At 38.5% G+C, this 108,785-nt stretch overlaps 1 long non-coding RNA gene across 2 annotated transcripts; it reads right to left on the minus strand.

The window, feature by feature from the left end:
- Nucleotides 1–20,599: 20,599 nt before the first annotated feature.
- On the minus strand, nucleotides 20,600–95,458 carry LOC125784884 (uncharacterized). Of its 2 annotated transcripts, none has more exons than XR_007427493.1 (4): nucleotides 94,588–95,458; nucleotides 49,398–49,452; nucleotides 22,080–22,121; nucleotides 20,600–20,996 (listed from the first exon to the last, which is right to left on the minus strand). It is a non-coding gene; the product is annotated as an uncharacterized LOC125784884 (long non-coding RNA). The 2 variants fall into 2 exon arrangements; XR_007427494.1 differs by having other exon boundaries at nucleotides 94,597–95,447.
- Between the last annotated feature and the right edge of the window lie 13,327 nt (nucleotides 95,459–108,785).

A 108,785-nucleotide genomic window follows, 5' to 3' on the forward strand; every position in this document is an offset into this window, starting at 1 on the left:
GACAAGAGAGAGAGACTGCACATGCACCTGAGTGGCTTCCTAAAAGAGAGAAAGGGTCGAATTCTTTGGACCTTTCAGACCTGCTATTCTAATTCAGATCAAATTAAAAAAATAAATAAATCCAAAAGTCCAGATGAATCCAGGTAAGTGAGAAAAGCATCCTCAGAAACGGTGCAGCAGCTACAATGACACACATTCACACCGTTTCTCTTCTAATGCCTGAAACTGTCTTATGAATTCCCAATAAGGATCATTAAACGGATTCCAAACGTAAAACTTTCATCCGGAGCTCCTTTCATTTATTCATAGGTTTGGTTTCGTCTCTCAGCCGAATCCGTCTGACAGCGTGCGAGTGTGTGCGAGTGTGTGTGAGTGTGTGCGAGTGTGTCTCGGCGACCTGTTCCTGCAGCAGCCCGCCTGACAGCTCGGCTGCACCCAGCGGGCCGGCTGCCTGGGCTGCACTCATGTCAAGCTGTCTGCTGTGTTCCTCTGTCAGAACACACACCGCAGTGGGTCTTTGATCACGGTGACAGCTGCACGTCCCTCCATGAGAACAGGGGGCTCGCGCACACACTCCCACACACACACACACACACACGCACGCTCGCGCACACATGAGACAGCCATCACAGGAAGTGGAACCTCAACGAAGGCACTTCTTCTCATTAGCCGCCATCTCCTGCGCTGTCGCCGAGGATGAAGAGCATGAGGAAGGACGTCTTGATTTAGTCACAGATTTCTGGGAGAAGCTGGAGGGATGGAAGGAGGAAGAGGAGGAGGAGGAGTTTTAGACTTCTGCTTTGTGAAGCCTGTCAGGTGCAGAAGAAGCGGAATAGCAGTGAATTTAGTCTGGTTTAGCTAAAAGCTACATTTAAATATTTATAAACCTCTCACAGATGTGGCTGATCAGATTAAGATACATTAAAAAGAAAAGTGGTTCTTAAGGTGGGGTAGCTAAAAGTAATATTTAGCTAATAATGTAGCCAATGTTTGCAATGGAAGCTTAAATTATTAGTATTAGCATTAGCATTATGAAAACTGGACTACTAGGTCAAAGGTCATCAAATCTAGTGAAACGATTGATTCATTGATTGGCTATGTAGTGTCATGCCTTCCAAATACTGTATTACAAACACCAGGACTGGAAACTGCATTTAAGCTCCTTCTCAGTTTCCTACTCAGACCTTGCTCCGCCCATTTTCTACCTGTTCTACCATCCTCTTTATCTGTGTCTGTGTGGTCTGTAGCCCCACCCTCTCATTACTGCTCCCAGGTATTTCTTGTTTAGGCTGAGTGTAAAATTAGTCCCTTACTTTGGTCTTGAGTCAAACATTTCTGTTATCTATGAAGTTTTTTCCTATTTATTTGTTATTTGGTCACTTTATATCCTGCCTCCAAGTCGATTTTACAACAGATTTTTACTTTTTAAAACTTTTTTGGTAACTTTTTTTTATTGGCTCTAAAAAAAGAAGATATGCTGAGCCAGATCAATTTTTTTTTTACAATATTTTCCATATTAAAAAGAATGAATAATAAATCTGAAGTAAAAGTAAAAGCTAGAGGTCTTTCTGTGTGGGAGAATTCTCTCTGGCTAGCCAGTCACTGGAGAACCCAGGTTTTCCACAGCTGTCGTCCTTTCAGTCTAGACTTTATGAAGAACTAATAAATAAATGAGTAAAGCAGTAAACAACTCCAGGGCAGACAGGCCTCAAAGGATAATAGCGAAAGCTGGTCTTCCATGAAAGGAATGCGAATAGCCGGCGGTTTCTTGGCGCTGGCAGTGCAGGAAGACACTCGTTTTTTGAAGCAGAGCTCTTTTACTTCTAGGTAAACACAATTGTGAGCACGTGCACAGAGACTTACAAAGCTGTGAAACTCAAAGAGCAATCTAACGCAGGGGAGAACTCGCCGCACACCACCCACACGACTTGGAGAGAGAGCAATTCAATGAGAGAGAGAGACAGAGAGAGAGAGCAACTGAGCACGAGAGAGAGAGAGAGAGAGAGAGAGAGAGAAACTGAGCGAGTGAGAGAGAGCAACTGAGTGCAAGAGAAAGAGAGAGAGAGAGAGAGAGAGCAACTGAGCTGAGAGAGAGAGAGAATTTGACAGAGAGAGATAGCAACTGAGCAAGAGAGAGAGTAACTGAGCAAGCGAGAGAGAGAGAGAGAGAGAGTACAACTGTGCTAGAGAGAGCAACTGAGCAAAAAAGATTTAGAGAAATTTAGAGAAAGAGAACAACTGAGTTAAAGAGAGAGAGAGAGAGAGCATTTGAGCGAAAGAAAGAGAGAGAGAGATACTAAGCGAGAGAAAGAAAGAGCAATTGAGAGAGAGAGAAAGAGAGATCAATTGAGCGAGAGAGAGCAAGAGCAACTGAGCGAGAGAGAACCACTGAGCAGGGAAGAGAGAGAGAAAGAGAGAGCAATTGAGAGGGAGAGAGCAACTGAGTGAGAAAGAGAGAGAACAACTGATTGAGAGAGAGAGCAACTGGGTGAGAGAGAGAAAAAAAACAATTGAACGAGAGAGAGAGAGAAAGAGAGAGAACAACTGAGCAAGAGAAAGAGCAATTGAGCGAGAGAGAGAAAGAGAGAGAACAACTAAGCTAGAGTGAAAGAGAAAGATAGAGAGAGAGACTGAAAGAGCTTCATGACTCAGAATCATATTTTCACTTTTATTTGTGGAGAGATGAAGAGTAAAACCCACAGCCCTGAAAGATAAACAAACGTTTACTCTCAGACTCACACAGACCCGACTGCTACATCAGCACTTAAGAGCTTCTGACTGGACACACAGGAGACGATGAACTATAAAGCTGAAGAGAAGCAGCCGGGCTTTAGACAGGCCACAGTCTGCTCTGGAACACCGCTGATGTTTCCTCTTCAGCACATGTTTGATGATTTCCGCCGCACAGGAGTGGAACTGCATACCCAAGATATACTTACCAACATCCTCTCACCATCTGAAGAGCTAAATCAGATATCTGCCTACCAAAGCCTGTTGCTATGCAACCAAACTCATAATCCCCTTCTTTTAATTCACTCCGTGGGCTTTTCTTTCACTTACTTGGAGAAACACCTCCAGTTATGCAAGAAAGGAAAAATCACTCCGGTTCTTTGCACCCTTTGTCTGGATGAAACAATGCTGGAAAACATCTGCTCTAGCCAGTCTACGCTTTTACTCTACTGACAAATAACCAACACTCAAATGTGAGGAAACATTTGCTTAAAATATTTAATGGTGTTTTTCTAGTAGAGCACAGTTTACAGTAGATATTAACTAAAAACTATTCTAAAAAAAATATTCTAGAAATTAGCTGTTGAAGTGCAGAGTAACAGGGAAAATCCTATAAGTATATATCGTCGCTGTCCAATGAAAAACACTTATCTCCATTTTTGAAGATTTTTAGTTTACAACAAAATTTCAATAGACATACTGTCCCTTAAAATGTGCCAAAATTTCTTCATGAACGAACCAATATAAACTCTTCAAAATGACCTGAAATAAACTCTTTTTACATTGACTTTTACATTGGTTTTTTCAATTTCCTTTAAAGCTGCTGTTTTGGAGGTAAGTGTTTTTCATTGGATAGCAACAATATGAATAAATTACTGAGAGGAACCAAGACTTAATGTAGGATGACATTAGAGCACAATCATGAATCAATAAGAGGAAGCAAGACTTAAAATTATACCTTCCTTAAAGCATTAAAGAAGAACCACTAAAAGAAACCAAGATTCAATAAGTCAAAGTCTCTTAGAGCATGAAAATCTGCAAAGAACCAAGCAAAATAACTACCCATAAGTATATAGGGGATTAATAAGAATAACTACCAATGACTACCAATTAATAACTAGGGAGGAATCCCTTAGGGAAAATGGAGAAGAACCACTAAAATGAAGCAAAAATCAAAATGATTAACTTACTTAGAACATGAAAAAGACCAGTTAAGAGAAAACAACATGTAAAAACTCAATCTTCCTAAGACCATGAAGAAGAAGACGCTGGTGATATCATCCTGACATACTGTATGTGGATGGATGCCAGTGTTTCAGGGTGCTCTCATGTCTATGTTACCTTCTGGCTTTCATCTTATAGTTAGGTTGTACCCACCTACACAATCAACTGAGCTTTTTGGTACCTGGTACCAGGTTTGTTGTAGTTGGTGAAACTACAAAAAAAGTATGTCACTAATATTCAAAATGACGGAACGCTTATGATGAAGAGTGTTCAATGGATCGCGTTCCAGTTTCTCCGTTTGTGTAAGTTTTGCTTAGTGTTGATTAACTTTTCTGACCAATCAGTGCTCTGCAGGGTTTACACATCACATGTTTGTCCTTGCTTGATTCGCTTGAAACAAAGACCCAAACAGGTAAACTCAATAAGATCATGAGACTGAGATTTGAAAAAATAAAACTTCCCAAGAGAATGAGGATGAAACATTGATAGAAATCAAGACTAAAGGATAACATCCTCACAAATATGCCTGAGGAAGAATGAAAGCTGTAGTATTATCAAAAACTCAAAATCAGAGCAATCAAAGCACTACCTAGGTAAGAGTCTAGGTAACGTGTAAGTAACTGAGCACGTGAAAGTAATTGCTATCCCGCTGTGATCATATGTACTGTGCTATAATAAGATGAAGATCACCATCTGTGATGGGTTTCCAAACACACCAGGCCTCGTTTCCAGTGTTACACATAATAGAAGATCCGCTGGAACTCATCCCAGCAGAGGCCACCAAGCAACAGAGACCCCCATCACACATTCTATACAGTAATTCCTCCCCATATTAACACAGCAGCTGCTGCTAATATCTGTAGCGAAGGGAGTCACCAATCACACTCCACACATTTCCACACATCTGCAATCAGAGAAACACGGCGGAGCTGCATAATTTAGCGAGGGCTGCGAGAGCCAGGGCAGCAAATGAGAGGTTTTTATTGAGGAGGCAGTGGAGGTCTTGGAGGGGCGTCAAAAGTTCAGTAATTGCCTGATGAAATCCATACCGTATTCATTAAGGGCGGATCATTACTTTTCATTTGAATTCCCGAAAGGCGTCTGCAGTCTGCGGGGCGGGTGAGGCCGAGGGCAGCAGACATGGCGGGTGAGGGGAGGGCCGTTTGCTTTATGTTTCCTTCAGTTAGAAGCCGGTGGGTCACTGGCGTGTGATTGGGTTTTAGCCGACCAGTTAACGAGAAACTCAAACTTGTTTAAAAACAATTAAGAGCAAAAAAACAAGTCTCTCACAAAATTCACACGATCAGACAAGACATGTTTTATGCCTAAATGTTGCTTCTTCAGACAGCATTGAAGCTTCAAAGCTAAGACCTCGCCATTTAGCATGGTGCTAACTGCTAACTGTATCTAAATCATTACACACTCTTTTCAAACTGTGGTAAGCACAGTAATCTTTAATATATTTGCTTACACAGGGATGTAGAACATGTGTACATGAATTTATACATTTTATAAAATATCTCAGACTGTGCCTTGATTTCTATGATTGCTACGTTTGTTGGCCAGCTCAGCTCTACAGGTGTAGTATGGGACAGGCAGAAACATCCCAATACTTGATCCCAAAAAGAGACACAATTTAGACCCAATTCAGACAATTCAGTCTGCTAATGCTACTGCTAAACATATAACTATATTCTATCTGCATACAGTGGTATGAGAAAGTTTGGGCACCCCTGATTTTTTTCATGATTTTCCATCCACAGTTAATCCTGTTGGATGTGGTTGGTCCTTTTTGGTGGTATGCTGACATTACTCTGGATACCGTGGCTCTTGATGAATCACAAAGACTTGCTGTCTTGGTCACAGATGCTCCAGCAAGACGTGCACCAACAATTTGTCCTCTTTTGAACTCTGGTATGTCACCCATAATGTTGTGTGCATTGCAATATTTAGAGCAGAACTGTGCTCTTACCCTGCTAATTGAACCTTCACACTTGTCCACCAGGCTGCTCCAATTTAGCGATGAAAACTCCCACACTAAATTGACAGGTGTTTCAGTTTTATTCCCTGTATATTTAACTAAAATTGCTGATCTGAACAACCAATCATTTGTAAAGGAAAATTATTAAAATGATCAGGAGTGCCAAAATCTTTCATACCACTACTATACAGTACTATAACAGTGTCAGAAACCATATGAGCATGTCTGTCTGAGATTAACCTGACTGAGATTAGTTTGAGTTTGAGTTGAGAGATGTTTAGTATGCAGTTAGCATGATGCTAATTAGTGAAGTATTAGCTTCAATTTTTGTTAGCTACATTAGCCTCGTAGCTCCAGAGTAAATTTTAAAAAAGCTAAACTTCAGGATGTGTCTTCAGATGTGTCTCGGCTGATTGATTGTGTTTTGAGGGAAATTGAAAATGTGCAAATTTGATTTCTGGACAAGCCAGAGCTGTTTTGCTGCGAAAGCTATCAAATTGAAGTTAGTTACAGGAAGCGAAATGAACACAATAGTGTTGTGGGAACTCCCAAACACACACGCACACACACACACACACACACACACACACACACACACACACACACATAGCGTATGCTCCTCCATCTGCTTCAGCTTTAATCAGCCAGTGTAATGATAATTTTACTCCTTGCATTAGAGTCATTAAAACACAGCTAACTGGGCCGAACATTCCCAGCAGTCATCCAGACTGCATCCATCTTCATCAGGGCCGCAGACAGGCCTGCATTAATCAAGCCCACCGCTGGGGATGACAGAGGGGAGTAATAAGACGCCAATCAATTCCTATTAGTTTTGCATTTCTCCAAGTGAAAGATGAGGCAACCGCTGCTGGACTTGCCCAGATCCGCACACACACACACACACCTCGCGGGAGAAATTCAGAGCGGATCAGATTCAGGGAAGATGTTTGATTAAATGGTGAGAGAGTGCATTTTCTTTGCCACTCAGATTGAAGTGTTTTTTCCCAAATTGGTTTGGCGTTTCATCAGTAAATTCTATTTATTTATTTATAACCTGTGTCTGATAAGCTGCTCGAAAAGCTTCACAATCTCCAAAAGCCATTTATTTATCAGGAAATCAAGAATTCTTGATTTCACCAACAAATTATCCATGTTTTTCAGCCTGCATCTCAGAGCAGCGGAGCTTCTGAATCACTCCTTAAACTGAGCCACAGCACAGTGCTGCTCTCCAGTGGAGAACTGAAGCTCTCACACTTTAAAATGAAACCCAGTGACGTGTTTGGCTTGACTTATTAAGACATGGGAACAAGATCCTGATGTGCAAATTCTGTTGGAAATTAATACACTTTTCACGAATATAAATAATTATGGTCGTAATCAAATCATAAGCATATAAGCATATACATATTTTATATGTTTATTTTTAATTTAATTTTAATTTAATGATTAAATGTTGACCTATTGCCTACAAAATCAGTTGTTCTCGGACAGTAGATAATCATTTAAAATGTATTCAAAAAACTAAAAGTAATAATTCAATTAAATAATATTTTTACCACAAGAAATACATTATAAATACATTACAACATGTATTAAAAAAACTAAAAGTAATAATTCAGTTAAATAATATCTTTACCAGAAGAAATACATTAAAAGTGTATATATATATATATATATATATATATATTTTTTTTTTTTTTTTTAATAAAAAGTTACAATTATGTTGTGGTTGCTCAAAATGTGTCCTACACCATCAGATATTTATAAAAAATCAGGATCACTCAAGCTCCTGTACTTTCACTATTTTCTCTTAAACTTGTTCAATTTTTCTGATGCTGCTACTGTCGCAACCATAAACACCATCAGTTTGATATAAAAATATTAGATTACATCATAACATGAATGTATACTTTTTAAGAAGACGTCTGATGTACTGTATCTGCAAACATTTTCTATTTAGGCTTAAAGTAAATGTTGTATGATAGATCTTTTAAAGGAGTGCTGTATGTCAAACAGTATAAAAATGAACAAAATGTAATATTCATCATTTAACAGCATATATGTGAACTAAAAATGCCAACTAATGATTTAAATACTTTAAATACATATTAGACTCAATAAAAAAGAAATAATTTGATTTTTATTGTGTCTGACGGTGTTGACAAAAGCAGTGTAATTACAGTAAAAACACCTATTTTATGTAATTCTCAAGAATCAGTGCTATTATATATATATATATATATATATATATATATATATATATATATATATATATATATATATATATATATATATACCTCTGGAATATAATCAAGAGTATAATCAACCAGGAGTAAAGGCATAAAGTTATCCAAAAGCAGTGTGTAAGACTGGTGGAGGAGAGCATGGCAAGATGCATGAAAACTGTGATTAAAAACCAGGGTTATTCCACCAAATATTGATTTCTGAACTCTTAAAACTTTGTAATATGAACTTGTTTTCTTTACATTATTTGAGGTCTGAACATTTTTTTGTAGTTTCAGCCATTTCTCATAAAAAATTAAATGCTCTAAATGAAATTTGGAAGAAATGTTGTCTGAAGTTTATAGAATAAAACAACAATGTTCATATACATATACCTATAAACTGCAAAATAAGAGAAATTGATTCGGAAACTGAAGTGTTCTCATTTTTTTCCCTCTATATATATTAGTATAAGACATTCTACAAAATCTGTAACTCTTTGAGACCTTTAAAATGAGTTTAATGAGTTTAGAAGCATGTTATGTAATTCAGTTTAATGTGCATGTTTAATTACAGATCAAATATGTAATATAATGCCAATATACATATATATATATTTAATCTTTCATATAACTTTTATTAATTAAGAAAGAAATTTGAAAGAAGTTTGTTCAGTTATATCTCGCTATATATTTAAACGCTATAAAGTGACCATTTATCTGAGCAGATGACTAAACTCTGAATGTATATTTCAACTCATATTAAAAATCAATCTGCTTTTAATAACTGAATTCTGAATGATCGATTTCTCCTGCCTGCCCAGACCGTTCTGTAGTTTCCCTTCTAACTAATGACTACAGGTGACCTTTTACCCGGGAGAGGAGAGAATAGAGATGGATGGGTGAGTGAGAGTGGGCAAGACAAATTAACAGTTTAGGGCTTCAGCTTCTTACACAGCTCCGGAACTGATCTGAGATCTGGAAGGTCTGGAAGACTGTCCTTCTAAATGGTGTTTTCAGTTTCATAATCTGTAATAGGTAAGTACAGTTCAGTAAGTACTAGTATTTTATGGTATGTACTTAGTAAATCAATAGCAATTATCAGTATAACTACCATGTACAGTGCTAAGTAGTTAATGGGACATCTGTACTTCTTACATATAAAATACTCATACTCAGTAAGTACAGGGTAACTTATGAGTAGTAACAGTAGTTCAAAAACAATTATTATTAGTATGGGATCTGTAGTAAATGGAGTTCTGCTGGAGTTCTTTAACCAGTGTTCACAAGTCTCACACCGCTTTCAGCGTGTGACACACGCACCTCAGCGAGTGCACACGCCACACATGGTATTTCTCACGCTTGCCAATCCATCAGCTGCATATTATAATGTATTCTCGTTGAGCCAATCAGAATTTAGATCGCTCTGTTGTCAGGCAGACCTAGTAAGAGGGTGGAGTTTCAGCCAGAGTGTCAGGCGTGAAGAACTGTTCGAAAGTTCTGAAACACACGTCGGTGAAGAACCGAAGAAGACCTGCACACTCCACACCGCCCCAGAAAAGGAGGAGCTTAAGAGTTTCCTCTGTTGTAGAGGATAAGTTCATCAGAGTTTCTAGCCTCAGAAACAAACGCAAGTTAACAGCTCCCCAGATAAGAGCACAGCGTATTTTGGGTGGTTTAACACGTTTAAGTTACTACATGATTCCGTATGTGTTCCTTCATTATCTGAATGACTTCAGTGTTCATTTATAATGTAGGAAAGATGTGTCCAAACTTTTGACTGGTACTGTCCACCAATCCAAGTTATTGAACTCAGGTTCCAATCAATTCCATGACCACTAGTCATGCAGACTGCTTCTAATAACATTAGTGAAAGCACTGTGGGACCGTGATAGGATGAATAGGATGCAGCACCTGTACAGCAAGTCCAGTCGTGAAATTTCACTGCTCACTACTAAATATTCCACAGCCAACTGTCAGTGATATTATAACACAGTGGAAAAGACTGGGAATGACAGCGACTCTGTGCTCTGTCAGTGTAAAATAACAGAGCGGGGTCAGCGGATGCTAACTTTCTGAATCACTACATCACTACACACCTCCAAACGTCATGTAGCCTTGAGATTACCCAAGAACAGTAGAGTGTATTGAGCTTCATGGAATGGGTTTCCATCCACGTTTTATGTCCCAGGTTAGCACTGTTCTTTGGGAATGTTTTGCCCCACAATGCCCTGCAATGTTTCCTTCCAGCTTCCATAGATGATTAAGCCACACCTTTGGAAAAAAACAGTATCTCAGGCATCCAATCCACCCAATTCAGATACATTCATAACAGTATGGTCTAAGAACTTTCCATGATGTAGCTTTTAGTGCCAACAAAAAAAATATTACACGAAATTATGGAATGTACGTGGAATTCCCCTTTAAACTCAGTGACCCTTTTTCTTTTTCTAACATGCTGCATTTCCCTCAGTTTCCACTAGGTGGAGTCAGAGCTTCTCTTTTCATTTGACCATGTTGGTTCAAGTTTGTCTCAGACACACTTTTAGGGGAGCTGGCTGGACTCCAGTCATTCTTTTAGGAATTTCTATTCTTTTAAAATGTAGCAGAAGTGAGTTTAATAATAACGGTGAACTGGAGACTGGAAGCTGGAGGAATCCACAGCTGTACTGCTAGTGTGATCTTCAACCCAACAGCTGTAGAGTAAATTTTGCATTTTTTGTCTTAACCACACTTTGTACTGTTGGCAGTTGACTTAGCATGTAGTTTCACACTAATTGGTGCCTTTTTTGGAGATGATACTGATGATACAGATGATAGCTTTCCAAATCCATGGCATACCAACACCCTGAATGAGCCACTGCACCTGTCATGCATTAGCATTTAAAATGCTAAAGATAACTGCGAGATCCGTCACCAAAAATTAGTTCTAGACATGTTTTTTTTAGCTTGTATATGTGAGGTTTTGTAGGAGCTGTTTAACCCATAAGACCCTGTAAGTCAGAGGTGTCCAAACTTTTTTTGTTGGGGGCCAGAAGGAGAAATATATTTGAAGTCACGTGCCACACTCTGTAATAAAACAAATAATGAAATATACCACTTTAAATAATATATTTTCCTAATTATTTTCATTTACACACCATTTTACTTGACTTACTATCTTTATCTATCTTTGACAGTGCTGTGTAAACTAAGATTTTTCAAATTGATGTTTAATTTCATGATGTCTCTTGATATTAAACTCCTTAATTACGGCAACTTTTAGACTCATTTGCCCTTTTTCAGCTCTAAAACTGCGCACTCTCTCCGCTTTTAGACTCTTTCGCCGTTTTTTTGCGCAAGAAATGCGCAGCCTCTCCGCTTTTAGACTCTTGCCCGTTTTCTGCGCTAGAAATGCGCACTCTCGCCGCTTTTAGACTCTTTGGTCCGTTTCTGACACCTAGCGTCCAAACTTTGAATCTCACATTATAAAAACCTACTTAACAGCGGGCCAACTTTCATTCTATTTCTAAAATACCTCGCGGGCCGCTCCAAAAAAGGAAACGGGCTGCAAATGGCCCGCGGGCCGTAGTTTGGACACCCCTGCTGTAAGTGAAGAAGCAATTCTGTCACTCTCATAACTCGCTACATAACTGTCATAATTTCCATCAGTTTAATAAACCCTAACTTAGAACCTTTTGGGACTGCAATACATGCTAAACTAAACAGCTCTGTTTCTTCTGTTGAAACACGTAGGTCTGTAACTATTCACAATTCAATTTAGTTTTATATATTAATACTTGGGTTTAATACAATGCAGTGCCATTTCAATACGATGCAGTTTATGATGCAGAGAAAATACATAGTGTCTGATACTGGATATAGTACATATAAAAGAGATAGTAGGAAAAAATATTTTGCTTGTTTAAATAGATGTTTAATAGTCATTAAACATATATACAATACTGCTACTGCTACTGTACTTATTAAGACATATACTATACTTTTGTGGTATATTTATTATTTTATTATTATAAATAGTTATGATTGAATGGGTGTGTGCGTGTGTCGCCCTGTATTGTACTGGTGAACTATATAGTGGACATTCCTGTTTTGCGCTCAGTGTTTCTGGGTAGACCCACCATAACCCTGACCAAGAAAGAGCATAAAAAGATGAAATGAACTGTGTTACTGTGCCTTTAAGTTGATGTTCTAATTGGTCACCTGTATTCCCTGCATTTAAGCCCCGACTTCTTCACTTTTGTGACTCTCATAGTTAACAGTAACAGGTTTAAAGGGCCTAGAATAAACAACCCTGTGGGACTTCGCAAACCAAATAGTTACCAAATAGTTCCAAATAATACTGTCTGCTTTAAGATTATTAGCAGAAAAATAGATTACTTCTAGGGTTAATGAGGGTAACTGATGTAGGCTATACAGGTGGACTTGTTCTGATTGGCTGCCGTGTATTCAGAAAGCTTTTAACACTCACACTTTTTTCCACTTTCATAACTTCGTAACTACTATCATAGTTAACAGCATCAGTTTCATAGGACTAAAATAGAACCCTGTGACTCTCCACATGGTGACCAAATGGTTCAAATTGCATTAGGTTTAATAAATTACCTCTAGGGTTTAGGAAGGTAACTCCTGTAGGCTGAATTGATTGGCTGGTTATGAGATTGCTGGTTCGAGTCCCAGTCATGCAGCTTGCCATCAGCTGCAGGAGCTTCGAGAGAGCACAACAACTGGCCTTGCTCTCTCTGGGTGGGAACAGTCGCTGGCGCTCTTTCCCCTCATCACTCCTAGGGTGATCTCGATCAGCACAAGGCTGCGTCTGTGAGCTGATGTATCAGAACCGAGTCGCTGTGCTATCCTCTGAGCGAGCTATGGTGCTGCTTTACAATGCTGCATCAGCAGCAGTTTAAAAATAAGAGGCGGTGGGTGATTGGCTCCACATGTGTCGGAGGAGTCATGTACTAGTCTTCATCCTCCTTGTGTTGTGGCATCTCTAGTTAGTAATGGTGGATACACAGATGAGTAGCAGCTGAGTGGATGAGACAATTAGCGTTAGCTACATTAGCTAAATTGGGGAGGACAAATGTGAGAAAATTAGAAATAAATGAATAAAAATTTAAACTATGAGCACTTTACCTGGCAGTGTTCCCTTTAAAAATGCTGTGTGACGAAGGGACCAGTACTGTGTATGTAAGTGAATGCAACATTTCAGAACAGCGTGCAAACAAGCATATAAACTTGCCACTCTATTTGGCGATGTAGGCCAGCAGTCAAGTCCTCACGCCTCGTTCGTGACTGCTTACGCTCAGAGCGCAGGCGGCTCATCCAATTAAGACACGTTCCCTCGTCTTCGGCTGCCTTCCGGCCTGCTGGCCCGGGCGTTGATAAATGTTACCCTTGTCTTCCGGAGCCGAAAGGTTCGACCTAAAGCGGCGCTGTCAGCTCCTGCGAACTGAGGGTCTCTGTCTGAAGAGCCTGAAAAAAGCCCCCTCCGACCCGTGTTATGAAAGGCTTTTCTGTGCGTACGGAGCCAGGGGGCCAAGCATCAGTGAGCGTCTGAAGGACAGAGAATACGGGCGGCTGAGCTGTTCTCCGGCTCGGACGTGCTGCTTACACGGGGCCCGGAGCGCAGCCAGCTGTGGCTGCCATCATTGTTACGGGAGTCTCAATCATTGTTGAAGGTGAAGTGCATATGTGTATGTGTGTGTGTATGTGTGTTGTGGTTAGGGTTGGGGGGGGGGGGTTGAAGGGAATAGGAGGAGGTGGGGGGACAAAAAAAGCAAAGCGGGTGAATAAATCAATACATCATCTGCGGCCTTGGAGTCTGAGGTACCCGTAGTGGAGGTGAATTGAAATCAATAGCTGTTTAATCAAGCCTCTCTCGCTCCCCTTTTCAGGCTTTTGTGTACAAATGCACAATGAGAGCGAGCGAGTCCCAGGCGAGCAGGTACGATTCAAAGGCATTTTCCTTTATTCTAATCTAGAGCCTCTCGAAAGCTCGTCCCCCGTAACGGCAGACTCCTTCAAATCAGTTTACAAAAGGTGACAGGCGCACATTCGGCACTCGCGTGTCATAACATCTGCATCTGCTTTCGGGAGCGTAGGTAGCGATGAGCGATCCAACCTTGCATTGCACAGTCTGAGCTTAAACAATTCTTACAAATGCTGTGTGAACAAATGCTGTGTGAATATGTGGAAGCAAAAACTACTGTAGGTTAAATATGCAGTACAGAGATTTGTTTTTTTGAGACATTACAAAAATGGGCTGTTTTTCCAGCTAAATTTCTAGATAAACTGGAGTTACATGCTAACAGCATATATCTTAAAATTGATCTTAAAGTATTACAACAGGGGACGGCCTGGGAAAGCCCACATCTGCATCTGCAAGTTGTGAGGTGCTATCTTGTAAGTGAGGCTGAGCACCAGCATTCACTGAAGTGAATTATTAAGAGAATGTGAGATTAAAGAGTTCATCAAGACCTGACAGTGGGTGTGGGACATTTCTGAAGTTTTAAATGCTGCCATTTAAAATTCCTCAATCCACAGTGAGTACAAAGTGTGTACCAGAAATATGTCATTAAAGGCATTATCACACACAGTGGAAAGTGCAGTGCAGTGGTAATGATTGTGACCTGAGGTGTCTGGCTAGAATTGTCCATACACATGGACAGTCACATCAACATCAAATGCAGCAGACCCTACACGCATATCCGACTTCAAATAATGCAAAGAAAACAACAAATTCATATTCATAATGTTTTAAGAGTTCAGAAATCAATATTTGGTGGAATAACCCTGGTTTTTAATCCCAGTTCTCATGCATCTTGGCATGTTCTCCTCCACCAGTCTTACACACTGCTTTTGGATAACTTGATGCCTTTACCCCTGGTGCAAAAAATTCAAGCAGTTCAGTTTGGTTTGATGGCTTGTGATCATCCATCTTCCTCTTGATTATATTCCAGATATATTCCAACCTAATTTTTTTAAGTTTATAATTTTTAAGTGTTATTTTTTTTTCCAAAGCTGTAAGTACACAATTTGAAATTCTGAATCTTCTGTCCAAATTTAAGGTATAAAATCTATGAATTTTGCTTGTTTTTTTTTTTTTTTAGCAACTTTACTTACGTAATGCTGAATGCATTAATGAAATGATTAATATATTAACTTAAGCCCCATGGATGGACTGGTGCCTCATCTGGGCGTATTCCAACCTTGAACCCAATGATCCTGGTTAGACTCTGGACCCTCTATGACTCTGACCAGGAAGAAGATGATAAAAAGATGATGATAATGTAAAGGATGGATAGCTTCCCAGACTTTCATTTTTCTGTATTAAAAAATATGATACAATAAATACAGACTCCACTGTATCAGATTCAGCCTTTTCTGATATTTTCTGTGTTTTGATAGAAACATCTTCAGGTATCATCGTATACTTGAATCATACTGCCCACCCTCTGTGACATATGGTTTATTGCATACAGAAGACATGAATAAGCAGACAATGCATGAAGAAAACAGCGCAAGCCGAGCTGAGTGTGTCAAAGCAAATCCTCCTCCCTCTTCTTTCGCTCGCAGCTGTTTACTTTGGACTCTGCCTGTTGATGGGTTGGGTCTGTAACTCAGAGGAGCTGGGCTTGTTTGGCTTGCGAGGATGATAGTTTGCTTTATTGTTATTTCTTTTTTCTTCTTCTTCTTCTTTTTTTTCCACGGGATCTCCCTCGAGGCCGTACTTCAGAAGAAAAGTCAGCAGTTTCTGATAACATGTACAAGCAGAGCGTTTGTTTTAGTACCCCCACCCCCCCCTCCCTTCTCCACATGCACCCACCAACACCACTCCACCATACCCCCCCTTCCCTCCTCCGCCTCACACAACCCCTTCAACCCGCCCTCCTGAATCAAAGTCGCCTTTTGTGGGAATCGGATTCCCAGGCCTGTGCATCCAGGAGGGTCCTTCGGGTTCAAAACAACAACGTGTGCCTGCGCTCCGATGGCTTCCAAGAGCTATAAAAACAGGCCAGGAGCCCTCTTACGGAGAACGGCAGTCCAGATAGCGGGTCAATATGAGCCCAGAGCCTGAACAAACAGATCGCTGGAGGAGAAGAAGAAAGGGGCTTGGGTGAACTCCGAGTGGAACTCTGCAGGGTCGAGGGGAGCTGCAGTGAAATATGATGTTGAGCCTGAACCGAGGCCCTCGGTGAGACTGCAAAAGAGAGATCAAAACCGCTCGGATGGAGGACGACTCATGGTGCTCACTCAGCATCAGGAATTCATCCAGGTTAACTCCAGAGGTGGAAAAAGTACTGAAAAATTGTAATTAAGTAAAAGTACCTTTACTTTGCTAAAATTCTACTCAAGTAAAAGTAAAAGTACGCATTTAAAAATGTACTCGAGTAAAAGTAAAAAAGTACTCAATTTAAAATGTAATTTGAGTAAATGTTATTTAGTTACTTTTTATTATTTGATGTAAAAAAGTACAACAAATCATACATTAAATATTATTAAATAATATAAAGTATTATTCCACATAATAATTTGGATCTTTCAGGCAGTATTTGTTCAGACCACCCCATAAAACATTCACATTTTCAAGAACAAGTAGTATAGGCTTCTATGATCCATTTTTTTTCTTTACTGTTAAAAGATTATGGTCATATAGGTGACTAGAAACTGTATTTTTATAGTTTTACAGTTCATTATTATTTTTTAACTTGCCATTTCTGTGATTTAACTGGTATTTCCATGTTTTTTTTTTTAACATTCAAGCAGATTGTTTAATGTTTCCAATAAAAACTTAAGGAAATATCATTAAAAACATGAAATCATACAAACAAAAAAAAAACCTGTTGTTTGGCGCATGCGCAGTGTCGTAAAGAAGCACATATTGATGGGTAGCATAAGTCGACAGAACACTCTCAGACGTGACGTCTCAGACATTTTAAAAAGTGATTTTGTGTTTTAGTCAAAAGAACTAATATTATCAAGTTAAGCTAGTAGAACTCAGTAAAAAGAGTATATATATTTAAATAAACTAAATTTCTTAAGCCCACAGTACTTGAATTAATTGAGTACTTGAGTTAATTAAGCTATTATTGTGTGAACAAAACTGAATTAGGTTGTGTATATTGTGTATATTGTATATTCTATTATTTTATTTTATTATTCTATTTGTTGTAAAAAGTGATAGACAATATTTATGCATCTGCTGTTTGAACACACTGAGAAAATCTTTGGCTTATACTTAGGTCTACATTGGCCATTACACCTGCTTCCTAAAGAATCTTAACATTAAACTTTGTGATGTATTAGTGCCCCCTGCTGGACTGGCATGCTCACACAAGCATTTTCGGATCATTTCTGCATGTGAATAAGGAGTTTTGTTGAAACACTGCTGGAGAGGGAAACCTGAAGAATGAAGAAAGTCTATGAGGGACACTTTCTTTAGTCATTTCGAATAATTTGTGGAAAGTGCCTAAACAGGTTTCTGCAGCAAACTATTTTATAAAATACAGCTCTGGGAAAAAATTAGACTACTTAAAAATGATGGGTTTCTTTGATTTTACCAAATAAAAAAAAAAACTCTGGAATATAATCAAGAGGAAGATGAGTTGATCACAAGCCATCAAACCACCAAGCTGAACTGCTTGAACTTTATGCCACTGATTGAGGAGTGGCATTAAGTTATCTAAAAGCAGTGTGTAAGACTGGTGGAGGAGAACATGATGCCAAGATGCATAAAAAAACTGTGATTAAAAATCAGGGTTATTCCACCAAATATTGATTTCTGAACTCTTAGAACTTTATGAATATGAACTTGTTTTCTTTGCGTTATTTGAGGTTTGAAAGCTCTACATATTTTTTTTTGTTATTTCAGCCATTTCTAATTTTCTGCAAATAAATGCTCTAAATCACAATATTTTTTGGGATAGCAAAATCTGAGAAAATGATTCAGAAACTGAAGTGGTCTCATAATTTTTTTTCCAGAGCTGTATCTGCTTTTTATTCAAAACTAATGCAAAACTTTTTTTACAATTTTACTGTTATTAACTTAGTCTCAGCACTTTTTAAAGCATTAAAAAGAGTTCTGACCCACGCTCCCAGTTGTACCAATTCTGAGCTTTTCCGTGTCTGAAACAAGACGATGTGACAGCTTGGTTTCTGTCTGTCTTTTTTGCAGGTCAAGAATATTTGCACTGGCTTTATAGAATAACTGGAGCAAACACAGGGGACAACATCCGCCCGCGTTTCCACCACGACCTCCCAAGCTTCACATCTCTCTCGGCCACAAATCCGACTCGCTTAATGGGCGTTTTCTTTTCAAAGAGTTTCTCTAAAACAGGCGCTAATGATGGGCTGCGGATAAGCTGGCAGGGGCAGAGCGGCGTTTGAGACGGGTTTGTGGATCTCTGCGGCGGGGTTTGTGTTTGAGTAATGCACGATGGCGGAGTGGGACTGGACAGGCCGATGTGTTCTGAGTTAATAGGAGTGGGCTGGTGAGGGAGAGCAGGACTGGCTAAGCCCTCTGCTTTGTTCCCAGATTGCGGGGTTAACGATTTTCCGTCCTGGGTGGCTGGGGGGTTGGGAGGCGGGGTGAGCGTCGCGGGCTGAATTAGGATTCAGCTCCATCCTCAGAGCCGCACCGCTGTCTGCTGCCTTCCCAGCAGCCCCAGTGCAGGGTGACAGGGAGATGGATGATATCTGCAGCCTGGCCGCTCCACACGGGGAGGAAAGAGGGGTGTGCATGCACTCACAGACACACACAAACACACACACTTAGACACACACACACTTAGACACACACATACACACATAGAGCAGTTAGTCACGTATATATCCTGATATGGGCGCATGTGCACACATGACGGCACAGGGACACGAATACATAAATATACATATATACATAAACACACACACAAATGAGCAGCATTTTATTTCCACAATGATAAAATGTGAAAAACATACAAATAAAGCAAGTGAATGAATAATGAGTAAAGTAATGCTGTTAGCTGTAAATTGATAGGAAACTATTATGTAAAAAAAAACATTATTATTAATATCAATATTCTTACTATTATTTTATTTTGTAATAAATATAAAAAGTCACATATGTAATATATTGATTATCTATGTGTAACAATAAATAATACATCCAACATATACATATATAATATCATGGTGTCTAAAACCAGCCTGACTTTTATTACTATTCAAACCTGGAAATAAAAATATAAACATTTTAAACAAATGATTATACTTTTCTCTCAAACAGCCATACTGATCTTTATAACACATGCAGAATAGAAGCATTTACACACATGGCATATAAATATATGTATATATTGTGTATATTGTACACTAAAGCAATAGTCTTTTTACACTGATTACCACTAAAAGTCAAATAGTCAAATAGTTTTTGTTTCTCTTATAAATTTGCTGTTTTGGAGATACACATTTGTGTATTTACATATGCATAATTAATGTATGTATTTCTGCCAGTCATTGACTGATCACAAGGGCAATTTTAGCCAGACACAGATGGTCATGATAATTAACACCCATTGCTCTGTCCAGTGTGGGTGGTAATACCTTCTGAGATGAATTTCCACTAAATACACTACACTTTGGCTCAAGAAATGTTTAATTCATACACAACTTCTGAAAGTGAATATCCCATCCATCTGCATCTACTATACCTTGCCGTACGTCACCTTGCCATGCCACAGTGCCTGGCCAGTGTTCAACCTTACAAACAAGATAACACCTCACAATGTACACAGTGAAAGTTCCTAAGCCATGCTTTAATGTAACACTTCCTAATTTATATATGTATAAATATAGACCAAACACAGCAGTGCCTTAACTTTTGTCATGTCAGTGTAGGTAGGTAAATAGACAGAAAAATTACAATATATATCACTATAAGCAGTACTCTTACTGTGTTCTGTGTCCTCTTTATAACACATTATTATCTGTAGCTCTCACCAATCACCCAGTTTAACCAGTAAGTCCAGTAAGTCTATTAAAGTCTATGTTAAATCAGGAGAGCCGGTGTTGGAGCTGAACAGATCTGTGTGCTGCATAGAGGAATCCAGGAGAAATTGCCAAACTTTACTCACGTAATCTTAAATAGTTACAGAAGAAAAGAAGAACTTTCTTGAACGTTTTTTTTTTTTTACTTTTTTTTGCTGTATTCATTTTAATTATCTCTATTCTAATGATAAGTAGTGTTTAATAAGCAAAACCCTCTTACTGCTGAGATAAATGCTTTTAAATAATGTGCTGCTGAGCCTAAGATCTCTGCACACTGCTGTATAATATATAGAGATTAATTATATTAATCCCCATTAGGAGAATTTCTGCTGGAGTTAAAGACACACAAACAATGCAGACGACCCGAAACAGACCAGTCATCATGTGGGTTCCCACAAAGAGGCGAAAGACACGATTTCACAGTTACTCAGAATAAAGTTTATTGGCAAATTTTCAGTTTACAAACAAGAACAAAACATTTAGCCTGGTTTTAAATGAGCTGGGCATTTGTAGGCCTGTCCATGTGAGTGTGTGAATGTGTGTGTGTGTGTCTATGTGTGTGCGTCTGTGTGTCTACCATGCAAGCCTTTGTGTAAAAGAGGGAGGTAAAAATGGAGGTTTTCAACCCAACGCCCTCTTTCTGTCTTTTTCTTGGCATGAATACATGTATGTGTGTGTGTGTGTGTGTGTGTCTTTCTGACTGTGTTGCCCTATGTATATGCAGCACTTACCAACTGGTGTCTGCTGCAGCAGCACACACACACCCAGCTCCAACAGTGGTGCAGCACACACACTCTGCCGCAGGTACAGCACTGGGGGAGAGAAGAGTAGAGAGCTACATGACTTATGCAGGCCACAGCGGTGGCAATGTGGAAAACTCTTTAAGCCCGTCCAAACGACCTCCGGCCAAAGTCATACAGTTTAACTAGTGCGGACTTCCAGAGTCTGGAACAGTTTAGCATTACTGTGTGTGCAGAAAGCAAAATAATAACTCTTTACTGTGCTAAAAAATTTTACTATAAAGCTGCCTTTACTATAAGTCTATACTGTATGTGTATACTAGATTCATTGAAATTCGGCATTGTAAATCTGCACTATACAACTATGGCTCAGTTTCCAGGACATGCATTAAGCCTAGTCTTGGACTACACAGCATTTTGAATGGAGATTTTCAACTAAAAGGAAAATACAGTCTATAATTATGCTTAATACTAAAGACTGTACTGCAATTTATTATATGTACTATATTATATACTATGGTGATTTTTCAATAAGTCTTTACTATAGTATATACTACAATAATTTACTTATTTACTTAAGCCTTTACTTGTGCAAACTGTAGTTCTGTACTATAGCACATACTATAATAATCTTTACCGTATAAGTCTATACTATAAGTTTACTATTTTATATTACAATAATTTACAATGTCTTTACTTAAGTCTGGACTGTAAGCTTGTATTATAGAATATACTATAATAATTTTCTTTAAGTTTTTACTCTTCTCTGTAGTGCACTACAGTCTATAATAATTTATCATTTATCAGGTGCTTACTTATGTATTTACTTTATGACTGTTCTAAAAGAATTTACTATAAGCATGTGCTATTTTTACTATATGTATTTACAATACTATAAGAACTGTGAATTTTTACCAAGGTCTGTACTTTAAGAATGTACTGTACATCTGTACCAATAATATGTACTGTATGCCTGTGCTGTAAGTATATACTAAAATAATGTACTATTTTTTGCTATACGTTGTTACCTTTTTACTATAAGCCCAATAGCTATAATGTTTTTACTGTACTATTATGACTTTATATTTGTTTGTCCTGTTACTCTTTACTATTTCATTTTTTTTTTACTTTAATTAAAAGGTAATAGACAGTTACCTGTAAGTCCCAGTAGCCGGTTCCTCATCTGCCTTTTTGCACCTAGAAAACATGAACGAAGGGAAGGTCAGTGAAGGCGGTTAAACAAATACAGGATTAGGATTATTATCCTAAATTATGTAATAATTTACATTAAGTGCTACATTCTTTTTGCTATAGGCAAATATCTGCACTTCACCCCCCACCCTTCACATCCCCCCTCCAACCTTCACCCCCCCCCCGGCGTGGCTGTGAGAGAGTTCACTTGAGGATGCAGGAAAGCAGATGTACAAGTTTCTCCTGCCAATGCTCGCTGTGAGCTTTAGTACAAAGGAAGACCGCTAGCTGGGCGAGTATGTGTGTGTGTGTAAGTGTGTGTGTAAGTGTGTGTGTGTGTGTCACACTCTCTTTCCCTTCGCAGAACAACTTCACTAAAAGTTCCCACACCCGGCTCTCTTCAGCTGCCAATCACACGCACAAACACGGGTCACACATGATTTATACAAGACCAAACACAGCAGCCTCGCTTAGAGAAGTGTGTGTTTGTGTGTGTGTGTGTATGTGTCTGAGTGTGTGTGTGTGTGTGAGAACAGTACAGAGAGAAAAGAGAGAAAGTTGGGTTAGTCAGGTCGTGGGGCCATGGTGAAAGGGGCACGCCTGCAGGGCGGCGCTATTCGCTGGCCCACAGGTTAAAAGACGCTGGTCCGGAGGCAGACAGAGCGCCGGTCCAGGCTGCAGGTAAAGCCTGAGCCGAAAGACAGAGCCTAATTATCCTCCACAGCCCAACAGAAAAAAACGCCAGTCGCGGTTCAATAACTCCGGCAAGCCGGCAGCCAGATACCACGTTACCCTGGCAACGCCTCCAAAGCAGCTCTGCAGAGAGATCACAGGGAGGCGGGCGGGGACCCTGAGAGAGAGAGAGAGAGAGAGAGAGAGAGAGAGAGAGAGAGAAATAGAGATAGACAGACAGACAAACAGACAGACAGTAAAAGAAAGTGGGATAAAGAAAAAAGGAAGAAAGAGAGAGTGGGGTGAAAAAGAAGAGAGGTACGAAACGAGAACGAGTTGAGGAGGACAGACAGAGAGAGAGAGAGAGAGAGAGAGAGAGAGAGGTGTAAAAAAAGGAGAGAGGTAACAAAAGAGAATGACAATGAGAAAAAGGAGGGTGGGTAAAAGAGTGAGAGTGAGATGGATAAAAGATTTAGAGGATGAGAGCGAGAGTTAAGAAGAATGAAATATAGAGAGAGGGTGGGATGGAGGAGAAAGAGAGGGTGGTGAAAGTGAGAAAGAGATGTAGGAAATGGGGAATGAGTGACATCAAGAGAAAGTGCAAAGTGAAAAAGAAATAAAGGAGTATAAGAAAGTTACTGGATGAGAGAAAGAGAAGATGAGTGGATAAAAGTAAGACGAGAGGAGGAAAGACAAAAGAGAAAAGCAGAAAGAGAGAAAGGGGTGAAAGAGTGAGCTAGGAAGAAGTAGGGAAAAGGGAGGGATAATGAGAAAAGGGAAAGATTAAAAAGTTAAATAAGAAAGAAGGTGAGTCATTGGGAGAGAGAAAAAGAAAGTAGGGTGAATGAGAGAGTAAGAAAAGTGTGAGAAAGTAACGATATAAATAAATAAATAAATAAATACATAAAAGGATGAATTAAAGGCAGAAAATGCAGAAAGAGAAGAGTGAGTAAATGAGAGACAGAAGTAAGGTTGTGATAGATATTATAGAAAGAAAGAAAGAAAGAAAGAAAGAAAGAAAGAAAGAAAGAAAGAAAAGAAAGACAGAGGAAGGAAATTAAAGGGATAGAGAGGTAGAAAGAGAGAAAGAAGGAGAGATATAGAGAATGCAGGAGGGGAGTGTGTGCGGTAGGAGACGTTTCTAGGCGACACTTGTACTCAGCAAGAACACTAAAAGCTATTCCAGCACACACACACACACACACACACACACACACACACACTCATTCCAGTAGACATGCTGAGACCTCTGGAGCAGTGAGCCTCAAACGCTCTAAATCAGCATTCGGGTTTGGAGGACAGACCCTCCATATGGCTTTCTCGGCCACACACACCGGCCACCAGCCCAACCCGCCAGGGTCCCAAATCAAGCTCTGGCTACGGTCAGCGCCACAGCACCAGCACACACCGCCACAGACCTCCAGTGCTAGACTGCAGTGTACGGTTGCTGTTGACCATGGAGAGTGTGGAGTGGTCAGTCCAGAGTGTTTAACTGTAGTGACTTCAGTCTGTTAGAATCAGGTATGCTATGAATTAGAATTACTAATTCAAGTTTGCACCCTCAGATAAATAAAAATAAGTTCAGCTGTAAAACCCTTAAAAATTGAATGCTTTTATATACTTTTTGTACAGAACTGAGCCGTACACATTTGGGTATTCAGTAATGAAAAAATGATCAGAAACAAATTTACACCCCACACACCAAAACTTGTGATCTGAATCAAACCATGGCAACATCTTGAGATACAGTCCTGATACACTGGATAATTTCCCACAGAATCAGCTAAACTTCCAGAGCTGATTGTATGATGCATTAAATACATTTACAAAGAACTACAAAGAAGAACTGAATTAGAAAGAATTATTGCAAAAAATATCATTAAAATATAAGAGATATTTAATTAGGTGCTAACTATTTCAAAGAATCATAATTGAATTATAGTTAAATTACAAATGTCATGATACACTAGACTATGTTTTAAAGTATCAAATATATGCTAAACTAGCTCACACAAATCAAAATCAACCAAATAAGATATGAGTTTTACAACACAGCAAATCATCTTATTAAAAACTGCATACATTATTGTATGGTGGCAGGGTTCATGATACACTGAATCAATCTGTGAGAAAATCTAATCAAATCATGTTCGGATTCCTTATAATACACTGAATCACTTTCTAAAGAATCCTGACTGAATTGTAGTGGAATCTGATTTTTTGGATACACTGTGTCAAAAAAGCACAACTGACTGGAGGTGAGATTTGAGATTTCTTCACACACTAAATACTTTTTCTAATAATCTAAATTTAAATCTAAACAGCCGAGTTATCATGATATGCTAGATCTGTTGATAGTATCATAATTGAATCACGGTAAGATTTGAGATTTCATGACACATTAAATAATTTTGCAAAGCGCTGCATTAAATCAAATTGTTAAACCGGCGGTGTGATAGCTTGGTCTGCTGCTGGAGCGAGATGGAATCGGATTGTGATTAAAATGGTGAGTTGGTGATTGTGTTCAGGTGACTGTCTGGCCTCCTGCTGCAGTGTCTGGAAACTCAGACGTCAGGCTCCCCACCCGCCTCTCCTGTGCACACACAACACACACACACACACACACACACACACACACACATGCCTGGTGAATCCTCTATCAGAAATACCTGCTGGTTTCTCTGATTTAGTCAGATAAGACATCCGCCAAGTCTCAAGTTGATGCAGGACAACAATTCCTGACAATCGATAGGAAAATCATGGCTGTAATCCTTCAAATCCGCACGGTTCTCCGCTGAGCTGCTATTAATCTACTTGCAGCACATTTAGCGCACACAAATGTTAAGTATTCTCAAACAGGGGACACTATCTGCCTCCCTCGCTGCCCACCTCGGGCGTCTTTCTTTAATTTACCGTCTAGCGCCGGCGGCCTTTATCGCTTGACATTTAACAATGGAGTCTCCTCACGCCGCCTCTAAAACAAAGACAGGTGAGACAATGCACCAGTTCTGGCACCTGTGCGGTGCATTTTCTTACATAACGACAACAGTAAAGCTCTATTTTATGCACCAATAAGTCCTTTGTATAAATTATGCAAACTGGCTTTCATGAGTCAATCATTTATTGTGATCCTGATCTTGTCTGAGTCTGGAGAAAACAAGCGCCCCAAAATTGACAGAACAGGTGCTGAAGAATCCGCAGGAATGGACTGTAGGTGTTAGACATGATAACAGCCTAGCTTTGCATAGATTACTCAGAGGAAGATCAAAGATCTAAAAATAGGAAGGCACTTTAGATGGAAGTGACCTTGCAATATGTTATTAGCTGATATGCTCCATAGTCTAAACTCCATCAAACTATGTGCAGGAGACTAATGAGGGAAAAGAGGCAATGGTGTGTGACAGAGGCAAGTTTTTCAATTTTACAGAAAAGTCTTTCCTTTTATTTATAAAAGATAAAGCCCTGTCCGCTAATAAAAGGGTCAGCTGCAGACGTTTCTTTGAGAGGCAGCATAATACATCAATAGCTTCCATTGGCCGCAGACACCAGTATAGATAATCAGACAATCGACTGCGATCGTCTGCATTAGATAATTCTTCCATTGCTTCAATCTCTTTGTAGAAAGGTCTCTCCGGCAGTGTGATTTTCGTCTGTCTTCATGTCCGACCCTTTGCGGCCTCTTTTGCAAAGGCGCTGGCCTGTAAAACAATCCATTTGTAGACTCTGACTCGCACAAATGACAGATATTCCAATGCGCTGTCAAGCAAATCTGTAAATATGAAAGCCAAGCAGGGCTTGCCTGGTTTGCAGCTCGATGGACCCTTTAAAGCACGTCAGTCCATTTATTAAACATATTGTTTTTTTTGCTTGATTCGTTTGCAATTGCGGTCATAACGCATCAGGCATGGGGGAGGGGGAGGGGTGCTGGCAAATATTTATAGGATTGTTCAGATGAGCAGTGGCTATGAAAAACGTGTGTATGTGTTGGGGGGGGTTGAGCAGTGAGGATTTCATCATCGCTTCGGCGCTGCCAGACTTCGCCAAGTGTCAGACGGATCCTAATAAAAGTGTCTGGCCCTGCGGTGGGCACCAGGCTGGCGCTCACTGTGACGCGGCTGACTGCTTGGTATGCGCAGAGCATGGCAGTGCTTCAGCTGTTGCTGGGGGCTTCATGGCAAAGACTCAGACTGATTAGTTGGCATCAGCCATTGTTCGGTGCGAGACCAAACACGGGGAGAAAATATAATTAGAGCCAAAGAGAGAGAGAGAGAGAGAGAGAAAGAGAGACACAGGGATAGAGAACAAAATGAATGAGAGAGGGAATCAAGATGGGAAAATCAATTGTTTTGAAAACGGCACTTCTAATGTTGGGGTAATTTTCGCAAGATTAGATTTTAAAAAGTTAAACACTCCAGGGAGGATGGGTAACAAAATCAGTCATAACACTTAATGAGTTCAAATCTCTGGGAAAAAAAGCGCAAAGACCCTATGGTGGCGAATAAAAAATCTGGCTGAGGCAGAGCAGACCGTGCATCCTTTGTTAAATGTCATTTTGGAGGAATGACGGAGGCCACCTTCTGACATATTCGCCTCCCCACTCGGTGGAGACGCCTGTGTTTCGGTGGCATTAAGAAAGATTAGTCTGCCAATCGGTTCAGAAAGTCTTTCCGCTCTGTTATTAGTGGAATACGAGGCCATGCGTGGAAAGTGTGTGATATAATTAAGCAGTATAAACTGTACTGTGAGTCAAACACTAAAAAATGATTGCAGGAAATGAGCGTACATTTGCTCAAATTTTTGCATTGGTTCAATGACGATTGTGCAGAAACATGGGGAGGAACAGCTGTACATGCTTTCCTTTTGACATACAGGATATACCTGCTTACCAAATGTCTTGGTTGTGTACCAACTTTTGAAAATATGCATGAGAGACTTGACTTGAATATAGGATGTGTACACACTTTCTTTCTGTTTTACATTTCAGAATAGTCTCAGATTCCAAGATGCGTGATGCTCAATATTAAACCCAGTTTATTTCCCAATCAACAAGATAAGATCAACATCAATCTGTGAAGTAAAGTGAAGTGAAGTAAAACCTTGGCCACCATTTCTAGAGCATTTCCTTGTGCTGCTGGTCGGCCTGTGTAGAAAAAGCATTTGAAAAGCTGCACAGGTTGGAAAAACAATCTTTATTTTAAAAGTTTTACGGAGTAGGTCTTAAGCACAAAAACAAGTCAAAGTTGAATGTAGCAAAGTGATCAACAACGACTAGAATAGTGCGATGCGGATACAGAGGCTGTATAAAGAATCGTACACTGCGTAAAGAAAGGCGCCGTCTAGACGGCCCGAAGTCGCCAAACTGCTGTTAACATCAGCCCTACAGTAACATCCTTCAACATCCTTCAATGATTGCTCCACAGTTTGCTTCTCCCTATTCGGTTCTTCGGTTTAAGAACATCAATCAGCGTTTATCTCGTTTCTGTAGCCCGTTCCCTTCTCTACAGGGATGTGGCCGAGAGTTCAGTCGCTCTTGCCCTCCGCCCAGGTCCCAAGAGCCTAACCCGTGATTTTGCATTCAGACAGCTCACAAGTTAGGGTCTCAGGGAACAGGAGAAGTACAATATCCAAGGGTTTTAGCAGCAGGGAGATGGAGTGGAATCCCTGTCTCAGCCACTGTCTCTCTCTCTCAGTCCCTCTCTCTTTCAGTTTCTCTCACTCGTACTCACACACACAATTACAAACACATGCACACACTTCCCTATGCCCTCCTGTGCCCATTCTTGTCCACAGTGACTCTGATCACTGTTTGTTCAGTGACTGTCCGGTTCTGCTCAGCTCGTCGGGCCAAATCGCTATCTTTTCCATTCAATAACACCGGCCCTTTGCAGATAACCCTAGGAAAAAATAAAAAACATCTCCTCTGTTTTTCTCTCAACCTTTTCCACCACAGATAACTTATCCCTGCATTTACAAGCGATTGTGCAGCAGACTGCCAGATACGAACGGCGCACTTGCATACTCACACTGACCCAACCGGACTTCACACAACCTGCACTCTCTACTGGCGAGGAGAGACGATCAATAAGTCTGCAAACAAGGAAAACAGAGCAGAAAGGAAGACTCGAGCAACCTCTCCAGAGCTTTTTAGACTTTAATTTCCCTGTTGAACCGGCAGCGCTGCCAGTGATCTAACTAGCCTTTGTTGGCGGAGGAAAAAACCCCGTCAGACGGTCAGTCTCCCTCTCTCCCTCTTTCTCTCTCCCCCTATCTTGCTGTGTGTCTATCTCTCCTGTTCTTCTTTGTCCTCGCAAGCCACAGCCACAGCAATGGTCCTCGCCACTCTCGCTTTCTCCGTCCATCACCGCCGAGCCGAGGTAAGCCAAACCGAGCCCGGATGAGCCGAACCCGGCCAACAGCCAGAGATGCCGGCCGCTGTCTGCTGCAGCCGCTCAGACATTTTGAGGAGGGGAGGTGGCAGGAGGTTAAGGGGGAAATAAGAAAATCTGGAATTCTTGCCTTCCGTAAAAACGACTTGACAAACGACTTAAAAAAAAACAGCAAAAAGAGGCAGGTAAAAACGAGAACAAAATCACAGGGCACCACAAAAGAATCAGCAGCTAGCTCCTGCTTCCCTCTTGGAGCATCTTTCTGGTGCTGCCTGCTAGTGGTGCTACCCCCCGCCCCCCTCAGACTGCACTCCCCCCTCCCGCCACCACCCCACATATCCCCACCAACCCACACCCCTTTAGCACAGACACACAGAAACCCCCCCTACCATTACCAAAGTCCCCCCACCACAAAACGAAGGTGGCGCGCTCCACTCTGCACATTAAGCTCCAGGACTAAGTTGTCATTCAGGCTTACTGGAGCCAACAGCACTGAGGTGGGAAGAGCGTAGACTCGTGAGGCTGCTGAAAAAGCCCTTGTCTATTTTCATCTGCTGCTGATCGATCGACAGAAACAACTGGCAGCCCTCAAGCCACGTTTCCACCAGTCAAGACACCAAACTGCCCCTGCCATCACTTTTAATAGTGCATGCACCAGCCAAAATATTTTCATGTCAGTTTCACCATGCTTGCACCCTCAGCTGCTCCTGTTACCAGCCACACCAACCAAACACACACACACACACACACACACACCTTTTTGCAGACTCCTCCCCCCACAACAATCAGACAGCTTCCTCCTCCTCCTCGGGGAAATGGGAGAGAGAGCGCATGCTCCCGGAAATGAGAGCAGCTCGCCACGCGCCTTAAATGACCCCCGCCCCCCGACACCACACACACTCACACACACTTACAAACACACACACACTGATTTGCTGCCAACCCTGTCAGTGCAAGCTATATCATCTACTGCTTTAAAAAGTGCAAACGAATCCGAGAAAAAGAGAGCGAGAGAGACAGAGAGGATGTGAGCGAGCACACCAAAACTGCACCAGACAGCAGGCAGGTCATTGAGGTGGGTCGTCTGCACTCGCCATCCCCCACACACACACACACACACACACACACAGACATACATACATACACATGATCAGCACCATCACTCACACACCCTCCCCCCTCAGCAGCAGGACCACGGTAACAAACCTGGCTGCCTCTCCTTTTTTCTCATTTTATCTATAGGTCTCTCTCTCTCTCTATCTCTAAAACTCTCACCACAGTGGCATGCACACCAAGCACCGGTAAAGACCACGAGCACTCACCAAAAAAACCCTCCCCCCTCCCAGTCAACCCCTCCCCCTCCTCTTCCTCCTCTTCCTCCCCAGGTTGGTGCACCTGTCTGGGCTGGTGTCGGAGAGCTCTTCCTGCGCCACAAACGAATGTGTGTGTGTGTGTGTGTGTGTGAGCCTCAGCCAGCAGCGGCGTGCTGCGGAGACCGCCCCTCTCTCTCTCTCTCTTTGCTTCTCTTCCTTTCTCACTCTCTCAGCGTCTCTCCCTCCTTCGTCTCACTCACTCACTCCCTCCATCCATGTGCTTCTGCTGCTGCTGCACTGATCAATCCTTCCTTTTGAGAGAAAAAAAGGATTGCTAAACACACACAGACACACACACACACACACACTCACTCGCGCACAGAGCCAGCAGGGTGGCGATGATGGCGGCTAGCTCGCTGCTGCGCTCTCCACTGCCACACATGCGAGGTGTGTCAAAATATTGTGACCACATTTTCAGAAATGATTCATGGAAATACACACCCCCACCATCCTGGGGGGAGAAGCTAGTAGTATAGGACCACTGCTGATGGTACTGGGCTCTACTTGGCGTATGTAAGTATGGATGCAGACTTGATGAAGACTATGTTTAACTGATTTAGGGTTCTGGTTTTAAATTACAGTGTTTGTTACGCGAGAAGCTTAAAGTGTAATTGTGGTGGAATGAGATATATCACTTTAGATAAGTGGAAAAAGATATATAAGGTATGTTTACGATAAAACAGCTCTTAATTCAAGACTGGTGGAGAATGCTGGTAGTGATCATGCTGCACATACACATACACACACAATACAAGCCTATGCACATTGTAAGTATGAAGTAGGAAAAAGACCTGAAACATAAAGGAAACATAATTCCAACATACATACTCTCTTATGGCTGTTCAAGTAGCAAGAACTGAAATTTAATAGGACGTCTAACATTCGGGAACGAACCTATCCGGAGGTGGGACCAGCCTTCCCTAACTTTTTTCTCACACAGCGCAGTGCCACGTGACGAAACCACTGCAGTTCATCAAACAACGTTTAAAAAAAGCCACAAGCTCATAAAAAAAGTCCTAGGTGAACACAGCCACCAGCCACACTGTCTTTTGTCCTGAAGACACTCCGCAGAAGAAATCGAAAAAAAAAAAAAAAAAGAAAACCCAGTCATTCGTGGCATCTGAGCGGGCGAGGAGCGTCTCAGAGGAGCAGACACGTTTGATTAGATGAGATGATGGTTGATTTATCTGTCTGGGAGTAGCTCGAGACGACCCAGTCTTAATCTCTCAGCCTCTGACCTCTCCTGCAGCACCCCTGGCGTGGATGGGGGTCACGACCCTTCGCGCTGACAGCCAGAGCCAGGCGGCTGCGACCGGGGGGGCCATTGATTATGTGCTTAATGCAAACAGCCAAACTCAAGCAAATGTCTGCCGCACCGCAATGCAGGGTCTGCGCGCACACACACTTTAGTATACACACTGATAGAAAATGCTAATGTAAACCCACCAAGGGTCTAGGTGTCGAACTCATGGTGGTTCGAGACGCGACGTCAGAGACTGGAATCAGGTCTGTCGATAGCGGTGGCAGTTCAAATCTACCACATCTCGAAAAAAAGGAATCGTGGCGCGTTAGTGAGTCTCTATACATCTTAAGAACGTAAATTTCATGATCACCTCTACACCCCTATTTATATATAAAACATACTGTACGCGACATAGCGTGTTGTTGAAAAAATGCTTAAAAAACCTATATATGTAATAAATTAGCTATATATGCCACATTGTACACAGGATTTACTACAATTCCATATCCATACACACATATATATATATATATATACATATATATATATATATATATATATATATATATATATATATATATATATATATATATGGTATATAATACATATGCAACAATCTATTATTACAATTTAATACTGTTAAATACTACATATATATAATACACAAATGTTATATTACATCATACTTAACTACTTTTGTCCTTACGTACATATAATCCATATGGTGAACATACTATCGTACATACCAAAAACTATGTTGCACACACACATGCACACATACACACACACACATTATATATTACATTACACCATACACACATATATATATATATATATATATACGTATATATATATATATATATATATATATATATATATACGTATATATATATATATATATATATACGTATATATATATATATAATGTTATTAAATATATGATAGAACATACAAATAGAACATACATGTTTCCATGTCCTATCACAGAATAAAAACAAATGTTTATGTATTAGTATGTGTGTTAGTATGTGTGTGTTGGTGAGTGTGTGTGTGTGTGTGGGTGCAGTGAGTGGAGGAAGGGAGGGCTGGTGAAATCAGCAGGGACCTTAAAGGAGTGATGGTGATCAATCAACTCTATTACTGCTATGGCAGTGTCTGGGCCAGCAGCCAAGCTTATGCACACAAAGGCCGTCAGCAGAGGGCTGCCGTCACACACGTCCAGACAATAAAGCACAGCCGACTCCTCACACACACACGTACACATTAGAGACAGTCATTAGCACCGGCACAAACACGTAAACACACACAGGAGACTCGGGCATGGGCTACAACACCTCTGCTGCGGGTTTCAGCGCCATTTTGTTGGGAACGTTGACTTTCTTGGCTGTATGCGGCCGGCGGTGTGTGATGAAGTAGGAGTCGATGATTGTAACACTCGCACTTGTTTTCTGTGTGAAATTTGGAAGGTGCTACTAGGCAGGGAACTGAAAAACGGTCTAATTTGTTAGTGCTTTTCCCAGAACTGTAACAATCAGCTGCGGGAGTGTGATGCTCTGTATTTACTAGTAACACTAAAAACATGCATTAGGCTACGCCTGTCACCATAAATAATACTACAAAAATAAAACTTAAAAAAAAATGCTGTTTTAAAGAGAGTGGACATTCCAACTTATTTACATTAATGGGTTTTAATAGGAGATAACAAAAACCTATTGGGCAATACTGAAATCAGCAAAAAGTATTAAGTAATGTAAATATCATGACAGAATTACATTAGACTATTAAGAACAATTGCTCAATATCAGTTTTGTATCAGTTCTTGTAGGTAGAAAGCTGAAGCCTCACCATTTAAGTGAAATAACAACTCAACTACTTACTACAGAAGAAAATATGGACTTGATAAAAGAGATTTTAGCCGCATTAGTACAATTCTTGCTTTGCAATATATTTATAATATTTAAAAGTTTTTACAGGTCCTTCAGTATAACCAATATATCATTATGCCTGAATAGTTCTCTGGCTGGTTAGAATGTTCTTCAAACACAAGATAAACCTATTGTAGATGATCCCAAATCCTGTTCTTATGACTATTTTTAAAATTAATGACACATTTATATTCTCATATAGATTATCCAGGTGTTAGCTCAAAACCTGTATTTCATTGCTGTCTAATGAAAACCACTTCTCTCCAAACCTGCAATTTTACAGGAGAGAGAAAAAACCTTGCAAACTTTCAATGGAAGTCAATGTAAAAAGAGTTTATATCAGGTCATTTTGAAGAGTTTTCATTGGTCCGTTCATCAAGAAATTTTGGCACAATGTAAGGGACAGATTGTCTGTTCAAATTATGTAGTAAACTAAAAATCGACAAAAATGGAGATATGTGTTTTTCATTGGACAGCGACGATTTGTCTTCACTGTTGTTCTGGCCTAGTTCCTTATAAAACTTAAGACAAATATAGGATACATGGGCAGCATGTTCTATGGATCCTGTATTTATAATGCATCATACATGTATTTAGAATGCATTTTATGGTACAATTAATTTGATTTATATAAGATTTTAGCTTTATATCACTTAAGTAACACCTTACATTGTGTAGCACATAACCAAACTTCATGGTTCAAAGTTGTTACAGGTTCTTCTTGGGCGTATTATAAAGTGCATTATTAAACCTTACATGATGATGCTGTTATAATGTTGTATACTCTTGATTGTTCTGCTTTGTTAAAAACCTGAATCTGAGGACCCAATTTCAGTACTATAGAACTCTCTTTTTGCTACAGTGTTCCTTATATTGATCCTAAGGGTCCATCAGACACACAGTTTAAGAGCCATATAAAAACGAAAATGAGGTATTGGGATAATCTGACAGTATAATGTTGTATACTTTATATTGTTTCATGAATTAAGGTATTATTATTATTAATGTTTCTACATAGCACCAAACAGTGCTCCACCTTGTTACAGTTAAATAAGCGTTTTTTTTTTTTTCAGTACTATATAGAGCTCTTTTTGCTTCAGCGGTTCTCAAATCAGCCCTTAGGGTCCTATAGATGGTCCACATAAAAACATATAGATACATATAGATACAGGTATATATTGAGGTAATCTTACAGCATCTTAAAGCTAGAGGTCATTTACTCTTGCTGGTACCACTTTAAAATAAGACTACCTTTATAAAGGGTTTATAAATGGTTTACAATTAGTGTATTAATGGTTACTAATTAGGTTGTAAATGCCATAAAAATGATTAATAATCAGTTATAACATATATGTAGAAAGGGAAACAATATAGATGGCTGTGGGTTCACTATTTGGAAAATAACAGGTCATTGTTTCCCTTTTTACATATGTGTTATAACTGATTATTAATGATTTTTAAGGCATTTACCACCTAATTAGTAACCATTAATAAACTAATTTATGAACCCTTTATAAAGGTAGTCTTATTTTAAAGTGGTACCCTCTTGCTTTATATTATATCTTGCTTGTGTTATGAATGCAGATAATATTACTCAGAGCTCATGTCAGGAATTATTCTGTATTATTATGCACAAGATTATGTATGCCATAAAACACATTATAAATTCACATGAATACAAGATTCACAGAGTGAAGTGATAATGCTGCCTATTCATGCCCAGTAATTATGAGGAATATTTATGTGAATTACAGAAGGTTTAATAAAGGTAAAATAAGCTGAATTAACTGATGGATGAGGGAAAGTTTAAGATGTACAGCTGTTGTTTTTTTTATACAATTTAAATGTATTTGATGAAGACAGTGCTGCACAATATATATCACTTTAGCACTGAGATCATTATAATCAGAATGTGAGGAACATAGTAGTCAAAAATTGTTTTTAAAATTGTTTTTTTTTTTTTATGAAAACCTATATGCTATTCACACTTTTTTTTTTTTTACAATATATGACATATCTACCAAAAATGTAATATGTCAAGACAATATAATTTATTTTATACCAGTCTTGGACACACACGGAATGTATTATTAGCATCCTTAATTATAAAATTCAGTGTTTTTCAATTTCACAATTTATGACACAGAATAAAAGACTATTTTGCGTTGTCATTTTTTTTCAATATTTTTCAATATCATGTAGCTCTCTATCTCTGACTATTTTAAATCTGTTTAAATGAAAAATGTGATAAGAAAAGTAGAACAAAAAAGTACACAAAAGTTTTATATTCCCTTTGGAAAGCAAAACAAAGCTGAGAACGCACCAACTTTCCATCCAACTTAATGTCAACTTAAACTAAACGACTCCATATCCTCTTCTACTGAGAGAGTAATCTGCACTTTCCACACAGTTCCTCTGCTTGTATTTCTGAAGCTAGAAGTGAGAAATAAAATCGAATTTCACTGCGCTTTTGTTGTCACTGGTGATAAGCGCGACATCTGCAGATAATGGCTGAGGAAAGGCGGCGCGGAGCTGCCCAATCCTGAAGAGGACGGTTATTTTCAGAGTTGGGAATTATGAGACGTATAATAATGTAATCAGACTGAATGAGCTGATGTGGGAGCTTAGAAAGACAAGATATGACACTGGGCATTTCATGCATTCACAGAGAAGAAAGCTGAGCCACATGTCGGTGACACGGTGAAATCAATCCAATTTCAACATAAAGAAAATCAGCGGGAATGAAAGCGCCCATATCTCTGAGAGCTGCAGAGCACAGCGGAGGTTCAGGCATTAACGCAGCACTGCTCCTGATGCAGAATAGACATATTATCAGGGGGGGGGGGGGGGGGGGGGGGTGGGGGCTGGGACAGCGGACAGACACCAATACATACATACATACATACATACATACATATATATATATATACATAAGATGAATAATGAGTTAAAAAACAATGCCGTATATACACTGTATTTACATACCTCTATGTAATAATACTATAGCCTGTAGTACGCCTCTATATGTGGTACAGTATATGATATATGTGTTTTATATTCAAGTAGTAATAACCACAACATGTGCAGCATTAAGGAAGATATCTAATGTAATGTAATGTATCTTTATAATATACCCCATATGCTTTTTTATCATTTCATTATAATGAAATGATAAATATGTCATACATACTAGACTACATACATATAGATAGATATTTACATGCAATAATATGGTCCATATGTGTCAATATGCAGGTATAAGCCCTAATTTTAATGCACTGCATTATAAAAATAAGTACCTACAATAATGACATCAATTTATTACATATAAGTATCTATATACAATACAAAAAATACCCCTTATGTATTATATATACAGAAAATATATATCTATTTGTAAAAAATCTGACTAATATATATATATATATATATATATATATATATATATATATATATATATATATATATATATATATATTAGATATATGTATCAATTTGTAGCAATGAACTGACCTGTAAACATGTAATATATAAAAGATTGCATATAGTTAGACGTTAGATAACTATATGTCCTTCTTGCAGGAATAATCTGCTATATATGGGCAACTATATACAATAATTATATCTCATATATATATACTTTAAGTAGTAATATATACTAGTAATAACGAAAGTAATATATGCACACATTCCTATATTATAACATGATGCCTCTATTTGTTACATAGAGTTATCTTTATACAATACAGTAACCCTATATGTACTGATAAAATGATCCATATTTATTGGATGCATGTATCTAATATACATTATGTAAGAACCTATATGTAATAAATATATGCTCAATATGTATTTTATACATCAGTAGATAAGATATTCTTTTTAAATGTACAAAAACAAACACACCCCCACACACAGACGTCCTTCTTAGTGACGCATATGCTGAGCGAGACATATTAATGACCGTCATGTCTTGTTGCTGGGGGTCCAGTCTGCAGCCCCTGCCCCTGCCCTTGCCCCTGCCCTTGCCAATCAATCACATTGATCTCTCCCAGGGGTCAGGGGGCAAAAGTGTATTGATGGGAGAAAGTGCCTTACGCAGCAAGGCAAGTCCAGACAGATCAATGACACCTCAGTCATGTATATATTATGGTTATTTATTTGTAATAAAACTGCCCGCTTTATTGCAGAGTCTGCCCCTATAGAGGACTGGCACGATTTAGCGTCTTATCTGTGAGGACCTGGCTGCTCTCACCGGGCACGAAGCTGGGCTCTTAGAGATCAAGGATGGTCAGGTCATGTTCATTGATGCTGTGCACTTGGGAGGGGGTGGAGGGGCAGCAGGCTAAGCTTTCAATTACAGCACCTCTTTAACACAGAACAACAATCAATTACGCATGAAAACGCCAGGCTAATGTGGCACAACAATGATATATACCAAAATAAAACACACAGATATGAAATGCTAGTGCTGATAAAAGGATCTTTAAAATACGAGTTTTCCTTTGGAGTATTTTGTTATATAATATTTTTACAATAGAAACATTTTGTATCTCTAAAATTCTGACTTTACAGGAGAAGGAAAAAAAAACTTCAATATAAGACATTTAGAATAATTTGTGATGGTCCATTCATCATAAACTTTTTGATACTGACTGATTACAGATTTAGGCTGAAAACATACTACATATCTTATGGAAATTAAATATCTTTCCCTATTACAGAGCTGTGTTTTGCTATTTTTTTTTACAGCAATAGTCTCTTTGTACTATGAATGTATTTGTTGGGGTTTATATTTTTATGTGTAAGTGTATTTAAACAACATAAAATACTATGGAATAAATTGTGCTTCATATAACAAACAAGACTTATGGGGTACCTCAAGGCCTGGTTCTAGGTCCAGTTTCATTTTCTATATACATGTTCCTGCTGGGGTACATTATCAAACAGCATATAGTCAGTGTTAATAGTTATGCAATTTATACATAAATATATTTAGAAAAATACCCTTGACTACAGGGTAAACAGAAAAGAACCTCATCAAACCGTGTTTTTAACAATTAGTCTATAAACAATTGTCTACGTGGAATTTCATTGTCGATGCATCGTTAATGTGTGATACCTGTGGTGAGTAAAATTGCTGCAGAGATCTGTTGAGGTGAGTTTAAACAGGCTTTACTCCTTCATTAACATTACGAACATTAGTTAAACTAACTTGTAGGGAGATACTGTACTCTGTACATGCCTTTAAAAACAAGTTGTATGTAAATAATTAATAAAAATGTATATACTCTTTTCTTAGGCAAACATTTTAGGGATGTAGCTCGTTGGAAAAAAGTAAGAAAAATAATCAAAAATACATACAGGTATCCTAGATCTACTGAAAATAGCATCCAGCCTGTGTGAATGTTTCCTACAATATACTTTTAATATAGGTAGTTTAATATAGATATGTCAAAACGATCAAAATGTACTGCAAAATTGGTATTGTGGCCTAAATATTTAGCTGTCCTCAAATAATCAACTAATCAAACAAATAATCGGTATATTAGTCAAATACTAAAATAGTCATTAGTAGCCCTCGTTGACTCAATGTAAAGAACAAATGCCAGATTCAAATGAAGTCAAAAGTAAAAATAAAACATCAGAAACTAAGATAAAAGGTTTATTCAATCGACAGAGAAGACATATTATCTATTTATTTACTTTACATAGTTTACACTTGATTTTCATCCTGTAGTGGTTAAGTTTCATGTTTCATGGTTTTGAGGTTGAGAAATGTTAAAAACCTGGCAAAATTACGAAGGATTCTTTCTTTTTCCAAAAACAATCATTCATCGAACTGAAATCACATTAAAATATCATTTACAAACACAAATGTGGTTTGGATTGAAACCTTCAAATCTGCACTTTTAACAGAAAATCTCTGCTTGTTTCAGTGAGTGACAAGCGAGAAATAATTATAAAAAATATAAGAGCAGCGTTAATAATGCACAGACCGTGGGGGATCTAGAACAGCAAAGGTATGTAAAGATTGATCTCAATAATGCCTGAAGCTCACCATGATCTGCAATACTTTGTGCAGGGAATAGATTCACATAGTCTAGAGTGGCAGAGCAATCAATGACTTCCACCCACTACTAAACTCAGAAGAAGAACTTCATGAACTCTCTCAACTTTTTACATGTTTAAAACCAGTTTAAGAACATAGTTTAAAATGTTCAGTATAAACCAAAAATCTGACTAAATCCATTTAGTAAATTACAGTAACTTTTTAAGATTTAGATTTTGTATAAACTAATACAATTGTAACAAAATAAGTAAAGCTACATAGGTGGGCATTATGATGATAAATTCTTTTTATCACATCAACAATATACTTTTTAAAGCTTATGGAGGATATCATGAAAGTGTCTTTAAATATCGTGATACATCAATTTTTACCATATCACTCAGTTGTAACGCTACATAAAATAATTCGATGTATCTAAAATGTAGTGCAGAAAATATTTAAGATTTTTATTTTTATTATTAACTGCAGAAACAAATGCAGTAAATGCAAGACAAATACAAAATATCGCTATTATTATGATAATGATGATTTTTTTACAGTTTCAAAAATTGTTTATGATGATAATCATAGCATTTAGAGAACTATTAGATATTATCCTTAACCAGTGACACCAGTGCAGAATAGGGCTGGGCAATAATTCAATAACAATATATACCGCAATATATTTATATATTTTTCCAATATTTCAATATACATTATATGCAACATCTCTTACTGACTGCTGTTTATTTATCTATTGATTACTTGAGGTTTTTCTATTTTATATTGTGACTTTTATATTGTTCATATTGATAACAGAATTATAATGTATCGACTGAAATTAAGAAATATATTGTGATTTAAAATTCTGGCCATATCTTTGAGCCCTATGTGAAACAAGAGAAAGTTTTTGGGTGTTTTTTGTTCGTTTTCCTAGATTTATCGAGAAGGCCGGGAGGGAACCGCCGCTAAACCCTTTTTCGAGCGTGTCTTGGAGGAGGCCTCACGGCGGAGTGAAACAAACGTGTCTTCTTCCCCTCCTCGTCTAATCCGGCAATTTATTTGTTCAACTATCACATAAATCGAAGCCCAGCTGTAACCAATGAGTTGCAGCTTGACCGGCTCAGCCAGCTGGACCCGATTCTGCTGATTCGGCGGCAGGATTTCCAACATTGTTCGCTCGGCTACATCTGGAGGAACCATCGGGGTTCAGAGGTGAAGACAAAAAATCCCTCTTAAAACAAACTCCTGCGACCCACAGAGCTCTTCTCTCTCGCTCTATCCGGCTGTTTACCTCAGAGGGGAAGGGGAGGTGAGGGAATATGTCAGCAACATGAGTTTAGTAGAAAGCAAAGCTTTCCCTTTTGGGTTCATTTGTGTGCTATTTCTATCAGCAACATTATGAAAATTACAAATGTAAGACAATGAAATAAGTCAGGGTCTGTCAGAGCTCAGAGATATGTTTCTGCAGTAACTTCAGGCCTGTAATTCAGTCTTTAACTTCTTCTTACTATTTGCTAAATGTGTACGAAAAGATGTTTACTAATCAGTTACAACAACATTGTATATTATGTGCTGAGAACATCTCAACCAATCCTAGCCATTCTTTGATATGTCTTCTGTTGGTATTTTGACAGTTCAAATGTTCATTGTAATCCAACAAATGAATAGTTACAAACATATTTTTCCATTAAAGAAATGTAAAGATTAGTATGTTATCTTATATATATATATGGTGGATTAATGGGCTTTCATGATTTTTTTTACAGCCAATACATTTAACATATTAAAGAATATAGAATCTTTCACAGTCATAGTTTGACAGTTTTTCACATTAACATCTATGGGCATTTTTAACAGTGGAATATTATACATTACAATCTTATATTTTACAACCTCAGCCTATATGTTAGTAGAAATATTAGAGAATTTTTCTTTTATACTGTAAAACTGACAGCATTATGTTTCTGTGTGGATCACTGAATTGGTTTACAGTTAGAAGGTGTAATAATAGCTGATTACAACTTAAAGACTTAAGTCAAGTAGTTTTTAAATATTAAAAAAAGAATAAAATAAACATGATTAAAAGGGTAGTACTTTTCGCTCCCTAAAAAAAACTTAAGTTTGGTGGTTCCTTGTAGTTCTTCTTTGTGGAATGTTTGGGTATAAAGAATCTTTTCATGGTCTTTTCAATGTTACAGATCTATACTTTAATAGTTCATGTTTTAACTAAAGATTTTCCAAATTTTGACCTGTTTTTATTTATATATTTTAGTAGACAGTTTCTAAAGCATGCAAAAAATGCCACAAAAAAGGAAATTTAACATGGTGCTGAATTCTAGTCTTGGAGATCTGCCATGGCTGAAAATTCAGATTCAGCATGGCTTTTGAAGCTGGATCAAGTGTGTTAGATTAGAGTTGGAGCTAAATTGCATGGGGTGATAGGTAGATCATTACGACCAGGGCACCCCTGCCATTCAATAATCAAATTTGATTGGCTAAAGAACCTTTCGGTGAGCAGTTCTTTGAGCTATGAGATTTTGAGAGCCTGCATGTAACGTGAATCTATAATGTAGACTTTTAATCCTAATTAAAGGCCTTTCCTAGAACCGTTCATCTAAACCAATAAACACTTAAACGCTCAATTTTAAGACCGAGGAACAGAGAGCTAAGTACCTTCCCAGCCACTGCTGATGGTGCAAGGAAAGCGAAAGGGTGGCAACTGAGAATCAATGACCACAGCTTTCACACAACACTATTGAATCCCCATTAATATCAGGGGCCATTTGTTTGCGCTTAATTGATAGCTGTTAAGTCCCTCATTGCTCTATTGCTCAGAGAGGCCCCCGCTTCGAGAGGCTCTTTCAGGCTCGGTTGAAATACAGCACGTGGACTGGACCTCCGAGACCGCACAGGCTGAGAAAGCGTGCTAACAACAATCCAAGCAGATGTAGCAGGCTGTCTGAGGAGATGAGGCCTTCTGCATACTTCACACTCGAGCCCCACACATACACACACACCGTGAAATGGGAACAAAAGCTGTGAACCTCAATCTCTCAAGGCATTACTGAGACAGTTCCAGAACAGGCCTGGCAAATACGTCAGCAACTAGAGGGGGGAAAAGAGTCCTGTGTGTCCTTAAGTGAAGATCCACTGACTAATACAGTGTCTAGGGAATAAATGAGCTATTATTATAATTCATTTTTACTATACTTTGCACATTCAAGCTTAGAAAAATGTCAGGGTGCAGGGTCCACCTTGCTTCAGCACTCCTGAAACAGAGAGGGCTAAGGGTTTTCCTCACAGTCCCAAAAGTGGCAGCTTACAAACATTGAATTCAGGTGCCACAGGTGTTTAGAATCAAGCACCTCGCCATGCAGTCTTTTTTTACTAACATTAGCAAAAGAACGGGTTCTAAAGAGCTGCCTGAACACCAGTGTGGTACTGTATTAGAATTCAGATTGTAAAATTTCCTCTCTTCTAGATATTCCACCATAATTTTTGATTATTACTGAAGCTTACTGAAGAAACACAATGGCAAGCATTGGATTGAGTGGTGTAAACACACTGCCACTGGACTCTAGAGCAGTGGAAACATGTTCTGAGAAGTAATGGTTCACCGTTCTCTATCTGCCAGTCTAATGGATGAGTGTGGATTTGGTGGTTAGCGGTTGCCAGAAGAATGTTATCTGTCTGCACTGTGCAAAATGTACAGTTTGGTAGAGGATGGATAATGCTCTGGGGTTGTTTTTCAGGGGTTGGTCCAGGCCCCTTAGTTCCAGTGACTTCCAATTTGGACAACTGTATTTCTCCAACTTTGTGGAAACAGTTTGGGGAAGACCTTTTTCTATTCCGGCATGACTGTACCCCAGTAAACAAAGGAAAGAACCAAAAAGATATTGCTCAGTTAGTAGTCTAGTGTAAAATAATTTCAATCCCTTGGAACTCCCTTGAAAAGAGCTAAGACAGAGACAACAATCCAGTCCCTTTTTTACTGGCAACAATCATGGCAAGCTCAAAAAATCAGTGAGACTTAATTTGTATCCCATTCTAATGGTTGTTGTGAAAATTATGCATAGTTGTAGGTGTATAGCTGCATGATTTCATGCAATGCACTGCTGCCACATGATTGGCTCATTAGATAACTGCATGAAGAAGTAGGTGTGCAGGTGCAGGTTTCTAATAAATTGCTCAAAGCTGGTCCAGACATAATTTGCAAATCCCTCCCTCATATTTCTTCACTTTCTTTTTTTTGAACATTCGGAACAAAGCGTCCGTGTGGCGCCCAGCGAAAGAGACCCAGTGTTTCATGTCCTGTTTCTGCAGAGCCAGGGGCCTGTGTTGAATGACTCCAGCAGTAGAGTCTGGAGGCAGGTTTGGGACCAGTCAATCTGTATGCTTGACCGCATATTACAGCGCTACGCCATCTTTCACAGCGAAGAGTGTGGGGCTGTATATCAAAAAGGCAATCGACTGCGGAGACCATGAACACTGAGGCTTTCCCCATATGGTACGGTTTGAATATTACGTTTCATACGCTGTGTTTATGTCCGGGGCCCATCTGTAAATCATTCTAATCGTAGCTGATTCGCAGCGCTGAGTAAGAAGAAGCCGGCTGATGTCCAGCCTGGCACGAGGGAGGGAGGGAGAGCCTTGACTGAGGCTATACAAACACTGGAGGCACCGAGAGCCACGGACAGGCTGACAGGCAGAAGGCAACGGCCGAGCAGATGTAAAATGGGTTCCTTATGCTAACGACATGAACTTGCCGCAGAACACCAGCTGACCTTTAGTGCCTAGCGTAAAAGTGAATGGAAAATCTGATAGTTCGGAGGGTGTGTATAACTTCTTTCTAAACGCTCCTTCCTACAGCACGTCTCCTGATTTGGAAATTCATCATAGATAATAGAGCACAAGCCGCTCCAACAGCGTGTGGAAGGAGAACTGGAGCAGACTGGGTTTTTCTTTTTTACTACCGCAGTTCATTCGGTTCAGCCAGTGTGTTTACGATGAAGGTGCTCTATCGTATTACAGCCGGTGTGTGGTGTGCACTGTACCTTGCCCCACAGCGGATTAAAACTCCATCTAAAAATATACAACAGCGCAAAATACCACTAATTGAGAGTGTGGGCTCCCCTCGAGAATGGGAAAAGTTAATTAACAGGCCACCATAAGGCGAATTCCACTGTCACTATGTGTCAGTGTTAAGCTGCAAAGATGTCCAAACTGTGTTTCTGTTCAAATTAACCTGACTCTGAAATGCTTGACAACATATGAAGGAGCCAATCTTTCATTTATTATATTAATAATACCTGATACCTGATACACCATCAAACTGTCCCATAAAAGCTTTAAAGCCCTTAAAAATTGTTGACATGAAAGACACAACACAACAGGTGTCTGAAAAGATGTGAAGCTGATCAAAAAGGTGCTGCTGAGGTTCTCAGAAGATATGTATGGAATGGCTTGGGTGGGTGTGGAAAAGTCTTTTTTTCCTTAAATATATATATTGTCACAGCTTAGTCCATGTATGTCATGTTTCTCCTTCATTTGGTCTCTTGTGCTTCTGCCCCTCTGTTTACCTGTCATGTTTCCCAGCCATGTGCTATTGTTGTGTTTTTGGTCCTGTCTCCGCCCTAGCCCCACCCTGTCATTAGTTATTTGTAACCCCGCCCCCTCTTGATTGATCCTCAGGTGTTTCCAGTTTCCTGTTCCCTCCATGTGTATATAAGCCCCTTTGTTTCAAGCCTTCTTTGTCTAGTCTTTTGTTGGTTTGTTTGCTGTCCGTAGTCTTGTCAGGTTTGGTTCTTGTCTCATGCTGTTTGTTAGTTTCCTGTTTTCTAGTTTAAGTCTTCTGTAGTTTTGTATTTAGTGTAACTTTGGTTTATTTTGTTTGTTTGTTTGTTTTAGTTTGTTAATTTAATAAAACTATATATATATATTTCTGCGCTTACGTCCATCCCCCTTCTCATCCGTAACATATGTTCTGCTTTTTTCCTGACAATGAAAAATGAAATCTTGCAGTTACTGACAAATCTCTTTAGAAATTGAACAAATGAAGTGTGTGCCCTGAAGTCTGCACAGGTTTGTACGAGCATATTACTTAACATAAGGTACAGTAACTCAGCCTTACCTGAGAAGGGGCTGTTTAATCTCTATTTAATATTAATTGATAAATTACTATTGCTATGAATGCAGACATAGTCTTAGTAACTTGTTTTTTAGATTAGCTACCTTGAAAGTATTCAAAAAAAGTGTGATTTTATGATATCAGAAAAAATTAATATTAGACGGGGCCAAAAGCTGAACAGGTAGATATAATTAAAAGACACAACTGCAATAAAAAGGTGGGCCTGATGTAGACTAAATATGTTTAAATAATCTGGTTTAAACAACACCACAAAAGAAGCTGAGTGAGTGGGGCTAGAAACGAATGAGCAAGCCTAAACTGCTGTAAACTGAACAGGTGCAATTGTTTAAATGCACTGTATTTTATAACATCACAAAACAATAAATAAGCTAAGTTATCAGTTAAGTTAGGGCTGTTTAATATCATTTTTTACATTTAGAATACTGAATTATCATTTTGATGCGCGCAGGGCAGTCTTGGTAGTAATCAGTGAAGAGCTGGCTAGCATTTGGAATAGTTTTCCAGTCCTGATTTAATAACGTAAATAATTAAAAAGCCACTGGTTGAGTTCATTTATACAGTTTAATGAAACCATTTGTCCTCTTACATAATTTAGTTGTGCACAAAGAGCTACACAACTGAGCTGGGTGAGAACAACACTCTGAAACCAGAGTTTTTACTGGTTCAATGCAGCAACTGTTGTTATTTCTGTAACATCACAAACGTACTGAATTCCAAATGGCCCAATTTTTGCAGCTTTACTTATATAAACCAGGCACTGAACAATACATTTATGGTATTCCGAGTCACTGATAAATATTTTATCATGCGGTTCCTCTAATTTGTCCCAGAAATGCCTTTGTGTTACATCTGGTTCTTTTTCTTAACTGTAAGCTAATATCTTTGACAGCATAATGTCGATATGAACGTGCCGCAATTTGGAATGGTTTACAACTAAAGGGCGCAACAGCAGCTTATTACATCCTAATGGTTTCAGCATATAATCAGCTTGTCAAGAAACAGGAGGTAAAAGGTGAAGAAAAGTGAGGGGGAAACGGGAAACATCTGGTCTGAACCAACCACAGAGGGAGGCGAGGCTTTCTATAAATTAAAACACATCATCATAAAGGCTGATCACACAGAAGAGTGCAAAAGTGAGATATAACGACCACTTTGTATTCAGAAGCCACAGCGGCAGCAATTCTAGTGAAATGAATGTATCATTAAAAAGCTGAGATATGTAATCATGCCCATCTTTACCTGACTGGAGTGTAAATTGTTGCTGCAGATTGAACATCTGACTTCTGTAAAAAGGCAATGTTTTACTGGCCTCTTTAAATCTACTTTACCCAACTAGATATGCTACACGCTGGGATTAAACAACACATTTCAGAAATTGGAGAATTTATTTTACTACTGATTACACTACATGACTATCTAGATATTTGGATATAGGAGCCATACTTTAGCATGATTAGGTCTCACAGTGGGGTGTCTATTTGCTTCAAAATGTTTATACACTGCCTGGACAAAAAAAAGTCACCACCTGGATTTAAGTAAGTAAATGATGTGGGGGTTGGTTGATTCTGCAGTTGGTCTCTGCAGGTTTAGGTTCAGCAACAGTATGTGCTGAAAGAATGAGGTCAGCTGACTACCTGAATATACTGAATATAGAGCAGGTTATTCCATCAATGGATTTTTTCTTCCCTGATGACACGGACATACTTCGAGATAAGAATGCCAGGATTCATGGGGCTGGAATTGTGAAAGAGTTCAGGGTTCAGGGAGCATGAGATCATCATTTTCACACATGGATTGAGAGAGAGTTCACCACAGTCCAGATCTTAACCTCATTGAGAATCTTTGGGATGTGCTGGATGGAGAAGAGCTGCTTTGTACAGTGGTCAGACTCTACCATCATCAATGCTGCTGCAAGATCTTGGTAAAAAAACGAATGAAACACTGGAAATTTGGTGACATTGGAGAAGCTTGTCGAAACAATGCCAATGAACAATGAACAATGAATGTGTGCTGCAATCAAAGCTAAAAGTGGTCCAATCAAATATTAGAGTGTGTGATCTTTTTTTTTGGTGCCAATTTTTTTTGGTCCAGCAATGTAAATTTGAGACATCTAGAGGATTATTTAAATATAGTATACATAAATATTGTGACTTACAATCATTATTAATAAAGGCACAATATACTGAAATGGAAACATGAGGCCAAAAGAATGTTCTACTGCATTTCAGTGTGTGGCACAGTCAGTGTGTGGAACTGTTACTGTTACAGTTACTGTGCTAACATCTATTACTGAATGAAAGAAGATTCATGCTACCTTTATTGTTGGTTGCATCTTAATGCTTGGCATTGAGATTATTTACATAATTTACCTTAAAATGAATGCCTTGAGAAATCTATTATTAAAGCAAAGTAACAGTGGCCTTATTTAACCACTTTACTATTTGCTTCAAATTGGAAAAAAAAAAAAGCTCAGGTAAATCTTCATGTGATAAGACGGTACTTGTGACAACCGAGTCTTGCTGGATGACATAAGTGTACTCCAAGGAAAGCTAGAAGGTTGTACAGTTAACTCCCATGGTGTAATTCTAAACCATACAACCTACTACCTCAACCTGGATGCACACGTCCTCGCGGGCGCTCCTCTTGTCTTCTGGAACCTTGGATTTTCTGGGCTTCCGTATTCAAAAGCCGGTGATTTATTTCTATTAGGAAGAGGCCTGGAACGCTTCTTCACATGCTTGAATCAAAACCAATGATGAAAAATGTAATAAAAAAAATTGCTGATTGCACCACAGTGACAGAGACCCACAGAAGCGAGCTTGGGTTGCCAGATTTGCCACAAGATCGGATCTACGGGTTTATGACAAGTGGTTAGTTCTCAAAAAGTAAAAAAAAACTAGAGCTTAACTTTGTGTTATAAATTGTGTTATAAATAGGCTGTACTCTTTTTAAAAATGTAGAAACTAATTTTTGAGTTCCAAACAATAACTAACTCCAAACTATATCAGTGAACCAACCAGATGTCTTTATACAATAAATATAAAGTTGATATTGATATTTTTTCGACTTGATGCAACATTCAGGCATTAGCATTAGACTGTACATTAACTGCACTTTTCAGCAATGTTACAGCAATAACAGTAAACGCAATGAGGAGAGGTTTGAACTTTATGTCTTTTGGAACAAACCCTTCATTCAGTATCCATCACACTCACACATATCGTTTTGATTCTGAATTGGAATGAATCTCATGCAGAAAGCTTCTCATCAGCAGTTTTAAGACAAACAGGAACTTGTACGTCCACAACGCTTATATTCATCGACCCAATCTCTTTCTAAACTGTTTATTTGAGCTTTTTTTCCTCTCTGGCTTTAGAACAAGCAACCAAGCAACAGGGTGAAATGGTCTCACACTGGACATTCACTGCAACTGACCCAGTATGAGTAGAAGTATGAGGATGATTAGCAAGGATGGCTTACCTGGCTCGCAGTCAGAGCTCCTGGAACATATTAAAGCATTCTGCTGCTCCACCCGCTGAAAAACACAATAAATCAAGATATTGGTTACCATCTTCCAGGCTTATGTGTTTATAATAAACAGGGCACACCCAACAGTTGCACTTTCACTACTTCTTTCATAGTTATTACACTGAAACAGATTATATTAAGCGTCTGGTTACACATTTCCTCTTCATATGCATATAAGAACCATTTGAAGGCATTATTTAACACATTAACTTACAAATGCAATATACAGTATATAGATACTTTGTGTTCCCAATGAGCATTTCTACTGATCTATTTATCATGAAATTGTGACACATTCTGGAGCTTTAATATCAGTTACCATTAAGGGTGTGCCAGTTCAATACTCAGTACTTATATACAGCTCTGGAAAGAAATAAGAGATCTTTTAAAAATGATGAGTTTCTTAAATTTTACCAAACAAAAAAAAAAAACTTCTGGAATATAATCAGGAGGAAGATGGAAGATCACAAGCCATCAAACCAACCTAAACTGCTTGAATTTTGTTAAATTCAATAATGTTAAAAAAATAACATATAATGTATAAACTTGTTTTAAACTTAAGTTACATAGAATACGCACTTTGCAGTTTAAGCAAGATCTCATTTAGATGGGCATGTTGGAAATGCATTAACATTGCATTAACAATGTTAACATCTTAGATTAAGAGAAGGTAAAGAAATGGTATCTGATTGGTATCTGATCAACAGATACTCAAGGTTGAAGTATTGATCAAGTCCAATCGTGAAATTTCCTCCTAAATTTCCTAATAAATATTCCACAGACAACTGTCAGTGATATTATAACACAGTGGAAGAGACTGGGAACGATAGCAACTCAAAAGCTCTGTCAAGAGTAAAATAACAGTGAGGGGTCAGTGGATGCTGAGGAGCATAGTGCACAGAGTTCACCAACTTTCTGCAGAGTCACTACACCAATCACTACACACCTCCAAACTTCAGATTAGATCAAGAACAATCCATAAAGCCTTACATCACCAAATGCAATGCAGGCAAGCGAATATGGTAAGTCTTTACTTAGATTGATCATTTTATGGCCTCGTTGATGCTTAACTGACATTTATCTAACATTCAACTGAATGTCTATTAAATGCAACTTAACCCTAGGTTGAATGTAAATGATAAAAAAAAAAAAATAACCTAACCCTACACCTAACCCTAACCTTAACCATTAATTAACGCTAAAATCTAACCCTACACCTAACCCTAACTTTAACTTAAACCTTAAATCTAACTCTAAATTCAATCCTAAAATGTTAAGATTAGAGTTTGGGTTAGAGTTGGATGTGGGGTTACATTCAATAGAGAATCATTTACTTTCACCTTTCAGTTCAATTGCTTTAATAGACATGCAGTTGAGGATCAATGAGGTCATCAAATGGACCATCCAAATAAAGTGTTACCGAAAATAGTTTTGGCAATATAGTATAATACGATAGCAGTTCTATAAAATTAAGTACAAACACTGTTGCCATGGCAAATATGTTTTTTAAATAAACAGATAGCAAATCCAGAGTGGATAGAAAAATCTCCCTTGTTTCCAACTTAATGGACATCAGTGTTATTCACTGAAGCACTACCATGTTTCCAGACAGTTTACAACAATGTTACATGATTACATTAAGCATGTTAATAACAACAAAAAAAAACATTTAAGACATCTGAAGTTAATGAAAATTAACATACTCTCACTGTCACACTGTGACACTGTCATCATAAAACCTGGATACAATTTAAAGAACAACTGGCATATGTTAAGTGTACAGATAAGAACACAACCTCAAAAATCAACCTACAGTTATTTACATGAAGCACTGCAGCTGCAGCAGACAGACAGATATGCTGCTCAAATGTTAATTAATGTAAATATAATTAAAACATACAATCAACCACCCTTCCCCACCACCCCCACCCTCCATAAAGTTGTGCAACAGCGGCCTGCTCTAACAGGCCCTCGCCAGAGCTTACCACACTTGGCTGCCTGATGTCTGTGGCGAAAGGACAGGGCAAGCTGAGATGAGACCGCAGTGATTTTTAAAAGCGCAGAGAAGCTGCCAAGACTCGAGCCCTGCCAAATGGCTGTGCCACACAACAGCGCCCATTCAGTCTCGCTCCCACCAGCACACACATATTATTCACATGACTTCCACACGACTGGAGCCAGGGTTTGTCTTTCTTCCCTGCTTTTCTCTCTCTTTTTTTCCAAACAATGGCAAAGTGGGTGCCAGCTTACCAAACACACCTCCACATTTCGGTGTAATGTGTTGTGCTCTTTGTTTTTCATTTGCTTGAGGGCATTTTTTTTGTTCGTCCAATATGAAGACAAAGCCCGAGACTGGAGTGTAAGCGATAAAAAAAAGAGAAAAACGTAAAAAAAAAAAAAAAAAAAAAAAAAACAAATCCAAAAATCTCGCCGAATTTAGGTAAAGTCTGCTGTGTGCCATCCACCATTTTCTCTGCAATCCAAAGACAAGGGTCGAAAAAAGAAATTCTCCCTGGCACTGCTCTCCAAGTTTACCCCCCTCTCTCCCCCCCCCTCTCTCTCTTTCTGCTTCTCCCCATCCTGGCACCAAAACAAAAAACCCTTAGCCATAAGGTCACATGGTTTCTCCGCTCCAGACCGAAAAAGCAAAAAGCATTCCAGCGAAGCGTTCCGCGGACACTGTGAAGACATCTTTTGTCTAAATCAAAACCTTAGCCCTGCCTACTCCGAAAAATTCTGCACCTTCCAAAAGGGGGGGAGCAAAGGTGGTGGATGGGGGAGGAAAAAAGGGGTGGTTTTGGGAGTCATGGCAACCTCCAGCTGGCACGCTGCCCATCATCAACACATGGGTGCAAGAGTAAGGCGCTGGCTTTCGTGAGGAAGAATAGGAATGCTCCGTTCTGGCCAAAGTCAATCTTGTGCTTGCGGTCGGCCAGCCAGCCAGAGCTCTGGTTTCAGCAGGCGGTGTGCCAGCACCTTTCCATATTGTTAAAAATGAGAGTGTTCCTCGCATAGCTGCTGCTGACCGCTGACCAAGCGCCTGCAAACCCAGACACAGGCTCACACACACATACACACACACACACACACTCAAAATCCGAGGCTGAGGTTTCATTCAGTGAGAGTGTACTCTATTCTTACACCACTCCACACCAGCACTATCTAGACCTGTAACTCTCTGTAGTCTCAGAACTCCTGGGTGGTACAACTAAGCGTTAGCCTAATGGGTGATGGTGAATGGGAGTTTATTTTTTGTTTGGCTGCCTGCATACACAGATTTATGTACTTTTTCCACATTCTGACATTTTTAACTCCCATAACTTAGATTCTAAGTTGCAAAATTATTGTGAAAATATACCTATCCGCAAAGGCAATGGCACAATTCAAAATTAGATGTCTGCTTGTGTATGAGAGTTGCTTGTCTGTTCAAAGAAGCTACCGGTTAAGTAAATACCACCCACTGTAAACCTTTTATCACATATTCCTGGTACACACATGAATACACTGTGGATCAATAATTTGCGTCGCCTTGCCAGGAGCACAGTGCCCAGTGTTCAGCATACAGGTGTGCATGCAATTTTTACTGCAATATGCAAAGATTTATTCAAATCATTTGGCTAAATTGGTGTTTCCCATGATATTACTGATATTTTCAGAATTATTTTACAATTTCCTCATTTTTAGGAGTTTCCATGACTGGAAATATGCACAACGTTTAGTTCCTAAAGTTTTCCAAAATTTCCAGGAAATGTCAGAACTGCAGGACTGCATTAAAATGCAAGTGTCATCAACACACTCCATTAGATGTCCTGCCCTTAATGAGGGCAGTAATGTGACTGTGAAGGTACTGGTGTTGAGATCCAGGCTTTGACTCCGGTTTTGGTTGCAGATGGCAGGTGAAGCTCAGAATGAGGCTGTGGCAGTCTGAGCTGAATCTTAACCACTGTGTGCAAATGTCGTGACTCACTGCAGGATTACTATCTTAGCCAAACACTGCAGCACCAGCGTATTTCACAAACCCATTAAAACAGCTTCATTTCTTCTGCTGGGAGATTCTGGGAAGGTTCAGCAGGTTTCAGGAGAGGCGGGCGGTCTTCATTAAATTCAATTTCATTTTGTTTCACTTTGTGTTATTAATGTCAATGAACTGAGCTGAAGTTCTGCTGCTCTCATATCAGACATCAGAAATTACACAATACCATTTTTCTTTACTGATATTGAAACAAGAGCTGGGTGATATGATGATTTTAATCCAGAAACTGCAACTTTTAACATTAAATAGCCCTGGTTAATTGGGTTTAATACATAGCAGTGTGTGAAATGTTTAATCTGACTTGTCATATATTGTGATTAGACAACATTTGTAAATGGGTAAGCCTATATTGAACGGGTTGTAGGTTCATTAATAATTATTGATAAATCAGTGATTAGCCTGTTTGAGAGCAGTTACTGTAGTGCTTATTAATTAGATGAATGGCAGTTAAGTTAGTATAAGCAGCAATTAGTGAGCAAATCATTGTTGCTGAGATAATATATCATGAAAAATATAGGTTAAAGAGTTTTATAGGGAATTAATACATAGGAATGTATAGTCTCTCGCATAGTCAACACTCTGGTAAATGGTGTAGGGCTAGGTTTGGGATTAGAACCAGAATGAGGGTTATAATTATGTTTTGGGCTAAGGGTAAGGTTAGGGTTAAGTGTTAAGAAAGATATTTAAGTATAGGGACACCTGCTTATCTTTTGTTTCTTCTGGAATCAAGAATATTAAAGGAGTTATCTCTCCATTGTTGGAATAACTTCCTCTACTGCCTCTACTTTTTTACACTGTGAACACCTGATAGCCCACACCTAACACCTGACCACTTAACACCTGACCACTAGACCACTATTTGTAAAACAACAACACAGGACAGGTACACTTTCTTATCAGCTGTACCACAAGACAGGAAGTTCATCTGTAGGTCAGATGGGTAGGTGCTAACTGAGAACAATTAGAGACGCTAGTCTATATTATTGGTAAAATTATTAGCAGAAATCGGTAGACAAGCCACTAAGATTCCAGGAAATATATAATTATATTCTCAAAAGTATTTGGTATACAGACAAATAGATGCACTAACATGTCAAATGTCATGGGACTAGTATCATATCCCATAACGTTAGCCATGTCCTGTGGAAGCTAAGATTAACTGTACTGATCTGTGGGATATGTGTGTGTGTGTGGGATCTTCTGCCAGACTCACTTCTCTGTTCACACAGACAGTTCTAGTCAGACACTGCCAGTCACAATCATTACCACCCACTGCACTGCCCACTGTGGGTAGTAATGCCTTTTATCAAATATTTCAGGTACACACGACACTGTGGATGGAAGAATGTTAAATGCTCAGTATACAACTTCCGAAATGTAACATCCCATCCATCTGGCCCCCACTATCATGTCTCACTCAAAATCTAATGATTCACATCATCTTGCAATGGACAGTGTTCAACCTCATTCACAAGATAAAACCTTGCAAGCTGCCCCCTGAGAAAACAATTCATGATCAATTTACATACATTTATTCATTTACTTTACTTTTTCCACTGTCTTAAACAAGACAATCCAGTGTCATTTAAAGTCCATTTTGCCAATCATAAGGTGTATTTATAATATAATAGCAAAATAGTATAAATACACCCTCTTAAAGAACGAAATAAACATCTCCAGTTATTAAGAACACGGAGACATTTTAACATCCCCAATAAATAAATTGCAAATAAAAGAAATATTTTAAACAAAGTTTAAAAGACATACCAGCTCATTTGCTAATTGCCTCTCTTTAATTATTATGAGGTAAGCACAAAGAAATGAGGGACTAGCACACATACGGACAGTGGGAAACTGATCTTGGATCAGCACTACTCCTCTAATACTCTTAATGAATAGGAGCCAGCGTTCGTGTCAGAGAGGGAAATAAATTTCATCTGAAATGAATTAGGAACAGCCCTTCTGGACGACTTGTAGAGCAAAGCTTATTTTGAAAGGTGGCTTTTTTCCCGTCACACTGGGATCTAGTTTCCATTCAACAAAAAGCGCTTACCTTAAATCACCCCACTTTTGAACTCGCTGCCCCGCACTGCTGGAAATAACTGCGGCCAAACGTCGGCTTGAGTGTTTGGGAATCTGTGCTGATGTATTCTGCCTTTTCAGTTCTTTCCTTAACTGAGAGAAGAGCATCTGAGAGGTCTTCCCGCTTTGTCAGACGAGCATATGGACTATTTCATGGCAATGGCCCCTCTCACCCACCCACCCGCCGGGCGATCGGTACAGTAACAGCAGCGTAGCTTTCAGAGGGACGTTTAGCAGACTGAGAGAGAGAGAGCTCTGGGCCCTGTGGAATCCGGCCCACAACACTCGATATGTGGATTCAATTACCCTGAACCCGTCTGCCTTTGTGCCTGCATGGACAGATAGCATCTGAGTGGACACTTCCCTCCATTCTGCTCCCGCTGCCAACGGAGCAGCATGCGGGATCATGGGAAAGAATTCCGGCCGACGCGAAATACCTTGGATTTCTCAGAACAGCGTAGGACAGTGTATCTTGTTAACGTGAAAGCGTGCTCTATTTGCGTTCACGTACGAGCTTACAGAGTTCACTGACGTTGTGAGAAAAATTCACGTCACATTTAGCGTATGTTCGCTTTTAGTCAAATTAAATGAAACACTGCAAAAATCAGAAATGTGAGTCGGTTCTGCAGGTTAGTGCACATCTGACTGCCCAGAACTGACCCAACACCACATCCAATAACAAAGGCAGCATGATGTTTCTTTTATACATGTTTCTTTAGAATTTCTACAATACACATCCTTAATGCACTAGTATCACTTAACAATAAGGGTGCATCTATTAACAGTACTAATTAGAGCAAAACGTTGTAATGAACTAGTGTCAATTATTAATTAGTTGAGAGATTCTATCAAAAGCAACATAAAATAAGACATTTATTTTAAGTTATTATAAGTGTAAAGTAATGCATATTAAAGATTGCCCTTATGGCTATGCATGAGGCCCAACAATTATACAAATATACACAGATTTTAACAAACGCAATTGAATACACTATGGGTTGGCTTCCATACATAAATTATATCTAGCCCTGGACAACACAGCACTCTAAATGAAGATTCTTCATTGACATATATATGTAGTCCAGCACTAGGCTTAATACTTGTCCAGGTGGGGTGGTAATCATCCAACCATTGTGATCTCACTACAATGCTCTTGTGGCTGAATGCAATAAAATCCTCATGGCAATGCTAATACTTGTTGTTGACTATACTGACAATGTACACATACACAAAAATTAGGGTCAAAATTATTGTAAGTGCAGAACAATAGAGAGAAAGAGCAACTACTCTGTTTGCACAGGCAATTCTGACCAGAAGCCACCAGTCATGATAGTTTCCACCATCTACGCTGTCCAATGTGGTGGTAATGGTAATGCCTTCACATAACTGTGATTTGAGGAACACTAATGCACACACAAATTCTGAAAGAAAATGTCCCATCCGCCTGGTATTCTCAAATTCCGATAATTTAGACTGCCTGGCCATGAGCATGCAGGCCAGTGTTTAGCCAACTTTTTGAATGACTGATAGTTAAACGACTGATTTCTGCGAGGTTACAGCATGCAAACACAAGAGACAGGACAGAGAAAAGTAACTAGAGTCTCTGGCATACTTAAAACAACACGGAAAGATGTTTGTGTAAATCATTAGGTGCGGTTTCTTTTTGACAGCGCTGGACTTTGTGGAAAGGAAGACGGCTTAAAGGTGCAGACGTGAGGATAAACCCAACCTGAGGTTTGATGAATCATACGTTCTCCTGAACGCTCCCTGACTGGCCGCATGGTCCCTCTCTGCAGCATCCAGAAGTCAAGAGGTTCATACTGATAATTCAGATAACTCAGCCATATGACAGGCCTCATGACTCACACAGGGTCCACCATTCAGCAGGAAGCTCAATCTGATTTATGTACTTAAAACCCTCTTCTACATGTGTCCATACCCTCCATCACTCCACCCCTGCATGATTTAGCCCTAAATCAAAAAGTGCAGCGCGTGCGCCCAGTCTTTAAACGTCCACACTGATCAAGAAACACAGATGCTGAGGATGTGGACGGCAGCGGCCAGTTATTACAGAGAAAATTTGAGTTTATTTGCACTATGTACTGTACCGACATATAAATGCACTATTCATTTCTATCAACTCATATAAACAAAAAGCTGGAAAAACAACTTGTTTTCTATTAACTGGATAAGTAATGTCACAAAAACAACATATTCATATGTATCTCCCAATATTCAGCCTGTAGCCATTTACTCATTTACATTAAAGGGGCACTAAACCTTCTGATTTTTGCTGACTCAACCCCCAGCTCAAATTTATAAATGGATAAAAAAATGCGAGGGGTACTTTGGGAGGGGAACTGGGTGATGTATGGGTTTAGAGACGGGGCAGGATGGAGAGTACACGGAAACATCATCTTCGCCTATAGCACAGTTAAACCTAAGAGGACGCTGCAGAGGCAGAAATTACCACAAAAAAAGCGTTTTTTTTTTAAGGGAAATGTTTATAAATGTTTTAATAGGACTGGTTTGTTTAGTTACTTTAAAAGATTCAGCTATTAATGGAAAAAATATGGTTTAGGGTTTAGTGGCTCCTTAAGAAGTTATTTCAGTCTGGTCTGCTTTGCAATCTAACATGCACAATTAAAGGCAGCCAATTAGAACAGAGTTTGTTTACAGAAACAGGTTATTTGCTTCTTACTTAATGCTTGGTCCTATTTAAACTCTGATTTTCAATCAGTTAGTTGGAAAGCATCACCAAACCTGAGTTTAGAATCCAAGATGGCTGCACTACACAACAGCAGTAAAAGCAGTAGTATACAGTTTATTATGTCATTAAATCAGTCAAACACACAGTACTGTCCCATTTTTATCTGTGGACATTCTGTATAGTGTTTGGATGTCCTAAATACTGTATAATGCATTGATATCAACTGGCATAGCTAATAATGCTAATCTGAGACAGTGCTAACAATGCTAACCTGGGTATCAAAATTGGGGATTCTTTTGGCTATATTGCCCTAAATCTCAAGAAAATGACTGTCATAACAATCAAGCTCTAAACTCTAAATGTGCTAAAATAGTGTTAAACGAACTGAGTGTTCAAGTAAAAAAAAAAAAAAAAAAATCTATAAGTGGCCCATAGAATAAAACATTAAAATATATGAAATAAAGGATATGGACCATTTAAGCCATTGCTAAAGATTGAAAACAGTTTATTTCACAAACCTTCACCTCTACCATCCATTCATTTTTATCACAGATTCGTTATAAGTATTTAAATTTGAGCTTCTTTTTAAATGAGGTGGAATGCAGAAAGAAAACACAGAAACAAGGTCATTTACTAATATCAGTAGGCAAGGCAATAACAACATAAATATGAAAGTCATAATAGATGGATATGCAGTTATGCACAAATGAATTATGACTGGTTTTGGCATGTAAGCTCACACAAACATAAAACTCAGTCCTAAAAACTAAAATCCAATATGTTTAAAATGTTTTCAAGGAGAATACAGGTCCAAGATACTGATAGTGATATTAAATTTAGTCCCCCAAGTTGATCCAGTTGATCCAAAATTTAGGTTGCCAGAGATCTCAACCCCATTCTTAAATTACACTGTACACCAGTATGTTTTACTAGTCTAAAATACACTTAAGTGTATAGAACAGAACCAGCATATTTATCAGCAACTCCGAATCAGAAACAGTTTGGACTTTTGAGGCAGGTTGTCACCACCAATTAAACAACAGAAGAAGAAAAAGAACCTGTGTTGTACCGAAAACCGAATCCCTTGCAGGGATTGTGTGCAGGTGCGTGATGCAGGAGTATAGACACAACACATTATGCTGGTTATTCCTGTACCTACTGTAATTGTAAATGTAGATCAACCTTTATTTATACACAGAAATAAAAGGAATCAGAGGGAAATCAGTTACACTCATTTGCCTGCACTCAAAATGATTCAGATTCTATCAGGAATGCAGAATTCAGTTCAACAGCTGACAAAGAAATTTACTGAACTGAAAACAAGTCACCATCTGACACACACAGTTATACAAACCAATTAATGTCAGGTATAGAAAGACTCTGCCCACTTAGATGACAAGCTCTACAATTATAAAGTGTGAAACCAAAACTACCCGGCCTATAATATAACACTGCAATGACATGAACCAAGCAGATCTTATAGATCTTCAGGTACAAATCAAAGAGAGAAACACCATTTAGCTAATACTCGGCTCTTAAATTGAACCAATTATTGACCACATATTAAAAAGCATTAGCATGCCCTGATATTAGACAAATAAAAAAACATGCAAAACTGTATTAAAGCAACTGTATGTTTAAATACATTGCACTTTTACACAGTGTATTATACAGTGTATTTAACCCAAAACAGCCCATGGTGATCTATGTGTAAATTTCCTTACAGCACTTCACCTTTCTTCAATTCAACACATGAAGTCTCTCAGTCATACATACTGAACATCCTGACTGCAAGACAGGACATTGCCTAAATGTGTAATCATGTGGCTTTTAAAAAAAAAAAAAAATAATAAAACACATTTAACAATTTCAACAATCTAAGAAAAGGTTATATATCACCAATTCTGACCCCATTTCTCAAAGACAACTATTAATTTACAAGTTATAAAAAATGTGTTATAATGTGATTTTAACCTTAAAATATTTAAAATAAATAAGTCACATGACCATGTTATCACAATTATGAAAAAAAATAGAATGAACTGCTCATTTAGTGTAACTGATTCTTTTTTGATGTCTTGAATACATTTTCAGAACTGGGTCCTGGCTCTGTTGAGTTAATTGTGTTTAATATAAATTGTCTCTTAATCTGTTTCTCTTAATTAGTCTATAATTAAATTTTTTCTCTTTGATTTCTTTTTTGTTAATTCTTTTTTTCTCTCAATGTAAAGCACAGTGAATGACCTGTGTACGAATCGGGCTGTACACATAATAAACTGGCCTTGCCTTGACTTGCCTTGCCTACTCCACCCTCAACACTTCAAAAAGGAGCAATTTCATATCCAGAGAAGCAGGAGGCATGGGTCAAAGTTCAACACAGAGGAGAAAAAAGGAGGTTTTCCCATGGGACAGGAGGAACCACTGCAAACCAGACAGGGGGGAATTGCGCATCAGACAGACGTCGCTGTAATGCGAAGCAGCCGTAATGCAGAGTCCCATCAGCGGGACAAACCAAGTGCAGTCTGTGCACCCTGCAGGGGTGGCCTAGACGGAGGAACACAGGGGCGATTAAATGCCTCTGCTTTTACTTTACTGAAATTAGGCTATTTATCAACACTAATAAAGGATGGAAAAACTGTCGTAAAAAAAATCCCTTTATTACTGTATTCATAAAATGAAAAAAATGCACCAACGCACCCCGACACTCCACAGCCCTCTCTGGGCTGCTCCCACCTGTCTGGAAGTCCCCGCTATACCGCAATCCTGCAGGAAAGTGTGTATCAGTGACCTTCCCGCATGTCTGAGCCGTATCATTCGCGGTGAAAATGAAATGTCAAACATTATTTTTACATGCCTTGTTAATCTTCGCTGGAAAAAAAGGCAGGCCGGCTGGTAGTAAAGCTCCCGGGGAACATTATATCCGCTTCTTATTCTAGAGGGTTCACCAGGGAGAAGCTGTTATTTTTGTCTCAAAGCCAAATAAATGTGCAACGGGGCTTCATCACCACTAATTTAATGTGGCCTCAAGCAAGGTAAGGACGGAGTGAGCGCAGGTTAAAAAGAAAAGGGCATTTTTTAATTTTTTATATATTTTTTTTCTTTGCACAGTGCTGGTTGTTCCAGCTGTGAACTCGGTCAAACGAACGCATCTGGGAGTCCTGACCCTTCATGCTAAAAATGCAGCAGTTTCCTCAAGTTCAAACACAAAAGACGCTGAAAAAGCACAGCAAGAAAAGAAGAAAGGAAGAGAAGACGAGTGTCAGGAGGCAAAAAGCCAGGAGGAGACAAACTAAGTCAAACAATCCTTTTATAAATAATTATGAGCAGTCATTCAGAGTGGGGGGTTGGTGTAGAACTGAGTATTGGCAAGAACGCAATGTATTACAAAGCAGGTGTTAAGATTCAATATATTACAATTTTAGGAAAACTGAAAGTAGCAAAACACACTGTCATACATCATATAAGGTGGAATAATAAAAAAAAAAAACATTTACAATTTATCCAAGACAAAGTATGGCACTTATATGTAGCCGTTCAAACAAAACACAAAATATACCACTGTCTCACTGACACCTATCCTTCCATTTAAAAAAATAATAATTAAAAATCAATATTGGATTTTTGAAAACCAATACAGCATTGCAAAACTTCATATTTCAATACTTTAACATACTGATATTTTCACACATCCCTAGTTTAATGTGATTTTAAATAATAATAAAATTTTTACACAATATTTATCACCATTTTTTTTACACACAGAGAAATTGCAAATAGTAATGGCAGGTTCTTAAAAATGCTAGTTAAATACTACACAGTTTTTTTCATTATATAAAATGTGCTGCACTTTATTCATGTGTTTTTAAACTCTGATGAAAAATGCACAGTATACTTGGAGAAACTTGTATAATTTATCAAAATTAGCATAAGATTTTGTCATACTGCAAAAAATCTTATGCTAACATTGTGTTGACAATACAAATACAGCAATTTTATTACTATATCTAAAACCAGCTAAATGTTCTTCTTTCTAATTTTATGTTTTTTATTTTGATAAAATGTTGGTAAATTGGAAATTAAACTGGAAGCTTATTTTAATCATAATCATGTATTTTATTAGCTTTTTAAAATTAAGCTCTCTTCAAATATAATTTTATATATATATTTATGGATATATCATATATTAATATTTACTATTGCATAATATAATACTTTTAGTTGTGTGCATTGAAATATATCACAAAATAGGGTGAGATAAGCAATATAAATTCAAGTGTAATGGTAATTATATATATATTCATACAAACACACACACACACATAATAATGCTGCACAATACCGTTACATTGTTTCAGCAGTGTCACTGCAATAAGAGCATATGCAATAGTCTTTGCCAGGATTTGCAATGTCAAGTGAGGCTAATTAAACCATACACATCATGCTACAACTTGTTTGATACAAAAGGAAAATTCCTTCTATGATCATTTTCCATTATATAACTACCAGAAGCAGAATATATATGCCTGATATAATTAATTTAACTTCAATATTAGTCTGTGTGTGTGTGTCATCACTTTTAAGCAAAACCACACACTTCAATTTTCGTTGGTTTTCACACTGTGACACTGTAACAGCTGTAAATCCAGCAGCTGTTCTTTATAATTTGTCGATGAACAGACCGATATACAAGCTCCACACTGACAGTAAATCTAAACACTGTGATACATACTGTGAGCAAATGTCTTTAACTATCAGGAACTTGCATATTGTTCTGTATACTTCTATTGGTCCATTCCTCATAAAAAGGTTCCTGAATTATAAAGACCACCTGGTACAAATGGAGAAAAGAAAAAAAAAAAGATGAAGATGAAAAGCTTTAGATTTGACAGTGAAAACATGCAGTCCTTCTGTTGTATGTATTATAATAACAAGCTGCAAAGTGGCCTAATTTTGAGGGTTAAAGCTCTGCGGAGACGACAGAGCGGAAGGTTGAGGGCAGGGGGTCTTTGAAACTCCGGCATCAGTGAAGAGGGCCGTGCCTTCTACCTTTTCCTTAAATGTTTGCAGAGGTTTGCCAGGCAACGAGCCAAGAGAACGACTTTGTTTGACCCAGCTGCCAATCACTTCGGCAGCGCGGGCCCAGACTAAGCAGACACTTTCTCCGGCGAGACCCATTGGCTGCAGCTGCCTTCAGTGGGCGGGGCCAGGCACAGAAACTGGGCTGTTGACAAGGGAAAAAGGGAAGGAGAGAGCTGGTGCATGACATCCACTGCAAACACACGCGGCCAATCACGGTCCACCAATCAAACAACTCATCGTTAAAACGGCAGTGCGTTAATTTCGGTGTTGCCGCGGGAAACGACAGCTATTCGGTTTATGTTCGTGCATTTACATACAAATCTTAACCCCAGTGTGTGTTGCTAGGCAGTTTTCACACTCGCACCCAATCGAAAGCCAAACTACTTTCGAGGGCTGCTGATGGTGGAGCACAGCAAGGTTATACCACAAGTTTAACCCACATTCTCTATCTGGAGACAATCAGGAGTAGTTAAGGCTCCATTAGTGGTGAGAAATCAGTCTATTAAAAGAGAAGTCCCTTATAACAGTGTCACAGCATGAGCATGCAGCGCTAATTTAATTAATACCGACTTTGAGAAGGGAAGCCATCTCTTTGAGGGGCTCAGGCTAAAAAGCTAAGGCCTCTTTTAAAGCGCATTCAATAAAACGAGTGACGACTCGTTTGAGTCCTTTTTTGCAGGGTCAGGAGCATAAAAGGGCCGTTCAATTAAAACACGAGGCCTAATCAGTTTCTGAATGGCACGCATTGATTACCTGGCCAAACACCGCTAAGCATGAGCGCCCAGCAAACCCGGTGCCTTTAACATCGCAACGCTGGTCGATGCGTTATGAATTCCGGAGCGTCCAACTTTGGAAGGCGTAAACGTACCCCCCCACCACCGCCCCGTCCATGTGACTTCATAAAACACTGTCTGAGGATCGATAGAAACAGCATTAAACGCAGCCTGAGAGAGTGTCATCTTAATTGACCTGGACAATTAAAATGAATTCAAATGAGGCTGGGCTTTAATTACCGGTGCTTCATTTCGGAATAGCCGGGAAAATACAGCCGAGCGCAAGCGGGCCGATGAAGGCACAGAATAAATTGAATTAGCTGAGAAAATGATAAATAAAGAGCTGCACAGGAATAGGCTACTATGCATTCATTAAAGCAGTCCTAGAATATCAAACTGTATTTATCTTGGCATGTCTGAATAATGAGAGTTCAGTACATGGAACTGACAAACTGTGAACCTCAAAAACTGCTGTTCCTCCTTCTTCAAAAGAAAATCCAACAGTAAAAAAAAGAACTGGAAAATTGGTCCCAACTCCTCAATGCTATAACTGTTACATCACAGTCTTGCTTCATTATATTTACACCTCCAAAATGTGCAAACACACAGTTCATATGCTGCATCACAATGCTAGCCCAAGTCAAAGCTAATGAAATTTTAAATCACAGGGAAAAATAATGTAGATGATACTGAAAAGCAGCTTATTACCTCCAGACTCTACATGTTACAAGGGGAACCAAACCTCCTGACTGCAGCTGTTTCTGTGCCAATGTCCAAATAACTGTGGTAATTTTTTTTTATGTTAAACAAATTCTAAGCATTTTTCTGCCCAACCAAAGTCATTTTATCTCCACCTGTCAATCACACATAAAAGAACACTAACATGTCTAACAATTAAAACACTTAACAACACTTAACAACAGTTTCCAGTGCTGCCCTGTGAACATGTGAAGAAATAATGCATGATTTAGTTTCATTTCCCAAGATGAATCTATTTTCAAAAAGAACATTCATTACAGGAGTCTGTAGTCGTGCCTGCTCAGAGTGTGTTTCCTTAGATAATCCTGAGTACAACCTCTCCTTGTCACAGTTATTGACAGACAATGGAATCCAAACGTCAAAAAATGACCTAAATTAGTATTAAGCCTTTGAAAGAAATAATGTTATACGTTTAAGCCTGTAATTAGGCTCTTGTGAAGCAATCAGCTGCAATTACAGAGAGGCATTCAATAAGCCAAACCCACGAACCGGCGCAGAAATTAATATCTACGCTTCTAAATAACACCTCATATGAAGAGATTTGTGAACCTTTTGACAAGATAACAATTTAAAATTTTGACATTTTAAACCTCACACTTTGCAAACCTGGGTAGAGCTACATTACAGGTTTGCCCATTTTTGTTTTGTCGTTTTGCCTTTCGATGGATTTATATAACAAAAACAATCCAACCTGTGTTTTTATCCAACGTATTTTTATCCATTAGATTGAAATTGGCTTTTGTTACTTGGTCGTTACTTGGGCTGTTGTTGTTGTAAAGCTCTTCTCACAGGAATCTAATATTATTTATAGTAATCGTCATATGAACAGCTAGTTTGATAAATCAGAGTTGAATGATGGTAAATTAGGTGAGATGCTGATGGAACTGAACTCTTCCCCGCGCTGGCTGGGGGTGAACTGGAGAAATCTGGAACTAAGTTTTGTTCTAGATCACAAAATCTCAACTACTACCTTAAAAATGAGAAAGTGAGAAAGTCTTGTTAATTTTTACCAGGACTGCAAATGTAAATTGTACTTGTTTTGCTTCTTAGATACACAGAGAACATTTTAATATTGTGACCTCTGGAGTGCCTAAAATATCTACACAAACAAATATGTATATGTATATACATTTAATATATATATAGGTGTATAGTATTCACCTTAGCAATAGGTATATTTAGTTTTGCATAATATAAGGCCATTTTTTTATACCCAGTGTCTCATGTAACCCTACAGACAGCAGGCTTTTCTATTCCACGTCTTCAACTGGTCTTTATATTTTAAACATCCTACTTTGAAGCCCTCATTCCTTAAACCCCATAACTCTACGGCTAAGATAAAAAGAATTAAGCATTAAAAACCTTGGCATTTCTCAGTGCATGAAATGTTGCAGATTCAGCTAAATACTCTGAGGCCGCAGCAGGAATTATACGCAATGGCATAATTATAATTCGCCTCCGCGCTGTGCAGGAAACTGCAGAGCCAAAATCGCTTCGGATTCATAGACAGAAAATAACCGAGAACACAGTCGAGAGAGATGTAACTAATCTAAGTATGAAGAGTTTAAAGGAAGTTTTAGAAGCACTTATAGGAGAAACACGGGTAAAGTTTACGAATGATATTATGGCGGCATCTAATACTGAACAGTAAAACAGCAAAATCTACAATACAATGTTAATGCAGCTTCAAGGGTACAAAATAGCCCTTATGGTTCAATATATTCAAGACATTCTCAGAAAAATACATATTTGTACCTTTTTCTGTAGCTTAAAAATGCCATGGAATATGGAGTTATCTAATAGAAAAACTGGAAATCTGTATGTTTACAACGTTGCTGATTTGGCTGGTGATTAGAATGTTAGATCCAGACATAAAACACTGCTTTAACTCTGAATATAGCAATTTATAATGTTGAATGAATTAAGTAAATATAAACATTAATAAATCCTCACTGTGAGAATAAAATTAAAAATTTTTAAATATTGCATAGCTTACGGTAACCTATAAAATGAAATTTTATAGGTTTTATTGCTAAATTTTGTGAATCATCAAAAACATATTATTAGCTGAGAATAGAGCTACTTCAAGAGTTAATAATCTCAGCTAGGCTTTTTTCTTTTTTCTCACTTTGTGGATTTCTTAAAAAAAAAAAAAAAAACTCATTTGTGTGGCATACATACCTACAAAATTACTGGACAGCTTATGAGTAGTAAATTTGCTCTGGTTTATTTCTCACAAATTACATAGTAAACAATAAGGTTATTATTTGGTGCCTAAATGAAAAAAATAAGAAGAAAAATAGAAGAAACTTCCTCTGAAAAATAATGAAAAAAAAAAAAACACACCTCTTCTCATTGGCAAACACTGCTTATTTGAAAAACAAAAAATCTTTGGGTGTACCAAAGTTGGTTCTTCTACTCTTCTACCTCTAAAACCTACGGCTTCTTTTTTTAAAGGGTTTTATAGAATAGGGTATATAAAAGGTTATATAGAACCATGAAGTAAGTGGTTCATGATAACTGATATAAACTTACAGAAAGATCTCTAAAGGCTTATTCCAACAAGCTATCATTTTAATAAGTCTTTCTTTGTCAGTGTTGTCATTTCATCGCAGGAATCGCTAGGAAAACAAGTGTAAAATGCTTACAGAGGTTTATTTCACGTGTTATTAAAGGTGTATGGAGGTGTATTGTAGCCTTATAAACAGTGTCCTTTATTAAACTATAACCAGTTTTTATGTCTAATTATGAACAAACATTTTACATGTTTTTAAAAGGGTTAAACTAATGTAAAACATAAAGAGCCCATACAGAAAATTCTAGATATAAATGTTCTCCAAAGAACCATTTTGACCTAGCTTTTCCACACAGGTCCACAGTGTCAAAGGAACCCTTATAGTAGTCTGATAATTATATTGTTAGATGACTTTGTGTCACAGGTTTTTACAGTCATAGTCTGTGAGTCATTTTGAAAGGAAAATTGGTCCAAAGGTTCTTAGATCCCAAACATTAGGCATCCTGTGGGAGTTCTGATGATACATGGCTTCTACCCACAAATAGGTCCTTTCTAGATTTGTTATTTCCCAAAGGTTGCCTTCTCTCATCAAAAAATACCACAAAACGAAAAAAAAAGAAAAGAAGACCACTGTAAAGAAGTTTTTTGTCTGGTGAAATGTTTACATATTGTGGACGATTGAAAAGAAACGATTGTCACAGGCTTTCAGTTTACAGGTTATGTTTGCGAGACCGCAGTCATAACATTTGTCTTTCATTATCTTTCCACCCTGTATTAGAGCGTAATCAGAACCCTAACTTTGCCCAGGATATCGTAGGTGTGGTGAAATCCACAGTTTTTCCCCCCTTCGACATGTGGTCGGCCAGCCGAAGCCCTGTGTAATGCTCGTGATTGTAAGCAAAGCAAACAGGAACTGACTGGGTTGAGATTATGGCTGCCTGGTGTTACCACTGGGCCCCCCTGCTGTGTTACATGTTTTCAGCTTCTTTTGTCTGGCGTTAACCCGTTAAATCCCACATAAGAGGCCATTGAGACAAGTGTCACATACCCTGGGGGGTCATTTTGTTTGGAACAAAGATCTTAAAGGGGTTACACACCATTGCAACTGATCCTCTGCATTTTGTTCACTGGGGTTTGTATATTCATTTACTCGTAAAGCATGGCAGGAAACAAAACAAAGTCGAAGGTATGTAACGTCAAGTGACAATCCTCTCAATCCTTTCCTTCTCAGAGAAGAGAAGAGAGGAGTGAAGTTTCATTTCTCTTCAGAAATTGGAATTAAATGACATGACACTAAAATTATTCATAAGTTTATCTGAAATTCTGAGTCTCCTAAATAATCAATAACTAGCACATAATTTGGAGTATAAGCAGATGTTCTACAGTAGACACACATCTATTTAAAACAAGATCATTTAGTTTTTAGATTTGATTATTTAATTAGAACAGACCACCCACCCACTAGCTAAGGTTCCACAGCATTGAAGACTAGCATGTGCTTCCCTCGAGTCACATGAAGCCAATCCACCACAGCTAGCACAACATCATTAGAGCTCAACACACTTGGAGGAGAACACTAACAACCAATCCTGCTATATCAGCTAACAAATATTCATGCTGGCTAGCCTCCTGTTAAACGATTTGGGGGAGAGATATGGCCATCATACGTATCCACAGAAAGCACAGAAAATCCACAGAAAGTTATGTGGGTTCTCCCAGCCACATATGGTTTTGCAATCACTGGAACTACAGTCTCCTAAAGATCAGCTCAGTACTAAATAAAATGCAGAAATCCAATTAAACAAGACTAACTATCAATGCTCTCCTCTAAATTAAATTGGACAGGAAGTTGAACAGTGTTTTTAACTCCTGATACTATCTGGAGTCAACTCAGAAAGGCACAGTGTGATGTACCATAACAGAACTGATCACAAGTCCAAACTCCAAAGCCTTGCACTGAATCAAAAGTCTCTATAGGCTCTGCAAATAACCCGAGACCAAGATTCCATGCTGGTGTGGGGCTTTAATGGCTGGCATAGGATGACCGTCATGGGAAAAAAGCGCTGCGCTCTATGGAGGGTAAACAAAGCACTAGTGTAATTACTGCAGTGCTGCCCTCGATGATGAATGATCATGGGCTTTGAGACCGATGGCAAATTACCATGTTAAAAATAGTCCATGATGCGAACAGGTTAGCAAAGCCACGACACGAAAAGCCTTGGCGTATATTTATATAGGAATGGGCACGCCGAGGGCTAATGAGGCCCAGTAACCCAATTAGTGCCTCGTCCTGATCCTGCTCCAAACGAGAGCTTGATCTCTAGCGACTGAAAATGATCCCAATGGCAGCACAGAGCTCGACCTCTCTGAGCTGCCAACCGCATGGCTAGTTGAACGTGGGCCTTAAACAGGGTAACCGACCTGTTCCCAAAAATTTGACCACAGAACGACCTGACTAACTCCGCTGGAATTCTGAGCGAGTCGTTCTAACTGGTGGGAAACAACACAAGCAGATACGCTCTGAATGTCCAATAAATCTGTTGTGTACTTCGAGACAGATCTCACAAAACAAACCCAAAAGTCACGACCGTGGTTTAAACAAGCTTGTGGCGTTGGCAGCGACCCAAGCTCAACTCCATGGAGGCTTCTTAAACATTCCTGAAAATCCATCAAATTCACACAACCAAGTCAAGCACTATACCATTAAACCACATTGTATGGGCAGCCCAGCGTTTGTGTTTGATCAGGCGGCCCCACTGGAGAGCTCTTGACTCTGACCAGTGGCATTCTTAAACCGCTATCGGACGGACGCCCTCGCCACGGCGCTCGCTTTCAGCTGGTTTTCTGAAACATGAGGGACTTGGACGGAGCACACAAAGACAAGTTTCCTCTCATGGCTCCGCTAACAAAGTCCTCTCTGTCCTCACCTTAAATCCCTTTTGGCACAAATTCCTGATCCTGTGCCAGGATGATCCCACCCCCCCCATACAAAAGAGACTGAGGAGAGAGGAGCGTCTGAGGGCTGCACTCGCCGCACCTCGCTCTAGTCTGCGGAGGCGAGTCTGTGTTTTACCATCACTTCAGTGAAGGACGCCAGAGTCAGACAACACGCGGCTCATTCAGCGCACCGCCTTTTTCAGCCCCATTATCCACCATCACAACAAACACCTAATGACACTGCCGCTGGGGACGTTCTAGGAGGTGCTGGTGATCAGTTATGCTTAGTGGGGTTTACTCATGATCTTTTTAAATATTTACGACATTTTCATGATTAAATATTAATCCACATTTTCCCCATTTCCCAAATCTTATTTCTCTTTAGATTGTAATCAATTTAAACATGTAGAAGATCAAGACATGAGGAGAATGAGGAGCAAATGAAGGAATAGAATCTGTATGGTTAAAAAAAACACATTCTTTACTATATTCAGTAATTAGTTCTGATTCAAGGCTTCTTGTGAAAAAAGATATAAAGATTTCCCAACAGAAAAAGGTCCCAACAGACCTTGAGACACGAAATTAGGGATAAAAGATGTAAATCACAATATATTTATTAATCAGGTAATACAATATTATTCCGTTATCGATATGAAACAAGTAAAGTGTGCACAACAGATGGATGTACCTACAAACTTCAAAAAAATAAAATAGATGCTGTAAAAATGCAAATCAACATATTGTAAATGTGTTTTAAAATCATATTTACAATATTGAAACATGTTCTATCACAATTTTTATTGATAATAAATTACTGTCCAGCCCAACTCGAGATTCTTGCACTCTTAAAACTCTTAAAGGTTCTACGAAGAATTAATGCAATAACAGAACTATTTTTGATATTTTTTGATCTGTACAGAATTTTTTTGTCAAAACTTTGAATGTGTGAAAGTGAAGAACTTTTAAAGCATTTAAAGTAAAGTAAATTATATATATATATATATAATTTTATATATAATATAATTGTCTATATGAAAAAAATATATATTATCTCCAAAGGTCTGTCTTCAGTATTTTTGCACCACAGGTACCTAACTTTGTATTTTTTTAGCAGTCAACCCTTTAAATTATTGTCTAGCCCTGTTTGAGATCCCTATACTCTTAAAACTACAGGTGCTACAATATGTGCTAATTCAGCTTTGCCAGGAAAGAAAGATTTTTGATTCCATGCACAAAAATACTGTATGTGTGGATGAAGAAATTTTAAAAGCTTTTAAAGAGAATATGAATTGTATACATATTTTTTCTTTGTAGCACCATAATTTTTTAAGAGTGTGGGTATAAAAACAAATGTGCTGAATGTTTTGCACCTCAGATAATTGAAGTTTTGTATTTTTCCAGCAGTCGGCCCAGTTAATAGCCTGGAATTCACATAAAAAGAGACCTTCCCGACCAGTATTTTCCTTTTACTCATCTTGTCATGTAACACAGACTGCACACAGTTTTCTATATTGAGACAATAGCTTAGTGTTTTAATGTCTGTGTTTTAAATTATTATGAGTTGTTATGCATATTACATGCAATATTATCAAGAAATGTAAAATAGTTTTGAAAATATTACCTCTCAGCAGAAGTAGCAGCTATTTATTCTTTTGATTAAACATAAAACAGAGAGCAATCAGTGTAAGGTAGCCTAAGTTTAATAAGATGCATGGGCAGTTTTTACAGTGGAGAGCAAAACATGATGAAAAAAGGACAAAAAGGAGTGAATGTTAAAGATAAGGCATGAATTAATGAGAATGTACCTATTTCTTTAACTTATATGTTGATACTTTTGAATGTTGATATTGTTTATGCATTGAACACACTCCTGTTCATAGCCAACATTTATACTACTGCAATTAAACCTGTCACAATAACTCTTTTTTTGTTTGGATGAGATATTGTCCCAGAAGTTATTTTGGCATAAAACGGTCCTAACGCTATTTTAGGACCATTTTATGCCTCTGATTATTTTACCCTTTTTAAAGAGCAACACATTTTAATTATTAGGAATACTCAGATCCTGCAATTGAAATAAAACAATTTACTCTACATAAAAAGGAAACACGAATAAAATAAAATTACTGTTTTTAAACAAAAAATGACATATTAGCTCACTAATAAATGGGCTCTTTTATTAAGACAGTGGGCAATACTAACATTAGCAGAAATGATGTATGATAAGTCAATTACATAATCATGGTGACAAGCCTAACTGTTATGGTTTAAATCTGAGATTAGGAAGTGATTTAAACAAATTAAGTCTTTACCTACTTTGCATCATAACTTTTGAAATTTTGGAAGCTCTGGTCTATTTTGTGTGTAAATTGGAAAATGTAATTGCATTTAATTCTACTGTTTATTCATTTTTTTGTATATATTTATTTTGTAAAAATCAATTGTATTTTGTTTGATCCTATCCTTTATATTCACAGGTGTCTTGTCCTACTTCTGTGTTTGGTTTTTGTTTTAGTCTTTTAGTGAACTCTGGGGTGTGTGTGCTGTTATGTAAATACTTGTATCCTTTTTTACAAAAAGTCCATTAAAAAGATAAGGAACAAATAAAGAACAAAAACAACAATCCACAATTCCAGCCTTAACAATCCACAATTCCACAATTTCAGCCACACTGACGGACTAAAGGCGAGCAGAACGTCTCTCTTTCTTTCTCTCTTTCTGTTTCTCTGCCCTGCTTTGCTGTGCTCCCTCGTTCTTTGTGTGAACTCCGCACAGCGGTTCATTCGGGCTCCAGCATTAATCCCACCGCAGCTCCGCGAGCAGGTGAACTCAGCCCAAGACTTTCCCACGATCCGGGAGCAAATCCGCTGCCCTGAGCCCTTCCTAGAAGACAGCCATCTGTCCGCTCTATTTTCACTCTGGGAGGGCAAGCGTCAGCTGCATGACCAAATTCAACGTTCCAGCACTACCCCCACCATCAAACTCACCGCCCCCCAACATCCCACACACACCCAGCAAAACTCAAAACCAAAATAACCATAAAACTTACACTCACGCCAAATGCTGCAATAAAAATATACATCCTTATTTTACTGATTTAAACATAAATAACTAAATTTGGAATTTTTAGTGCAGTTACAGACAGGGATTAAGCCTAGTTTTAAACTACACAGCATTTTGAATGATTGAAAGATTTACCATTTAAAAGAAAATCTAGTCTACAACTAACCTTAATCCCTTCCCAGGAAATCTGGCTATATGACTCTTTACATCACATTTTAAGTCAAAGTAAAATAAAACAGTAACAGAAAAGTGAGGAGTTAAGAATTCCAACATTCCGACGTCGCATTTCGTAAGTGCAAAAGCTTTCCGAAGAGGCCGGGTGCTAAATTAAAAACAAAAGATGTTGACTTTTGTCTCAGTCTGAAGCGTTGACCTCTGCTCCTTTCCAAAGCCACGCAATTCATCTTCACAACATAAAAGAGAAGACAAACAAGACACTCCACCCAAAACACACACATATACAAACACACACACATACCATATATGCACACATATAAACATAGAGACGTACCAAAAGCTTCAAAACCTCCCTGATACTGCCTTATCTAACCTAAGGGGTTATAATAATTCTGATAAATAATATAATTCTAATAATTTTGGTGGCACACCAAAAAATATAAACATATACACACACACATCAAAAATAAAAAAAACATCCCAGACAGCAACTTGTCCAACTTCAAGGGGAAAAAATCTGCTAAAATAAGAATTTGTTTTGAGATCCTGTGATACACACATTTACATTTACACACACACACACACACACACACACACACACACAGACATACAAAAGCTTCCAACCCTCCCTGACACTGACTTGTCTAACTTGTAGTAGATAAAAAAAAGGAAAGGATCTTCCTCTAAAATAAGAATTTGGTTTGGTTTGAGATCATGTGACACACTCCATCCTTACCCCCCTCCTCTCTGAAAAACTGCCATGTGCTATCATTTTTATTTCACTCTCAAAAGAGCGCCGGCGGTGCTGCTGCTGCTGATGTGGAGACCCCCGTCCCTGGACCTAAAGCGCGTCCTCTTAAAATGCATGACACTGCCTCGGTCGGAGCATGAGAACAGAGCCTCCTCAATAGCGGGGTCTCCATGCCCGGCCCGTAACCATGGAAGCAGATGCCTCCTCTCCCCCTGTCCTCCTTACCTCCCGGCGGCCGCGGGCCGCTCCCCATTCAGGCGCGGGGGTCCGCCTCCGTCCCCTCTTCGTCCTGACCGAACTTGCCTGCTCTTCAAAGGGAGCCATTCAGCAGGTCATCGGTCTAGACTTGTTTGCACGGTCCACGGAGCAGCCTTGATGTAACCCTTGCTCTCCGCCTGCCACGCCAGCAGCCGCACGAATGCAGACTGCAGCCGGAGAGAGGTGGGGTGGCGGGTGGAGGGTGGGGGACATCGGAGATGTGGATTTGAAAAGGAGCCCCGTCCGATTTTGCCATTGTGCCTTTTCATTCATCGATCGAATGAATATCGAACCTTCTGTCGGTGCATGTGTGAAACAGATAGCTTAGCAAGCATTTTTTTCTCTCTCTCTCTCTCCCTCTCTCGCCCGCTCCCTCTCCTCCGGTCAGACCGGTGCAGGGGGCCGACCGGCCCGCTCCTTTTTTATCTCCTTATTCCCACTTTAATTAAGATAAAATTTAAATGATTTAAATTTTTACAGTGTTGAGCTCAATTATGGAACTCAAGCATTTTAATTTTTTTACTAAGAACATTTCATCACTGCTAAGATCTTTATCTCTGCATAAATATAAAATATAAAATATAAAAATAACATTGACTTGGTAAAAATATGAAAATGTAAAATATATTTAACAATTAAAATGCTGTTTGTACAATCTAATTTAAAGAATGAATAACAATCATTTTGGGGAATTAAATGTATCTCTATATGTATATGAATTTGAGATTAATGTTTAACAGGCAGGGTAACTTCAAACAATATGTAATACTAGTAATAATATAATAACAATAATAATAATAATAATAATAATTGTTGTGTTGTTTTTATTGCAATTTCTTGAGTTTGTCTTGATTCATTTTTTTTTCAATGAAAAAAAAAATTAACGAAAGCAAAATGACATTTGAGATTATACCCACAATGTCCCTGATGACACATTCTTTTAGTTTGAAGAAAAGAGGCAAAAATCTCAGACACACACACACACACACACACACACACACAAACTCTCTCTCTCTCTCTCTCTCTCTCTCTCTCTCTCTCTTGAATTGTTTTGCAATTTTAAAGATTTAAGAAAATTGCTAAATAAAATCTGAATTTTATACTTTTAATTTAATTTAATAACTTTATTGCACATATATGTATAATTTTTATTTGATTTAATTTCCTATTTTTTATTCAACTAAATTTAAACACGGATAATTGTTTACGTACAATTATATTTAACAACACAGCCATTAATTATTTTTTCTTCACGTTTTATTTTTTTAATGTATATTAAATAAATTCTTATGGACTGTCTAGGTTTAATAAATGATGTTTCACACTTTAACCATAACTACAGCAAGAAAAAGCACATCTTAAACTGTATGTAACATGGCTGAGCGTGTTTGAGAACAGCGTCCAGTTCTCTTTTGTTGCTCTTTATCCGAAACATTTAAAGCCATTTAAAGCATGTTTGGATGGACGGGTCCGCACTCCATCTGACTCGTTGCCATGGAGGTCTGGGAAGGATGGTGATAGTGGTGGGATTAAAGGGAGGGGTGTGGGGGGAAAAACACCCCGGCTGAAAGTGAGCAAATTCAAAGGCAAAGGAAGGAAAAGGAGCAGTGAAGTGAGAAGACAATGTCATTGTTCGCAGCGTGCAGAAAACGAGCGGAGCGACTCGTATATACGCTCCGCATAAAGAGCCAAAAAACTGCACTCACAAAACACTGACCACGAATTTCCAACAACCATATAAAACAGGACTGAGCGACAGTACAATTCTTCATCATCTCATCACTGAAGACTCCCTTACACACAATTATAAAAAAAGACAAAATGATAAATTTTACTGTTTTTGAACTAAACACTGCTTTATATACAAGATGTTTAAAATGAAATCATTATTTTTAGACTAATTTAAAATAAAACTGTATTAAAAATCAGAAGAAATGAAAAGATGAATAAAGAAAATTGCCATGCCATCATCACTGCTTTTAAAATGCAACAAAATGCAAATTTTGTATTTGTATATAATTATATTATTATTTTATTATATATGATTATATATTATATATTATATTACAATCAGGTCACAAATGCAACAAAAAATAATAATGTAAGAAGAAAAAAAACATAAAAGTAGAAGGAAATGATTTATCTCATTTTAAAAAGCTGTATAAACATTTAAATAAATGTTTTACTAACTGAATTACCTGAATTTAACCATTTTTTAATACTTGAAAATATTAAAAAATAAGCACTTCAATAAATCAGAAAATTATTTAAAATAACAATTTATAATTATTATTTATATGCCTTTATAAATAATACACTGCTTTTCCAAAATGAGGATGAACTAAAGAAAAATGAAAAATATCAGGTTTTCTTTCCCCACATTCTTTTAAATAAAATGGATCTAATTTACAGCCAAACATGCCATAAATGTTACTCATTCTTAGTGAGTTAATTTAACTAAATTATTTTCTTTTCCTTCATTTTCATTTTGATTTTTAATCTTTTCTTTAAAGCATCGTTGCTAATCAGTGTATTTACTATCATGTGTACTGCACAAGCAGAGCCAGTAAAACAGAGTAGGAAAAAAGAACAAAGCTGTTTTAAAGCCATTTATAGTTGATAAAGAATAAACTAAAGAATAAGGACCACCACACGAGTCTCTTGGGTGGGAATAAAAGCAGAAAAGCCGGCACGGTGCCGGGAGTGTCCCTGCATGGCAGCCGCTGCAGAGAGCTGGCGGCCGGCGGCACGTGAGCGGCTCCAGAGGCTCGGCAGCCCCACTTTCTCAAGTTTCCTCACATCCAGCGGATTATGTGAGATCAGGGAAACCTGAAGGAGCACAGCTAAATACAGAACTAATCAAAAGCAGATACTCTCTTTAAATATACTCAGATGGGACTCAGCAATTCAGCTGTTTTAAACAGCTGGTTAATAAAATAATAGATTTCCATCAAATAATAATAAAAAAAACAAAATTTCTACCTTTTGTGATTTACTTTGGCTTGCTGGATCTCATTAAAATGTGTATATATATATATATATATATATATATATATATATATATATATATATATATATATATATATGGGATGTGAGATACAGTATATTGATATTGTTCCACAAATAACTATAACTCTGGCTTGCATCCCATTCTAATATTTTATTTTCATCCTAATATTTATTTTATAAAATTAGGCTATAGTACATTTAAAGTGGTGTTATATATTACGTTGGGTGGTTATGTTTTAATTTTAAGCTCATTTTTATTGGCGTATTTATCATCAACTGTTCCAAATTTATGCATACAAACACATTTTTATTATTTATTATTTATTATTTTATTAAGCTGGTTAGAACAGCTGAACTGCTGACTCACGTCTGATATTCCTATTAAAACTAAACAATGTTTCCGAATCACAGAACACACACACACACACACACACACACACACACACACACACACACACAAATAAAACAAGCACACTAGGTTGTTTGTAAGAATTCTGAACATGTAATATGATCCTGGTAATAAGCATGTTGTAAAAAATGTACACAATATTTAAAACAACAGAACATTTGACTGTTTTCCAGTAAATGACTGGACTTATTCTGATTCTTATTAAATTCAATGATAAATACGATTTTTATTCTACTTTAATATTACATTTAAAATTAGATTTCCTTCCAAACAGAGAACAATTGTAAAAAAAAAAAAAAAAAAAAAAAAAAAAAACCCAGTACTGTATTTTACTTATCAAGACTTATCTGTCCCCTGAGCTCAGCCTAAACCCTGACCTGACAGGAAGCAAGTGAACCAAAAAGCCACAGTGCTCCGGCACCCGTCCGCACTCCGGGAGACACTGGGAGATCCTTTAGGGATGCCACAGACTTGTGAAGAGGCTAAGAATGCCATGAGTTGAGTCCTCCTCCCTCAGGATCTGCAATGTCCAGAGGCGCTACTGGAGGTGTCATATCCGCCGGAGCCGGGGGGCACGACTGCCCTCCCCTCCAGCGGTGCCTCACGGACGGATCTTCAGCTACTGAGGCTCCATAATGACAGTGTCACTTGGAATCACCCTCCATTCTGCTGCACGGCACCCCCAACCCTGACCCGCCCCTCCCATCCCCACTAGCACCGACCTCCAGAAGTCAAAGGCACATTCACGTGAAGCACCCACAGAGCTGCGCATTACAACACCGGCCCTATTGTTACACCAGCCCTAATGTCAACATTTGCCTCACTTACCACAACACACAGCTGACTAATGGGGTTCGCATTGTTTGCAGCTCGAGCCCTAATAAAATACACAGCTAGAATCAGTCTGTTTGTAAAGAACAGCATTCCGAGTTCACGGGAGGACCGGAGGATCCAGCAGGAAGCCACAAACGACACCACGTGAACCTTTCGGCCGGGCAAAATGCAAAACAGCTCAGCTGCAGACACTGAAATGCACTTCAAACCGCAGACGATGCATTTGACAAACCTAAAAAATGTTAAAAACAAATGAAAACAAAGGTTGACAGGAAGAGGACCCAGCCACAAGCACAGCTAACAATGTGTTTGTCTTCTGGATTGAACTGGAATTCCTATATTCCTATTAGAACCTCTTACTGCATCTAACGGCCTGCAGAAGAACCCGTCCTTTCGTTTACCCCAGAAACGTTTAATCAGTGAAATCCTTCAACTGAAAGAAGTCACAACACTCAGGATGGCCCCTCGCAAAGACCCCCAGCTTCATAAATGGCTGAGTTCACAACCCGGCCCATCTGCTTTCCCATCTTATTGTGCTTTTTGTTTTTCAAATGAGGGTAATGGAAAAACAACGAAGTGACCCCGTTTGAAACTACTGTGAGGCAAAACCCATTTACTTCATTGTAGCTAATAGACCTCATAACCACAATATTACTGCCACCAGCAAACAGCAGAAACAAAACCCAGCAAATGTGCTACCAGTATCACTACAGTACTTACACATATTGCCTCTTGAACATACTGCAATATTATGTAATTTGTGTTCCTGTGAATTTCAATTACATGTTTTGTTTGAATTATTTTACAAAAAAATGAAATGCAGATTTTGTGAGAGTAATTAACCTACTGACAAAAAAACACTAAAAAGCTTTCATGTAGTTTAATACAGATGCTTTGTAGATAGTGACCTTGTCTTTAGTTAACATTTAAATAAACATCTAAATAAACATTAAATAAAAAGGGATCTACTAAAATAACAGAAAATGTATTAAATATATTACAACTATTAAAAATATCAGAATACTTATTATATATTACAGAAGACCCATTATAAATAGACAGGATCTAATAAAGATAACAGAAGGTGTGTTGTATAATAGAACAGCTATTAAATGTACCGCAATAATCTTTTAAATATAATTAAATATCTATGAAATGCAAGAGAACATCTATTAAATGTAACAGAACCCATGAAATCTAACATCTAATAAATATTTCAGTATACCTATTAAATGAATCAAAACATTTATAAAATAGATCATCTATTAGAAAATGTAAATAAAACCTGCACTTTAGGCAAAAAGGGTTCAATAAAAAAAGGTTTTAAAGACTCAATATACCAGGTTTTTCTTGCATTTCTTCAGTTCTATATTAAAACCCTGGATCTAATCACACAGAACCACTGCCTTTCCTGTAAAGGAAAATTGAAGAATTCCCTTATACTGTTTTTTTAAGGTTAACCTCAAGTCAAACTCTCAACCTAATCCTAACCCTAATGTACTATACAAAACTATAATTTATTAATTTGTTAACAATCAAAGAATCTGAAAATCAACTGATTATCTTAGTACAGCAATACATAATATATTTTCTTGATCAGAACATTTTTTCTAGATCAGTACATTTAAATATACTGCTATAATATACTAAGAAATAACGCAGAATAAATAATCAAGCAAATAATTAGAAGTATAAATGCTATTACTGTATTATATAACTTAAATATGCTATATAAAAAAACAAAAGATATGGTTTATTAAGAAGAAAAACTGATTTGGAAGAACGTTGTGATTCGTGGAGGAGCTGATTGAGACATAATGGGGAGGCATAATGCTATGTGGCAAGGCAGGGGATAAGATGAGCGTTATATCCACCAGGACAAATCTTATTTTCGTGCAAACCCGTGCAAATGGGCCGGCGGGAGGCCAGCACCCCCAGGCTATATTATGAAGAAGGTATGCACGACAAAAAAACAGCCAGACATTTAGGCTCAGCGTTGTTCCTTTAAGCCTGGCGATAATCTGAATCAATAATGTTTTGGGGATTTTTTTTGCTCATTAAATGGTACACACTGAAAGGGTATGAATCAGACTGAAAATACATCAGTTTATAAAGTTTATGTATACATTATTAATACAATGTACACATTATATATTAAAATATATTAGAAATGAGTATAAAGCATATTTACTACTATAATATTAAAGATAAAGAGGATCAATGATTTAAAGGAGTGCAGTCGTTCGTAACGGAATAAATTAAAGTTTGTAAACAGTTAATGCGGCTGCATCAGGGAGCGATTATGACAGCAAGGTTTCAATTAATATGGCATAACCCGCCAGGCTAAAAACGGCTCAGGATATTCTCTATAAAACCACAAACGAAAGGAGATCCACAGCTCCTCAGGTGCATTGGGCTGGCAGAGAGGACGATGGGGCGGGGTGAAAAAAATACAGCCATTTAAGGAGAAGGGGTGGTGAGAGTGAGAGTGTATGAAGTGCTGATAGGAAAATAGAGAGAAATAGAGAAATAACAGTGAAATTGAGAGAGTGAGGGGACGAGAGGTGGTTAGAGCTGCTGCTCTTTGAGATCGGCGGGCGTATCATCTCTGAGAGTGTGTGTGTGTGTGTTTTTTAGGGCCTGAGAGAGAGAGAGAGAGAGAGACGGCGAGAGGGAGAGAGAGAGACAGAGAGAAGCCGTGGAATGTGCTTTGCTTTTCATTTCTCCTCAGGACTCAGGCCCGGGGTGGGCAGTGTCTTTCAGAGCCACCGAGGGGTCAGGCCAAACAGGCCGCTATTCATGGACAGATCAAGTTTATGTGAGAATCTGCTCCTCCTTTGCCCTCCATTACCATATGAATACTTAATAAAATCGCTGCCCTGAACGTGCGAGATCCTGTCACCCGGGAAGTCATGCAGGGGGTGGGCTTGAGATGGGGGACGGGATTTTGGCTTGAGAAGAAAAAAAAAAACCCTCTTTGCTTCTTTGCTTTGTGTCCAGCCACAGAGAATAGCCACCCCCCCTCCCCTCACCCCAATCCCCTCGTTCACCCCGCCTCACCCCCTTAATACCCCCCCACAACACAACAGCCTCTGCCATATGCACACTCGAAACACACACACACACACACATAGATATACATCTATACACGTGTGCACATATAATTTCAACTTCACACACTCCCACAATCCAACTCCTTTGTGGTCACAGAGACCTTAGTGGTCACAGAGGTCAATTGCAATGTTAGCAGAAGTAGCCTGACAACACACACACACAGACACACACACACACACACACACACACACATACATACATATACATATACACGTGTGTTAATATAAGCTCAGCGACTTCACACACTCCGGGTAGTCCTTATTGGACGCACAGGTCAAACCCAATGGTAGCAGAAAGCAGAAGCAGACCTTTAGCACACACACACACACACACACACACACACATACACACACACATGATCACAGACAACAAAAGCTGCTGGACGAAGGTACCAGGCCAACCACCAGGGCCAACTGGAGGCCTCACGTCAGCCATCAGTTGATGACGATGATGCGACTGGGTTACGCCTCACGCCTTCGCCCTCACCTCGCTTCCTCTTATGCCTCTTCAAAGGGCCGACAGTCGTGCACACGATAGAGAGAGACAGAAAGGTCGTACAGATAAGGAGGGATGGAGGGAAGGACAGAAGGGGGTCGGAGAGGAAGGAAACACACCTGCTTTGTGTCTGGTGTTCCATTCCAGTCTTTCTGTCCGAGGCCGTAACACCACAACCCCTGCATGCGGTGAGTATGACGTTGTCAACGAATCTACACTTCCACCTCCCTCCGTCTCTATCTCTCTCGCTCTATCGCTCGCTCTTTTTTCCCCACCGACAACAACAGGCTCTAATACGTCGCCCCCCGCATGGGCCGGCGGCGAGCGGAAACAGGCACTGCCCTTTAAGGTGGGCCCGCAGAGGTGAGGCCATCAATTAAAGGGAGGTAGGTGGGGTGGGATGGGGTGCGGTAAATGTGGCAGGGATGTGGAGATCATAAGCAAGGAGGGGTGAGGCTTGCCTGACTGACTGACTAACTGACAGACTAAATAAATGAGTATATAAGCACCCAGCAACTCCCAGAATGCACTGCTGCAGCAAGGATACACACTGATCAACCATTACTATAAAACCGCTTCTTGTTCCACTGCAAAAAAGCTGACCCATCAACGCACAGAACACACAAGATCTCCGATGGTATCCTCAATGGTATTTTTAAGTCTAAAATCAGCAGAAGTTCCTTTAAGTGTCAACGATTCTGTTGCATCTACTTCGGACATCCTTACTTGTAAACCTCTGTATACCCTGCAAGACCTGCCTGAAATTTGTTTGAGTTTCTTTGACAATTATCAGTCAATTATCTAGAAATCGCAATTCAGTTCTTGTCAAAATATTTCATATTTTTACTCTTGTCCATTTTACCTGCTTCCAACACATCAACTTCAAGAACTGATTGTTCACTTGCTTCCAATTATGTATCCCAACTCATAACACAGAAAGGGAATAGACATATGTTGTCAAACAGGCTTCATACATTAAGAAAAGACCAGGACATAACTATAAGTGCACAGTGAATATTTTAACAGACTAGAAAACACCTATTTTATTCTCAATCCAGTTCAGAGTCTTTGTTTTAACCATCTGGTGCCCTCAAGGTGCCATTACCGGACATTACTGGCCAAACAACAGCCCCAAAGAGAGTTCTCACAAGGTAAATAAAAGAGTTTAGTTAGAATCGGCAGAACAGAACCATTTTACAGTGTAAAAAACATAGCATCCAAGACTATATAAAACTATTACAGAAATGCTCTGTTTTACTGGCTCATAATAATATGCACATGCTATAGAAAACCAAATCATAGCACATTCACCCACTATAAAACAGTAATTACACATCAAACAACAACTGTTATCAGATAAGACAGTTTACCATTCTTCACAAGCACACAGGACTTGCAGATAATTAATAAGGTAGGAGAGTCAGCCTGATTACAAGACAAAAGTCTTTACTGAACTAAATATCAGTTAAGAATAATGAATTCTATTAAATGTTACTAAATATGTACAAACACAAAGATCGGATTGATACCAGCTGACACTAAGCATTAAGAGACTCTAATCAGGGCAAAATAACCTGACCAGGACATACAAAGAAAAAATGCTTTAAAAAAAGTTAATATGAATTTACCTAAACTGAATAATCAGATGGATATATTTTATCCTAGTTAATCTGCTGCCTTCCTGATAGGCTAATGTTAGCTTAGAACAGAAAATCCTGCAAACTGCTGCAAGGACACAAGGACATCTGTTGTAGAAAGTCTCATTAATGGATGCAGGAGTGAGTGAAAAAATATTATTGATCTTCATATTCAACTGACATTTTTTCTACAACTTCTAAAGAAATGGGCAGCATAAAAGAACTAGCAAGATATTTCATACTTTGATTTGAAGTGCTGTTAATTGACTATTAAGCTACATTCACATGAAACTAATTATTTATGCAGCTTTTAAAAGTCTGTTCAAAGACCTCTGCCTTATAGAGAGACAGATTGATAGACATACAGATAGATTGACAGACAGACACAAACAGAGATAGATGATTTCAAGTATAAGCACCACTGCACAGTAGAACAGTGCATCCCCACTACCCATAATCAAGCCAAACCTACATGCAAGTTCTTAGTCATACTGGGGTGTTAGATTTAACTGTTTTTACTGGTATACGAACAGTTCTCTTAAAGATCTCACCTTTCTTGCCACAGTTTCCCTGAATTGCACTTTCTTAGTAACATTCCTCACTGTAGAAACTGCAAGATAAAACCAACTGGGTATCACTTCAGCCTTCCTCTGCCTTGTGGCCAATGATTTCTTTCATTTTCAGACCCTTAAGTTGTTTATGTCTCTATAAATACCTTGTAAAACCACTTACGGTGTCCATACATTGGCACAGGCAACACTGACAATTCAGTTTTGTCTTTTTGGTGTACTACAACACAGATAAATTGAACATTAGAATGACTGAGAACACTTTGTTTTATGTTTGATTAGCTATAGCAGCTCTGTTCATCCCACAGCCAGACAGACAGAGAAAGACAGACAGACAGATAGACAGACAGAAAGATATATAGCATCCTTACAAAAAAATCTGGCTGCTAATAATAATAAACTATTTGCTTTGATGGCCTTTTTGTGTCCATCAAGTCCAGCCTTGACCCCCCCGCAAAGCCCACCCCTGGTCGTGTTTATGCACCGCACAAACATAGAATAGCAGCATGACATCAGCGCCCTGTCATTTCAAAGATACGCTCAAGGCTTGTGGTCCACGAGCCCAGATGAGGCTGACACAACTGAAACCTTAGCTAGCCAATATGCACAGCTTTCCATGGTAGAGGGGGCTACGAGGGGCAGGGGCTCAAATAGACCCCGGCCACCATTAAGGGCCGATCTTATTACAGCATGGTCTGGGGACTCAGACCAACACCCCCCAGCCACCACCTCCCCCAAACCTTCCAGCCGCTGGGGCCACAGAGTTCACCACACACGGCTGATGACAGACAGTCCCAGCTCGGCATAGCTCTGGGCCTCCACACCAGCTCGCTCCAGAGCAACGCATCGGCTGCACGGCCTCACACGGGCCCAGCACTACCACTGCCTCGACCCCACCAGCACCAGCCAGAGCATATGTTTGCCTCTCCGGGCAACTGTAAGTGAAACCAATCACAGAGCCTGTAAACAGAGACACAAATCTTTTCCCCTTAGGAGGACCCGGACCCCGATTGAATTTCCTCTTACAGAGAATACTTTTATATTGCCGTTCTCCTCATTCCACACCATCAATGACCCCGTCTCTCTCTCTCTCTACAAAACATGCCAGTTTTCCTCCAGAGGCGAGAAACGCTCCCTGAAAAAGACACATTTTCTTTTATTGAAGATAAATGTATCACATAATGCTTGAGTGTCATTACCAACACGACGCACTCAGAAAGGAGAGAAAAACTGAGTGTTAAACACATCTGAAAGACTAATGGCGTCCCCTGACATTTGAAGAATGAAGAAAACAACAGATAGTTGTGCAACAAACAATAAATAATAGACAATAATGCTGTCCAGTAGATCTATTGCAATTACTAAAAGATTTGCACCATAGAGTATAGTAGTGTAAAAGTAAATGTAGAGAAAATTTCCATGACTTTTTCAAAACTGTCTGGGTATTTTTAATTTCTAAAAATCCAGGCCTGGAATTTACTACTTTCAAATTTCATTTCTTTTCTAGGTTTTTCATGATCGTACACAAACCCTATTCTTTGATTTTACCAAATTAAAAACCTCTGGAATATAATCAAGAGGAAGATGGATGATCACAAGCCATCAAACCAAACTGAACTGCTTGAATTTTGCACCAGTAGTGGCATAAAGTTATCCAAAAGCAGTGTGTAAGACTGGTGGCGGAGAACATGCCAAGATGCATGAAAACTATGATTAAAAAACAGGATTATTCTACCAAATATTGATTTCTGAACTAAAACTTTATGAATATGAACTTGTTTTCTTGTTCTTGTTTTCTTTGCATTATTTAAGGTCTGAAAGTTCTGCAACATTTTTGTTGTTTCAGCCATTTCTCATTTTCTGCAAATAAATGCTCTAAACGACAATATTATTTTTATTTGCAATTTGTGAGAAATGTTGTCTGTAGTTTATAGAATAAAACAACAATGTTCATTTTACTCAAACATATACCTATAAATAGCAAAATCAGAGAAACTGATTCAGAAACTGAGGTGGTCTCATAATTATTTCCAGAGCTATATATATATTGCCATCCCTGTGCTGTGGTCACATTGTGTTAAAATGTTATGATGATGGACAAACAGCCTAATAGGATTTTGCGTGACAGTGTTAATATATACATACAAATTCTGAATGTTCAAATATTTGTCCATTTTAGTTTAAACATATGAACCCAATGGTGACACAGTTATGCCAATGAATGCACAGCAGAAAATAATTTACATATTGTACTTATTTTCACTACTTTTCAAGGACCTGGCTGCTTAACCTTTGCACATGACTGTATGGCTGTAAAGAGCTGGATGAAAAGCTTTATTACATGAATTTCTTTAGCACCACAAAAAAAAAAACATTTGTTTTATTTTATCCACCGAGAGCAAAACATTTATCTGATTAGCAAGTAGGAGGCACCAGGCCTCATTTTCCTTCCCAATCTATTCATTGCCACAGTTTAATTTATTTTGGGTGCATAATCCTTTCACTCTCAATAGCAAATTTAATAGGCCCCATGACCACAGCACCAGACCGGTCAATATAAAACCAGACAACTCATTACTTCACACGCTGCTATCTCCAGCAGCTGGAGACTTGATGTACACAATAGCAGCAGCCAGGCAGTATTAAGTTTCCACTTCCCAGATCCCCCTTTATTGCCTCTAAACCTGTCTCACAAGAGCCCTTTAGCTGTGCTCACACACACACACACACACACACACACACACAAACACACACGGACGCACATGCACAAACAGCAGAACGCACACGCTTCACAAAGCCGAGACTCCCCAGTGTCTGGTCTGACAGGGTCAGGACCTTTCCATATTAGCCTCGGCCTTATCTCCTCGCATGTGCACACCAAACTTTTACCACATGTTCGCATTTCAGATGTGCAGTCCTGCTGACAAATCAGTGAGGGGATGCTATACACTCCCACCTTTTATAAAAACTCATATTTATACCTTTATAAAAATAATAGCTTTCAGTTATGGAGTATTTAACAACACAGTAGTACCATGCTTCATTATATTATATCTCAAATTTAATCCATTTAATCCCCTTAACATCTGTATGGTGATATGTGCAATAGAACAGAAAGATTGTTCTACATAAATTACTAACGTTCTTTTAAGAAGAGAAATAAAGTTAATATTGCACATAAACCATCACCATTTACCCAGAAAAAGAAAGAGCTTAACTGATCTAAGAATATATTTAAGAATCTAAGAATTTACCCCTTCTAGCTTGTGTTGCTGTTACAAATATATGTAAATAGGGCTGGGGGGCAATATGGTAAAAAATATTATATCACAATATATAAAGACAATATATATATATATATATATATATATATATATATATATATATATATATATATATATATATATATATATATATATATATATCATACAATACTTATCTCAAGATTTAGACACACGCTAAATTAATCATTAGCAGCAGATTCTTAAAAAAAAAAACAATTTATATTGTGTTTTTTATTTCATGATGAATGGGCCAATAGAAATGCTCCAAAATGACCTAATATGTTATTAACACATAATCTCTGTTTACTTAAAGCAGATTTCTTTCTCGTTTTGTTTGCAAAAGCAGTGAAATACATACATACATACCAGGCCAAATGTTTGTAAAAACTGAATGTATTCAGCTATCGCTAAAACAGATGTGCAAATGCACACACACAGCTTGTCTAGTCCCTGTATGAAATTACTGAATAGGATAAAAATACTGGCACCATGACTAATATATCAAATTGTCACAGCAAAGTTCTCTATACATTGCTGTTGTATTTTATGTTGTTTAATTAAGTGCGGTTGCTCAAAAGCTAATTTACAGATAATCATTTTATACCCTGCGTAATTTGGCCTCGATAAACAATTAAAAAACATTATGGTCTCATAAGATCTGTCAGGACACAACACCTGCACCTGCATTTAAATTTGCAGATGAATTTAAAAAGTGTAAAAATACATAGTGTACATTTAGAGGAATTCCTCAAATCACAGAGTGCAAACTGGACCTGCTTACTGGACAGCCATTTCACTTTCACTGAGCAACATGATGTGATGCATGTGATTAAGACACCCCGCAGAGTTAGCACAACTTCTACAGACCTGACCAGCAAAGCACCACACCGGCCACTGACTTTCCCCCCCTCGCTGATCCTCCAATTACCAGCAGACAATAGGGTAAGTTAACCCCATGGTAAGTTGCTTGGAGCAGCTATTGTCTCACACTAAATATTTGCCTTTGCCTTTTGTGTCTGGAATACTCCCCTTTCCTTATATATCCTTTAGCACCAACCCCCCCCCCACCCCCTGAAAAACAACCTAATGAAGCCTGCCCCTGCATGTACTCCCACCCAGTCAGTCTGGCCATCAAAAGGACAGCACTGAGGGAGTTTAAAGAAGGCTGGCCATTTTATACGGACCAGGACAAACGTCCCACAGCTCAGAAACAAGGAGGCACGTCTTCCCCTTCCAACAAGCCCCTGCCGCGGGCTCACTAATGAGGAGGAAGGGATATCACAGGGCTTAGAGCGCTGGGCTCCAGCAGTCTCTTTCAGGGTGTATAGTGTACTGCATTGGGGACGATACATAACCGCCATGACAGTTACACAGCTGCACAATTTACTACCTAAATTAAAGTAACATTAAAATCTGAAAACGTGAAAAGACCAGAAAAAGACCAGAAAAATGTTGGCAGCTACCCACAATTTTGTTCAAAATGACTTCATATAATAATGGAACACATAACTAAATTGCGCTTTTTTAACTACATGAAACCATTGCATGAAAAAAACACAGCTAAATCTGGCCAATCCAACACCAAAAGTCACACTGTTCACCTAAACCAATTAAATTTCTGATTATGCCAGTTATATTTTGTTATCCAACTAAACTAAAATACATTTATTCAGTTAAAAATCAGTCTTCACATTACCAAACCTTGATGCTATAACCCTTTATTAGTGCATGAGTTCTCACTGCAGCCAAAATAAATCCACTCTCAGCTACAAGCTTAAGTTGCTTAACTAAGGCCAGGCAAGCACAATTTACTGTAAATCACAAGCAACAGAAAAGGTGCAATGTGGGGAAAGACTACACACTGATCATGAATGACAGGGCGGGTACACACCCAGTATGCAAACACATGGTGTCAGAAGCCAATTGAAAAGGAGTGATATTTATCATAACTACACCTTGGAAAGGCAATCTTAAGCCCCTAACAGTCAGTGGCTAATAAAATTAGTTGTGGGTGTGGCCATGCTAGATCATACCTTGTGTGTGTTGCGCTGTTCGAAATTTGAACTGAATTATATAGTGACTTTATTATCAGAAATAATAAAGTATTGCGAAAAAACTAAACAAATAAGTACACTCTCCCTGCCTGTCAAAAACTGCAGTATCATTTTTAGAAGAGCAGTTCTTAGTCACAGTGTGGCTAAAACAGCCAGAATGCCTGTGAAAAAAACACAGCAGGTATTGTTTCTATCAGCACCAACTGGCTATAAATAACGGGCCAAGCTCTTCATCTTCTTTTCTGGACAGGGCCCTGGTCCATTGCCCTGGTTATTTGTGCACAAATGCTTTCATTTACATCCAGCCAGATTGGGAACGGTGTGCAGCCAGGGCCGGTGGCAAATTTGTTGGGGGGTTCCAATCCTTTTCCACCCTCTAACCACCCCCCCACCCACCTCCACCCCACCACCACCCCACCACCACCAATCCCTTTCACTCAGCTTTGTGCCATTCAAGTGAGCTGAATAAGAAACGGATCACTGCGAATGGCCACACAGTCTCCAGCTCAGACATGACATCATCTCTTTTATGGCTCGCCCGGTGAGGGACCGTGTGAGGGAGAAAGCTCCTTAGTGCCATTTCTCTGATAACAAAACCTGTATGTGTGTCTGAGAGAAAGAGAAAGAGAGACAGAGAGAGAGAAAAACTACAGATGGGGAACCTCAATAAGTGCACAAGTGCACAATAGACAAGAGCAGAAAACGTATGATTGAAACTGTGGCATACTGTGCCCTGGACACTGTACTGAGGAGGACAGGAAGGAAAAGAAAAGGACACAAAGAAATGTATTTATAGTTTTTTGTAAAAAAAAAACAAACAAAAAAACTTTAAATTAAGAAAGTTCTTGAAATTATGACTGTTATTAAAAGCTTGGTGGTGCAAAGGTGGTGGGGCCAAATATAAACAGGTAAATAACTATTTACGGTTTACTCACTTCAAATTACGCCTCAACTATTTCTCATGAATCATGGTCTGAATGATTCAAAATTACATAGTAAAACAGCAACAGACAGACAGATCATACCAGCTTAGCAAACATAAAAAAAAGACATACAAAAACATTTGCAGTCTATTTTAGACATATTTTGGCCATATTTTGTATATATATTTTGGTAGTGCTGGGAAATATGACCCTCGGATCAATATATTACATGTTTTACTTACATAATATATTCTATTCTATTTTAATGAATACTGAACACAGCTTGGCCTGTTATGATACGATAATCAACTTATCATCATACAATATATGGACATAATCAATTTTTGTTGATTTCAATATTGCCTATAGCGTTGGTAGCCAGGAGAACTGACAGAAAAAAAAAATATATATATATATATATATTTTTTTTTTAGCTTAATGTGTTGTTATATTTTTTATTATTGTCCTAACGTCTGAAAATTCTTAATAATATAAAGTTCATTACTCTATGAGTAAATACATTACTATGTAATTATATTATCATTATATCATATAGAGTCTTAAAATGACAATAATATAATTTAGTGTATCTGAATTACTTCTAGGACAATATATCATCCAAACTGTTAAGCTAATAGTAAACATGACAGGCCTAGACACTGCATTTATCTTTCAGTATAATCTGCTTGAGTTGCTTAATTGGGTTTGGTATTTGAGTTCTCCTCCATGTTGTTTCCATGTTCCATGTAGAATGGACAGGGCGGAGTCATGTGGCTACATACAAGGTAGAACGTTTTAAAGGGGACAGTAGGTAAAAACACACACAGTGGGGGAAAAGCATTAAGGGAATAAAAAAAATAAATAAAAATAACCAAGAAAAATATACATTCTTTACACAATACTCCACTCTATGTCAGTTAAAGAATCTGTTAATTTATGATTTCTTGCCTAGTCCTAATATATCTTAGAAATGTTCTTTCTTTTCAGATAAAAAAACACACTTTTTTAACAGTGTGAAAGTCAGCAACATGGCAATTTAGACAGTACCCAGCTTTTTAAACACAAATGTGTCCATCAAACCCACGAAGATGCTACGAAAAGAACGTAAAATCTGGTAAAACAAGTTCTAGGCGGGGTTCCTCTTCCTCGGACCCGCCACCGAGCACCTGGAAGCTAACAACTCATAAAACACTGCGGCTAATTGTGGTTTTCCTTCTTTTCCCTGCAAACGGCAATACGACACATTTACAGCCTGCGAGGCAGTTAAGACACATTGAGCACCCAGTGTTCCGCTCGTCGGGGTTTGGGAGGGAGGGGGAGGACTGGGAGGGAGGTGGAGTAGATTTTGGGGGCCTGGTCAGGGGGGGCAAGCCACATCCACCTGACTATCCGTTAGATCTGGGCACGCACACACACACACACATACATGTGCACACACAATAATGTCCCTTTTATTCAATCGTTGCTGTCAAAACAGTGAAGCTAACTGGAGCGGTTCTCATTAAGGTCAGCTCACAGTCTACTGTACAGCACACATCATATTTCAAAGGAAGGAAACTGTGGAGCTCATGAAAAGCTTGCAAAAGGAGAGCATGTGCACACATGGAGGGGGACTGAGGGGGTGGGGGTGGGATATATGTGTGGTAGAAAAGTCTGGGCAACAACTTGCTTTATGCCTGGAGAGACACTTTAATAGAGAACAGCAAAGACCTGCGCCAAAAATAAACCCTTCACCACAAAGCCCTCGATAAGAAAGTGTGCAATTCTGCTACTTCAGAAGATAGTGACCCATATACCTAAAATAGAGAACTAGATTCAGTGCAGGCCATTTTTTCTCTCAATCTCTCTCTTTATTCAGTATATTTATAATACTTCAGCAATATTGTTAAAGCACAATACCCCAAAACCACAGAATTTTGCATCCTTTGTCTCTGAAACCAGGCTAGAAGTGATTTAATATATTTTTTTATTTTCTACATTCTCTTCTTCCCATCTTTCCATGCCCCTGGCCATGTTCAGAAATACCACTCCAGAAAAGAAAGCAGTCCAATAATGCCTGTCAAAACATTTCATTCCTGTGTCGCAAGGTTGTCTCAGGGATGTGCTAACAAAAAAAAAAAAAGATTCAGTTCGGATTGAATTCGGAAAGTAAAGTGAAAAAAACATTTGGCCTTGGTAGATTAAAAAAAACGTTTAAAGTGTTTAAGAGACAAAGATCACGTCAGTTAACTCTCTTGGTGAACAAAAAAGTTCTAATTAAAAACAAAACTTACAGCTTTATCAAGAACTCCTGAAATGTGTTTGGTAAGTGTAATTAAAGCTAACTAAATTCTAATTTATCTTCAGAGTGCTTCCATAGTTTGCAATGAACATTGACATAAAAAGGAATTAAGCCAAAAGTACAAACTGGCTTCAAATAAAACAAAAATAGGAACAAATTCCACATCCAGCGTAGCAAAACCTAAAATGCTTATTGAAATTATTAACTGAGCTGAGTCACAAAACAAGCTGGTAAATAAACACTTCCCGTAAGACATGCATATTCATGTTTACAAAGAAAAATAAATGGACTGTTTTTGTTGTTTGATTTCCTGATGTCGCTGTAAGCAAAGAAGCTCTGAAAACTCCAGAGAACTGCTCTGGCACAAAAGGCCTTAACAGTTCAACACTATAATTCTCCTAAACTTAGACAACATAGAAATAGCCAAAAAGGACAACACAGTACCACCTAAACATATACCTATGTATGTACATCAGAAATGCTAATTTACATGCTTCATTTTTGCTGTTTTTTCTCTTTTTGACATAATGGGAATCTATCAGTTTTTTTTTTTTTACATTGTCTCAAAATTTCAGTACATACGTACCATAATAATAAAAACAAAATAGAATCTTTTTAGCTTCCACGGAAAGTTAAGAAAGCTTTCTTTCTCATTCTGTAAAGTTACCATTCTATATATATATATATATATATATATATATATATATATATATATATATATCATACACACATGCAAACATTTCCCTCCAATTAGTTACAGTAAAGCTAAATGACATTTCCCTCTTGTATGCTTGTATGCTCTCTCAAAAGCCGGGCAACCGCACAGTTGTGCAACTACTTGGCAGACCATAGTTCAAATCCTGTGCATATTTCATGTAAGTCGTTAAATGCGGTTTCAAAAAATGTACCTGAAAGCCAAAAACTATAACAATAATAAAAAGCACCTTGTGCTGTGCAGCAGGCCTTGAGCAGATTTATGATCAGTGGTTATCTGATTGTATTGTGGATTTCGGTATGTACAAACACACAGGCACCCTTTCTCGGGCCGTGACCCTGGAGCACGGCTGGAATTCCGAAAGCACAAAGCCCCCTTTTCACTGGAGTCAGCCTGATCACTTTTTACGAAAAAACGGTAAAGGTACTAAAAAGGAAATAAAGATCCTTAAAGACAAGCGTGGAAGTAAGCATGGAAGCCGGTCCACATTTACGACACGCACCAGTGCCACCTCGGGAGAGGACACCGAGGGAAAGCAAGCCAGGACCAGCCACTGGCTTGGAAAGAACAGCTTGCTCTTTGTGAATTGGGTGTATGTGAGTGAGAGTGTGTGAGTGTGTGTGAAAGAGTGTGTGTCCATGCAACTTTAGCTGAGGGACAGAACAAGAGAGTTGTACTCACTGTACTCACTGGATTAAGAGTAGCCAGCAGCAGAAGAAGGGGAAAAGAATCCTTTTCTTGCCTGGATCCGTTCCGTATTTCGCTTTGGTGCTTTGGTAAAAAAAAAGGAAAAAAGCTCCCTCCTGGATGGAGCTGTACAAGGTAGACGAGTAGGGGGGGTTTGTGTTGGTTGAGTTGGGGGGTTTGTGGGGTGTTCTGGACAGAGGGCCCTCCCCAGGAGAGCAGCAGCAGTAGCGGAGAGAAGAGGGTGCTCGTTTCGCTCCTTCTTGCTGCCTGCCTGACAAGCTGAGAAGCCGGCTAGTGTGTGCCGCGCAGCTGTGCTCATCCAGCACCCTCCTCCTCCCTCCCCGCGCCGGTCCCAAACACAATGCACTTCTGTGCTGCTGCTGTTCCCACTGCCACTGTTGCCGGCGCTGCTCGAACGTGGCCGAAACGTGCTCCGCGTTCTTCCACCCCCGGAAAAGGCACCGCAGCACACGAGGAGGGACAAAAACCTGACAGCAGTCAAAAGCAGCAGATTTAAGTTTGCACCCCCCTCCCCGTAACACCACAAGCACCACCACCTCTAGTTTGTGAAATCGCTGCTTTTTTAAGAGTGGGAGGGGACAAAAGCCCAAAAGCTTCTGGGCAAGGAAACTGCGCATAATCCCTGCCGGCAGAAACTTCCTCCCCGGAGCTGGTAATAAGCGCTGCCTGCCCCGTCTCAGCAAGCAGGAATGCGAGGGCTGCTCTCAAAGAGGCCCAGTTAGACAAGGCTCAAAGTCACTTCGCCATGACCCAGGGGTCAGACACAGCAAGCGTGTGCAGTAGAGAGAGAGAGGGAGAGAGAGAGAATAAGAACGAGAGAGAAAGACAGAGAGATAGAAGGGGGAAGGGGGGCGTTTAGCATTGACAAGACAGTCGGGATTAAGTGGGACACTCCTGAAATATGAGAAGAGAAACAACTGGAGATGTTCTAAGCCGTGTCTCAAATCTTAAACTTGTCAAAAAGTTTCAGTTTTAGACATAACGTGAATCTGACAGATGTTATTTATATTTTGTCAAATGATTTAGTTATAATGAATGGATCGTTAGAAATGCTAAAAAATGACTTAAAAAATTACATTAATTTTCACTGAAGTTTTATTTTTTTCTTCTGCTGTAAAGATCTTTTAAAAAAACGTTTTTTTATGTGAAAGCGATGATATTAAGTCTGTTATATATCAGTACAATTCTACTACACAAGGAATTACTTGGAATTTTTACTGCTACCAGAATAATCCAGCATGTTGTAGTATTAATAATGTAATCTGTCCATCAATGATTGTGGTAAAATAAATGGTATTGGTAGCTATATTTGTAAATCTAGTAGATACCTTCATGCAAAGCGAAAACAGTGTAAACATGTTTTATTCAGTTTTGAAAAATAAATATTGACAGTGCACATCCTGCAATATGAATAATGCATGTATGTATATTGCAATATCAATGCTAAAACAATATATTGTGCAGCCCAACTATTCACAGTATAAATTATATATAAAAAAGTAATCTTGTGTGAGAGATAATTACAGTAAATAATTTTTAGGTTCCACTTCATTCAGATATTACAGCTTGATATTAAAGATTATCATTACAAATGTTTTAGCTATTTACAGTATAAATATCTGCTGAATATCAGCAGTGGTCAAGGTATAGTTATGTTTTTTGGTTATGCATCCTCTAATAAATATGTATTAAGAATAAATATATTTTTATCAAGGGTTCAGACAGTTCAGTAGGTGATTAAATGTAAAATGATCCACTGTTATGGGTCAAAGAACATTTTCTCAGTACTATGTACAACCACATATAGAAGGGTGAAGTAGCTGAAAGTTGATAAAAAGTTGATCATATGCCTACTGGTCTAAATGCACATAATTATTGGAATATTATCATTATTAAAAAACATTTATTTTTATATACAGTACTTTTAGTGTATCTGCATATTTTCCAGCCAGACTAAAAGAAGTTCAGATCTGAACACGTCACAACCAATCAGAACAAAGCTCTGCAGAGACAGGAAAACGTAATAGCTATGTATAACCATCAGATGAGTTTTAGCCCCAAATATGCGATCAGGCACTGGGCGATAATTTAGCCAAATCTGAGAGATGTCAAGATCATGTTCATGTTCATCCATATTCTGTGAGTTGCTGCAGTGTTCTACAAGGTCGAAAGTAGCAGTTCTTCATTTATCCAATTACTATTAGGCAACATGGACATCACTCAATGCTTCAGAACCCTATTAAATCCACAGTATTTTTTTTTTATTTAAGGCATTTTTATCCCACTTTTGTAAAATGTGTAAAATGAATGTACCTCGTCAGCTACTGGCAACATTACTCACTTTGATAATAATCTGCCAATGTCGATATACACATGGATAATAATACATATTAAATTAATTTGCCTTAGTTTTTAACTTTTAACTAACTGTATGCAAACAATAAAATTAACGGCATCTTCTGAGAAAATTTTTTTTTTGGTTTATTTTTATTTGTTTCACATTTATTTAGCTAACTGGTCCTTACATAAAATGGTCACATCTTTAAACCCTGTTTTTAAAGTAACAGGTTAAATAAAACAATAAATCTGTTTTAAAGATTTTAAAGTAGCGTGGCCAGTGTCGGACAATTGTAGTAGAGTGGTTTGCGTTGTCTGGTCTTTTTTCAGCATACAATAGATACATCAGCAAATAACGTTTTGAAATATCAGCCAAATCTATGTGTTAGCTAGGAATTGCCTGATGCTGATAATCAGTAGAAATATTATCAGCCAACACGGAAATAATTATAATATCATTGTGAGGTGTCGGATATCATGAAAGCAAAAGGATTTCATAACAATAAGTAGAATATTGGCCTACTTGCAGAGTAGGCCAATATGGCGTGTTTTTTTTAGTTTCTAAAGTCAAGTACAGTCACTACTGTTTATGTTTCGGGTATATAGACAGGGAGATGGCTTTCCACTAAAACATATGGGTGGGGTTCGAATGGTTACAAGGCCTCATCTCCCATCTCCACTGCACATGCTCGGCTTTACTGCACAGACATAGACAAACAATATGGCAGCTTTCATTTTGCACAACCTTTGGCTTATAAACATCAACACAATGATGAATGGGAATGTACGGTCTATTCACATATAAAGTTTTTTTTTTACATAAAAATACTGCATTATATTATCTAGTAAAGGTGACAAGTTGACAATGAGATGATAATGGAAAACAGCTACTGATTATTAACTGGTTATTTGAATGTTTTTGAAACTAGGATCTAGCATTACTGCAACGATGCAGAACTCAAAACCAAAAGGTCTGGAATTTAGCAGAGTTTGGGAATTTCCCCGTCTTCTGCACAAATACTTAAACCTACTAAACCTGGCATTTAAATAAGCTGAATCAGGTGTGTCATAGCAAGAAAATAACCCCACTGGACACCCAGATTACAAGGTTCAGTATACTGTCTGCTGCTGCCTGAAACACAGTACAGCATCAGCTTTGTTCTGATCAAAGGCAGTACAGTAGTCATTATGCCCCACCACCCTGAGACTGGTAGCAGTAGTAGTTCCTTCGGGAAGCAACGCTAAGAATGGATGAACACAGCAACACAGAACCTTATATGATAAGCATAACTTATAACGGCTTTATTCTTCTTTAATCATCTTTTAATTGGTTCCATCCATGTTCTACAATACCCCAGTGATGTTGCCAATATCACAGTTATTGAAACCCTCCCAATTTGAGCCCATTTGAAGCCTCTGATGCCACATACCAACTTTTTTGTGCGTTCTTGTCATTTACATCAAAGCTTAGTAGAGAAAGCATCTTAAAAACTAGAAGTCAAGCATAGGAGGTTGAATGATTGTGATAACTTTGATTACTTTTTATTTTAAATCAGCCTGTGATTTATGGAGACACCAGAATGAGTCAGAAGAAAGATGCCAAACCCTGGCGATGTCCGTTCAACAGAAACTGAGCTTGAAAACGCTCATAATTAATACATTCGCTGGGGTGGTTTTGGCAAGCAAACCTGGCTCGTTATTCACAGGGACAACTTCTTAAAAACTGTCTCCAAGACTGAGATTTGTGTCATATATATCAGTCGGCGTGTTGATTTAAGGGAAGGGTTGCCTCAGGACAACATCATAAACACCTTTAGTGTAAGCTCTTTACATGCGTTGCCAAATACTGTACCGCTCCTGGGTTACATAAAACCAGAAAAGAAATGGAGGAAAAAACGTTGGCAATGTAAATAATGAGTTTTAAAGGTTTACATAGCAATGAATTCGGAGAGAGAAAGAGATAAAGAGAGAAGGAAAGGGTATTTATGGACAATTTATAGCATGTGGGTTTGGAATAAATATTTCATCTACATATGTGAAATAAATCCTTACCCTTAAAAGAAAGCACATTTTGAGCCACATTCAGATGAATATTATGTTGGCTTGGGTTTAGCAGCTAATGCTTGTTTTACGCTGGGGTTCAGGGGTTCAGAGCCAGCACTTCTGCCCCTCCTGCCAGCCTGAACACAGCTTCTCTGTCTTGATCAGCCTCCAAATCTACATTTTCTAACCGATGCACAAAGTAGATGAAAGAGCAGATCTACAGAATTGAAAATGCTTTACCAATCAGTGATTTGCTCTCTAATGCACTGGAGCCAGAGGGTAGACACACACTGCCTGTGAGGGGTAAGTGGTATTGCAGGAGAGCATTCCCCAAAAAAACGAAAATAGAGAAAAATGACTGAAGGTTGCTATTTAAATCTTTATTCTTTTACATTTCAAAGTGTAAAAAAAATGGCGGATACAGCTTTGACAAAACATACTTACCCATTCCTGCATTTTCTCTGGGCCCAGAGAAACAATGCGACTGGGACGGTTGAAGAGGGACAGGACATTTATGAGAATTATGATAAGCAGGTTTTTAGAAGGATTCATGAATGCATTAAAGCTGCATTGGAGAGAGAGAAAAGAAAAAAATCCATGGCAATGAGCCTTAAGTAATTCCATTCAGCCAGGAAAGCACTGGCAGGCCAGAATAAGAGCTGCAGTCCTTAGGGGTGCCCAACCCTGGAGCGGGGCATCATACAGCTGCCACAAATTATGATCTACAGCTGGGAAAGTAGGAAAATGAAAGGGTGCAGCCATGTGCCTATACCTCAGAAACATATAAGGGAGTTAATTTATAGACTACATGTTAGCTTTTCTATTCATTCATCAGTAGAGGAAATTTAATCAGACGACATACTGTATATAACACAAGGGAAGTACTTAATGAAAAGACATATTCAAGGATTCTTTAGTAAAGATAATGGTTCTCTACAGAATCATGATGGCTCAAAGTACTTTGCTTAGTAATCAAACTGTTTTTGGCTACAGTAAAAAAATAACTTTGTGGATGGTTCCTTTTAGAAATGTGTAAAAGAAATCTGTGCAGAACCAAAAGGGTTCCATTATTCCTAAAAGTTAGAGTTTTACTTCAGTGCTTTCAGAAATCCTTGTACAGAACCCCGAAAATTTAAAGGAACTCTTTGAATGTTTAAATGGTACTTCGCATTACTAAAGGTTTATTTTCAGTAGTGGATGTTGGTTCTACTATTGTTATGAATCAAATAAACTTTTTCATTAGTATCTGTTATCCATTCACATCTTACTTTTTGAAAGTTTGTTTAGTAAAAGCAATGGTTCTATATAATGGTAACTAAAATAACCTGCCTAACTGTTTCTTAGTCAGGTCAAAGAGTTTTTGGATATAGTAGAAAGCATTGTGCAGGTGGTTCTTTAAAGAATATTTTTCAATATTTACAGAAAGGTTCTTGTTTTCTATTTTTGTTCTCCTCTTTGTTCTCTGTCAAATTAACTCGTAAGGACTTCTATGGACAAATCTTGCAATCATCTACAACAATTTCACTGAAGCTTCTTCAAGGCCTAAGCAAAGCTGGATTATTTATTCACTGTTTCACTACATTTCTCTGGATTTCTTTGGATTTCTAAGGACTATTTCAAGCAGACCTGGTGAGAATGATCACATTTTTTTGAAGATCCTCTTAAAAGAATTTAAAAGACTGGACAAAGTATTTCTGTTGCTGTTTTGTGCATTTATCAATCGAGGAGTTGTAGATATTGATTTTGATTTTTGTAATTTTTGTATTTGATGAATTTGCAGTTTAGTAAAACATTTATTTGCTCTTATGTGATGGTACCCTTCTCATTTCTAAATTTTCTGAAAACGTGTTATTAAGACAGTAACCGTTACAATAGAAACTTCCATTATGATGAACAAAAATATTCTGATTTAAGTGAAACATTTCCACCCTTTCAGTAATTCAGTCTCCACAGCGAACAAAACATACTACAGTTCTTCTCAAGCAATCTTAAAAAGCAAGGTAAAATCCTGCTAAGCAGTTATGGGTAATGAATGAGAGTTTGGCTTGCCAGAGTGAGTCAAAGTAAGAAATAACTCTTTCAAGTCAAGAGGGTGTTGAGGTGAGTGAAGCACTTAGGAATGGTTGTGATTTATTAAGAATAAAGAAAAAAACAAAAACAAAAAATGCAATTCATCAAAACTGGAGAACAGGATGATTATCATGAAATTGGACTGAAATGAGATACTGTTCATGAAAACGAGGATGGGGCAAAGAGAAGAAAGGGAAAATGCCTGTCCCAGCTGTGCAAACAAGCAAAGAAATGAAAGTGGCTGAGGTAGAACAGATCACGAGCCATTCTGGGTTGACTTCGCTGGCAGAATAACAAATTCTCTGAGCGAATCTATGCTGGAAAAGAGGAATGTGAAGCAAAATTCATTAGAGTATAATTGTAAAAATGGGCGACTCATCAGCACAACCAATGATTGGCGGAGCGGGCCGTCTGCGCTGTGGCCCAATTGGCTGTCGGGCTCCTGGTAACGGCGTGGCTGTACAGGCACTGGAGGCAGACACCAGCTTGGCTGTTGTTTGTCGACTGATGGGAATCTTGTTCAGGCCAGCTGCGTCTCCATGGAAGTGGCACCTTGAGAGGCTCTCCACAGGCCGCCCCCCACCCCTCTCCCGACTCCCCTTCAACCTGATCCCTCCGCTAACCCCCCCACACCGTCGTTCAGGACAGGCAGGCCACCTCAGCTTCCGTGTGTGTGCATCCCCCGGTGAGAAGCAGCGGCTGCTGTGAAACACCAGACTCTGGCACGGAGCCCAGACGGCATTTTTTCCCCCACACCAACTTTTATCTGACCATAAAACACAGCCCAACTAGAGCGGCTCTTAGAAAGCATCATTAAGCGCTAAGTGAACTGAGAGCAATTTGAGCTGATTTTTTTTTCCTTTCCTTTTCTGCGGGCGGCGACAGGGCAGGGGGGGGGGGGCTTCTTTTCTCGACTAAAGAGGCGTCCGTTGATTGATATTCAATTCAGGAAAAGAGGGAAAAAAGCACTCCTGAACAAAAAATATCTGTTGAATGGCTTTGAACAGAATGCCCTCTGAAGCTTTCTTTGGCCGGGTTCTTAGTGAACTGCCTGAGGCAAGACCCAAGGGATGGTGGATATTCTAGCAGGACTTTACCCACGACTCGCAGGGACTCGCTGCCATCCATTCTTATAAGTTATCATCTATGACAGTGTAATGATCCGAATGCAGACGGCAGAATAAATTACTTCTCTAACCGCAATTTAGCAGGAACCGAAGTAAAACCCACCCCAGCCAAAATGGCATATTAACTTGCCAACCCTTACTACAATCTAGAGGTATTACTGCAGCTGGAGAACCACAGTCCCAACAACAAGGTTCATTCTGCACACCCGGTAATTTTTAACGGATGACCTAAACAGGGATTCCAGCCTACTAGGCAGCACCAAGTCCATTCATAGTCATGTCTTTGCCATGTTTTCCTCTCAAAAAATATAAAGTGGGTAAATATGGGGTTGCGACCAAGAAAGAATCAGCAAATATTCCTAAAAAAGCAAGAAACTGTTGTTTAAACACAAAGGCATAAGTGATGATATCCCAGCGATATTAAGATATTTATAATGTTGCAAGTTGGTTCCTATAGTATACCAGGTGTTGATAGAAGGTTACTAATTAGCTGACAGTTGGTTCCAATGGTGATGCCAGATGCTTAATATGGTATTGGTAAACGGTTGCTATTTAGGTGCTGTAGTAGGCGGTTAATATGGTGTACTAGGTGGTTGCTACTGTGTTGTTAAGTGTTTTTTTGTGGTTGGGGACTTCAACAGTATTGCTAAATGGTTGCTATGACATTTATAATTGCTAAATTAATTGTGTTATTGTTGCTAGTTGTTATGTCTGCTATGGGAGACTAAGTGGTTGCTCTATAGTTGCTATGGTGTTGTGAGGAGGTTGCTATGGTTTTGCTAAATGGTTTCTATGATATATGAGGTGCTGGCCACTGTGTAGGCTGTTGTATGAGGATGTAGTTCCAACAACATCCACCTGATTAGTGAGAAACAGCATAATAATGATATCATTACAATAATTCAATTTGTTTAATTATATCAAACTGCTTCCAAAAAACAGATGCAGGAAAAATGTAAAGTGGAAGTCTTGCAAAATTTTAGGCACTCTTGGACAAATTATACAAATTAATTTTTTATTTTGGTTTTGTAAGTGAAAAAAAAAAACATTCCTGAATCTATAAAACACCTCTTCCCATTTTAATGTATAATATATGCATATTTGTAAAATTTCACATTTGTACGCATGTGTACAATGGCTGTTTTTTATGTCTTAGTATGTTAAATGTCCTAATGTGGAACAAAAAGGAAACCCCAGCTTTGCAAGAAAATGCTTAAAAGTTTGTTTAGTTACATGTTTATTTACACATAAACATGTAACAGAAGCATTCTGATGTTATGCATTTGCTTTGACGGCTCACGGGCTGAGACTATGGGCTGATAAATGATCAGCAAATCAAAACCAAAAGGCCAGTGAGACATTGATTTTGACATACACAATCTACCTCGGCTTGAAGGGACACCGTGTCAGGTGTCATCGGGCGTCTAGACACTGAGACGATGAAATATTGCCATGGTAACGGCTGGCTGTTATCAGTGGAGTGTGGCAGTCAACAACTGGCAGAAGTCGTGTTTAACAGATACTCCGTCTGACCTTTCAGAACCAGACTAATAAAAAAAGGCCCCAAAAGGCATCAAAAAGCTCCGATTCATTGAAGTGGGGGATGATGGATTGCTACCCAAACTCAATTACAAGGTCAGAATTGTGGTACGTCGGAGGCAATTAGGATGTGGAGTGTAGGGGTGCAGTGATCCTTTTAGTTTAAATGGTTATAGGGGTGCAAACTTTCAGAAGGTAAGTACTCACCAAAATCCCTCCGCCGGTCTCCTTCAGCCCCCCTTTTTACAGTTCTTCACTTCAAAAGAGAGAAAAAAAATCAGTTACAATCTTAGAAAAATGGGGTTCTAAAACATACTTAACTTATGCTTTTTAAATAGAAAAGCAGTGAGCTGGAGGTTGCAAAACATAAAAGAAGTTCTTCATGTACTGTCATATAAGAATATCTTTTGTTCCTTAAAATATTCATTTTAATAGATTGAGATTTAAACAGATAGGTTCCAGGACGCACAAAAACATTTCTATGAAACTTCAACATTATTTGAAAGTTCTGTTAACTATCTGTTTAGGCTACTATTTTTTTGTTGTTTAGTTGGTTAGCTAGAGTTTAAAAATTCATCAGCTGTCTGCACTAATTAAAAACTCTTGGCACTAGTTACATGTTCTAGCAGAATAGCTTTAGTAATCAGCTCCAGGTCTAAACAAGCATTAACACACTATCATTATCATTACTATTATCATTACTATCATGTTTAACTCAAAGCCATGAAAACATAGGAAAGGTAGGTAAGTTAAGCAACTAGCTAACCTAATTAACTATTTATTTAAGCTACTATTTTTTGTAGTTAGCTAGCTAGCTAGCTTACCCCATTTTCTTCAGAAGCAAATTGTTTCTAATATGCTATGGGTTAGCCTTAACCGTTGACACCGTTTGAGGGAACATTTTAGCCAACTCTAATATTTTACTACATTGATAATTAAGCGGTTTTGTACATATTTGAGAACAATTTTTTGTCTGAAATTAACATATAGTAAAATACATAAATGTATAAAACATAGCCAGTAAATGTATATCTTGAGGCAAAATCTGCATAGCTAGCACTAGCCAGCAAGAGCTGAACAATTCATTAACTGTCTGTGCTAATTCTTTAGCACAATAGTTAGTTATCTAACTTAAATAGCTAATATAACACAAAAACATACTCTAAATGTAGTTTTGACATAACTCACAGCATTGAAAAAAATAAAAACAACTAGTTATCTAACTATTTATTTAAGCTACTGATTTATTTTTCTTAGCTGGTTAGCTAGAGTTTAAAAAATTATCAGCTGAAAAAAACGAATTAGCGCTAGTTACATTTTCTAGCAGAATAGTTTTAGTTTAGCTTCAGGTCAAAGCTAGCATTAAAATAACACACAAACATTACAATTAGGGTTTCTAAATGCTGTTTTATATAACTCAATGTCATGAAAACATAGGTTAGTTTGTTAACATTCTAATAAACATTTAAGAATTATCTAGCTAGTGCTAACTTACCTGATTCTCCGTTAGCACCGTTTGAGGGAACATCTTGGCCAACTCTAATATTTTACTACAATGATAATTTAGGGGTTTTTGTACATCTTAGAACACAAGTTTTAGCTGAAATTAACATAAAATAAAACACAGAAATATATTAAACATAGCTGGTTTTTATCTGGTTAGTTAGAGTTTTAAAATATCATCAGCTGTCTGCACCAATTTTGAAAAATTAGCGTTAGTTAGACTTTCTAGCAGAATAGTTTTAGTTAGCTCCAGGTCAAAGCTAGCATTAACATAACACAAACATTACAATTTGAGTTTCTAAATGTTGTTTTTCCATAATTCAAAGGCCATAATTCAAAACATAGGTTAGTTTGCTACCAATCTAATTAACTATTTATTTAAACTACCCTTTTTCGTAGTTAGCTAATAAGCTTAACTAACTAGCTAGCTAATGCTAACTTACTTGATTCTCCGTTAGCACCATTTGACGGAACATTTGAGCCAACTCAAATATTATACTACATTAATAATTCAGGTGTTTTGTACATCTTTGAGCACAAGAGCACAACATAAAGTAAAATAAGTTACATACATATATTTAACATAGCTAAGTTAATATTTTGTGGCAAAATCTATATAGCTAGCACTAGCCGGCTAGAGCTGAATAATTAATTAGTTAACTGTCTGTGCTGATTCTGTAGCAGGATAGTTTTAGCCCAAGTTCATAGCTAGATTAGTGCTGTTTTATGCTGCAGGCAAACCTGACAAAAAAAAACTATAAAAACTGGAAAAGCAAATAAATATTGTACAGGAAAAAAACTACATCTAAACTAACCCCACTGTAAACAATAATATTCATACTGGTAACTAAAGAGAGCTAGCATAGCTGACTTACCTCAGACCTCTCTCTGCATCAAATACACTTAACATGTCCGTCCATTCCCACAGCAACTCAGACCAGTGTGAACAGAACAGGCGGTTATAAACCGGAACAGACTGCTGTTGGTGTAATAAGCATGATTTTAATTTAGATCAAATAATAAAGTGGTTTGGTGAATGGCTAAAAACTTTTCTATAACAATTCTATACATCTGGTACCTCTACACACATACACACACAGATTGGACAGATACTTATCTATATTTCATTTATTCCTCGCTTTCTCTACCTATTTTCTTTATTTTTTCTACCTATTTATATCTACACACAAAATTAATGCTTGTTTATTTCTCTACTGTTTTTCACAGCTTTTCTGCTTTTCTTTGTTGTTGCTATATTTTGTATTTTTTTGGTTTCCCCTTTTTTGTTTTCCTTTTTTTTATTTGTTTTTTTTTGTTGTTGTTGTTATTCAAGTGTTTCTTTTTTCACTCTCTGCACCTTTTTCGCCTGTTATTTTGCTCATATTATTATACAATATTCTATTATTATATATGTGCTGACCACGGTTAAATTGGATTGTCACAGCTTTGTCTCAGCAGCAAACCGAGCAAACCGAGCTAAGCTTCAGTTCTGTAATTCAGTGGAAATGAATATTCTTTTGTGATACAATACGTGAACTTCTCTTTATGGTTAAAACATTACACTTATCGGACGGGGAACTGGGAATCTTGTGAAAAAAATCTAGTTTGCTTCTGGTCCTTTAGGCCATGCAATAAACCCAATGAAGGCGGTCTGAGATGCACTTGGGCCTAATCTTATTTCATCCCTTCATCACTTAGCCCTACCCTTCTGTTTAGCATATGCAAGCATAGGGGTAGGGAGTCTAATTCTTGTTAGGCTGAATGGGTAGGGGGAAATTGTAGGGGTATAAAAGTGGTACAAAAGACAAATTAGATTTGGCCTTGGTCTTATTTGGGTCTACCAAATGAGTAGGAAAGTCTGGCTTTGCCTCTACATTAGTGTGCAGACTTTGGATCCAAAACTGACAACATGGCTGACATATTTGTGATTTTATTTCTATAGAATGTAAGGGAATGGAACCACAGCAACCATGTTTACAGTCATTGAGGGGTTTTCACTTTTAATTTATTTCCAAAGAAATGCTGGACGAGCTTCTGGTGTTTATGAACTTTTACAAACTCAAGCTCAGGGAACGTTCAATCGCTTTATATATGACTATTTCATGCATTCAATAGCAGCATGCAGTACATTCAGTTAAGAATATTGGCCTAAGCTAATAAACAAAGTATAAAGGGGAACTGTAGACAAAGCACTAGTTTAAGAAATTACCTGGAAGCGCACATCTTTTTACATCTTAAAATTCTATGACATATTTAACCTGTTCAATCCATATTAGACCTTTTAAGGCTTGTAAAAATGTCAGCCATTCAGTCAGCTTTCACTCTTGCTGTGTTAAAGCAGACCTTGAGGAACCCAGGAAAAGGCGCTAAATTCTATCCCAATTTGAAGGTTTTGGTCATTATAAACTGAGTAAACTTTCAGCAAAGCCCAATCTGTTTCGCTCTCCATAGATCAACTGTCATTAACAGCAACTGCTGAGGAGTGTTAATTGTAGGCCTTACAGCTGGAGAGGTTAATTAGCTTGAAAAGGTACACGCAGAATTCTCACCAACAAAGCAGTGACCCTGACAGTTCATCTGCTATAAAGCTGAAGGTAGGGGTTGGAGGTTCGGTGCTCTTTTCAAATTCAGAAACAAAGTTCTTGACGCAGGGCAAAGCATTTAGCGAATGGATGAAACTTTGTGAAGGTTTAAGTGCTTTGTTTTCTGTTGTTTGTTTCTGAACAAAAGAACACTAATTTGATTAAACAAATTTGAGCAAACAACAAGTCCAAGGAACTCGTTCTCAAACCATGTGTTGATTCTTCAATCTTAAGGCTAGTTTTGGTACTTTTGCATTGATGCGGTGTAGCCCGTGCGAGTGGCCTATGCTGTTGTCAGTGTTTATACTTGTGCGTTAGGCTTGGTGACAGAGCTGCTGTGTCTGCGTGAACCCAAGGTGCAGTTATATTTCTAAAGAGGTGCGGGCCAGGCTACACCGTAGAGTATGTAGCTATGTGTATGGAATGCCTAGGCTATACCATAGGGGTGGGAATCGATTACTATCTCACGATTCGATTCGATTCCGATTTTGGGGGCCACGATTCGATTCAAAATCGATTTTTGATTCAAAACGATTTGAATTATAAATATTTCTGCTTCTGGCTTATGAATCGTATTGAAAAAAAACCCTCCATAATATACACTGGTCCTGGAGCAAGTAATGTGTTACAAAAACAATAAAATGTGCAGGAATGTGGGTCCTCAGTGACAGAGGAATCACTGGGATATCACAATGACGTTAATGAACAATAAATACATAAATAAATAACACTGCTTTATTACCAGGCTACTAGCGGTGGTGTGTAGGTGACGCTGCTGGGCTGATGTGATGATAGCAGTGGAGCGCTAAAGTTCAGGAGCAGCTGCTGATTAACTAGTTAATTTAAGGTGGTTGTATTTCTTCAGAAAGGGGGCAGGAGGTGGAGAAATTAATTCATATTGTCCATTCCTTAATTCCTCTGTGATGAGGAGCTGAAATTAGCTCTGATTAGCTTATTGTTATTTTTCCGT

Source organism: Astyanax mexicanus, chromosome 20 (genome assembly GCF_023375975.1).
Source record: "Astyanax mexicanus isolate ESR-SI-001 chromosome 20, AstMex3_surface, whole genome shotgun sequence".
NCBI lineage: Eukaryota > Metazoa > Chordata > Actinopteri > Characiformes > Acestrorhamphidae > Astyanax > Astyanax mexicanus.